The sequence below is a fragment of the Vanellus vanellus genome (genome assembly GCF_965231255.1).
Source record: "Vanellus vanellus genome assembly, chromosome: 2".
Lineage (NCBI taxonomy): Eukaryota > Metazoa > Chordata > Aves > Charadriiformes > Charadriidae > Vanellus > Vanellus vanellus.
Genome location: NC_138906.1, coordinates 132,427,166 through 132,571,344, shown reverse-complemented (window position 1 = coordinate 132,571,344; position 144,179 = coordinate 132,427,166). Strand labels below are relative to the sequence as shown.

The window sequence follows — 144,179 nt, the reverse complement described above, 5'->3', positions numbered from 1 at the left end:
GACTAATATTAATTTAAGGGATGCTCATTACACCTGTATTTAGTTGTCTGAGACAACGTAGTTGGTTCACCCCCATGATAGGCTTTCCATCTCCTTTTTTTCTTTTTGGTTCTCCAAGCAGAAGTTTTGAACCATAGAGAAAAGAAAGCAAGGACCTGGCTGCCTCTGCCTATAGCCATACATTTATGCCACTCCTGTTCCGGGGGACAGATACGCCGCTGTTCTTAACATACCTTTGAGTGCTGGCTCATAGAAACCTGAAGGGCTTTTGAAATAATTTGAAATATTCCAAAGTGAATCAGAGGCATGCAAGGCCAAAACAAACACTGTACCTGTAGCTTTTTCCTTTCACCCTTTAGCTGGATATGTTCCTGTTTTCCGAGGTCTGTTCCCTTCAGCTAAAGCTCTTCAGCTGATGTTGGTTTGACTTGAATTTTTTTTGTTGCTCTTTAAATGTTCGCATCTTCTTGCTCTATGAAATCTTCCTGTCTGGGTTTTCCTCCTGTTCATCAATTGTTAGTTCACCCTTGGTTTAGGATGGCCAGAAGCTTCTAAGGGCTGTATTTTGGCCCCCTGCAGCCACCTTCACAGCTGCCAGTGATGATGGCACCATGAATGCTGGGCTTTTCTACCTTGAAGGACCAGTCACCTGGTGACAGATCTCTCCACAAACACTCTGCAGCAATTTCAGTAAATGCAATACAATCATCGGAGCTTAATTTTTATTGTTTGCCAGACTCTAGTCTCCCCAGCTGTCCTTTTAGCTGTCTAACCTCAGAAAAAAATTGACTCCTCTGAGTGTGCCCCATGTATCCATTATCTGGATGAAAAATCCATCTGTTTCATCCTGCAGCATCTATATTTGAAACACTCAGCCTTACTTATCTTTAACTGTGTCAGGAGCTTCTGTGTGAAATGCTATTTGTTTTTTCTCCATCAGAAAGATCACTTCTTCCAGCCTCTTCACTCAGTACTTCATTCATCAGCCTTTCAACACCAAGAGGCGCTGGTACAAATGCAGAATCTGTTTTATCCTCATGGTTGGTTTTTTTTTTTCATCCTCCAAATGCTGTTCCTGCCATTTAAAGTTTCTGTGCTGCAATCACATGTATGTGTATGTAGTTTCTGCTTCTACTCCACATCCCCCTCTGCTCCCCTGTTGGTTCAGTTCTGAATGAATTCGATTATTTCAACAGATACCTATATCCCACTTCACTCTGAGTATCTGCATTGCTCCAGTACATCCTTTCTACCGAAAACTGAGGTTAATAATGTGCACCATTTCTGAGGGGAAGGAAAATAAAGTAGCAGCGAACACTACCAACAAGACTTTCCCGGGCTGGGCTTTCAGTTGTGACGCTTTTCTTTTTTTAATGGATAAGATCTAAGCCAATGTCAAAAAGATGGAGTGCAGTACCATGGTATCACCACAACGAGGCATGTGATGCATTGTTTTTAAGCAGCTGTGGCAAGCCATTTTTATACTATGCAGTATTTCTTTGTCTTTTGGTCCATGGTGGATTTTCCCAGGTTCTATTCAACAGGAAGACAGTTTAGAGAAGGTGCTTTCCTTTGCTGTGACATCTTCACAATGGCAAAAAACAACAGCTAAAATGGTTTCTAGTTTTCCTTTTCCAAAAGGAAACAAGTACTGCATTATTTCTCTTGTGCACTTTCAGCTACTCAGCTGCATCCTCCTGCATACCCATGATCTTAAGAAGGTAAAAATTACATTAATTTTGCTTGCAGCTATTCATTTTACACAATGTGAATGCATCTTGATAAAATAAAGGTAACCCTGCAGCTGTGTTGTGCCTGTAGTAGGAATTCTTCAGTGACACTTGCTAGCACAAACTCCTGTGTAAGTATTAATCACTAGGACATTTGAATTCCCCCCTGCGAAGGCTTTTAAGGTGTTGGGTATGTTCTTCTTCAGGGCATGAAGAGAACTCACATTGTTGTTCCAACGTATTACTTGTCCTAGGGAAGAAATTTTGCTTTATATTTTAGCAGTCCACTCATGTATGATGATGCTGAGTAATTAGGGCCTCAGTAAAACTACTGATATGCAGAAACACTATTGAGCCTGAGAAAGGACTGTGAAAGAAAATTCTGTGTGTTGGACAACGTAGTTGTTGCAGAAATGGAATTACAAGCAATAATTTGCACCTTAATTAACCATGTCTCAACAGTTTAGTTAAACTATGTATTCAAGTGAGTTCTGTTGGGTTGCCCTCAATAGGTACTACCCCGGACCAGCATAACTAGGATGTAAAATTCAAGAATTGCATTTTTCTGTGTAGACATTTTTGGGGGGTCTCTACCAACTCGGTGGACTTTAGTTTCATACAATTACTAGTAGAGAAATATTTGTTGCCCCTTTCAGAGTATTCACAGTGCTTCAGAATAACTCAGGCCTTTCTTTTCCCTGCTATGCAGTCCTTGACTTATTTGGGACCTCTGAGTTGTTTTATGTACTGTCTTGCAGAGTGGAACCAAGAAGTTGTGTCTCCTATTTCCACTAAGATCTGTGTAACTCTGTGCAACTTCTTCCCCACAAGGTCCTGCATTTGCTTGGGTGGTCCCAGTTTTGCACAAGCTTCCTGGAATGGCTGTTCACTTCTCTAACATGTCAGTCATGCCATCATACCTCTGCCTCTTCTCTGCTTCAGCATCTTCTCCATTTGCATCCTTAAGTAGGAGCATAAGCAAGCTTTTGGGATCCTGCAGGTCCTTCTTTTCAAACTTTTTCTGGGCTGGCTGCTTAGTGTTGCAGACTTAGTTGCAGCACACTGTCATCTTTCTCAGTTGTTTCTGGGCTCCTCCTGTGGGAAATGGTCCCAAAGAGCAAGGAAGATTTTTACTTGGTGGGGAAAAAAAAAATAAAAATCAGACACCTTCCAAGCTTCAGCCTTGAAAATTTGACCTTTGATTTTAAGACATTTGGGTTTAGATTCTCAGTAATATCTTACCCTGAGTAATGGGCTTACCACTCTGTTCGTGATTTGAGTGCCAAAGCAGGACACTAGCAGTAAAAGAGAAAATCGACATAAAAAGGGGTACTGCTTCTAAGTACAGGGAGAGAGGTAACAACTAACTTGCCAAAGCAATGAAGTGGCAATGAAGGCTTGAATGGCAGATCATGGTGTCACCCTGCTAAAATGTAAGCTATACAAACAAGAGTAAAACATTGTATGTTACCATCAGAAAGGATGTTTTAATGATTTCTTAATTTTGTTGGAAGCAGTTTTATGCGATTTGTGGTAGAATAGCAACAGAGTCAATTCCCTGTGCTAAAATAGTAACTGTTTAATTCAGTGTGATTGCTTAATTCAAAAGAGAAACAGCAAAAGCTGATGGTAACCTTAAATTTAATAATAATTAATTGTGGGACAGCAAATCGTTACTCAGCTCAACTGCAATTTCAGAGTTCCTCTCAACCCTGTCTCCTTGCTTTGTCCTTCTCAGTCAATCCCCTTTATAAAAAGCCACACTGTTTCCTAAATCCATTTCAAACTCTTGCCTTTTATTGCCTTGTCAGTTTACAGTATAGCTCTTTTTTTCACTTCGTCCCCCAAATTAAATTTCCTATGGACCAGATCCTCAGCCAGCCTAAGCTGGCATAGCTCTATCAACAACCCCCGCTCTGCTGATCCAGATGATCGAGCCCCCTCCTATTAATCATTGGTCCTTTCCCCCGTCCCCCAGGCAGATTGCACCGTGTTGGCAGGGTTCCTGTATCATCTGTTCATTCACTAATAACACTATTCAGCATTTATTGGGCCAGGCTGGCTCTCTGCGCATTCAGCAGCAAAGCCGCTATTGATTGCATGATGGGGAAGCAGAATCAAGCCGTATGAAGTCACGTTACTTTGTACTCTGAGAGCTCTGCGCAAACTACAATGCAGTTGATTCACTCTTGCTTGTGCCACAGTGAAGAGAAAATGTTTCAACACTGCCGGGGGGTGGTGGTTTGCATGATCATTGTTCAGGGGATTTGAGAGTCACGTCACAAAAGGCAAGTTGTGGGCTATGCTCCAGCAAGGACACACCTTAGTAACTGTAAGGCACAGTGCCAGAGACCTCCCTGTTACGGGAGGTAAGATTATAGAGTCCCCGGTGCCTGATTACACATATCAAAGAGAATTGCCAGATAAAAACAGCATGAAGGACAAAATATTTTCAGCGGAAAGACTGAATATGATCTCACTTACACCAGGTTACACCATCTACACTCTTGCTTTCCATGAAGAAGCAAGTTGCACCAGGTCCATTACATTTTTAACTAAATGCTACTCGAAAAGGGTAACCAAATTATTAAGATAACCCATATATGCTTCAAAGAACAGAATTGAATGATTAACGGATTTAGCTCTAAATCAACTTTAAGACTTAAAATTTTGAAGAGTATTACTGGGGACTATAATGCTTTCTAAAGCCTTTCATAGGATTTTGTCAATGACAGCCGGCATGTATATTTTAATGTAATAAAACCTATATTTCAAAATAATACAGAGTAGCTTTAAAACATGAAAGGGTGCTTGGCATTTTGCAGTCTGTGTTTTGTTCTGGTTTTTAAATGCTGGTGCTTTTACCTAGCAAGAAAAATATATTCTTCACAGGATTTAAAACACATTGAACATTAAAACGTCTTAATTCAAATATTTTCATTATGTCACTTTTTACAAATTTGGAAAGGTTCTGAAAAATCTGCAAAGCTCATCCATGCAATTTCTAAGGAGTGTATTCCCTTAAATTAATTAATTATCTGTAGTTATTTTAGGAGATGATTTTGAAAGTGTTTTAAAGAGTTTAATATTCTAGCATCACAGTTTAAAATACAGTATATAACAGCACAGTGTAACAAAATGCATATTTACAGATGTAACTGACAGCAAAAGAATGGCATTTGTAAATACAGATACAAGCAAATATGCCAATCTCATTATCACTGATATGTAAATACCCACCACGGAGAAACAACCAAAGCTTAATTTGTTAATACTGTCTAAAAAGAGAAAAGCATGAAAAAGTCAAAGAAGTCGTGCGTGGTGACTTCCTTCCTTCCCAGCCCAATTACTTCTCCCTGAAACAAGCAAGACAAAAATCTTCATTTTCCTTGACTTACATTTTGGAGCACAATTTGGTTCTGCTTCCACTGTAAGGACAGTCTTACAGATTTAATATCCATACTTGTCATATAGGCTCTTAATCCTGTGAAGATTTAAGTGCAGAGCTACCTTAATGCACAGCGTAGCCCTAGTTACTTCAGTATGTGCTTTCTGCATGTGGAACATCAATGAAACAGAGCCCTTGTTTTCACGGTCATTATTTTGGAGTAACCATTCCTTTCTTTTTTGACTAAATTACTTTTTACTACGGCTGCAGTTCCCTGAATACCAATATTTTTATGCAAAAGGATTTGTAGCCCTGATGTGGCTTCCCAATACAAGTACATTGAATTTAAATGCTCTCCTATTCCAGCTAAGAATCTTCAGGGAATTTCTGGCACCTGGACCAGGGGACCTGTGACCTCTGCATTGGCCAGGGACTTTTTCCCGGGCAGCCCACAGCTCCACCGTGCTCCTCAAAAGCCCCACTGTCATCTTCTTCTCCCCCTGCGATAACCCTACCCTCTTTCAGCATCTCGTCCCACCCCGCGGTGCTCCACGCCATGCCGTCCCAGCTGCTGCCTAAGTCTCATTTCGTTCTGCGCTGTGCCCCCTTTTGCCCTCCATTGCTCACCTTCCCCTCCTCTTGCCTGGCTGAAACAGCAGAGGAGCTCAGTGTGGAGTAGCACGGGGTGACTCAGTGGCTTTGCACAGGGATGGCCGCGCTGCTTTGGGTCTGCAAGTGAGGCTGAAGGACCCGCATGTGCAGAGCACTGCTGGGAGGGGAGCAGAGGCTGGGTGAGGAGAATGCAATTCACGACAGAGAGGTGGTTAATGAACAGCTTAGAAAAAGCATTTAGAAGACTCACTAGGCACTCAATAAGGAAAAAAAAATAATGTTAGGACTCCTCCATGAGTAAATTTCAGCCCCAGGCATGTTTAATTGTATGGGTATTTCTTAAGGGTTTTCCACAAAAAGCATCCATCAGCTCCAGTGGCAGCTTCAATAATCCAAACACCTGCATGGTTAGAAGCCCAGGGGTACTGAATGCCTATACTTCACACTGTTTTCTGGCATTTGTCAACTGAAAAGCTTTCAGCTTAGTTTATTTCAGAGCACACCTTTCCCCTTGTCTCTCCAACATGTTACTTCTTGGATCTGGAGGGCCAGAAATACTGCTGTAATCACAGCACCAGGAGAGGAGCCAGCCTCTGGCACCCCTTTGAACCCAGCGGCAGTGTGATACGCTTTCTGCCTGCCAGGTGAAGTACTTGATTCCTCGCCTTACAGATTCAAGACAAACTTTGAAGGCTGTTAGTTTGATGTCCAGCCATGACAAGGGACAGTTTTTGCTACAGCACATGGAGTCCAAGCTTCCTGAAACTGGTAAAGGAGCATCTCTGGTACTAGCAAACAGAACTGCTGAGGAGCCTCTGGTTTGCAGAGTTTTCTAAGATGTAAAATGGAAAAAAAATCTTTCTCTACTTAGACTTCCTCTATTAACCTTTGTGCTTGAGATTCTCCGAAAGTAGAGGGTTTTCTACATTATAAAGGAATAAGCTGCCTGTATGGATGACTGTGCATATAGTAAATCACTTTGAAAACAACAAAAGCTTATGTAATGTGAGCCTTAAACGCTTTAAGACATGCTCTGACCTTACCAAATCATCACCTGGTGGAAACAATAGCACTCCATTGTCTTACAGGAGCCAAATTTGTTTCCTCAACTAAGAATCTATTCCACTGACTTCCAGCTCCTACGTCAAGAAACATTTTGCATGCGTTTGCTGCTCTGTAATGTGAGTTGCATTTTCTTGACTATTGAAAGTAACTGAGAAGCAGCGAGAATGGGGTCTTTTGAGCACCTTTTTCACATGTTCACATGCTGCCTTTAATTACATTTGCAGGAAGATGTCAGCCTTTCAAGTACAGCTCTAAGGATGTCAGTGGTGCCATGAGATCAGGTCTCTGTACTGCCAAAGGCCACGTGACTGTCTTAGCCCATCAGAATACGAAATCGGGGAATTATTTTTATTGTGGAAACTACTTTCTTTGGCTTTTCTGCTTTAGGCTCTTCAGACATACCAAACTGATCCTACCATGAGGAAGATGCTAACTCAGCTGTATTTCTATATCATGCCTGTCTTTAATGTGGATGGATATCATTTTAGCTGGACAAGTGTAAGTAGTATTGGTAGTCTTACTCAAAAAATAGTTCAGAAAGGAACGATCGAATGATTGCTACATCAGTCAAAGGTGACTTTCTGTATAATCTGATCCATCACTTTGTGGCATGCAAAATGGAAGTAAATTACTCCAGTTAAAATATAATACTGAATATCTTTACCAGGGTTGCTTTGTTATGTGTACAAATAGATTTTTGCCAAAATATAGTAATACTGCTATTTAACTATTTTATAACTTATGTTAGGATCGATTTTGGAGAAAAACAAGATCAAAGAACCCAAGGTTTCGGTGTCACGGTGTTGATGCTAATCGCAACTGGAAAGTGAAATGGTGTGGTAAGTCTGGAGATACTTTGGTCCACCAGTTCAGATTACCTGTATTTAATTATCCAACAGAGAAAGTGGGTTAGATCACATCCGTTGTGTTCTCTTTCTCATAGTTAAAGTTGAAGCCGATTTCCCATAAAGCCACAAGCTAGGCCTCAAATCTTCCTGCTAGCTTCTAAAAAAATAAAGTCCTGAACTTTGGAAAGACATATTTCATCACAAGTAAAAAGTTTTCATGGTGATTGGGGCAAAAGTAAAACAAAGCACATATAGCTATTCTGTATTTCTGCAATCATGTAAATAATTTGAAGCACAGGATTGAGCCTGGCCCATCACCTTTCAGAATTTACCTGACTACCGCTTTAGGAAACATTTCAAACTTTGTTTAATTTAATTCATCATTTCTCTGAAATGGCTTTAGCTTTGGAAATGTCAGACTTGCTTTGTTGGCCTCACAGAGAATTGTCTGAGAGTATTTTAAGGCCATGATTATTAGTGATTCCATAAAGAAAGAAGGTGCTTCTGAATGCATGGGGATCCAATTTTAAACTCCCAGCACTTCTGTAAATACTTTCATAAAAATTGACCTCAATTTTGCATAGAGAAAGCAGCAGTAATGAAATACTAGCAGAAGATTTGGAATGGGTCCACTGAAGAAGAAATGGTGTTTTATTAAATCTTACAGCGAGACAGTGCAACTCACACAGCAGTAAGCAGCCATACAAGTTCTGGTGCAGCAGAAATAGCACGTTGTTGTGAAATACGGTGGTACATACCTGTTTTTTTTCCTGCTGACCTGCTCTCCCATCTTGAGCAACTTCCTTCACCTCCCTGTGCGGCTGTTTTCTCCTCCAGCATTCGTCCACCTTCCTTATTTACATTACAAACTTGTAAAGACAGAAATTGTGTTTGCAATAGCGCTCGCGCAACGGCCCTCCCTTCAGCCCGTCCCTCTTCCACTGGAAGTCTCTAGATGTTTCCACAATACTCCGATTACTTGCAGTCGGAGTAAGCACGGTACAGTCTGGCCTGCAGCAAATGGATTCTTTAAGTAGATTTTTGAGAACTGTAAGGATAAAAGTGAGTGTGAATAATCTGCCCGGGGAGATTACAAATGAGGTGAGAGTGAACAGAAGCATACATTCAACACAGTATGGACTTGCAAAATAGGCTTCCAATGTTTTTGATTCTACTCGCAGAAAGGAGAGGACTGACACAGAAGCAGTTACAGAAAGCCTATGTTAGCTGAGAATCCCTCCACTACGCAAGACAGTCCCAGGGCTGCTATCGCTATCTTTAAGGCAATTTTATGCTGCAAAAATAATGTAAAAATGAACCGAAGTCCTGCATCACTGTTACCATCTTTTACTTAAGTGCGTAAGTCACAGCTGCAGGTATTTTGGGGACATAAATTTACTGTTCAGAAGCTAGCCACTGGTGTGGTTTGAATGAATAGTTCTCTTACAAAGTCTTCAGAGCCATGTTATAGGTACCTATCAGCGCAACATCAATACTCACACAGAGCATTTTCTTTCTAGTTCTAATGAACCTTTCTTGGGTTCAAATCACTCTGCTCCTCCCTCTTCTTGCTCCCCAGACACTGTATTAAAGCACACTACTTTACTCAGTCCTGATAATGTTTGCTTAGTTTTCAGCAAAAAACATTTTTTCTAGGCTGAGTGAAACTATAACAAAACACACGTACATTGTGTGTTATAATCCACTACTTGTTGCATTTCTCCCCTGCACTGAACATCAAAGACGGGTCTTCACCCCCAGTTTAAAAAATAAAAATTCATTCAAGGTTGCTTGTCATCCCACTAAGCACGTGCTCTGCTTCCCACACCAGACCCCAAACTCCATCTGATTCTCTATTTTGACATAGAATAAAGAGCTCTTTCATGAACTGGGCTGACTGGTGCTCAGAAGATGCTCACCCGGAGCCCCGTATTCTCATTAATCTGACACTAAATGAAGCAGAGAAGAATCTGGATCATATCACACTTTGAGGCTTGTATAATCATGGTGTGTTTAACATTTAACACTACCTATGCTTCTAAAAACCTTTTAATTCAGTTCAGTCACACTTCCAGTTTGCAGATAAGGCTTGAACTTCACCGTGGGGGTTCCAGGCAGGTGTGTTGTGGCAGAATCTGGTCCCAGCAAAGCCGCTGAACACTAGCGGCAGTGAGCAAGTTGGTAAAGATAACGCAGCATCCCTTCTGCTTCCCTCTTCCCTTCTAGTGGAGGACTTTGTTGTAAGCTTTATGATGTTGCTTCTGTATTCTCTAGAGGCCGAGAAAAGGGCCATATCACTGACTGTGGTAGATTTCGCTTTGCAGAGCCCTGTGCTCAAAATAGTGCACAGAAATTGCACACAGACCCAGGTGAATACTGACAGCAAGATCTCTGGGTAGAAATGCTCCTTGCAATATATATTTATGCACAATGACTAGCACAATTGTTTAACATTCATGAAATAAATAGCAACTTTAAAGCCAATAATGAGGTACTTTTAGAACTAAATTATGTCATAGTGCAAATCCAGCTAAAGGGGTTGCATCTGAAGCCCCCAAGAGAACAGCAGTGGGAATTAATATTTCCAGTGCATCCCAATTTCCAGTGCACCCCATTGCCCACTGAGGACGGTTCCCCATGTTGGCAGAAGAATTGGCTGCAAGGAAGTTTGAGAATCATGCTGCAGCTCATCCATCCTCCCAGTCTGCCTTCTGTACCAAAGCACTGGTTTTATCAGTCTCTGCACACATTTCCTTTGTCCATTTGATGTCATGATGGACGCTGGAGGATACTTCTCCCCCGGTGTGCTACCAGGTACAGAAAGGCAGCATGGTGACATTTTATGCAATTCCATTTTCTTCTCATGACTGTAACTCTGAAATTTCACAGGAGTTAATACGTACTGCATTGTTTTATTTCCTTCTTGTGTTACTTTAAAAGAACTTCCAGTACGAAAATTGCAAATATCCTCACATTATCCAAGGCCACCATGGAAACTCTCTCCTTTTACTACCAGCCAACTTCACTTACGGAAAAACATTAGCTACAGCTGAGATTGCAAATGGCTCGTGACAGTAGGCTGGACAGTTTAGAGATTTTTTTCTTCACTGAAAGTCACTACACTGAGTCATATTTTACCATTGGGTCATTTTACCATTAGCTTGTAGGTTTCTGCTGTTTATTAACAGTGATGTCCATTTCCATGATTCAGTATACAACACTGTTACAGGAGATGAATTATCCATAAAAAAAGCGCAAAAGCTCCAGAGGCTCTGTTAAATATCTCTCCTTTAGCTATATTATCTGACAAGACATCGAGGCAGACTGCTCTTGGGATTTGGATGACTTGGTGGCCATCTGTTCTGCAGGGAGGAGACCATCTGCCCTCTATATAACCCTTCCATATCCACTGCAATCTAAGCATTAATACCTTTTGAAATCCCCACCTGTGGCCATTGAATGGTAGCCTCAATTTTCATATTACAAATGAAGCTGCAGCATGAAATTCTTCCACTAGTTTTGGCATTAAATTGACTACATAACCCTGTTTTAGTTCATATTATTATGCCTTCTCACACACTACTTCTTTCTTATTATTTGAAGATGGGAGTAGTTACTATACAAAGGAAAGCTAATAAAACACTTCTTTTCTAAGTCCCTGATGACACCAGGGAACATCGCAAACGAACTATTATTATTATGCGGGTCAGTGTAAAACATGTGGCATTTTAAAACCACAGTGGATAAAAGAGCAGAGTGGATTTGCATAAATATTGTTCTTTTATGCCCAGGCCCTAAGCTGTAAATGAGACAGTGGCTTAGATCCAGAATTGCTAAATGATAAAGGAGCCATTGCCACATCTCCTCTCCTGAGTTTCATCTTTCAGTACCCCATGGGATACTACATGCAGGCTATACTTCTGCAGCTTACTGCCACCTGAGCAGGTTGACATGGTGAAAGATATCCTCACAACTGAATCCCTGCACCGAACTTAAAGGAAAAATAAGCCCTGTGCAAACTGAGACAATTTCTATTTTAGCTAACTGAGCAATCATCCCATGCGACTTGCCATTTTTTTCCTATAAGGTTGGCGAGAGTGAAAATAGGCAGTAGTCAGGGACTATTTTCATGTTTTAAAGCAGTCTCTAAGATAATGCCTGTTGAGGTTATCTATCTGCCATTGTAACTGTCACTGTAGTAGCTGGTACGTTAAAATGCTCTTAAAGGCTAGATTTGTCTTGGCAGTGACTAGTGAAAGAAGTGTAGCGCTCTGATCTCAAATAGACCTACTGAGACCCTTCAACAGTTCTAATACGGTCATATCATAAAATGCTATCATAAAATGTGCCCCTCATATGGAAAGCCAGGAAAGAAAATACAATGAAGTCAGGATCTCCTTTTCTGATGGGTTAAAAATATGTCTTCTGGGGAGAATTGCATGTAGTTGGCCAATTGGCAACTTGGTGTGTCTACTACATGACTGAGCAGAGTGCTGTACTGAGGTCCCACTGGCTTATGCCCATCAGTCACAAGAAAGCAATTTGTTTATTGCTTTTCACACTTTTGCATGCGGGCCCACACAGGCTGATCCAGAAGCTGATCCTTAGAAATTCTCCGTGATCCCTTACCATCCACTTTCTTTTTCAATCTCTAGATGAAGGTGCTTCATTTCACCCATGCGATGACACCTACTGTGGTCCCTTTCCTGAGTCCGAGCCTGAAGTAAAGGCTGTTGCTCATTTTCTCCGGAAACATCGGAAACAAATAAAAGCCTATTTGTCCTTCCATGCATATGCACAGATGCTGCTGTACCCTTACTCTTACAAATACGCAACTATTCCAAACTTCAGCTGTGTGGTAAGTACATTAAAACTTGGGAGAATATGCTTTCCTATAAAATATATTTTGGTACTTTTTGTTTTGAGAGGAAACTTATTTCTTCAATACTTTGCACATATTTAATATTGAGCAGTATTTATTCTGGTTCCGGTTGCAATTGCATTTCTGGTTATATAATATTCATTCAAAGTGAGTCAGCGGTAATTTGATTAAAATGGTATAGTGCCTTCCATCCATCAGTCCCTTTAAAGTACTTTATAGGATAAATCCCTGGGTTTTAATTATAGTTATTATCGTTTTATTTAATTAACTGTAATGGGAATTGTGTAGTTAAGTCCTTGGGCATCTAGCTGAAATTCTGTCCCTTCATGCTCATAACTTAAACACTAGAAGCACAAAGATAGCACAGACGTAGTGGTTTTACCTCTTTAAGACAAGCAGTTAATTAACATCAGGTGCTTTGGAGTTTTTGCCTATTAGAAGAATAAAATGATAAGATATGGGTTTTGATGCAAACCTATTGATTTACAAATATGTACATTTCACATGTTCCATGCTCATTCAAGTGCGGGACAACTATTCGCTCTGCTCGCAGTTTGAGGTCTGTTCTTAGCCAGCCTCCCGCACATAAAACCCTCCCTTTGGCTTATTCTCGTAGGGAAATGTGGCTCAGGCTTCGCTTTCTGTTCGCTCCTGCTCTCAGACACACATTGCACCAACCAGCTCTTTCTTTCACTCTGAGTCCCTGGTAAAATTACATTGTCCATATATTTCCCATTTTGACCTTACAAGTTGCAGTGACATTTAACGTACTAGTTTAAGCTAGTTTGCTCCAAAAGGGGCTTAACTGCACCTTAGATTTATCCTATGCAGAATAAATGATGTTGTTAGTCCCTGGAGCTTCACTGAATTTTCACTCAGCTGCCCTCTCAGGAGGCTGAGAAGCCAGCAATCCACAAAATGAACTCTCATTGTGGGTTTATTTCTGTTAAGACTCTTAATTTCAGCAGCTACTAAAAATTCTCCTGTCTGATGTCATTCTTGGGAAACAGAGCAAATTAGAAGTTAACTAAGCAGCCAGAGTAGCTAAAAATATGAGACTTGTGGGGACTGGCCACCCAACGTTGCATGGACTGTGAATAAGTCCGTGAGCCTTCTTTTTATTCTACCTTCTCCGCCCTCTTTTGGTGTGTGGCAAAGGGAAAGAGATCCCCGAGTGAATTGGTGACTGTTACTTACCAAAAAACATAGACCGGGAATTTAAAACTACAGGATCTCATTCCTTTGAAGACCAGCAGGTGCAAGCACATTTATTTTTAAGAACAGACAAGACAGCAGAAGTTAAAGACATAGTGTTAGGAAGAATGAGCATCAGCTCTGCAAGAAGATGACTGTTGGTTATCTTGATGAAAATACCCAGAGCAACATAAGGCAATAGCAGGAAATTCATTGTAAGGAAAAGGAGTCTCTGAGAGTTTTCACACATACCAGTAAATCTTCAGTATATGTTGTTCTTGTTGCTCAAGGGCTATTTCCACTCTAAGACAGGGAGTAACTGCCCCTCAGCACACACACTCTACCTTTCCATCCACAGCTTTTAGACCAAAGAAACCCATTTTTTGATGTGTAGTAGGTGTTCCCCAGGTTTGTGAGACCTTGGATCAGGCTTCTTATCAGAGGGAACGGGGCACAGACCTAAAGGGACAAAGACAGACACTGTTTTAGACAACAGCCCTGAACAAATGGAGGCCAAATACCAGTTCTAAATATTTTGCCAGTATTTGGACTCCATATTTCTTTTCATTGCAGTGGGTCAAAAAGAACAGGGAGGTCAGAATAAGAAACTGAAGTAATTTCCTGTTATTTAGAAAGCTCGTTATGGGGATCATAGTGAAAATGAATGGAATACTGTTGCTTATTTATTTGTGTTTTTTAATACTTGTCTACAGCCAAAGGCTCCATCCCCTGGTGGCTCCAAAATGAATGGTCTTTAATATTTGAAGTGTCTAAAATGGTGACTTTGGCTGAGGTTTCAGATTCTCCAGTTCTCTGGGAGAAATACAGTGAGCTGGAAAGCAGCAGATCTCTATTTCCTGCTGCTGATGGAACAAGCTTTGTTGGTCTATACACACTGTGTAGAGTGGACAACTGTAGGACTTCACGTGCATAGTGGATAAATAACATTTGGTGCTAACAGGGAAGCACAATTAATCCTGAGCAGAAGAAAGGATGTTTCTGTCTGGGTCGTATCATTCTAGTGAGCTGTCAGTTACCATTTCGATTAAAGTGTTCAATTATTCAGAGTTGCTTTGAAACTGGAGAGCTGTGTACTGATCACAACATGCATATTCTGTTCTAATTTAGGCACAACTCTCTTATTAACACTCTCCTGAAATCTGCTCTTTTAAGATACTTAAAATGAAAGTGCACTTTTAGATTGAAAAAAAAAAAAACAAACAGCAGAAACATACATCCACCTCAAGAGTTTTAAATTTCACCCACTTTTCACCCCTTTTGTAACTCTACAGCCGTTTGCCAGAGTGTTTGCAGTGAACTTGTATAGCACAACTGAGTTTGTGTATGTATCTGTAAAAATCTGGTACTTTTATGTGAAGCTTTCTCCTTGAGGATGTTCAAAGACTGGTTGCCCAGATTTATTCAGGATCTGACCTGCATGGTATGATGCAGTTGAGAACTGTCCCCTTCTTTGGGCACATAACTCCAACAGTGGGAGCAAGCAGCACCCCTCAAGGCTAAGAGCATCGAGCTTACAGTGCCCAGAGATGTCTGCCTACGTGGTGGACGTGGACTTGGGTCACTCCTGGGCTGGCCTTTAGGCTGTTGCTGCCTCTGCACAGAACCCAGTACTGTTGTGCTGTTTTTAAATGGGGATTGCCAAATTATTTCTTCAGAAAGATTTCAACAGGGCTTGCTTCTGTTGTCTCATTGCTGTACAATGAGTAACTCATGCACAGGGAGTCTTCTTTGTGGCTATGTTCTCCTTTCCATGGCGCATTTACCAGGGTATTGCTGTCCACCTACCTCAGCCCCCTTAGCTGAGCCCGCTCCCATGGCATCAGGCCTGTTGTCAGGCTGTCCCAGCTCCACACCACGGCCCCAGCATGGTAAGTGCTGGGCACAGCTGCTTGCCAAATATCTGTTGAGCAACTGAGCCTGGTAACTGGGGCTTCAGCACAGGCACCAGACATCAGCCCTGGGCTGCAGCCAGAGCTCCCCACTCCCCAGAGCCCTATGAGGCCCCACTGCCACCCTCGTGGCCTCGCACTGCCACCTCACCACCCTCACGGGGTCTGACATCTCCAACCTCATCACGGGTCTTGTGTGTCATGACTCACAGAAGTTGAGGTATCTATAAGAAGAGGGAGAGTCCCAAGCGACAGCACTTCCCTCTTCCTCAGACCTCCTCCCACCTCTTTGGTGTCAGGGTGAGTCAGAGGTTGCCTGTCTGCACTGGCTGGCAACCACATCCCACCCCTGCAGAAGTTCCTGGCAGCACTGACTTCAGCAGTCCCTGCCTCCACGTACTCTCTTGTGGAGGTGGCAAGAGGAAGAGAAGGGGCAAGCTGAAAACAGCAGAGTCTCCACCAGAGAAACAAACAAACAAAAATTTAGTTGTGCCGAATGGATTTTTATAATGGAGTAAAAAAGTGCTCTTCTATTTGCTAGGAGCAGTTCTCAGTGTAAAATAAACTCGCCAAAGCCCTACTTGCTGGCCAGTAAGTGAAAATGAACTTTTCTTATGGCGTGGCCATAAGATGAAAAATGGTATCATGAAAGATGATAAAATGAACTTTTCTGTGTGGCCAGCAGAAGTAGGGAGATGATTGTGTCCCTGTACTCAGCACTGGTGAGGCCACACCTCGAGTATTGTGTCCAGTTTGGGGCACCTCAATACAAGAGAGATATCGAGGTGCTGGAGCGAGTGCAGAGGAGGCCAACGAAGCTGGTGAAGGGCCTCCAAACAAATCATATGAAGAGCAGTTGAAGGAGCTGGGACTGTTTAGTTGGAGGAGGAGGAGGCTGAGAGGAGACCTCATCACTCTTTACAATTATTTGAAAGGACACTGTAAGAGAGGTTGGTCTCTTCTCACAGGTAATTAATGACAGAACAAGAGGGAATGGCTTCAAGCTCCAACACGGTAGATTTAGACTGAACATTAGGAAAGAATTTTTGTGTCACTAAATATTACAAATACTTAATGGCTCATCATTCACAGTGCAGTGAGCTTCTTTATGCCATGAAAATACCGAATCAAGTTTTTCAGGGAATTAGGGAATTGCTCTCAATAAAAATAAATAATGCATTTATCCTTTAAAATAATTTTAAATTAGCTGCTATGGGCTCACGAAACACAGCATCATGCAGGAAGTCAATGACACATAGCTCAGGTTCCAATCCCATTACAGTATTTAATTCAAAGTCTAATTTATGTATTTGTTTTTCTCCCCCCCCACAGGAATTAGCAGCCTATGATGCTGTTAACGCTCTTCAGTCAGCCTATGGTATAAGATACAGATATGGTCCTGCATCTAGCACATTGTGTAAGTTTTCTGGCACAGTTTGTGACTTTGACCTACCTATAGTAAGAAGGAGATTACCCTTATTACAACAAAGAAAGCAAACACTGTTTAAAGTGAACTTTGTTCCAGTTGTGGATGGTGAGGAAGGTGGAGGATGAAGTTTTGTAACTGATTCAGTTAGTTGATTACAGTAAGATTAACTCAATTAATGCAATGAGAGACTAAAATGCAACAGATTTGAGAAGCAAAATCCAGCAAATAACATTTTAAACCAGATATTTTAAAAAAGAAAGATAAAACAAGATCTTAAAATGCCTATCTTTATCAGAGATAAAGTGCTTGTAAAAGCACTACTAAGTTGTAGAATATTTGTGAGGAAATAATTCAAAGTAGGTTTCATTTTTCACCATTACTTTGCCTCTCTTTCTGTGCAATTGTGATAGAGACAGCTATTCATACAGCTCATTCTAAAATTTAGGACGATGTCTTTAAAAGTTAGATTTCAAATGTCACTGTGTATAGATGATGATAAATAATAGCAAAGGTATCTTTATTTGGACGTCTTCCATTTTTCACAGAGCAATTTCAAATGCATTTTTCCCTATAACAAAATATCTTTAAAATATGCCTTTTAAATATGTAATGACATTTGTCAGGCAAGATCTCCGTATAGACAGGTAAGAGAAAAAGAAGTTCAATAGGTTTCAATGAGACACTTTTTTCTTTACTGAAACTATGAGGCCTGAATGCTCTCAGAAATGATAACAGACATTGAAAAAGTGAGAAGCTTAAGTAAATAGCAAGATTTTTCACAGGTAACCTCCTGCATCTCCTCTGCTGTTGCTGTGTTTTGGCTAAAGCTCCACTTTATTGTGGGCCCTCCATCTCACAGCACAGTCGTCATCTTGTGCTCATTACAGTGCAGTCAGTTGGTATGTCAAAGGAAGAGCAGTGTGAATTAATGCCAGAATTGCACAGAAGACAGCAGGCCACACGAGAGATGGATCTTTATATAAATATAAGTGTCTTGGGTAATCAACATATGGAGATAACGAAAGTATAAGAAGCACACTTCCTCAGGAAGGTTTGTTAATATTAGACACCACCTATGCAAATGCTCTCATGCTGTAAAGAAACGGTGAGAAAACAAGACAGAAATGAAGAGAAAAGGATTTTAAAAGCACTTTGAAAAGGAGAATGTAGATTACTTTATCAACTTTCTCCCTTCTCCCTGCAAAGGAATTGCCTAAAAAACCCAAGTTAAACCTAGGAACACACAGAGCTCCAGTCCAGCTGGGAGATCTTTGTGGAAGCAAAGCTTTAGACTCCACTCGCCTGGGGACAAGAACATTTTGAGGCTTTACACTAAACATTTTCTTTTATTAAAGTTTTGCTTTACACAAAAAAAGAAAGTCAGTTATTAACTTTTTCCCTGTGAAAATTAAGGATCTAATTCCATATTGTGCTGAACACCTTTCACCAGGTGCTGGGCCCCCATGCCCTTCTCCAGCCAACACCTGAAGTTGCAAGTATATTCACCAAGTCCTGGAGACAAAATGCCACAAGAATCCTCTTGTGCTTTCAACATGACCTGCATTCAACATATTTTAAAATTTTCTCCAAATTCCCTCTTTCAGATGTGAGTTCTGGTAGCTCTATGGACTGGGCCTACAAAAATGGCATCCCCTACGCGTTTGCGTTTGAGCTGCGTGACACCGGCCATTTTGGATTTTTACTTCCTGAGACGCTGATCAAACCAACCTGCACAGAGACCATGCTTGCAGTTAAAAATATAACTCTTCATCTGCTGAAGAAATGTCATTGAGAGCTATTTCTAGGAGCTGGAAGTGAGCGCTTTACTCCCAGTGCTGATGCCTTTCAGTGTGTTCGGTTGCCATTCTAAGCTTGGCCGCTTCAAAATTATAGAAGCCAATGGGAAATATGGTATTGTTTCTACAAGATTTGCTTGGTGGGAAATAAAAAAAATCATTTAATATCTGCTCTACAAAGGTCCATAAAGTTGATACACTAACTTAGTTACCAGTTGGGCGTAAAGTAGTCTGTTCTTTTTGCAGTAAAGCTTTGATTCTGCAACTTCAGTGGAGCAGGTCCAGGTCCACATACAGGTGCCTGAAATAAAACTCTGTTTCCAGACAGTCTCTGGCCTTACTCCTTTCCCTAATGGGAAGACTTCCCTTAGTGGGGTCTCTTCAAGGGATAAATTTTACTTTCACGGATATGTACTCTCTGGCCCAACACAGGCCCCTGTCTATAGCAGTAAATGGCGTATATCGCAGCTGGCCACACTGCAAGCGGCAATGTGGCTTCCTTCTGCATGTATACATACATATGTATATGCACTTTTGTGATTTTTTTTTTCATGTAATGCAAGAATTTGACCCAAGGTTTCCTTTAACTATTCAGAGAAACCTGTTTTCAAATTTATATATTGGGGGTACTCAAAATCAACATATTGCCTTTGAAAAATGTAACTTTCCTAGAGCTGTGTAAGAATAATAATGAAATATTCTTGAGATATACAATACTCTGCTTTATGGAGAGACCATAGCTGACAAAGCAACTTGCCATGACTTGGAACTTGGAAACAGGCAGTCGACTGGTGCATCTGGCTTCTGCTGTAGTCAGTGACTGCCCATTTCCACCAGCTGAGGATCTAGCCTTAAACTGTAATTAACTGATGTTAACTGACATTTCGGTATCCTTGCAATGAGTTCTGTAGCTCTATGGCTGTGTGGCTGTTCTTCTTGGAAGTCATACTTTTTGCATGTTTTAAAGGAATTAATAATAGATTCTTAAGTGAGCCGGAGGTGAAAGCAGAAGCTTTACATAGCTGAAATACAGTGAATGAGCACCATGTTTGAAAGAATAATAATGAAAGCACAGAGTACATAACAACTTGTTGAGAGTTTTTTGGTACTTTTAAAATAGTATTTTTTTGATCTTATTGTATCTACAAAAGCATATATTTTACTTTATTAATTTTGAGTTTAATCTTATGCCATAACATGTTAAATAAAACATATTTGTTAATAAACTCATCAAAGGCTTTTGAAGTATTCTTCATATTTCATTTAATTGTTAAAGCTTTAGTTCAAGAATGTGACAGTTCCACCTATCTGTAAAACATTACCGACACCAAGGATGCAATATTTTAAAAAACCCACATCCTCTCTAAATAAGTTCTTGAACTTAGCAAATGGGCAATCTTTATGAGACTACGGAACCCTGTATTTAATGAAGAATACCATTGTTTTCAGGACTGCAAGAGGCAACCAGTGAGCAAAGATTACATAATTGCATTCTATTTGTTTAATACTTTGTTAATAAGAAGTATTTATTTTAAACAAGCTTTCTGAAAGCTTGTGCAGATTTGATTAGCTCAGACTTGTTTGAGTAATGCAAGTTTCTATTCTGGCTTAATAAAAATCTAGGGAACAGAAACTCTCAAAATACCTATCCACTAGTCATTTCCAATTGCTTATGACCATAATCATTAAATATTTTGAAGACAGCAATAAATGTCCTTTGCTACACAGAGATTCTTGACCAGCGGTCTCAATAGTGGTGTAAATTAAATATGAGCATCAATTGTTGTGAGTTACTCTGGATTTAGATGACAAGACTGAACTACTACAAAGACATGACAGACTAAAGTGAAGGACAAGAAGGCATGCGTGATGCCTAATCAGCATAAGGCAAACTTACCCCTGGATTGCTACGGTATAAACCTTTCCAAGTACGGGCCAGGAGAAACCAGATTCAGACGTGATGGTTTGATTCCTGCTTGTGGTCCAACAGTTTGTCATATGAAACACTTCAGCTTTATTTTCATACCATCACATCTCCCCTGGTACTGAAAAGTACTTGAACTCTTGGAGCAAGAAAGGGGAAAAAAAACACACCAAACCCGTGTTCTATTTACTGAAAGGACCTAACGTTGTAGATCTAGTTCACCTTCTTGGATAGGAATAATTGCAAGTATTCTCACATTTATCTAAAAATTCAGAAGTACTTGATATCAGAAAACAGTCCATGAATATACATCCTGGCATCTGGATGCACTCTGCATGAATACTATGTATTATGTGCAACTGAAAACTCTGAGCTGAGATTTGAAGACCTGTGCAGGGTAATGCAGTGCCCCAGAGCTGAATACAGGTGTAAACAGCCTCTGAGTCCTTTAATTTCAGGGTCACTAAAGCTGATCAGAAAGACAGTCACTAGAAAAGAACAAACCCTGTTTCCTGAATTAAGAATTTGTAAGACAATTTATCAGCAAGAGTGATTATAAGTAGAGTAGTTTACCCCAAGGAAAGAACTCCTGGAAATCAGCTATTTGGATATGGAACGACAGTCTTTGTGACTTACAAATGTTACTTCTCTGAACAGCTCTTTTTTATCTCCATAATTGCTTATTTCTCTTCCCTTTGTACTTCTCTTCAGCAGTCTTTATTGCCTGCAGGACAACAGAATCAATAACTGGTTTTGAGAAAAGTGAATTTATTTTATGATGGTAGGTACAGTTTATCATTCAACACAATAAAAAGTATGTGAACAGCAAAACACCGGTTATTAACCCAGCAGTCAAAATCCCATATATAATGATTATGTGAAATCCAGGAGTTGCACTTCCATTGATTATTGATAGAATAATTATAACTGCTTCTGTAACTTGGAAAAAGTGCTCAGACAAGGTTTTGTGAACATCTGTCCTTCTTTTTGATAGCTTTTATTTTTTATGAACAAAAGCCTGAGATTAATACACATGAAAGAAACAGGCTTATGCCTCTGCAATTCACCCTTCCCAATGACAAAAAAATTGTCCCAAATGAGAAGACTCCAAATGGCCTAATAAATTGATAAAAAATTAAAATAAAAAAATGGCCTAATAAATTGATAAAAAATTGAAAAGGGTATTGAGTTTGGTTGCAAAACTTGAAGAAAGAATACAGCTGATGGGTGAAGAACCCCATGTCTTTTTCAGAAGTTGCTTCAAAAAGTGTATTTGGTCACACATGTAACATGTAAAGCCTATGGAAAACTGCAATTCTTTTTTCGAAATTTCTGAAATGTGAATAGAAAGAGTCCAAATGACCTTGAATACCACCATGCATTTACTTCGAAACATCCAGTGCCAGTCCTCTTCTCTATAACCAACTGCAGCGTGCAGATTGCGCTGCCCACTCGAGGGCTCCATAAAATAACAGTTTATTGAAAAGACTGCATCTAATTCTTAAGGTTAAGAAGAAAGCATCATATTTCGTACCAAAACCAGGTTACTATTTAACTATTCTAGTTTATTCATGTTAAACAATCCCTTCCCTTTTTATGTTTACATTCAATTTAATGGTACCACTCAAAGAATAAGATATTCATTAGCATGGGTAGAGCCACATTTACTTAGGTGATTAAAAGCCAGATGTTACAATTTTCATGCAGTTCTTGACTGATGGTAAAACACCAGAATCATCTGTCAGATATGTAGAGATACAACTCCCTCTTTGCTGTAGAAAACAGCAAACAAATTACAGAATTTTTAAATATAAACCCCATGACATTAACTGTACTTCTTTAAAGAACTTTTTTAAACCCTTACTTACCCCACATAATACCTTTCCTGAGTTGTAAAACTTAAAAATCTTCTGTCCACTGAAAATGTAGACGATTTGGCGTGCTTAATGTATCCCGATCCTCATACCTCATTCAGGCTAAAAAATTAAGGTCCGAAGCGCTGTAATTGCTTCCTCCTTCAGCTGTGTAGGAGGAAAGCTGGGTGCAGTGGGAGCCTTCTGGCCAATCGCAGCAATAGGTTTTCAAGCCTTATCAACACCCTGAAGTCAGGAGTACTGATGCTGTTAGTGGGTCTGTCTTGGAGGAAGGTGAACTACTCCAGAGTGGTTTTCACAGTCCTCGTTCGAGCGTGCCTGTCGCCCTTGAGCAGCTCGTCAGAACTTCACAGCCTGAGGCTGCATGTGGTGTCAAAAGGGCCTGCCTTAACAACAAGGTCTTCTGTCAGTATCGGCAAATTTGGGATAACCAGAGTCACCTCAGTGAGTGGTGAGCGGACACATGGTTCTCCTTAGCAAATTATGTTTGGGGCAAGGATGTTTAGAATAGGCGAATCTTTAGCCTCTGACTGCTTGTCCTTGCCTGATGGGCAGGAGCGGTCAAGCAGAAAGCCTTGGCTCTTCCCGCTTGCAGACCATTTCCAGCCCTCTCCGGAGAGACCGAGTCAAGCACGGCAGGGCTTGCCCTTGGATTTAGACATCCGGGAACGCGCTCATAAATAATAGATTCAAATGTTAATTAAAATAATCTGCCACTGTCCCCAGCCATGCAGAATGTACACTTTGCCTGAGACGAAGGAAATCCATCCATTGCCTGCGTTATGGAGAAAGACATGCGGCAGATAGCCATAACAATGAAATATTTTGATCTACCCCCAGGCCTGCAGGAGCATATACTTTATCACAAATAATAGATAATCACGTCTGAAATAAATATTTCGGTATGACTGCGAGCAGGTGTTTTAGTCTTTTGTGCTGACTATTATGTGCCAGGCTATTCCTCTGCATATCAGGATGGCTCGATGCTGGGAGGGCAGTCTCTTTTTTTTAACCAAATAATGAACCCTTTATATTTCTTTACCAATTCTGAGCAGAATATCAAGTTAGGTGTGAAGATACATATATACATATACAAAAGAGTCTGAGAATGTTTCATTCTATAACAGAATTTTCAATTTTCTTGAAAATAATGCATCTGTTAAAATCACAGCCAGTGTTCTCAGGTGGTTTATTGTTTTCAGCATGTCATAACCATAAAAACCCCAGTATAGCAGCCTGAAAAGCTGAGCAGAAATGACTGATCTACTTATTGTTTCATTTCCCTCGTTTTCTTTCACTTTGTTTCTAGATTGAGAAAATCTGGGTTGATTGGGCTGAATTGAAGGAGTGCAGTCAAAAAGCTGAGTGTAAAGGGTTCTTCTGCTTAATGAGCAATAAATAGCTACTTTAAAAAAAAAAAGCAACTTGTTTTATTTTAAGTTCTGTACAGACTAATTACTTTACTCTGAACTAAATTATCACATTCACAGAACTTAGTACGGTTTGGAGTGATGTATTGTTATTTTCCTGGGAGCCAGCCAGTTTTCCAAGGGTTAAACGAGTGAAATGCCTGCTTAGTATGGTAGGAGAACCAGAGCTGCTCTTTGGCCTTGTTAGCACAGAATCTGTCAAAAAGGCAAAATACACTTGAGCCTTATCTAACAGGATAAATTTGCTATATCATGCTGCATGCGTCTCCATTTCTCCTCCTCCATTTCAAACAAGAAGCGAATACTGTCTGTCGGTGACGACTTCAGGCTATAAAAGTGCCTAACTTTTGGTACTAAATTTAAATCACGAACCTGTTAAAATGTGTGCACTTCCCCACATACCTACGCAGATCCATTCACACACAAACAAGATGTCTGTCTGCACAATGTGTACTGTGTGATGGTTTACGTAATGGTGTAGCTGCAATTCTTGGCAACCGCAGGGCCGCTGATAGCAGGCAGCATGTGTTCGGCATCTCTCCTCCGCCTGCTGTAAGCACGCGCCGAGTTCAGCTCGTTTGGCCAGTTCCCTAAGAGCCCCGACACTACTTCACTGGTGCAACACAAGAAGCTCTCCTCCTGGGGCTGCTGCGGCATATTTCTGTGGATTATCCATACTACCGTTAACACACCACCTACAAGTGCAGATCATGGGCCAAACCCTTTATGAGTTGCACCGTGCGGAGCGAAGAGGTTGGGTTTTCCTATGGCAAATGCTTAGGGCAGAGGCTGCAAGAAGGTGTTATGCCCTCAACTCCCAACGCAGACTGCATCCCAGAAAGCCTTCGTTACTTCGTAGATTATGAAGAAGACCCTATATCATTGCCCAGAGTGACCAAAGGGGTGTCTAAGGCTGTTCCTGTAAAGTCTGCAAACACTAAAGAGAGCGCTGGAGAACCTACAGGCCCATACCAGCTACCACCAGGACTGCTTCTGCCCATGAAAAATTCTTCCATAGATGAGCCATTTGCAAGAATAAATTTGTAAAACAATAATTTCAGACAAGAAAAACAACCCAACAACCCAAAAACTTTTCTTACACGTTTTAAAGATTTTCTATTAAAGCGATTTTGATTATTTTAATGAGGTTTCTTTTCACAGTATCACAGTATGCTAGGGATTGGAAGGGACCTCAAAAGATCATCTAGTCCAATCCCCCTGTCGGAGCAGGAACACCTAGATGAGGTTGCACAGGAAGGCGTCCAGGCGAGTTTTGAATGTCTCCAGAGAAGGAGACTCCACAACCTCCCTGGGCAGCCTGTTCCAGTGCTCTGTCACCCTCACTGAGAAGAAGTTTCTTCTCAAATTTAAGTGGAACCTCTTGTGTTCCAGCTTGAATCCATTACCCCTTGTCCTATCATTGGTTGCTACTGAGAAGAGCCTGGCTCCATCTTCATGACATTCCCCCTTTATATATTTATAAACGCTAATAAGATCACCCCTCAGTCTCCTCTTCTCCAAACTAAAGAGACCCAGCTCCCTCAGTCTTTCCTCATAAGGGAGATGCTCCACTCCCTTAATCATCTTAGTTGCCCTACGCTGGACTCTCTCCAGCAGCTCTCTGTCCTTCTTGAACTGAGGGGCCCAGAACTGGACACAATATTCCAGATGCGGTCTCACCAGGGCAGAGTAGAGGGGAAGGAGGACCTCTCTCGATCTGCTAACCACCCCCCTTCTAATACAGCCCAGGATGCCATTGGCCTTCTTGGCCACAAGGGCACAGTGCTGGCTCATGGTCATCCTGCTGTCCACCAGGACCCCCAGGTCCCTTTCCTCTACACTGCTCTCTAACAGGTAGCTCCCCATCCTATACTGGAACCTGGGGTTGCTTCTGCCCAGATGTAGGACCCTACACTTTCCCTTGTTGTATTTCATTAAGTTATTCCCTGCCCAAATCTCCAGCCTGTCCAAGTCTCTCTGGATGGCAGCACAGCCCTCTGGCATGTCAGCCACTCCTCCTAGCTTAGTGTCATCAGCAAACTTCCAAGAAATGAGGTCTCTTTTCCGAGAAGCTGAGGTAGAAATAACCTGAAGTTGCTGTTGTCCTGAAGGCTGTTTAGGGAGTCAGTGGATGCAGTCCACAACCTGTCAAAACACACACCTACCAACACTGCGGATAATAAGTGCAGCCTTCAGGAGATGTCTCAGCAGAGACCTCACAGCAAACATATCTGAAGAAGGGGCTACTCTTCAGAGGGCAGTTTTGATGCAGACTGGCTAATGAATGTTGGGAAGCTCATCTACAACTCTTTCCTCTTGAGCTGAGAGTAGGAACGTCACATTTCCACAGCTGTCAGGACTCCACTTTTCAAAAACAACCGAACATTGAAGTCTGTATCAGACTTTTAACAGAGAAAGGAAGGTCCCCGTTCATTTCGCACTCCTCTGCACAGCACCAGGGGAAGGGCTCCTTTGCTGGTGTGCCTGGCTGCAGACCCACTGGCATCCAGCCCATCGGAAACAGCATTATTTAAAATTGCTGTCTTGCTTTTCTTTTGCCTCTGTGAGAATCTTAAACAATCCATCAGTGCAAAAGCCTGAATACGCACAAGAATAACTCTCCCCTTTTAGGTGTCTATCAAAGGACACACAAAAAGCTGATTTCTTAAAAACTCCTTTTTGGATTCAGTGATTTCAATTCTGCTGAAAACTAATAGTTTGTATATATGGGGGGGGGGGGGGGGGGCAGGGGTAATAATCCTGGAAGACAAATGATTTGTGAAAAGTTTTAACCAAACCCATACTAAGTACAGTATGTATCATCTCCATACTCCAATTCTGAATGCACAGACCAAAGGTGGCACATTTGGAGCATGTTTTTCATTTTCACTCAGTATCAGGACTAAAAATAAAGGCAAAGGACAGAAGTCTAACATGGAGTAGAGGAAAAAGTTCAAATTAAACAGCAAGACTCTAGGCTCCAAGAATTTCAGAGACTAGAATAAAAAGGTAGTTTTATTTTTAACCAGAAATAAAATCACTGAAGCATCCATACTTAAGAAAGATGAAAGGAAATAATGTTGAATAATGTTAATGTGTTGAATAATTAGCGGACTGCTGGGTCAGGTGGTCTACTGGGAGGGTGACCGGCTACCTGTGACTAAACAAACAGTTGGAAGAATAAAAGTTAGAAAAAAATTGGCAAACAAGCAGAGACTAATCATTTTAGATTGAATGACACTCAGTGAGTATAAAAATATCTTCACCCTGAGTAAGTAAACAGATACTGCTGGGATTATTTCTAAAAGTAACAAGCAGAGAAGACCAAAGGGACACTAAAATCAAGATAAACACTTCTCCATTCATCTCGTGGTGTCATAGCCCACAGTCAAGCTTCTCTTATCTAAAAAATTACCTGCCTTTGGAGTACTCCCATGGGGATGATGTTAATTAATATTCAGGAACCCTGTAACATAATTAATTTTTAGTGTATGTTGGTATTAGCAAAAAGGTAAAGCTATCCAGTAACGCTTACTACATTCCCTCACAATTCCAGTGTTTCCCACTCCATGCAAGTCAGCACTTTATCTCCACCTCTCCAGCTGCATGTGCGGATAAAGCCTAACATGGCAAAACCAGATCAGTATCTGCTGTGTAAAGAAGCAGAGCAGCAGATTCCATACAGAGGTAGCAAGAGTCATCTGCATTATATTTGGGCCATATTTCCACAAAGGAACTTGTATAAGTGTAAAAAGTGCCATATATCTGCTGTAAGGTACTGGAGACCAAAAGAGTGTTAAGATTAGCTTCCTTTATGGAAAGCTTCGCTTGCCATAAAATTCATCAAAATATCGATCCCATTGCATGGTAGAAGTGCATTTCTTCTTCCACTTTTCATTAGACATCCATAATGCCACGCAATGATGATTCTTCTCTGTTCTTCTGCATTGCAATGCATTTTCATAAGAACACAGCTTTTCAAGAATAGATTGATACCACAGCAGGAATGGATAAAGTTGCAGCACTACCAATATACAGTATGAAATTAAAGGCATGCAATAAATTCCAAGCAAAAAGCAGCACTGGAACCCAGGAGATGAGACTTACACAGGAATGGTTCCAAGGAAGGCTCTCTTAGGCTTCACTAAATCTTGACCATGTGTATCTATTTAAACCACACTTTATGCTCAAATTCACTGGAGCACAGAAGTCAAGGCTGCAATGAAAGGGAAAACTATTGGATATTTATCATTTTACTTGCCATTCAGTGTGGGAAATTATTTTAACACAGCCAGAGTCAGTCTATCTGTCTAGTATATATCTTTTTAAAAAAGGAACAATATATAAATAATAATCTTTAAACTCTGCAAATTTCTTTGTTATACGAGAGTATTACTTATCAAGGCTCACACACATTAATAACAAATCTGTGTTCTGCCTTAGGTGTTCCCTGACAATTCTATACACCACGGTGAAAAAGATCCAAATCTTTAACAGCCCATTCACTATTATTCAGCGTATTGACAACAACTGGCAATAATCCTACAGCCAAATGCATTAGTTGAGATTTCTGAGATATCCCAGTAAATCCTCTCATTCTTTCATGGCTGGAAAAAACAGGCAGCCCTTGTACCTCCTCCTAGGAGATAGTAATGCAGGGTACTACGGAACAAGGAGGTGTTAAGAACTGCAGGCTTACTGATGCTGCCATTCACCTCCTGTTTTTTCTGTATTCATCCCCTGGGGTGGCAGGCCTCAACTTTCACCTGTCTGGGAGGAGAATTTCAAAGTCCTCCTGCTCCAAAGGTGGGATTTAACTCATCTGACTTCAACTATATGAAAGCTATTCATCTAAATTAAATTGACTTGGTTTCCTCTGTAGTCGGTAGAGGAAAATAAAGGATGTAGAGGATGACAGGTCACATCTATCTTAGACTGGGTACCATTGGTACTGCATGAGTCACTCATTAGATGCCAGTCTTTTTGCACAGCAAGAGCGCAGATGACAGCTTAGACTAGGTGCCTAGCTTTTATAACTGTTAAAATTAATTAAGACAAATTCCATCCTAAGATGAGACATATCCTTTAACTTCCAGTACATCAACCATGCTTACATACCAGTTCTGGCTGAATTCAGATGCCTGAAGTTCTTTCTCTCAGGGTTGCCCATGGCACGTGGGACATTCAGGGAACAAACAGCCTTCTTCAAAATAAATATTATTTATTTTTGCTTTAAGTATTTGTCTTATAGAAAATAACGTACACCTAATCAGCAAACTGTCTACATATATTTCTGCCATGTAACTTCAACTGTAATTCAAGCAGACCTAACTTCTTCATCCACCACGTCTTTCAGGTGCTGTGGACCATGAACACTTCTCCCTTTCTGTCCCCCTCTCTCACGTCTCTCTTAATCCCGCCAGTTATTTTTGTTACTCTACATTCACATTTCATTTCTTGTCTTTGTAGTTTGCTGGAGAGGGAGCCAAAAATATAAGAGCCCCCATTAATAACAATTAGCTGTCTAACTTTGAGTTAGCTGCTTGATGCATTCTTTCTCTTCTTTTTTCCTGCACAGATTTTTTACAAGTTAAACAAATGATACTGTACAGCATACAGAAAATACCAAAGACACACAACATACCAGTACATGAATAATCAAACAATGTAGAGTATTCAAAATCTATCATAGGGCAGTTCCAAATCTGTCACTGAAAATAGCAAATTCCAGGATTGGTAAAACCCTGTGGATTTTACCCAAGCAGCTGACTGGCTGCCAGCTGCCTGCTAAATCCATAAGAGACGCCCCTTTAAGCAGTCCATCTCCTCTGTTCATTATCTTTTTCCTGCTTCCAGCAGGCATTATATGATATTTAAAGGCTACTGAGTTTAAAGCACTCCCTAAATTTAAAGGGAAAATGTTATCTTATTTTTATAAGAATGTATAAGAACTTCATGTTTGATGCAAATGATCAGTAATTGAGATCAGTAAACAAATATTCAAAGTGAGCTACAGCCTCTTCAGCTTCCCACTGAAGAAACCAATCTTGTCCTTATAAAAGCCAATACCTTCATTAGAAAAAAGATCCGCTCTGAGCTTTTTATGAGCAAGAAAAACGAAATGCAGTCATAGCTTCATGGTAAAACATTTATTAGAATTGTATGCATGAACTAAATGCTTTCTAGTAAATGGCATAGTAAAAACACCCTCAGAATTTATGCACAGAAATACTGACTACAGATTTCTGTGTTCTGTGATTTTTTTTAATAAATAAATGTTTGCAATTATTGCAACAACATTTAGGTTTGCAAATACACCAGAATGTTTTAATACTGTATTTCACACAGTGACCATGCTTACCAAATGTGCACAAATACGCAAAGCCCAGTTATAAGACATTGCTGTTATCTCTCGAATTTTTAAAACGGAGCACAGTCAGCTTCCATAGAGGGCTCACACCTATTTTGAAGGACACAACCTCATTCTTATCTGGTACACTGTGAATTTAAAGTCAATTTGAATTTCAATCATCTTCTACATTTGATCCAGCACTACAATGAAAAGAAACCCTTAATTTAAACCTCCACAAACGTGGGGAAAATTCTGGTTAGGTCTCACATTTTGTGACACGAATGCCTCAAATTACTATTTTAAATTATGCTCAATTGTCTACCTTCCTTCGCATATTTCTCCACAGACTACTATGCCTTAAGATTAAGGAAGCTATCTTGCAGGTGTCATACAGACTTCTGCACCAAAAAAGGCAGAAATTCAGTTGCCCACGCTGAGTGTTCTGGTTTGTAAGTATCTAGATTTGGGTTGACCTCATCCATGTGAGAGAGCGTACTGCCTGCACACTTCATTTTGGAAAAACGTACCATATTGTTTCCTTCTTACATCTGTGTTCATGTCATTTGCGTGCGATAGCCCGCGTCTTATTTCCGTTCTAAAACAGTGAGCAAAGGAAAAGCAATGTGCCGACAGGAGTTCAATCCAAGAAAAGTTAAGGAAGAACAGACTAATGAACAGAAGTGGTTTGTCAAGTTAGCATTTTAAGCACGACATCTGCGGCTATCCAGAGGTATGACCTCCATCCCATGCATACCCAACGAGATCAATTCAAGCTCCGCTGCCATAACCTGCTATTAAATTCATGTAAGTAAGCTTTTATTGCAAAATGTATCTAGTCCCAGTGCTAGCCAAGGAAGCAACTTTGGTCCAAGCAGGTATAAAACACCATAAAAATTATCACTATTGTTGTTTAGTTGTATCATTATATATCTATTACAAAGATCCTGCACAAAGCCTCCTCTTTACAGACCCTGTGTTTAGGCAAGGGTTGCAGTACCAGTAAGCACAACTTACCTCAAATCACATTTGTCAGAAACTGAGAAGCAGTCACAAAGATCAGCCGTGGCACCCTGTAGAATTATTTGCTGCATGTCTCACAAACTGTCATAAATGAGATCTTTACCAGCCCAACATTTGTTTGTTTGGTCTTCTCAGCTACAAACAATTATAAATTGCACCTCAACAGTCTCACCAGTGGCACAGCAACATTTTCTGATAGCCGCTGTCCCTACTCCTGTATGAGGAGACCTAAAATTATAAAGCTTTTAGTGAGAAACAGAACACAATACACACTTTCAGATATCAAAACTAAACACCCCAGGTCTGCCTGGATCTGAACCCTGACAGCAGCAGCTTTGAATGTCATGAGACACCATCCATCCTACACGCTGTGAACCAGTCAGTCCAGTTTTTAATGATCCGGATCGCACGTCAGCTCTGACACTTGACTTGAAACTAGAAACATCTTGGAAGTCTAATCAAAGCTGTCGTAGGTATTTCAAAATGTCTTGTAAAGATATTTGAGTGAATACACATCTAGTAAATACTTAGTGAGTTAATTGCGATATTAGAATGAATCGCTACAGTGCTTATTTAATGTCTTTCTTCTAGGCAAGAATATCCATAACTCCCATTCAATTTTATCTTTCCAGTTATTCATATTCAAAACCTTTCATTCCTGCCACAAAGCCTACAGTTTACAACGTATATGCTGAAATATCAGTTATTGCATTTTTGACAGGAAATAACCCACTGCAGTTGCTGGAGGAAACAATCAGACAGATTCAAAGATCACTTCATGGCAGTTAAAAGTGGTTATTGCTCCAGTCTCATTGCTTCTCACCTTAATTCACATGACTTTTATGACCTCTCTGACTAAGCTTTTCAACATGGATATTAAAATACTTGGAAACCATCCTTGTTATTCATTTGACTTACCCTACCCACAGATTAAAGGGATATTTTTCTCCAGCTGAATTCCATTCAACTTTTCTCAGTTCCTTTTCATTTTCAAACCTTCTTTTGTTGTTACCAGCTTATTGAAAGAGATCTACATAAACCTTTGAAAATGCACAGAGTACGCAGAATTCACCTCAGATCAAGGGCAAGAGAGTCATTCAGCATGTAAAAATTAGGGTAAAACTAACACTTCATGTTCCCAATATCTAGGCTATTTAATGCCTAATCTGTAAGACAACTCAGCATGCATTATACTGATCATGTCACATCAGTTACAAAGACCTGCAGGAGCTGAAGCTAGGATGTAAAGGTAGGTAGGAGAGTCATAATTTTCAGCACATTTGTTACTTTTCTTATTTGTTACAAATAAGAAAAATGTTATTTACCATTTTGTAAACTGAAACTGGAGATTAAGAATTTGGGATAAAGACAAACTATGGTAGTCCTTCCTATTACATGTATTTCGGGAGATAACTAATTAACTAGGCTCACACCCACGGAGTAATCTAGGAAAGCCTTAACACTAGGGACAGCACCTCCCAAGAAAGAGGGCAATCGTTGTGTCTCCCCCCTTCAATAGCTTCTCCTTAAAATCTGTTTCTTAGCAATTTTATCTGCTGGAGTCGGCTAGGAGAAGCAGTAAATTGGTGGATCTTATTGCTACCTTTGCTGTACACCTCCATAGGTCTTCTTTTGCAGTGCAAAGCTCTGAGGAAATTGGCAGAACTTTGTATTCTTGGTACTCATATACAGAAATATTTGCCATTATGAAGGGGTCACTATACCAGCTTGGATTTACCTTTTCATTTGCACAGTCTCACATACACCAATAACCACATAGTAGGTTCCTGGTTCAAGGTGAAGATGTGCTATTCATTTCTATGCTCCCCAAAACACTCTATCTTTTCTCAAACAGGGTATCTCAGAAAATTACCTTCTCAGACAGTTATGGCTGATACATTCATAATCAGATCCTCAAATTTGAAAAACTACTAAAGAAACTTTAAAAAAAAACAACAACTATATAACCATTTTTTAAAAAACATATTTCCTCCTGTCTTTAAGATGGATACTTGTATTCCTTCTTCATTCACAATATTAAGGAATGATATGCTGAGGTGTCATGGAAGCTGGGAATGGAATTATTCACCTATTAGCAGAAGCAAAATGCTGAAGAAAGAAGAAGTTGAAAACTCCTATAGGTAGGCTAGAAGAAAACGTATTCCCACAGAAAAAGTCCTAGCAAAAAGGGATCACATTCCATCAAATGCAGTGGTGTAAGCTTCCAGCACATAAATGCATGCTACAGCCGGGAACGTTTGATATCCTCCACAGTTTCCAGCCACAATTCACAACTTTATTGCCTCAACCACAAGAGGTGTTTTTTTTTTCTTCACTGCTATCTGACATTTTTCCTGCAGCTGTCACAAATTGATAAATATCATGCTTTACTAGGAGTATGTATCCTCGCTTAACTGTAGCATCGAGAAAGTATTTCAATACAGCAAGAGCCTATACTTTCTAGCTTTAAGGAATAAATTTGTCACCTTGCAAGAGCCTCCTCACAGTGATGGATGTTTATTTCATTATTGGTCACTCCAGGGTGTCGTACACTTTTGTACAAATGTTTGGAGGCAATCTAGGAATTACCTATTGATTAATATTCCCTGTGCTAATAAACATTTGGGTTTTGTTCTTTCAGTGCAGCAATAGATATACTGCAGCCTGTTTCAACCTCTTAGAATACTCACTCTATGAACAAACTATGAACTCTTAATTTCAGCTCCTGAATTTATCCAAAAAAAAAAAACTCTTAAAAATATTAAAGTACATTTATAGTGAGTGTATCCTCTTTGGTTGACAGGTTGGGATCCTTTGCATAATGGATACAGTGGATATTTTGAATTATACTTCACTTACTTTTACAAGGGTGGCAGGCCTAGGACTCCACAAAGGGGAGAAGTACAGAAGAGGTACAAAGAAGTGCCTTCTTTGTACCTCAGTATTATGTAACCAAGCACCACCAGCAGACCTGTTAAATCTTATACATTCAGTACAAGACTTGGAAACTTCTCCACCAAGGTGCCTGCAGTTGCAGAACAAAATCACAGCTTCTTTCCTGTTCCAGGTTCCCATCTGCCGGATCCATCTGGACCCTGATCCATCATGTGCTGATTATCTGCATCTGGTACATGAAAACAGAACAGGAGCAAATGCAAAGTACTATACTGCAGCTAAAGAAGGTGCCAACAAGTGAGCACCACAATTAAAGGCATTAATACACTGGTCCCGACTATTGACCCATCCATTCCATATATGAGGTCCCATACAGAGACAGGGCTGAGTGGTCTCTTGCACAATGGAAATATTGAAGAAATTTTATATAAAAATGCAGTAGCTTAAACAATATTTTAAGTTGGTGTATACTGGTACTGTTGCCAAAAAATGCAAGCCTGCCCTCTTGCCTGTTTTTGTGTTCTTGTCCTTGTGTTATCCCCTCCCTTGAGCTAACACAAACATTTGTGAGGTTGCCTGATGAATCAGGAAATGGAATATATCTAGATTAAAAATCCTCTGTTTCTCATCAGGTTAGTTTCAACCTAATTAAATTCTGAATATAATTCAGCACCTAATTCATGACATGACAATGCAAATGCTTGTGATGACCAAAGGAAGCAAGAAACATACAGGCAAGAGCAGGAAGAAAGATTGCTGCTTTCAGTGGAACTTCTGTCTTATTCTAGCTTTAAGTGATCACAGGCTAACCATCAGTGCGCTGTTCCAAAGCTCATCAAGAGGATTTAAGAAGACAGTGCCTCCATGAGCAGTAGACCAGCCCTCCTCATCCAGCCCCTGACCACATTTCCCCACTCCCTTTCTTGTGTAAGAGTTACTGAATACACAGGGAAGTCTGATCAATTCACCGATCCCACTGAAAACTAACTTTCTTGTAAGGCAGATTTTTGGCTGAGCTGAACTGACTCCCTGCATGGTTGCATGACTGTGCCAACACACGAAAGAGGGTGTGAGCTTCATACAGGTGAAAGAGTTCCCTTCGGGAGGCAGTGCAGCCATAGATCATCAGCTTGTTCCAAGCATGAAACTGCACTTTTACTATCACCTTTTACTGTCAGTTGGATGTAAAGGCTTAAAAGTCCTAGCTTTTCAGCATTTTCAAACAAGCACCACATACAATTGTTGTACATAAAACCATGAGAAGCAGGGGTTAATTGTTCCCTCTCACACAGAAAGTTCTCTACAGTTTTTTACTAAACAAGTATGAAACACTCACCGAAAGCATTTTAAATATATGAAACAATATAAAGGGCTTTTGGAATACGCCAATTAACTTGTAAATAAGAAAGTACCAGACAGTAATTGTGGTGGTGTTCCTCAAATACATTCTTTTCTTGTGCTGTTTTATGTTTAAATGTAAAGGCTCCAACAAAGCAGTGATGCTCTTGTGCTTTAGCACATACATACCAATATGTTTCTTCTAGATTTGTCAGAAAACATTTCTCAGGTTAGATAGCACAACTATAATATTGCATATATGTTGCCTGCAGACTTAGCAGTTAGAGCAGAAAAAACAATTATCAGTCCTTTTTCACATCTTCAGGACTTCACCAGTAACCAAATAGGGATCTCTGCAGCAACAAGGATTGCAGTCCTTGGGTCAGCCGTTGACTGACGCCAACTATCAGTAAAGCAGAAAACTGCATGCTGAAACCAAAACAATACAGGCATTGGAATCACTGTATCTAACAAGCATTTTGGAATTCTTTGCAAGGCACTGCTGTTGTATGGCAACATCTGTTCCCCAGGGCTCACTATTGGGGCCTGTTCTGTTTAATATCTTTATCAAGGATCTGGATGAGGGGATTGAGGGCACCCTCAGTAAGTTTGCAGACAACATCAAATTGGGCGGGAGTGTTGACATGTTTGAGGGTAGGATGGCTCTACAGAGGGATCTGGACAGGTTGGATCAATGGGACAAGGCCAATGGTATGAGGTTCAACAAGGCCAAATGCCGTGTTCTGTACTTGGGTCACAACAACTCCATGCAGTGCTACAGGCTTGGGGAAGAGCAGCTGGAGAGCTGCCCGGCAGAAAAGGACCTGGGGGTGTTGGTTGACCGCTGGCTGAATATGAGCCAGCAGTGTGCCCAGGTGGCCAAGAAGGCCAGCAGCATCCTGGCCTATATCAGGAATTGTGTGGCTAGCAGGACTAGGAAAATGACTGTCCCCTCAAACTTGACACAGGTGAGGCCCGACCTCAAATACTGTGTTCAGTTTTGGGCCCCTCACTACAAGACAGACATTGAGGTGCTGGAACGTGTCCAGAGAAGGGCAACGAAGCTGGTGAAGGGTCTAGAGCACAAGTCTTATGAGGAGCGGCTGAGGGAACTGGGGTTGTTTAGCCTGGAGAAAAGGAGTCTCAGGGGAGACCTTATTGCTCTCTACAACTACCTGAAAGGACACTGTAGCGAGGTAGGGGTTGGTCTCTTCTCCAAGTAATAGGTGATAGAACGAGAAGAAATGGCCTCAAGTTGCACCAGAGGAGGTTTACATTGGATATTCAGAAAAATTTCTTCACAGAAAGGGTTGTCAAGCATTGGACCAAGCTGCCCAGGGTAGTGGTTGAGTCACCACCCCTGTAGGTATTTAAAAGAAGTGTACACCTGGTGGTTAGGGACATGGTGTAGTGGTGGACTTGGCAGTGCTAGAGTAATGGTTGGACTCGATGATGTTGTCTTTTCCAAACTAAATTATTCTATGATTCTATCTTTAGTTAGGAACCCATTTAAGACACATATATTATAAATCGTCACCTTTTCTTTCTTGGAAGTTTTCTTATTCACCTTTCAATAAAGATAAAACCCTAGCTTATAAAGTAATCAGCAAAAAGCTAAACATGTTTCTTATGGTCTGTAGTCTCTGTAACAAAATCTGCCCTCAAAATGCCTCCTCAAAGTCCATAAAATTCTTAATAGTTGACCAAACATTATGTTAATACATGGCTTACCTAGTAAATAAAGATGGCATAACAACTGGCTCTATTCAAAGCACTGAGACCCAACACACAAGCTGACAACAATTCATATCTCGGCCCTAAATGAGGGCACTGGACTGTCTTTTTATCTCCAATCCTTATATCATAGTTCCCCTGTGATTTCCATCCTTATTGGCTCAGCTTTTGGAAGGAAACTGGATGTCAACCTGCTAGACAGATGATTTACGGTAAGATCTTGCTGTGCAATTTCAGAAGTAGTCCTTCCATAACATACAGGCTCTACACTTCTGCAGGGGTTGCCTTGTGACTAGCATGTAGATGTAGAGTACCAGCTGTGCGAAGCTATAAACTTGGTGAACTGAGCAGCAGTTGTTTGAACCCAAGAACAAAAATTGAAGATTTAAACCATATGAAAAAAAAACCCAAACAAAAACCCCAAAAGTTTAATCTATTTATATTAAAGCAGGAATGAAAGACATGGAACTGAGTGTCTTTTTGACAGGCCTTTTCCTATTTTACATGTAAAATCATCTTGTGTACAGCATATGAAAATAATATGAACAAAACAGGTAACTGCAGTCCTCAGTGGTCTTTACATATAGATATGCATTTTCTTCATGATATTCCAAGTCTATTTCTGCCAAACGGACTGTGAAAATCAATAGCAAACTCCATTTGCTAAATAAAACTTGGAAGCTCTGACTTTGCTAAGGAAATCTAGACTCAAGTGGTTTGTGCAAAACTACCAGCAAGAACTCTGTGGAAATTCCTACTCTTGCCATGTGGTCACTAGTGGGGAGCTTTGAAAATCTGAAGTAATTTTGAACTTTTGAATTTCTGAACTTGCACCTTTGTATAAAAAAACCTGAGATTTAACCAACAGGCAAAATGTTTTTCCCTGAATAACTAACTAGAAATAATTCAATTATGCTTAGTAATGGTGCTGCTGAAAATGCAGTGTTTTCAATAAACCAACCCAACCTGAATATGGTAATTAAAAAACCCTTGTGTGGTTTTTTTTCCAGAATCAATGTGCTTGGTGATGTAACTTCCAACTCTCTCACAAAGCTGTTATAAGGCTAAAATCTGGTCTACCCTCTTAATATTTTCAGTATTGTTATCAGTTGGGTAATAAAATAGCCTGCAGATTCTAACTGTCAGTGACTAGAAAAAGTCCCTGGTGCAGATCAAGTAATTTCAGCAAAATACGTGTTTTGCTCTAACAGCTAGGCCTGGTATTCACCTACAGCTTCAGCAGAATTCCCCATGCCCGGGTATTCCTTAAAAAGTCCAAATATATATACCTATAAGGCAACAAGTCATTTTGGAACAAATCATTTTTCATTTAGGAAATGGTTAGATCAATACCGGTCATTATTAGCTGCCTCCTCATTAGGGGGACTGGGATCATGGTACCTTTACTAATACACCTACAACCGCTCTGTTGTTGACAAAGAAACAGAGATGCTCAAATAAACTGTTCAGTAAAGAACGCAAGGCTGCCTGCAAGGCCTTAAAATGGCTGCCTGACAGCCTGGACAGACCCTCTCAAATTCTCCATGAAGAAGGGATCAGGATTAACTTCTTTGGAAGGCTGATGCAGCAGGACCAGAGGAATAGAGGACAGGAAAAGTTAGCTGGGGATAACCCCCTTTCCCATGTGCTGGCTCTTCATCCTCCAAGGTCAGAGATGGCACCTGGTTTCCACAATCATCTCTGCCTTCTGCACATTGATGCTCTAGCCTTGTCCCACTCTGCCTGAAAGGTACATCTAGAAATTCAGTCCTTTAATTTCCAGACTAATTTTTAATTAATGTTTTTGTATCAGGTAAAAAATCTCTGCAACAGACCTGGCTTCAGATAGTGCCATATCCTACTTTTAAATACTGGTGTAACCACCTGAGTGCAAAAACTTGCCCTGTTATGTTTTTGCTGCCTTACCAGTTAACCAGAGTGGGCCAGATCTTTTCCTGGTCCTGAACCCAAGCATGGGGAAATCACCCCCTAGCACTCCGGCAGGGGAAAAGACCAAAGAACACAAGAACAAAAAAAAAATTACAAAAACTTGCAACAATTTAATGAAATAACAAAACACAAAGGCCACTGGTTAGTTATATGTGAACGTGGACTTTTTTTTAAATGCTTTGTACCCCTAGTGCACGAACCACAGGGAAGACGTGCGGGATGACTATATTTTAAAGGCCGAGGATGAAGGCGATGGGGAAAGGGCACCGTGAAGGCCCTCGGGTGAAGCGCTCACCCAGCGCCTGAGAGCGGCGGGCAGCAAGGGCGAGGGGCTGCAAGGGCGAGGGGCAGCAAGGGCGAGGGGCAGCAAGGGCGAGGGGCAGCAAGGGCGAGGGGCAGCAAGGGCGAGGGGCAGCAAGGGCGAGGGGCAGCAAGGGCGAGGGGCAGCAAGGGCGAGGGGCAGCAAGGGCGAGGGGCAGCAAGGGCGGGCAGCCCCAGGGCAGGCGGCCCCCGCCCGAAGCGGCGCCGGACGCTCCCCATGGGCCGCGCTGCTCCCGCAGGGCCGAGTCCCGGTGCCGCAGCGGCCACCGCGCTCCCCGGGAAGGGGCGCGGGGAGCCCGGTCACGTCCCGCACCCTAACGCGCTCCTTCCTCCCTCGACAGCGGAGGGCTGCTCTCCGTTCGCTCCTCCCGTGAGACATGGGCCTTCCCGCCGAGAGAACCTCTTGCCCTACCCCCCGTGGAGCCCCCCCCGCCTGTCCTCAGGAGCAGGTGGCGCATCCCAGCGGCAGCCTTCCTCCCCCTCCTAGCGCTGGTGGCCCGGAAGGGAAGCCCTGCCCCTCCTCCTCATCCATCTCCCAGGTGGCAGCAGCCATGTCCGTACCTCCCTCTCCGCTGCCTCCCGCGGCTCCGCTCCACCTGTAGCGCGCCCGCGGGGCGGGCAGGAGGCGAGCGAGCGCCCCCCCCTGCCCGCCTCCCTCCCTCCCTCCCTCCGCCCGCCCGCCCGGCCGGGGCTCGGTCGCCGCTTCCTCCTGCTCCGCAGCCGTGCGGCTGCGGCCCTGACGTCGTTTCCTTCCAACATGGCGAGGGCAGGTTGTGGCTGCAGCCGCTGCTGCCACCAGCACCACCGCCGCTGCTGCTGCCGCCGCCGCCGCCGCTGCTAATGGAGGCGGGTGCGGGCCGGGGGCGGCTCAGGGACTGAGCGCGTCGCGGGCGCCGTCCGCGCACACACGCAGCGGTGGGCGGGAGGGGGGGAAGGAGAAGGAAGGAGAAAGCTCCGTCCTCCCTCAGCCGCGGGGGTTGGCTGTCGCCGCCGCCCGGGCCCAACCCAGCCTCCCCTCGGGGGGGAGACTCCGAGCGGGTGTTGGGACGCCGCGGCCCTCCCTCTGAGGGAGTCCTTCCCCCGCGCCTGCCTCGGCGCGGCCTCGCCGCCTGTCCCGGCCCTTCGCAGCCCTCCCCCGGCGGGAGCGGCCGGTGCCCCGCTCTCCCCTCCCCTCCCCTCCCCACCCTACCCCTCCTCCTCCTCCTGCTCTTTTCCCGGCTCGATCGCGCCCATGTATGAAGGGAAGAAGACGAAAAACATGTTCCTGACCCGGGCCCTGGAGAAGATCCTGGCCGACAAGGAGGTGAAGAAGACGCATCACTCCCAGCTGCGCAAAGCCTGCGAGGTGGCCCTAGGTGAGGCGCAGCCCGGGGCGGGAAGGGGCGGCCGGCGGCGACTGCACCGGGGGGGGGCTCAGGAGCGCTGGGTGCGCTCCGGGGGCCCCCCTTCCCCCATTGCCCGGTGTGCGTTTGTGTTGCAGGGAGAGAGGGAGAAAAGGCGCTTTGGGGCCTCTCTGGGGAAATGAGGCGGAGGGGGCTGCCCGGAGGGGAAGGGCTGGGGGAGGTGGGGCTGCGGGCTGAGCCGCAGCACAGGTTTTTGGGATGGAGCGGAGGATCTGGTTTGTTGTGTGAGACGGGGCGGGTGCGCAGAGGGAGGCCGAGGCCCGGCGTCGCCTTACTGCGGAGCCCCGCGGTAGCGTGTGTGCCCCCGGGCTAAGGGGAGAGCTTCGCCCCTGGCCCGGAGCGGCCCCTCCGCGCATTGCCCCGCGCTGACAGCGGCGGTGAGGGCGCTGCGGCGCCCGGCGGGCTCTCCCTCCTCCTCCTCCTCCTCCTCCCAGCTCGCAGGATGAATAGGCAGAGAGACGGAGGCGCCGAGCTGAGCTGAGCTGACCTGGAAGCAGACGGCCGGCGGGGAGGGAGCAGGTGACAGGCAGCGGTAAGGGAGGAGGAGGGACGGGGGAGGAAGCGGGGGGGTGCGGGTGGCGAAGAGCGAGAGACAATGACAGCAGGCCACGTCTGGAGTTGGTGGCCCTTCGGAGTCTGGACGCTGTCCTCTAGGGAGGAAGGCTAGAGGGGGAGAAGATGGTCCAGGAGATGTGCGAGGGAGAGCCGGTGTTGTTGCTGACGGAGAAAATCAGCTGATGAGGAAGGGGCCCTTCCTTCGTGCATGGCAGAGCCGGTGCGGCCACGGAGGATGTGGGAATGTTTGCTTGGTTGGGGCTGAGCAGGGTGTTAGGCTTGTAGTGCAGCTGTGTCAACACCACCGCCGTCTAGGAGCATGAGGGAAGTACCGAGGCTGGATAGTACAAAGAATACGTACACGTTCAATAACAAGCAGCATAAAAGGAGAACTTGGGCTGTAAAATTCTGGCGTGATGAGTACAGGCAGGGTTTCGACCTGTGGGGCAAAATATTGACGTATTTACTGAAAGACTCCTAGAGAAAGGCCTGCTTTATTTAAATAGTACATAAATGGATTATATCCCTCCCATGCTTGTGTAATTGTTTCTGGTTTTGGAGATAATTATCTTGATTTTGTGCAGTAATAACGTCTGTTTAAATGAATTTGTTTGAAGGGGTAATATTAAACTGAAACTTGCTTGTTTTAAAAATGAATACAAGTTAATTTCAAGCTCTCTGTTCTTTTGTCATTCTATTCGTCTTTTATAATACCTCTCATTTTTTTAAAAAAAGAACAATCCTTTTCTTGTTTTCTTTGTCTGTGAAAGACCCTGACAAATGGAGGGGGAGAAATGGCCATAGTTCAATTATATCTTAATAATTCAAATAGATTGGAAAGAGTTTTTTCTTACATTTCTCATTTATCACCAAAATTATTAATTATAATCTTATGATTTGGGCAGATGCGATTAAACTGATAACCCTTTGGCCTTTCTGTTGACTTTAGACTGCGTAGCCAAGTTATAAATAAGACAGAGAAGTGTTTTCTTATTATTAAATGGAATTTATATCCATCCTGTATGTCATCCATAGAATTAGACACTGGATTAATCTTGTGTTTCTGCTGTACTTTATTTCAGTACCTTGATGTGTCTTAAGTATCATCCAGATCCCTCCAAGCGTGGCTCCATTGTGTTACACAGATTATAAAGCAAGCCCTCTAGACTGTACAGTATGCATCTTTTATCTTGTAAACTCATTTGTGCGAGGAGACCCCCAAGCACACATCCCGGTGATTTCTAGACTACGGATTCATTGAAACCACCTCCTGTGAATCTGATGCGTGATTGGGGCTTAAATAGGAAAACAATATAGTGCAGATAGAAAAGCCAGTGAAGCAAGAAAAAAAGAAATACAAGTTTGTGTGTATTAGCTAATGTCTGTAGAAAGGCTTCATGAACTTGAAAAATATCAGATGTGATGTTAGTTACCATAGAGTCTTACTGAAATATTTTTTTTTAGACTGTGGCACAATAAAATGTAGTTGGTGACTGTAAATGTAGTATGGTCCGTTGTCTGGTTTTGTTTGTGATAGACTCCTAATTCAAAGGAGGAAATATATAACTCTTGAATAGAATAGAGCTCATGTCTATTTTTCTTTGAAAAAGCTTTTTATAGTTAAATATTCTCCTTGTTTCACATGTGGGGTAACTGGGTATTAAAGCTGAGCTGTGATTTTCATAGCAAAATTGGAAATAGGGTGCGCGTGTACTCTCTCCATCTAGCTCTTTATCTGTTGATGAATACTCCAACCGGATGCTTCTTTGCCACCTTAAGCAAGGAATACATACTTATTTCTGAGAAATTGCTCTATTTTAGAGAGCAACAACATTGATGATAAAACATTAGAAAAATAATAATTTAGAGTTAAGTTCAATTTGGAGTTAACTCTGGCAGAGCCTAACTTTGAAGTTTTATTGGATTTTTTAAAATGGTTAAATAAAAGGTAGCTTTTAAAAATCATGGTAGTAATTGCACATACTCAAATCATCATCATGTTTTTTCAGTCTGAATATTTAATTTATTACTCTTCACTGAAATTATCTGATGTGATACAAAACTCTGCCATTAAGATCTTTTTCCAACTGAATGACTGTAGTAAAGTGTTGCTTACTATATCAAATATTTGAACTAGTAGTTGTTACTAATCCAGACTCGGGTTTTGTTTCATTTTTTGAGATGTTTTCATTTTTTATTTTTTTTCTAAATCCAGTATTTACGTTGGTTTACATAGTATAAGATGAGCTGCTATTGAAATATTGCAGAAATCTCTGCTTTTTAGATTGAGGTTGACAACCAGTATTCTAAGAATCTTTAAGAATATCCCTTCGTTATTTTTAATCTCTATATATTTTCTTATAAACCTGTGCAATTGCATTCCATTAATATTATACTTCTCCCTCAGAATTCACAAATTAAAAATAGATGAAAAACCCCACTACATTCCTGGTATATATTACTGTGGAAGTCTGACCTCTGAACAGGTGTTAAGATGAGGTCCTTCTAGTGTGATGATTTTTCTGGGCTATGAGAAGATAAGAAAGCAAAATATGAATTAAATATTGCAACTTGAATTATGGATGTTCTTTGGTTTTTAACAGGGACGAAATGAAGCCTGATACATCCTGTATCTAATGATTCACCAGGTTGTGTCTGGATTAATACAGGATAGTTGACTCAAAGTTTATTGTATTTTTTCATGTAACATTGTCCTCTCTGAAAGACATTCTCTGTATGTGAAAAATGTAACGTTTCTTTCTCTAACAGCTAATTTAGAACTTTGTGTTGTTTACTTGCATAGCAGCTACTCTCAATCTTCAAAATTGTCCACTTGCAGAGCGTATCAGGCAGCAAGCTGACAGCAGGATTAGATTTAGGGGTTCTTTCCCAGTCGTTTCCCTGTGCTGCTTTTTCTGTATCAGTTTTCAGCCATATTACAGACTAGGAAACTTTACAGTAAACATACTGCATTATGCATAGTCCATAAAAGGTCTTGGGGAAAAAATTTCTCAGCTGAATATAAAGTTTTTAATAGACTGAATAAAAAGTGCTAGTTCTGCTTTGTGTCAGAATCTGGGGTGTGGATTTGTCTGCGTGGAAAGGTGGTTTATAGAAGGACCAAGCTGAGCAAACCAGAATTCCCTGCTTTTATAAAAGGCTGCTAGTTCACCTGCAAATCAGGAGTCTAGCAACTCTTCTGTAAAATTCCAAACTGGAAATAATGTAAAATGATATGGATATGTACCTGGTATGTACTTTAAGGAAAAGCGTGCATGTGGTGCTTGGAATTCTGAAAGTACCAACTGAAGAGGGCTGAAGCTTAGTTTTGAAAGGTTCTTCAGTGCTCCTTGGATTGTTTAGTCTGTCATGGGTGGGTCTCGCTGGATGATGTAGGTCTCATGCAATGTGAAAGTAACAGCTCCATTCAGTTTGTGCTGCCATTACATGCAGGCATATAGTCATGAAGCAGCAGGATATAATTAAGTACCGAATCTTAGTTTTTCTGAAAACAAGTAATGTTTGGAGTAGAACACGACCCACAGGTGGGAAGATTCATTGGTATCTTTACCAGATCTGAAAATGGCCTGGGAAAGTGTCACCTGCGTAATTTTTTCTGTTTCTCTTCTTACTCTTCCTTGTTTCGTTTTCTGGTGTTCTTTAGATATATAGATAATCATGTTCTATTATCAGAGTAAGGCAAGTTAACAGTCAATACAGAAATGCGTGTAGGTGTTGCAAGTGCTGGGTGCATTGAAAAAAAATGTTCCTAAACTAGCACGAACAGTTAAAAATGCATTTTGAAGACCATTATCGTGTTACTCCACTGGAATTAATTTTACTGGAGAATTATTGGACGAGCTATATTTCTGTTTGTATTTTAGGTAATGCTATTCTCAGTAGACTACCTTCCATCTTTCATCAAAATTAATTGTCCGTTTTTAGAAGCCAAAGCCTAGAATTTTTTTAGTCTTTTCTATGCTGAATACAGAGAGATCGGTATTGTACCATTGTCTGTTGTCTGCATGTGCTGTAGGCATTTATTTTCGCAACATACAAGTCACCATTGTCCATACAGAATTTATTTTCTGGTTGTAATTGTTCTTCTGATACACTTACTTTGATGTAAGCAAGCAGAATAAATAGAGATTTTTTTGCTAGTACAAACCAAGATGTATATTTAAAAAAAAAAAAAAGAAAGAAAAAATCCCTGAAAGTTGTAGCTTCCATTCCCACCTCTTGTTTGCTTTGCTAAGCTTGGGCTTTAACTACCAGGGTTTCAATGTGGTTTAGATCTCATCTACTTTTATAAAGACTTAAAACCTGGCTTCGTAACAGCAAGGTTTGGTAGGCCCCATAAACTGCTTTCCAGGTTGCCCTCTCCATTTGAGGTATAAAGTGCCATTTATGTTGAATTTATGGGGCTAATTTAAGAGAAATTGTGTATAGTGGGACTTCTTATTGTTTTAAATTTAATCAGTTCTTGGCTGTGTCGAATGGCAACACTGAGGATCTTTAATCTCCCTTGAGAAAGGGGATGGTTGGCAGGATGCACATAAAAACACTTCTGTAGAAAACAAGGTAGATTGTATTTGGGTTGGAAAAATGTTAATGGAGAATGAGTATCAAATATTTGCTTTTTGTGTTGAAAAGAAAAAATGGTATTTTTTTTTTAGGTGGAACTTTGACTTTATCCTGAAATGTGTCCTCAGTTGAAGCCTTCGATATTTTGAAAGTTTTAACATTGATTTTCAGTATCTTTTAAAATCTAATCTTGAATGACTTCAACACATCTTTGTGACGCAGGGCAGCTTTTAAATACACAGCAGAACAGAAGTATTTAGAGCACTAATTGGAATTTTGAAGCTTAAAATGAAAAATTGTTGCCTTATGACCAGAGTGCATCTACAATTCTTACAACGAAATATCTTTACTGTTTTATGGGCTTTTGTTCTAGTTGATCTTTTTCTGTACCCTCTTCCAGTATGTTATTCCTTTAATTGTCATCTTTTTTTCTCTTCTCTTGGTTCTTGTCTCCACTTAACCACTGTTTCATTTTTTTCAGGATGACAACAGTATCTGTTCTTGTAAATCTTCATATACAATGGGGAAAAAAAAATTATCTTGGTTGTTGATGTCAGATGTACATTCCAGACCTTTTCAGGAGTCTTTCAGAGAATAATTGGTATTGAGCTAGTATTTTGATAATGCGTTGTTAAATATGCTAACTAACTTGGTTGTCAGGGAGGATCATCACGTGGGTGTTTATAGAGAGGGAAGCATCAGCAAGTGGTATTATAGTCGGTTGTTTCCTTGTTTTTGGCAAAACTCCTAGCTGAAATCCTGGACTCAAAGAGCTAGAGGAGGAAGCCTTGTCTTCTTTTGAAGCACCTGCCTCTCAGTTTTGGGTTTTTCACTGGCACAGAGTTGCTGATTAGTTAGTATTTTAAAGTAAACAAATGCTGCCAGGAACCTGGGAAGCAAGACCAGCAAACTTGTACGTGACTGATTCAGTTTTGCAACAGCCAGCGGTAGATCAGTGACTCTGACTTGAATAGGCAGAGGGAAGGGAGTTTTGCGTTTTCTGCGTTAAGCCAGAGAGTTTTCCTGTCTGATGTGTAAATTGGTGGTTTGCTGGGAGAAAATATTTTTGTCTGGGAAAGACAGCTACTGTCAGTGGAGCATCAGAGGGTGAAGTGACTTGGGAAACACAACTTTGCAGATCTCCAGGAAGGGGGGAGGTATGAAGGAAATAGGCAGAATTGAATATAAGCTTGATAGTTTTTATAGTTTTTATCTGTTAGAGGAGGCAGAACTCTATTGTGTATGTCTGAAAGCCAAAAATGTGATCTAGCTGTGCTAGTCTGATGGATACAGACCAAGAACTATCCTGTGCATAGTTGGCAGTTATTACCATGTCCTTTCCATGAGTAAATAATAAAAGAAACTGGAGGTTACTGTTAGGCAAACCAAACATTTGAGAAAAAAATCACATACAAAAAGTCTCAAAAAAACCCAGGGAAAATATAAAATACTTCTTTGGGATTTTATAGAAAGAGAATATTGTGAAAGGACAGTTGAACAAATTGTTACTGGTGTGTTTTGTTTCTGTGAAAAACACTTAGTGTCAGAACTTAAAGTTTAAACAAAACCACCCCAAAGCCCCCCCAAAACCCCAGCATATATATTTTATAGATATCTTAATGGAACACAGTGGAGCATTAAATAAAAATACTTCATTTGAGGAATAAGGTAGATGATACTTTTTATATGGTACTTCTCATTTTGAGTATAAATGTAAAAGAGCTGCTAAAAATAGGCCTGCCAAGTCCCAAGAGTTTGAAATACCTGGCAGAACTCCCTTATTGATTTCTAATCAATCTTAGAACACTGAGAAAATTCCAAAGGACTGGAAGACATCTGCTACTGTGCCAACATTGTTACAAGGATGAATAGGATGACCTAGGTAATTACTAGTGTATTGCCTTAATGTTGATACCAGGCAAGGTAGTGGAGTAGCTGATATGTGATGTGAGTGAGAAAAAAAATGCCAGTCAGCAAGGATTTGAGAAAGATTTAAAAAACAAAACAACAAAACAAGCCCTCTACCAGTTTAAGTTTTTGGGATAGGTTATTAGGCATTTTCCCCACATTTTAGGCTCCTGTAACTCCTGTGTTCTTCAGTTCTTTTAATTTTATACAATTAGAAGTAAAACCTGCCAAATTGATAGTAAAAGGCTTGATAAAATTTCATTTGAACTGATAAATATTGGCAAATTTTGTTAGTTTTTTTCCCTCATTTTTCATGTTGCTTCTTTCCATTGTATCCATGGTTTTAACTTTTAGGTATTATTCTCGGTGTTGGGGATTTTGCTTGGGGTTCTATGGGGGTTTCTGTGTTTCATTTTGTTTCTTGTTTTTCTTGAATTTGAAGTTTTACATTGTAGTTTCAGTGTGGATGTATTAGTAGATGATGAGGTTTTAGTTGGGAAGCAGGAGCTCTTAAAGAGCTTGAAGTCTTGAGGAAAATAAGCTCTTAGTATGATGCTGTAGTCAAGAGCAGCTTTGAAACTCAGGTAGGGAACGTGGAGATTATACTAACTCTGCACCTGATACAACTTTTAGAGTAATGTTTCCCGTGGTTTCAGCAGTGCGTGGGTTTTATTATCAGTGAGACCTGCATGAAGAGCCATAATAATTAGAAAGTGAAAAAAGTTGCTCAAGAATCAAGGTTAAGTCTGTTGCTTCTGTTTAGAAACAGGTAGGAAAACACTGGGCTGGTTTTATTCTCTGGTGTTGCAAATCTTTGTATCACATATTCTTCTCCAAAAATGTGTTTTAATTCAAGCAAAAATTGTTTCAGAGATGTGTTACATCTGGTTGTACTTTTCAGGAGTTTGTAAAAGGCAGTCACATTGGATGCTTCCTCTTAAACTGCAATATTGTTTTGGAAATTCCTCTCTCTTTAATAGAAAAAGGTCACACTTGGTTTTATGGGAGTTTAAGTGAAACTATATTTGTACTTTTAAACATTATACCAAGAAGCTTGTGTACTTACTGTGTTGTGGAAGTGCTGTTTGTGAACAGTGTGAAGTAACAAGTAGAGCTTCATTTTGAGAAGGAATTTCACTTCCTCCACCTTTGTCACCTGCCCGCTGATTATATATATATATATTTTTTTTTTTTTTTTGGCCTCTTCAGGAATCATAAATTGCCACAACTTCCTGAACTGAGTGGTCGTTGCTGCATTCTGATTGTGTTTATTCTCTGAAGGGACTACTTGTAGCTTTTCTCTAAACTGTGATCAAATGTACTCGTGCTAGTGAAAGATCCCAAAGCAGTAATGTATTTGGTTGCAATGTTTGGTTAGATTCCCAAAATATCCTTCTGCTCAGTTGTTTTAATCTTTTTTTTTCCTCCTGTGTTTTTTTGAGCTTGAACAAAGAACAGTTTTTCAGTACCATCTCAGCTAGATTTAAAAATAAAAAGGCAAAGCCAACCCTGTAAAGCAGATTCACACTTGACCTAAGTAGTGGATGCTAGCCACTGTCTAATTTGATAAACTCACATGGCTGCCTGTTTCACTGGCTCAGATTCTGTTTTTTGCAGGTATACTGTTCTTGCTCTATTCTACTGTTATTTAATTTTTCTGCTAAACAGGTTTTATTCTAATTGTACTATCTATCTAGCTGTTTTGTCGTGCTCGGGTGGTTTTTTGTCTTTTATCCCAGCTTTTTATTTTAGAATTGTATACACATTCTAACAGCCTAAGTAAATTTTACCACAACCAAGAGATTCTTTTATTAAGACATCTAGGGCATGATTGCTGTGGGCTTTTTTTTTTTTAATTGTTGATTTCAGTTCAGAATGTTTTACTTCTGTTCCTCCCTCTCCCCCCCAACATTTCTGGTACTCTATGTATCATGTATGCTAATGTGGTATGAGATTACATGGTTATTGATGTTATGCTATTTAATACTTGCTTTTGTTCAAATGGGTAATGTCTGCTGTCCAGTGCTCTTTAATCTTTTTTTTCATTTAATGTATTTCTCATGTCAGAAAAAAAAAAAGATATTTTTAAGATAATTGAAAATACCCACCCTTGAGATAAGTGAGTTTATTCAAGCCCTCTTTTGTGTCTGCTGTTAAACACAGAGGGAGAGAGGGTTTAAAAAAGGTGATCCATTAATAATACAAATTCGGCACTCACTCTGCTTGCTGTTCTAATAATCTTAACAGGTTTTGTAGTGTTATTCCTTCATTTAGAAAAAAAAAAAGTGTAATTAGGTTTGTAAATATTTCATGTCGAGATTTTAGTCAACGCTGGATACAGGGGTGTTTTGCTGCTTTGTGTTTTTACTTGTCACAAATGTGGGACTCTTGAGTGTCAATTTGCACTACAGTTAATTGTCAGGAATGTTTGAATGACCAAAGTACTTCAGCATTGCAATATGCAGCTTTGCAGTTTAAGATAAACTGGGGAGAAGATATTTTTAGACTTCTAAATTGAGATAAAAATGTTAGCATTTACTGAAGATACTAAATAGCATTTTATACTACAGGGCTCAGTTGTCCAGTTGAATGGTATGAGGCGCACTTATAAAGATTCAAGTTTGTAAATTAAATATAAATAGTGCAGCACTGGTTTGATTTCTTTGGTAGCTTCCCATCACATTTTAATTTTAAAACTGTGCTACAAATTAACACAGGTATACTTGGACAAACCAGTGTACTTTTAATGCAGGTAATAAGCATAAACTACTGGGAATGCCCTTTCAAAAGAAGATTATTTTTTTTTGCAAAGGTGTGGTTCTGCTGTGTGTAAAACTTAGCACACCTGCGTGTGCCTGGCAAGCAACTTGTCAGGTTATAACAATGTGTATAAAGGTCTGAGTGGTACTGTTGCAGGGACCAAGAGTGCAGTGGCTGGCATAAAATCAGTTTTTTTTCTGCAATTCAGAAACCTGGAAAATGCGGACCCTTGACTCGGCTGGCTTCATTTGGCTAATGGACTGTGACGTCTGCGAGAATGCTGTACTAGATCTTGTGCAGTGTATGGGAAAGTGGATAGGAATAAATTAACCTGTGTTTCCATTATCCTGAAATGGAAACAGGCCTTTATAACTGCTGTAAGTAAAATTGCTGGAATAGGACAGCTGCATTTGCATGAAAGTTTGAAAGCTGGATAATGACCCCCTAAGTGCCTGAGAAGTATGATTAAAATTTTCTTCACCTGCAGTGAAATGAGAGACTTGGATGTTTTCTACTTGTGATTTAAGACATGACACTTTATTTTGTGTGATTATGTGTGCATAATTACGCATTTGAGTAGATCTTGACTGCTTAGAAATTTTGCTGTAAAAAGAAATAAGTTTTCTTTAAAATTGTCTCTAACACTGTGGGGGAAAACTTCTTTACGGTGAGGGTGACAGAGCGCTGGCACAGGCTGCCCAGGGAGGTGTGGAGCCCCCTTCTCTGGAGATTTTCAAGACCTGCCTGGATGCAGTCCTGAGTAATGTGCTCTGGGCAATCCTGCTTTAGCAGGGGAGTTGGACTAGATGATCTCTAGAGGTCCCTTCCAACTCTGAAGATCCAGTGAAAATAGACTGTGATGATTAGTGATGTTTGAAGGAGCCTTAGGTTTGTGTCTTAGATGCAGAAAGGAAGAGAGAGGAGTGAAGTTTCACCGCTATACCTTATGTTGTATTGTGAAGCTCGAAACAAATTTCTGCATTCAAATTATTAACACTGTCTTTTACATTGATGGAAAAGCAGCACTTGGGCCATTCTTTCCCTGATTGCGTCCTTTTCACATGAAAGCAGAAGCTTCTGTCTGTGTGCTTGGTTGCTCTCCCGGCCTTTCAATGATGAACTTGAGGCATGTGGCATGGCTCTAAGATGTTTCTTATCTCCACCCTTTGGGTAATTGTTTCTTTTATGCTTTTATATAGGAGTTCACTTTAATAACATCCCTCACTTCCTCCTCCAAACCAAAAATTGCCCTTAGCCCCCAGCCCAAAGCTGCCCTCTGAAATTGGACCAGAAGGAGGGCTGGCTCAGAATGAAATACCCTCACAAGTAAAGGAAGGGGTTTAAATTTCTTTTTTAAAGAAAAATAAAGTGTAATTTTGAAACTTTCAAAACAAAGTTAGAGATTCTACTATTTATTGCCAATATCTATAAAAATTAAAGGATATGTGTAACTTTAGAAGTATATTTTCATACACAGATTGTATGTGTGGTACTACGTGCACTAATGATTTATACCTCTAACTTACATAAAAGATTTCTACCTTCGTAAAGGCAGAAATGGCCAAAATAGTTTTATATACCAATGACTTAAATAAAATTAATAATAATTTTAAAAGCCTTGAATAGCACAGATTAGGTGTAGTCTAACAGATGCCTGATGAGCACTACCTGATGGTGGAAGATGTTTGCATTTGATCACAAACAGGTTGGCTAGAAATAGCCACAGTGTTAGGTGCTGGCTTCTGAAATATGAAGAAACTTCTGTTATTTTGATAACACCAAATAGTTAGAAAGACCAAGTATCCTCTTACAACAGAGAAGGTGATTTTGAAAGTTCTTTGGCTGTTGTAGTTTATAACAGCATTTATTTAATCACATGTCCTAAAATGCTCTTAAGGAGCAATTAGGAGGGGCACAATCTTAGTGCAGTAAAAAGTGTAAGTAATTACTGTTAAATGAAAATTGCATATATATAAAAAAAACTATTTGTGTAGTCAATGCAAGTACACTTTTTCATAATAGTTTATTATGAACACATGGATCCAGTAAATATGGAACTGAATACCTTAATTGTCTTGCTCTCCACAGCTTTGGTAAGCAATGGTGAAAGGAGTGCTCCCTTGTAACAGTGTGCAACATGGGTGGAATTAACAATATTGTGTAGTGGTGACCTTTTTAAAGTAGTCCACTTGTCTTCTGATCAGCATCTGAGAAAAGAAAGAGTAGTTGAAAGATGAGTAGTTGTCTTAATTTAAGCAGTCTGAACTTTCAAAAATATTCCTTTTGGATGTAAATAAAAGATAGGGGATGGAAAATAAAGGTTTCATTGTTTTAATAATCTAATGCATATGTGCTGTACTGAAGGCAGCCACACTGGAGCTTTCAGAGTACTGTAATACTTATTCTTACTTCTTGTGTTCATTTGAACATCTTTGAGCTGCTTCCTATATCAGAATCTTAATGACAAAATCAGTACTTTAATAACAGTGTGATCACTTCATTTGAAAGATCTCACATCAGGACTTCTGATTTAAAGTTTGAGCTGTCTATTACAAATACAAATTTTTGTTTGAATGAAATTACAAAGTTGATACGGTTGTAACCTTTTGGGGGGCATACTTAGAGACATAAAAATAAATTCAAGTCCATACTTTTCCAGTTGTTTTTTTTTCTCTGTCATATGTAGCTTGATGAATTTTATAGACAATAGTTAAATTGTATTCTCCTGGCTATCTTCTTGTATCTGGAAAAGATGATGATTTTCTTATGATTCAGAGCTATGGCAAGAGGGAAGTGGCATAATGCTTTTTTTAATCAGAAGTTTACCAGTAGTATAATTCATGTATAGGCTTACATGTGACCTTTAAAGTTTTAGTGCTTGAAACGGGTAAGAGACTTGCAATGTCATGTGCTTTGCTTCTTGTTTCTTCATCCCTGCTTGCAGATTGCTTTTGAAGTTACTGTAGTAATCAGGCTACTTAGTGGGAATATGTGGGGTTTTTTTGGCCATTTCTCAAGATATCTTGAACTTATAAGGACCTCTGAAATAAAGCTGAGTAATTTCCAACTTCTGAATTACCTTGTAAGCTACCCATTTCCAAAAGGAGAAAAAATAATTGCAGTCAGATATCTACAGCAAAGATGTAGATTTTGCCATATTACAAAGGGATCTTTTAATTTGATTCTAGCTGTTCTTAGAACTTCACACTGCACAAGAGCTTATTGTCCTCAGTTGTATCTAGTCTTTGACAATTCACAGTACTGATTGCTTAACAGAAAGGTATGTGAAACCTTCTCGTAGATACTGAAAATTATATAGCAAATGATTGCCCCTGTCATCAGGATGATGATCAGAAAGCGTGAAGGTTCCCCTTTTGCAGGATGTGGGAAGGGTTAGTACATACATAGTTACATCAGTTTTAACTCTGGATTTTATTAAAAAAAATATTAATAGCAGTCAAAATAAACACCTACTTTGCGATATATATGCTCACACACCTGACTTAGAATAATCATCATTATATGCCAGGATTTATTGTATTCCATGAGCCTGTTTTGTATGTGTATCACACCTATTTAATATATTGTATGGTTGTGTTCACGGAGGGCTCAGCAGAGGTGCAATTGCTTTTCTTACCTTGAAGAAACTGAAACTTGAGTGACTTCAATGTGTGTAATAGTAGTTTGTAGTAGCTGGTTATGCTTTAAAAAGTATGGAGTAAGGATGCATCATAATTGCTATGCATATGTGCTTACTCCTGAAAGAAAAAAAAACTTTTAAGAAAAAGTAGGATATTTCAAGGGTCACATTACATGACAAGTTATTACTGAAGAGGTGGTCTCTGTCAAAAGTGGATGTGTAGCTTTTGTTCATACTGACAAATGATCCAGAAACAAGACTGAGAAACATAATGACAGTCTTGTTCTGCAGCAGCAGTCTGTCTTTGCCAGAAAAAATACAAAGCATTAGTAAAACATTTATTTCAGTCTCCAGTTGTCGCCAACCAAGCAAATGAGCAAGTAGAACATAGTAGAAAATAACAGAGAAGTCTAAGGACTTAATAGCTTCATCAGTAGGTATCTATGTCAAAACCAAATGTGTGCTTGCTTACAAATGAATGCTGGCAGTCTTTAAAAATGGTCAGCTAAAATATCCATGGTTTTAAAATAAGGATGCTGTCTTAACAGGCCAGGAATGAGAAGGGATAATTTTTGGAAAAGTCTTAATTCCATAGCATTAATTATGTAGGTATGAATGTTTAATTTGCTGCACTTTCTCTGAAGCTTAGTCATGTTAGGTAAATATATCAACTGTGTTGACAGGTAACGTTCAATTAAGATGTATTGAGCAGCACTTGAGTTCTTCTTGAGCACTACCCAAGAATTGGTTTAAGGTGTAACAGCTGAAGAGCTGGTCTGTAATAGTGAGCATTCTCATCATCACATGCTCAAACATATGGTAAAATATGCTTAAATTCAGCTTCATAGAAGTCATGGAAAAGACTTTATTAAAGCGTGTATTTTTTTAATTCAAAAAGAGTAATACAGGATTGAGGACACTTGGAAGGGAGCAAAATTGGAGCTAACATGGTGATTCTTTGTCACGTGTTTTTGTTCACTCCCAATTTGAAGTTTAAACCAAAGTTCATATTAACTCTTTATAGTTTTATAATTTTATAATTTTTAAAGGTTTTCTAATCTGAAATTGCTGAACTGTTTAATAGAGCATGTAATATTAAAATTTCATCAATTGCTAACAAAAGAATGGGAGATATGGAGAGGTGTTTCAGTTCTGTAGAGGTGTTTGTTTTGGGGTGAATTGTGAGGTGACAAAGGTTGACAAAAGAAAATATTTGAGACTTGTGTTACACTAACCCACTTCTTGATAAAATGACAGAAGTTGAGTGTTGATAAGTGCAAACTAATCCACGTGAACGGAAGAGGGGAAGTGGAGGAGGAAACCAGTCTAAAGTGTGCATGCACAAGCATGGGCTCTCAGTAAGACTTTTATCATTGGGAGGGGGAAGAATTGGAGTTACTGTGAATGATTCCATCAAAATATTGATTCCTTTGTCAAAAAGACAAATATGAAAACAATTGAGAAAAAAAAAATGAAGCTGTTACACCACTTTACAAAGATAACCGTTCATTCCATACTTAGTTCTGCTCTCTGGTGCCTCCCAAAGAGACAGTGTACTTTGAAATGATGCATTAGAAGTCAGCAATGATGATTGAAAGTATAGGATGTCTTCCAGAAGAGATAAAGCAGACTATACCTCTTGTTCCCTGGAGGACAGAAAATGAGAAGATGGACATAAAGGAAGTTTATAAGATTCTAAGTGGCACAGACATGAAGAGAGAATAATTGATTGTAATTTCTTGTTGTGCAGACCGGAGGTCCTGTAAAGGACTCAGCTTATTTAAAGTAATGCAAAAAAAAATACTCTTTCCTGCAGCTTGTAATTGCATTGATCTCAAAAGTTTAAATGGTTTAAAAAACGATTAAATGAAAATTTAGCAAGAGTTGTCAAACCTGCAGGAACAGTCTTCGTGCAGGAAGAGTATAAGCCACAGATGGCTAGGTGCTGGTAGGAGGGGACTGTTGCAGCATTCTTGCCCTGCTTTTATGATCTGCATTTACTCAAGCATATGTTATTGGCCACTCATGGAAGCAAAATGCAGTCTAGTTATCAAGGACTTAAGAAAAAATTGCCCTTCTCATATCTTTGTGTTCAATACAGTCTGGTGTTTTTAGGTTGGATTTCTGGGTTTCTTACCCAGTTCTCAAAGTTTACATGAGCTCTACTTAAAAACCTGAGATAGGGATGCTCCATTTTTGTTTACAACTTTGGACACTGGATTTCATGAGGCATTCATTGTCTGTCAAGCTTGATTAGTTGTCTTCGTTCCTCTTGTTAGAAATTTATTTTAATTTAATTCCATTATGTCTGCAGTCTTTTTTTTTTGAGCTGGGTAGTGCAAAGGTTCAAAAATGCTTATACTAAATTATCTTTTTTAATTATTATTGTTTTATATATTAAAATGCATGTTTAACCACAAAGGAAAAATAAATTTGTTTTCTTAACTAAATGGACTAGAGCTACTGCATGCAAAATGTCTTACGACATGGAATGATGATGAAAATACTGGTTTCCTAGGAATGGCGGCATAAACTGAAGATACAGTAACTCTGGAATTAAACTTTGCATGTAGGTGTAAAAAGCTGTGTTGTATCTGAAATAGGAAGAACAGAATGCTTGTATAACACAAGGAGAGCTCAACTGCTGCAAAATATGCTGCAGTTTGATTTTCCAATTTATATTTGGTTAGGCCTTAAAAAAAATGATTCATAAATAACCCAAGTACATGAGTGAAAAAATAGTCTTTTTTTTCTTTGTTTGTGTTTCTGTCATAATTTCTGTAAATACAGCGCTTTGTGTTTACAGCTGTAATAATGTTGTTAAAATATGAGAGTATTGGTGCTGAGGAAAAATTGAGAAACTGGCTTTGTGACTTAAATTTGTGTTTCTTGTCCTTCTGTTAGTAGGTTGTTCATTCTGTCATGGGAACTTAAACTCTTGAAATGGGACTCGGTTAAAGAGTAAGATGCCTAAGGTTAGGGGCCTTCACATGTAATAGATCTCTTGTATTCCGCTGATTGTATTGATAGCTCTCTGCTGGCTTTGGAGAACGCCTGGGCAAGCCCTGAAGCACACCTCTCGACTGATCTGCTGCAAAGCCTCCTTGGCTGCTGATTGCACTTGCACTTCGGAGAGGTCAGGCAGATAGCACGTGTGAAAACACACAGGTTGAAACATTTTGTATAGCAAACCAAATCCTACCTTGAATACCACATTTTGTGCTTCTAGATGTAGGTTCTGTTGAATGTTTGGGATGCTTTTTCAGTTGTCAGTGCAAACAATTAAAAATGTTAATTAAATTTTAAGAGTTACTCAGAGAGGCTTGTTCCTGTTAAGTCTTTTATTTATCACATTGTTTGACTGCAAGTGAATATTGAAGAGATGTTTGTGTGTAACAGAAGTCTTTTGGTAATGTGTAGAGTCAAGTCATTGAGATGTTTAGATTGAATGGGACCTGTGGAGATCATCTGCTGAAATCAGGGCCTTAGGTTAGGTTGAACACCCTGTCAAGCAATAGTGTGAGTACTTCCAGTGAGGCAAACTCTACCACTTCTCTGGGTGGCCTGCTCATTGTTTAGATATTACCAAAGGTAATAAATAGGCAGTGACACATCAGACTGTGCAGAAATTTGTCTCTTACAGGGATGGATATGGTGGAAGAATCCAGCAATGACATTGCCAAGGAGTGAGATAATTTCTTACTAACAGGTCTTTGGTTTTTTTGAGCCAGGCTGTTCATATTTGCCTGCTTTGAACTTAAAGGTCAGACTTAAAGATGATCGTCAGAGAGAAGCTCATTGTGTCCTTTCAGATGAGTTACAAATCACAGGATTTTGTTCTGGATATATTTAATTTCAGATATGCTTTTCAGGCAGATGGACATGATTTGATTGAAAATGCTTTCCCTATTTCAAATGTAATTTTACGTCTGCAAAATTTGTTTCTGCTTCTGTCATCTTTGTATTTTGGCAGAAACTTACATTTTTCCAAGCAGAGTATGAAGGATGTGCTTGCATTTCTGATCTTAAAAATGAAGGAAGCTAACCTATTCTGTTGATGGGAGTGGGGAGGACGCCCAGCTTGACCTGAAGAGGCATAATGTGCATCACCACAACCTTCCTTTCTTTGTAAGAAATGATGCTACACTTCTTTCATATCTGGCAATTTCACCAGAAATATCATACATAGTCAATTATTTTATTTGGCTATATTCATGAGTTTCAATTTTAACTTAAAATAAAAAAGATCAATCTATGTTGTGCTTGAGTAGATAGGAGTACTTTTCATAGAGAGTTTATTGGGATGTCTGGAACAGCGGTAGAGGCTGGGAATTTATTAGTATTCTGATTGCAGTTTGTCATGACCCGTCTTCTGATTCAAACTATTAGTTAAATGCTTGTGTTGTTTCCTATGTTCTGCTGAGTTAAAACTTTCTCTTCAAGTTATAGTTTAGATCTAGGGAGTAAAAATCACATTACATATGGAGATGGGGTGTGTGTACATGCGCATATATTTAAAAATTTTGAGATATATAAAAATTAGATTTCTACTTTCTCCTATGAGTCTGAAATAACTATATTATATTCAGTGCTCAAAGGGAAAAATATAAAGTTAATTTCTTAAAGCTTGCAGGAGAAGAACGGAGGCTGCTTTTGAACACTCTAAATTTCAGAGAATTTGTTGAATTTAATTTTCTATTCTTTCTGTTATTCCATTCTGTTGTAATTAACACCCCATATTTCCCCAGCAGTAGCAGTAATCCTGGCTAAGGCTTTTGTTTTCTTCCTCGTCCCACCCTTAGCCACATGGTAAAACCAGATGAAGGAACTGATCCATGTATTTAAAAAAAAATGTTTTAAACTTCAAGTTAAAAGCTTCAACTTTTACTTTCTTCATCCAGTGTTACTTTTCAGCTGGTAAGGACCCTCTGCAATTTTATAGCAGGCATGCGTGGAGTTGTACTGGCGTAATATAGATGACGCAGTCAGGAGGAAAGGGATGTTAAGTATCAAAAATATTTGTTTAACACATTGAACAGCATTCTAAGTTTTTCTTGCTGGAGAGTCTTTCTTTGTTCTGAGTAGTAGTTGACTCCTCTGTCTGCATAGGATATATATATGCTGCTTACTTTCATTGAGCAGCAAAATCACAGAATCACGAAATCTTCAGAATTGGAAGGAACCTCTAGAGATCATCTAGTCCAACTCCCCTGCTAAAGCAGGATTGCCTAGAGCACATTACTCAGGACTGCATCCAGGCGGGTCTTGAAAATCTCCAGAGAAGGGGACTCCACAACCTCCCTGGGCAGCCTGTGCCAGTGCTCTGTCACCCTCACCGTAAAGAGGTTTTTCCGCCTATTTGAACGGAACTTCCTATGTTCCAGCTTTTGCCCTTTGCCCCTTGTCCTTTCACTGAGAACTACTGAAAAGAGCCTGGCTCCATCCTCCTTCAACCCACCCTTTACATACTTGTACGCCATAATAAGGTCTCCCCTCAGCCTTCTCTTCTCCAGGCTAAAGAGTCCCAGCTCCCTCAGCCTTGCCTCATAAGGCAGATGCTCCAAGCCCTTAATCATCTTAGTTGCTCTTCGCTGGACTCTCTCCAGCAGCTCTCTGTCCCTCTTGAACTGGGGAGCCCAAAACTGGACACAGTATTCCAGTTGTGGCCTCACCAGTGCAGAATAGAGGGAGAGAATGACCTCCCTCGACCTACTGGCCACACTCTTCCCTATGCAGCCCAGGATTCCATTGGCCTTTTTGGCGACAAGGGCACATTGCTGGCTCATGGATAATTTACTGTCTACCAGGACCCCCAGATCCTTCTCCTCAGAGCTACTTCCCAGCAGGTCCGCCCCTAACCTGTACTGGTGCCTAGCATTCTTCCTCCCCAGGTGCAGGACCTTGCACTTGCTTTTCTTGAACCTCATTAGGTTCTTCTCTGCCCAGCTCTCCAGCCTGTCCAGGTCACGCTGGATGGCAGCACGGCCCTCTGGTGTGTCAGCCACCCCACCCAGTTTGGTATCATCAGCAAACTTGCTGAGGATACACTCTTTCCCCTCATCCAGGTCATTAATGAATATATTGAACAAAATTGGACCGAGTATTGACTGCAGGACACCACTGGTTACAGGCCTCCAACTAGACTCTGTGCTGCTGATCACAACCCTCTGAGTTCTGTCACACAGCCAACTCTCAATCCACCTTGGTGTCACCTCATCTAGCCCGTACTTCCTCAGCTTCCTAATGAGGATGTTATGGTAGACAATGTCAAAAGCCTCACTAAAGTCAAGGTAGATGACATCTACGGCTCTCCCCTCATCCAGCCAACCAGTCATAACATCATAGAAAGCTATCAGATTGGTCAAGCGTGATTTACCCTTGGTAAATCCATGTTGGCCACTTCCTATAACTTCCTGTTCCTCAACGTGTTTGGAGATAACATCCAGAATGAGTCGCTCCATTACCTTCCCAGGGACAGAGGTGAGACTAACTGGTCTGTAGTTCCCTGGGTCCTCCTTCTTGCCTTTTTTGAAGATCGCAGTGATGTCAGCCTTCCTCCAGTCCTCAGGCACCTCTCTTGTTCCCCATGACCCTTCAAAGGTGGTGGAGAGTGGTCTAATACAAAATACAAAAAAGCAATAAAAATATCTGATTTAAGTTAGTTTAAGCTGTCCTCAAAATGTTGCACTACCTTCCTCTTTATTTGGATAGCTGTTGCTGTGTTTATATGCTGGGGTTGAGGCCTCTAGAATCAGGGTTTACTGAACTTAAAAAAATTTTAACATAGGACTTGAGAAAGCAGGGTCAGAAAACACTATGCATTTTGAATATGAAAAGGAATGTACAGCTGCAGGCTTCCCCCCCTTACCTGATAAAGAAACACTATTGTCCTTGCAAAATTCATTAGAAAAAGTACTAATGCTGATGAAACATAGTGGGTGAACTTTACATGGTTTTGCAGTATATTTATGCCAGTGCACCTGTGGGCATCCACTGCAATGGGCAGTTCTGTTCCAGCTCTTCCTTCCCAAAACGTGATACACATGAGGTGTGGCAACTCATGATCGTGCAGCCCTACAGTGAGTTGAAATGGCTCACTGACGTGATGAAAACTAAATTATCAAGCCGTTGAAACTTTGTGCCTTGACAGTGATTGTGTAAGGAGTGTGCAAGTAAGCATGAAGAGACAAGTGGAATAGGAGGAACCACCTTTTTCAATGATCACCCTTGGCTGGATTGGATTAAAGCATATTGGAAAACTGTATCTCTAAGCAAGATCCTTTCTATAATCTGCTTAGGTCACTATGTATTTGATAAGCAAGCAAATTGCTTATATACTAATGCACCTTTTCAGCAACTTGTTCCACGAGTTCCGAGTGTGAAACCAATATATGGGGGTAGTCGGGGGAGGTATCAAAAAAGGCTGGAACAAGGTATTTGAAAGGTATACCCTGCCTGATTAAAATAAATGTACATGGCTATCCTCTTCTTGTAACTGTTTAAAGATGTAAATAAAAAGTCTATTTCCATTCTTTGATTTTGATCTAAGTATAGGAAATTTCTTTAAGGTGTGAAGACACAAGTTTGGATACTGCTGGGAGTTTGCTATAGATTTAATAAAGGATGGAGACCCATATAATACTGAGGGGAAGCAGAGGGATTTCTGCTGCAGAAAATGAGCTTTTCAGCCACAAGTTAGTATATAAAATGCTACTAATAATGACTGCAATTCAGTTATCCTTGGCAACGTGTGACCTATGTGTGTGTCACCCCTCCTCTTCCCAAGTCAGTGAAGCAACTTGACAGTAGTCTTGACTTGGTTTAGCAAGTAGAAAGATTATTACAGAAAATCTAGTCATAAACCCCTGTTGGATTGAATAATTCTGAATTAATTTTAAGCAGAGTGAGGCCACCAGAGTAGGTTCTCCTTTTGCGTAGATTTGCCAGTAATTCTGTTTGAAAATGTCACACCTAATGAGCTGAAGGAGCGGGTAGTAAGGTTGGCTGAGCTGGAAACAGGGGGTGCATTCAAGTTTCTGAATTTACATGAGTTGCATTATTCCCAAATGATACTATATTGTGAGCAGGGGTGAGGAGAATCTGTAGCTCTGTATGAATAACTGTCTAAAAAGGAAGTTAAGAATAAGTGAGAACGCTGCTTCAGAGATAAAAAGCCCAATAAGGATCATCAGACATATAGTTACTGACTTCTGAATTGCAGACAGAGAAATACTTCAATAGGATTTGCTGCAAACCCTTAACATATCAGAAAATATGGCATGGGAAGTCACAACATACAGTGTTCTTTTGTTATATTGGCACTCTCTTCAGAGTATTAGTGTCTTTAAAGTTGAAGCACCTCATCTGTACAAAGTTTATATTCATTGCTTTTGGGTTTTTACTTTATGTGTATGTACACGTAAATATTCTCTACGTGCGTCAAAGGTTGCTACTCCATGTTTTTCTAAGATAATGAGATATGACTTAGTATTTCAGTTGATTAGAGGGTTTCAGGGTTTTGTAGAGCACAACAAGGAGGATCTACGTAGAGTTTCATCAAGAGTTGTCAGACTCAAAACATAACGGCTGTTTGGAATGCTTCTTCTTAGTGTGATTAGTCTGTGCTTCCTTACTTACTCCTTCAGTTCCTGTAAACGTGAAGTTGCAGCAGTATAATACATTGGAATGGAAAACAAGTGGAAGTGTTCGATATACTTCTGAAGTTGTTTTGTTTGTCTGTACAAGAATTATTTGCTATTATGTAAATGTTTTGTGAAGACCACAGCAATGTCTTAAATTTGCACAGAGCTTTGCTCTTTTCTGTCTGTGTGCCATAGCTGTGTGAGCTGTAATCTTGCAGAAGGAGGAAACTAAGTAGAATGAAAGGTTAATTGACCCCAGCAAATAACAGCAGTCATAACAGATGCACAAGAAAGCTATAACTGAGGGTCTATGCTGAAGTCTGGGCTCAGGAATTTTAAGGGGAAAGAAATGCTCCTGGTATTCTACAATGGGGAAAAATGTACACAGGTGAAATTCAAACTTCGATGCTATATGTGCTTGCACTTGGGTTTGTATTTCTTCCAGTCCTTTTTCTCTTTAGGTTAGTTTACTGGATTAAAACAAAGAACAAAAACTGCACCCCTAAAAGCCCAGCGCTGCTATCAGCCTCTTCTTGGACTTCCACAAATAGGATTTTTTGTCCATCTTATAGTCACTGTGTTCAGGAGGATTTGAGTTGAGGGAAGGGTGGAGAGATGTCTGTGCAACCTAGAAGGTATGAGGGAGAAAGCTGCTTATAGGATTTACAGGAAGACACAGTGCTATGATACGTATCTTGGGAATTTCATCTAGGGAACAATTTCAGCTTTCATAGTGAGTGGTTTCTTCTGCAGGCTACCTAAAATACTGATCTTTTGAGTACTATCTTCCTATAATGGATTTGTGTATACTATTACCAGTTATAGGCAAGTTAACCCGATTTGATAATCTAGGGGAATAACAGAGTTGTACTAAACTGTTTAATAATTCTATGGTAATTTGAGATCCCAGCGAGGCTTTTTATAAAGCTTTCATTTTTTGTCTGGTTCCTATTTGCATACACTGATACAGATTCACATTGACGATAGACATATTAAAAGTTACTGAAACTTAATGACACTGCTACAGTTAAAAAAGAAATGGGAGAGGAAAATACCGTAATCTAAGTTTGCTAGTTACTTTCCTCCATACATCTTCAGCACAAGAAAACATACTGAAACTGGAGTAGTTCAGAGTTTAGAAGTAGTGAGTGAGGCAGAGGCTCTGTCAGAGAAAATTTCTCTGACAGAAATTTTCTAAAAATTTTCTCTGGAGAAAATTTCTATGTAGTGTGTGTGCTTGACACTGTCTCTCAGCAAATCCTCAGCTTTGTGGAAGACCCGTAAGGGGTTTAGATGTTATGAACAATGTTTAGGTAAGAGCAAGTGCCAAATTTGCAGCATGTTTTTGTTACCTAAACTTGCTGTTTTTTTTCATTGATGTACTGACTTTGGAGAAGTTGCCCACTGAGATAATTTCTGGATCATCGTTGTCTGAATACAGTGGACTTAGAGTTGAAAATGGCTGTTTCTCCAGTTCTATTGTTTGGACTCCTTAGACCTAATTATTTTAGTGTTTTTTTCTGAAGTCTGTTACTGACTTTTGGCTGTTAGTATTTCCCATACCTTAGCTGAATAGGCAAGAGACTTTTTATTTTTAACACTGCTTGAAGCTAACAGACAAGAAATATCAAGAAAAGAAGCAAGGTTTGAATATTTATTTAGAAATACATTCTAATACCACCTTTTGGGAGACAACTTATGTGGCATGATCTGCCTGTGATTTTATCTCCTTGAGGGAAGAGATTTTTGGGGGGACATTTGTTATTCCCGTCACATTTATATGGCTTTACAACTGTGAGTTCAAATTTGGTAATTTTTTTTTAATTAAACTATCACCATATATGTAATAATCTTATTAAAAACTTGGGAATATAGTTAAAATTCTCTTCAAATAAATATTGAATTTCTAGTTTTATATTACTTACAGTCCAGCTAACTTTATTTCACAGTTTTAAATTGCCAAGTATCTTTAGACTGCTAGAACTTAAGAGGGTTTCTGTATACCTTGACATGGAGAATCACAGAATCACGGGGTTTTCAGAGTTGGAAGGGACCTCTAGAGATCATCTAGTCCAACTCCCCTGCTAGAGCAGGATTGCCCAGAGCACATTACTCAGGACTGCATCCAGGCGGGTCTTGAAAATCTCCAGAGAAGGGGACTCCACAACCTCCCTGGGCAGCCTGTGCCAGTGCTCTGTCACCCTCACCGTAAAGAGGTTTTTCCGCCTATTTGAACGGAACTTCCTATGTTCCAGCTTTTGCCCTTTGCCCCTTGTCCTTTCACTGAGAACTACTGAAAAGAGCCTGGCTCCATCCTCCTTCAACCCACACTTGTACGCCATAATAAGGTCTCCCCTCAGCCTTCTCTTCTCCAGGCTAAAGAGTCCCAGCTCCCTCAGCCTTTCCTCATAGGGGAGATGCTCCAAGCTTTCAATCATTTTAGTTGCCCTACGCTGAACTCTCTCCAGCAGTTCCCTGTCCCTCTTGAACTGGGGAGCCCAAAACTGGACACAGTATTCCAGTTGTGGCCTCACCAGTGCAGAATAGAGGGGGAGAATGACCTCCCTCTATGCAGCCCAGGATTCCATTGGCCTTTTTGGCGACAAGGGCACATTGCTGGCTCATGGATAATTTACTGTCTACCAGGACCCCCAGATCCTTCTCCTCCAAGATACTTCCCAGCAGGTCCACCCCTAACCTGTACTGGTGCCTAGCATTCTTCTTCCCCAGGTGCAGGACCCTGCACTTGCTTTTCTTGAACCTCATTAGGTTCTTCTCTGCCCAACTCTCCAGCCTGTCCAGGTCATGCTGGATGGCAGCGCGGCCCTCTGGTGTGTCAGCCACCCCACCCAGTTTGGTATCATCAGCAAACTTGCTGAGGATACACTCTTTCCCCTCATCCAGGTCATTAATGAATATATTGAACAAAATTGGACCGAGTATTGACTGCAGGACACCACTGGTTACAGGCCTCCAACTAGACTCTGTGCCTCTGATCACAACCCTCTGAGTTCTGTCACACAGCCAACTCTCAATCCACCTCGCTGTCACCTCATCTAGCCCACACTTCCTCAGCTTCCTAATGAGGATGTTATGGTAGACAGTGTCAAAAGCCTCACTAAAGTCAAGGTAGATGACATCCACGACTCTCCCCTCATCCAGCCAACCAGTTATAACATCATAGAAAGCTATCAGATTGGTCAAGCGTGATTTACCCTTGGTAAAGAAGGACAGTTTCAGTATTGTTAATAATGAAAATTTTGGGGGGTTTTAATCCCTTGGCTGCCACAATGTATTGGGTGATATTAGAGACAATTACTGGAATACTTTGATGGAAGGAGGTAAGCCAAGTCAATTCAAGCAAAACCTTTAATGTTCTAAGAGGATTTCACCATTTTTTTTTAAATATAGCTATTGATATAATTTAAATTCCTCTTCACTGCATGTTCCTTGGATCTCATCCACCTTTTGACTTGAAAGAATTGTAGTCAAATGGATTCCTTCTCGCAGTAGACTTCTAAGGTGTAAGTAATGTGAGCTCCAAACATTGACTTGTTTCCTTGGAATGTTGCAGCCTGTGCTGCTTTGGCTGGTTCCACCTTCTGATTACACCGGATGGTTACAATTCTTTAAAAAGCCACTGCTTACTATCTTGAATTCATTACATATTTAATACCCCTTTTGGGGGGGGTGTTTGTAATACAGTTATGATTTATAGTCGTCTACGTACATTTTTGGCATTAAGAAGAGGTGGAAAATCCATTTATTTTTTTTACGTACTAAGTGGAAGAGTAGCTGCTTCTGCTTCTCGCCCAGTGAGGAGAGGAACAAGTGTATACATTTTGGATGTAATTTTTATGAGTTTTTTTTTTTTTTTTTTTTTTTTTACAGTGAAAATGCAGGATATTTTCTGTTCAAATCAATTTACTTTCAATTCTGATGTTTACACAGAATATTAGTCTTGAGATGTGCAGATCCTTGTAGAATTGAGACTTATGCATGTGCTTCTCTGGCAGCCAGCATCAGGTATTTGGAATACAGTATTGTGGGAATGCCATATGCTCTCGTTTTCAATACAATACTGATGCAAGAATGGAAAAATATAATGTGAGATATGTATTAAATGCTTTTAAGTGTGTAGGTTAGCATCATATTTTGTAATGAAACTGTAAAGTATTTTTCCATGTTATAGTAAGTAGTTTGCCCTTTTCTTGATCACGAGTTCTGTAAGAATTCTTCTCCTTGTAGTCTAATGTACAACTTGATGTTGAGCTGATACCGTAGATCTTAGATCTGTGTACTATTCCTGAAGGTAACCATGTAGTTATTGATGGGAATGTTATCCTGGACTTCTGCCAAAGTATTATTGTAGAATAGTTATACTTTATGTGATATCACAGCATATTTAGGTAAGCAGAAGGAAATATTACCTAAAGGTAACCTAGAGGAGAGGGTCTGTCTCAGATGTAGTGGGATGTTGGCGTAGGAACCAAGGGAATAATCCAGTCATAAACAAATTTCAAATGGGAATTAGAGACACCCATCAGTGTAGTTAAGGTTTAAATAATCCTTTGAATCGAATTAGCGGGGCAAACAGTGAATTAGTTGGAGTTTGATCAGCATTATAGACCAGTTAAGACAGTATTGTCCACAGCACCTGCTTGGCCCATTTGCTGATTAGGTGTTACCCACTGTCACTACAGAGAGATTTATTAATTTTATAGTTGCGAATGAGATTAGCTGGTTATAAGGTGTTAAAGGGAGAAGAAGAAAACTAGAAACTAGTTTGTGTTTTTTTATCGTAGAAACTATGACTAGTTTGAAGAGGGTAAGGAAAAGTGTTCAAATGACATGCTGAAATAGTGAATTGAAGTTGGAGAGGTGAGAATGGAATTCTGGATACCCATTGTGGTGGTTTACCTCCAGCCGGCAGCTAAGCCCCACGCAGCCACTCAGTGGCTGGTGCTGGGGAAAGAACTGGAAGGGTAAAAGTGCAAAAACTTTGGGTTGAAATAAAGGCGGTCTAATAAGAAAAAAAAAAAGCGGGGGGGGGGGGGGGGGGGGGCAAGAACAAAGAAAAACAAACCCAGGGAACACAAGTGATGCAAAAAAAGCAATAGCTCACCAGGAGGCAAGTGATGCTCAGCCAGTTCCCAAGCAATGGCAGGTAAATCCCCTCCACCCCACCACCAGGTTTTTATTGCTGAGCATGATGCCATATGGGATGGAATATCCCTTTGGTGAGTTGGGGTCAGCTGTCCCGGCTGTGTCCCCTCCCAACTTCTTGTGCACCCCCAGCCTGCTCGCTGGTGGGGTGGTGTGAGGAGCAGAAGAGGCCTTGACTGTGTGTGAGCACTTCTCAGCAGTAACTAAAACATCCCAGTGTTATCAACACTGTTTTCATCACAAATCTAAAACACAGCACCATACAAGCTACTATGAAGAAATTAACTCCCAGCTGAAACCAGTATACCTGTATAACAAAGGCCATACACCTTTTCAGAGATTTCTTTGGAATGATGATGGTGTGTACCACTGTAAGTGAAATGGAAAAGTATACTCAAACTAACATACATGACTCATTTTACCTGCTTTGTGAAACAGTTGATGCATGCCATTGTAAAATTGCAAAATAGAGCCGATCAGAGATACACATTATCTTCTTTGTGCAAAAGTCACATATATTTCCATTAATTCTGTGATAGAGCTCTATAAAGAGATCTTCTTATGGAGCTGTGTATGAAAGTGAGAGTTCAGGAGGGATTTATTTTGTTATTTCTGCTGTACTTTGTTTCAGAGTACTAAGTATATCCTAGTTAATTCCAGTTTAGGACACATCATCCTTTCAGTACCATAGAATTATCTGAGCTTTTTTCTGCAGCAATTCTGTGTTTACATCCCAGATAATGCAGAGAAAGACTCTGGAAACTGTAGTCCTTTTCTCCAGTCTTCTTACCCTGTTCCAGCATCTTGCATCTTCTCTTACTCTTCCTTGAACAGGTATGCTGAGATGATAAGCTTTTCCAGCTCTTGGATCCTCTGCTTTGTGGTTTTGGGTGTGTGTTTTGTAGAGGGAGAGAGCAAAACAAGGAAGCAGCCTGTTTTCAAGCTTGGCTTCATCTCCCTTTTCTAGCTAATCTTTAGTTTTGGATGGATTACTTTTTCCCATTTAAAAGAACGTATCAGTCAGTGTTTTGATTCTTCTGTCTTCAACAGATAATTTATCTAGCATGAGAATTGTTAGATGCCTTTATTATAATCTGTTTTTCTGCTGATAATGCTCCTTGAATTTTTGTATGCTTCCTACTAGATGTGATTGTTACATGACCGTGAAATTGTACTGTGATTAAGTTGTGTTTTGGCATGGAGAGCAGAGGGAGCAATCAGACAGTGAAGGAAATCAGGTTTTCTCTGTTCTCAAGGGTATAAGTAAAGCTTAAGTGTACTGTCTACCTCATTCATAGTAATGGTATCATATCATGTGCTTACCTGCCATTTAAAATGTTTTAGTCTTCTAAAGTAGTTGATGTCAGCCACTGTAAGAACCTTTCTTTTTATTTAACAAAGGTTATAAAATCCGTAGTTTCACATTAATAGACTGATGTAGTGCTGCTTGAAATGGTAGTAACATTTAATTAGATTGACGCTTGCATAAGCTCTTTCCTTGCAATTGTAGTATACTTCCTTCAATTACAAAGATTTCTGTTTTCTGATGTGAATTATTGTGACCTATTCTGAAGACAATCTCCTGTAGTATTTTAAGAAAGAATAGTGATAATTTGTTAGAATATCAGCAGTGCAATGAGGACTAAGCAGCTCTTGATTTTTTTATTATTTTGGTAATCCCTGCAAGTACTGTTATAGTTTACAAAGCAGAGAATAAATTCAGAGATAATCTGGTGTAGCATCAAGATGACAGCTAGCTGGATTTGGTACATTACTTGAATTCAGGAATAAAACAAGTTAGTGCCAAGCGGAACCGCTGTTTCTGCTCTTTATTTTCCTGAATTTTATTTAACGTTTGTCTGTTTGCCAGGCACTGTTTTTGTTCATGCAGTGCTTTCAGCTCAAGAAATTTGCTTAAGCATGCAGTTTAACCACTGTTTTGGAACCTGTAAAGTTGACTGGGGTGTCTGAACACTCACCTGTCACATCTGCTTTAAGGAGTGCCAGAAGAATATTTGCACTTAGGATATGTGCTGTATTTTACTGGAAAAATACTGTTGTTTATGGAGAAAGGGAGAGGGTGGGAAGCTGAGAACTGGCTTACTTGTACTTCCTTAAGCAATTTTCACACTTTTTCAATACTCACAACTATTTCTACTCCAAACAATGAACAAGTTCCACTATAATTTGCACCTTCCCTTGAGGGGAATAGTTAGCCTCAGGGGGTTAGCGTTCAAGTGGCATGGTGCAGGCTGAGAAGGGCAACCAGAATTAGACATGAAGTGGAGCTTCGCATTCTGTTGTTTTATTTATAGCAATAGTCTGAAATCATTCTTTTCTCGGTTGTTTTTTTTTCCCCTAACGAAAGTGTAAAATAACTTGTAAATGCACAAATCTTTGTGTTGTCAGTAGAGTAGTTGACTCCTGTACATAAGTGATCTTAAGTAAAACTGTTAAATAAACTATTGTGGTTTTTTCAAGTAATAAAATCTGATAAAATTGTAAATTGAAATTTGTGTTATAACAAGTTGACATAGATTGTTTTATCTTGAATTGAAATATCATCCTTCTTCATATTAAACACCATAAAAGAGGTTATACTCTTGAATTACAATTTAAATATAAAGCAGTGGAAATGTCTGTTAGCATGACTTAAGTTCAAATTTTATAACTAAGTGGTTTCTAAATTTGTGTTAATCATTTTAAAAAAGAACTTAGTATATAAAAAAGGATTTAAAGGAGTTTTAGTCACTCAAACTAATTCAAATTGAGTAAGACATGATTTCTGGAATCCTGGGCTGCATAGGGAAGAGTGTGGCCAGTAGGTCGAAGGAGGTCATTCTCCCCCTCTACTCTGCACTGGTGAGGCCACAACTGGAATACTGTGTCCAGTTTTGGGCTCCCCAGTTCAAGAGGGACAGGGAACTGCTGGAGAGAGTCCAGCATAGGGCAACTAAAATGATTGAAAGCGTGGAGCATCTCCCCTATGAGGCAAGGCTGAGGGAGCTGGGACTCTTTAGCCTGGAGAAGAGAAGGCTGAGGGGAGACCTTATTAATGCTTACAAGTATCTAAAGGGTGGGTTGAAGGAGGATGGAGCCAGGCTCTTTTCAGTAGTTCTCAGTGAAAGGACAAGGGGCAAAGGGCAAAAGCTGGAACATAGGAAGTTCCATTCAAATAGGCGGAAAAACTTCTTTACGGTGAGGGTGACAGAGCACTGGCACAGGCTGCCCAGGGAGGTTGTGGAGTCCCCTTCTCTGGAGATTTTCAAGACGCGCCTGGATGCAGTCCTGAGTAATGTGCTCTGGGCAATCCTGCTTTAGCAGGGGAGTTGGACTAGATGATCTCTAGAGGTCCCTTCCAACTCTGAAAACTCCGTGATTCTACTTTCGTGTCGGGTGTCTGCCCCCCACCTTTTTAATGACACTAACACCTTGTGTCATTTTGAAGGCAAAATTCATTAATATTTCATTGCCATTATTAATGGTATTAATATCTAAGCAGAGCATTAGGATTCCCTTAGTTTCTGTAGTCTACTGTGTTTCATTCTGTGTTCAGAATAGTTGGGTATTGGGCGAGAATCTGCTCAGTTTTGTCGCTTTAGTTGGAAACTTTGAACTTGGACAACGTTCTGCAGTTGTGTCTGTGGGTTGGTAATGTTGTATGTTGGACAGACTTCAGGGAGGAGAGTTCCTGGGTGTGAATGCTAAGGTGGGAGGTTAAATAATAAAAGTTATGAAGATGCTGGGAGGGAAGAAGAGAGTTTCTTCTGCTCCCTTTCAGTCAGGAATTTGTCTTCAAGGGCGTAAATGGATCAAGCATCTTAACCTTGTAGGAAGGCGTACTTTCCTGAAACATTGCTGACTCTAAGACTTATTGTTGTTGTTATTGTTACTTATTGAGGAATACTGAATATCTGGAATATGGAATTATTTTCATGTTTTGTCTAGTAACACAGATTTGAACCACTTCTGGACTAGCTGTTTCTCGGATGAACCACTGACCTGCTAACCTCTGGGTTTTACTGGGGGTAAACAGGTGCATCAGTCATATCAGAAGTAGGCTTAAATTTTAGGTTGACATATACTCCTTATGTTCACTTTTCTTGATGTTGAGCAAGTCTACTAGTAAACATACTTGATACTGGTGATTTGTGATAAAATATCAAACTTCAAAACCTGTGTTACATAAATGAATCAGTATGACTGTGAAATGGGAAATGAGGGATAGAACACAGACGAAGTGTGCTTTTGCTGCATGAGAGCTTGGTTAGAAATATTAATTTTTTTTTTTTTTTTCCAAAATCAATCCATGCTACTAGTTTAATGCATATACGCAAAAATCAAAATAAAGTGTTGGTTTTAGTTTATCATGGTTTTGCATGTTTGAACAAGAACTGGCATTAGAATAGAATTCCTGAGATGGTTTCTTGAAACATATATATATTATTATTTTTTTCATACTTGATCGTGTACATTTTATTTCAAGAATGTATTCCTAAAACACTGGAAATCCTGGTCTTTATGGAATTTCCTATGATTTAAGTGTGCTAAATAACTAGAGAATACAGACAAAAGTACTCTTGGAATTGAAGAAGTTTCCTAAAATTAGTTTCAGTAATTCAAAATTACTTTTAAAATGTATTGTAAAAAAATACTTAGAATGTCTTTTCAACAGTATTAAACTATTAGTTCTTCCATTTTAATGTATTTTAAAATAGTATGAAATAGAAGTGCTACAGCCTTTCTTTTCCTCCCCTCTAGTCATTACTGTGGTGTCTAACACTGTTTAAAACCAAAAATTAGTCATCAAAGTTTCATGTAAGAATCAGCAGTGGTGGTTTCCGTATTGTTTTTCTGTATAATCCACATTTAACGAGCGGTATATCCTTTATTGATAGATTAATAGTTTTAAAAATACTTGTGTTTTCCTCGTTATTTGTCTATACATGAGCTGTGAAAAGAGCTTGCCAATGTCTTGGCAGAAAATTCTAGGGATGTGGTGTTTAGCTGGCATGACTGGATGCAAATTTAAATATTAAGTTGTGAGTATAGATTTTTAAAGTAATTTTGATACAGTTTTCAGCCAATGTAGGTGAAGAGTATAAGTTCCTATGAAACTGCTTAAAAACATGTATTTTCTGTTTTAAACTAATCCTGGTTTCAAATGTTTGCTGAAATAATTTTGCTTTCCAATCATTTTCAGCTATTTAATTTTATATTTGCAGTTACAATACCATTTCCATAACTATGCCTTTGTTTCATTTTACAGAGGAAATAAAGGCTGAAACAGAAAAGCAAAGGTATGTTCATCATATTGAGCAATAGTGCTTTTAACTTCTTAAAATGTGTACCATACTTGTTCTGCATTGGGAGTACGGGCTCTGTCTGAAAAGCATTTTCAATGTATTTTGTAAGGTAGGTGGTATTTGGAAACATGCTAAAAGTGCTACTTCTGTGACTGGCTGTTATGGTGCAAGGCACGGGGCATGGGAATAGAGGCAGAAGACAGATTAGAGGGAGAGGCTGATATTGTCTGGCCAGGGAGTGTAGGAATGGGGATCAAGATTAGAAAAGTCTTTGTGGGTGGCACAGAAAGAAAGCATTGGTGGAGGGGCTCTTAAAGTGGGTTCAGAGGAGGGGGAAGAGCCTGGAATGCAAATAAAAGGCCTGAACTGTGAGTGAGCAAGGGGAGGAGGTTGGGGTGAGAAAGTGGGAATGGGTAGAGGAAACTAGTGTAATTTGAAAAGATGGTGTCTGGAAAGGACCTTGTTAGGGAATGGGTGTGGATTTCTGGAGGCAATTCCTCTACAAGTGAAGGTAGAGGCCCAAATTGACATTCAGCACTCTGCTGCTGTCAACAAGCAGCTTTTTAAGTATTGGTAAACTGTGGAATCCACTATTAGTGTTTAATTATATGTTCCACAGGATCTTCTTCCTCATTCAGTGTACGTTGCTAACCATGAGTCAGGGCTGTGTGGTAAAGACTGTTTATACCACTTGTTGAAAGAATGGGATCAGTGGGTGAAACTGATGGTGAAAGTGTTCTAATGGATTAAACAGATGAGTGCTGCTGGAGGATCAGCGTTCTGCCCTGTAACTGAGTTTCTGGTTTAGGCAAATCATGGAAACCACAGCTGTCAAAATTGGCTGCTAATTATTTCTGCTTCATCTCCTGGGTATTTGAGCTGAAATCTACAAGTTTTGGTTTGGAAAATGTAAGCGCTTCTGGCTGGAAAGGAAGCCAGTTGGAACTTTGTTTCAGAAGATGTAAAGGACAATTTAATATCAACTATGCTGCAAAATTTAGTCTCGCAGATTATCAAATTGGGCACGTAAGAATTAGTGGATGCATCTGACTGAGGCGCTGTGCTTCAGTTTCCACCAGCAAAATAAAGTCAATATCATGAGCTTATAGTTAGGTTGGAAGAATAAATTTCATAGTTGTGTAGTGTTCAGAAAATGTTGCACCAAACACTACAAGACAGTCTCAGACAGAAAGTAATAAGGTTGGTTTATAACAGGTTTTACTTAGAGCAGTGTAAATAAAGCAGAAGTCCATATTGTGAAGCATCATAAGAAAAAATGCTTAATGTTAAATATTCAGTAAGGGGTATTTGTTCTCAGCACTAAATAAGGAAAAGTAATATCTGATCCTATAGTTAAATACCATGCTAAAACAAGTGGGAGTGATGAATTATGATGACTTATACAAGCATGGTTCAGCCATTTCTGAACTGTGAGCGCTTAAATTCTGTCCTGTTAATATCTGAAGTTGTGAATTTTTGAGGTATAATGTGTATGTCTTACCTGCCTATGTACGTTTTCTAAAGAGATGTTGATTTCTTTTCTTCATTGCTGTCTTTATTTTGACAGTAGCCTTTTGCTGCTATGAAGGCATTGCAGGACTTGGAAACTGTGAATGGATTTGCCCTATTCTTACTGTAGAGCCAAATTTTTTAGATGCAGTAGAAAATACTGTTTTTTATAGGCCTTAGAATAGAGAAACTTGTTTATCAAATTATTTTCAGCTTCTTATTTCTGTAATTGAGATTTAGATATCCTAACAAGGGACTGCTAATGATAATTCTTTAATTTTTTCTAGTCCTTGTTCAAGAAAACTGATCTCACGGTTAACCTGGAATGCATTGAAAAATAGATTTTCTCCTCCTCCCAGAAATTATTCATGGAAAACTGCTTCTTTTGTTTTGTTGTTTTTTAAACAGAACTGGTGTTTGGTAGTGGGGCAGAGGGGAATGGAATAGAAAAGGACAGGCTGATTTATGTAACTGTTACACAGCAAATGCTGCCAAAATAATTTTAAGAATACATTGTTTGATACGTACCTTAGTCTGGTTCTGTGGCTGAGGCATAAATATCAGCATGTTTCATAATTCTTCTGCTTAGTAGATCCCTTGGTAGAAGAAAGTTTTGTTAGGAACAGTTTCTGATGTCACAGTCTGCTGGAAAAAAAAAAAAACAGCTGAAGTAATTTCTTTGCTGACATTAAGAAGACAAGACCTTTTCCATTTCTCTTCTCCCGTCTCCCTGCTATCCCTTTCCATCCTTTTCATCATCAGCAAGGTGATGAGCTTATTGAGTTATCTTTCCAGAGACAAATGGAGCATCATCTTCCATATTTATTATTTTGAGCATTTTTCAATAGCTTTCAATTAAGAGAAGCTTCAGGCTTCTGCAGTTGCTTGCTGTGGCATGGGTTCTTCATTTTTTGAATCTTATCGTGGCGTGCTCCTTGTTTCTGAAAAAATCTGGGTTTGTTTCCAGAGTGCTTTTTTAACCTAATTTTAATGGCTTCAATAGACATAATTGCTAGATGAAGAACAGTCTTGTCGTAAGACACGAGCAAGATATACCACCCTTCATTCCTCAGAGAAAAGCTTTTATAGGAATTTCAGAGACCTTTAAGAATGTAGAAGAATCATATACTTCCTCTGCAACTTACCTGATTTGGTTTTTGTGCAAAAGAGCTCTGTTTCCAACAAAACAATATTGGGCAATAAATAAAATTATGCATCCAACAGAAAAATAAACCGCTGCTCCTCTTCAGGGGAAAAAAAAAAAAAAAAAAAAAAAAGGATAAATCCTTAAATCTTCAAAAGTTATTTAGTAGAAAGTAGAATCTTAGCACTAATTATTCACTACTAAGACTCAGAATTAGATGCCCTTTTAAAGTAGCCTAAACAAGGAAGGCTGTTTGAATGTGGTACCAAACATCTTCTCAAGGACAATTCAGCTTGCTCCTTGAAAAGCTGAAATTGATAATTTGTCATATTGGTTAGTTTAAGGCTATTTCCATTATGCTTGGACTGCATTCATTCTTTGGATTTATAATAAAATCTTAGCAGTTAATTCTTCTTCTTAAGCAACATGAAATACCTGTATTTTCTACCATCTGCATTCCTTGAAGCATCTGATGTAATTTGCAACAGATGCATAGGGCCTAGATTTGAAATAAGTTGTTCTGTAAATATCTATTTGAATTACTGCAAGAAATTTGTAATCTTTCACTACAGAATACTAAGTTACGCCTTTTTTTTTTTTTTTTATACCACTTACCAAGTCTGTGTAAGACAGTGTAGTTTGTGTGCACAAAAAAGGTCAGGAATGCTTTATATAAAGGTGATGAGGTATTCTGTTAAATTAAAAATCTGAACACCTTGCTTTCAGTCAAAGGCAAACTGCATTGATGCACACAAATTAGTGAAAAATTACCCATTCTTAATTGTCCTTTTTAGCTAAGTGTTAATGAGCATGCCCCTTTTAAAGATGCTGTAATCAATAAGACTTCACCAACTAATAATTTTCTCATATTTTGTACAGTTAGTCATTTCAGCTACATTGCCCAGTTGAGATACATTGGTAACCACTGAACTGTCTTAAATTCTGTGGTGTCATCTGAAGCACAGATAGAGCAAATTTTTGTGGGTTGGTTTGTTTGTTTTTTTTTCCGTTGGTGTGTGTTTGTTTGTTTTCTCTGAGTATGTCCAGGATTGAAGTTCAGATATGATTTAAGCTCCAAAATCGATCTATTTTCTCTAAAGTATGAAACAGACTTGTATCATAATACAGCAGTTGGTCAGTTCTTAACTTTCAGGGTCATCAAAATTTTTGTCAAGTCATATTTTTTGTCTTTTTCTATTTTCAGAGGAAAGAAGTCTTTATGCCTTCAAACCGGCAGGGACCACTGAATATCTACTTAGTGTGCAAATGGGTCAATTTGTCTGATCCATAAAGGAGACCGATGAAGTATAAAAGCTGTTAAGAATATTTATATGACCATATTAGCATTGTGTTAACTTCGTAGAAGTTACTCTTTCCTAATGTTAATTTTCTTGATATTTTATTTCATTCATAAACATTGGGGTGGTGAGAACTATTTGTTTGATCGCTCACAGCACTCTAATACAATCATTCTGTTTAGTCCCCCTCATGGAGAAGCAAAGCCTGGTTCGAGCACTCTTCCACCTGTGAAATCAAAGACAAGCTTCATTGAAGCGGACAAATACTTCCTACCATTTGAATTGGCGTGCCAGTCGAAGTGCCCCAGGATTGTCAGTACATCTCTAGATTGTTTGCAGGTCTGTATGAAGATGAGCTTTAACAGTCAACTATAAATTTCTGTTGGTTTGGAGGGGAAGTACAGTTGTATGTAACAAATAATGTCATTGTTTTGCTATTATTTTACTTTATTGCATACACAACCAAATATATTTCTCACAAAAGGTGAATGTATGTCTTATTTATTATGTAGGGCATGTATGTGTTTATTTCTGTATATATGTATTGCCCCAGTTACACATTTGGATCAGTTTTATTATTTTAATGTACAACTACCTATTTTCCTATGTATATCTATGTGTTAAACTAACACAGCAGGTATAGCATTGTCAAATTTGTTTTATGCTGTTTATAATTGCAGTAAAATATTTTCAATTTGAGTTGTCTAGTCTCATAAAACTCAGACTCCTGTAAGGTTTTCAAAACAAATTCTACAGCACGGAATTTAGCCATTCGCTTTTCCTGAGTAGCCCAACAGTGAACTCAATTAATATATTTACATTCACAGGCACATGCATGCCTGGCATGCTGTCACACTATGATGCCTTGCCACTCTATGTATTTTTTAAGTAGCTGTGCCATGGAGATTTACAAATGCTGTCATGCGTGAAGCGTTTGGAAGAGGATTTTGTTAATTTTGCAATAAATTCCATTTCAAAGTATCAAAGACCTAGAGAGAGGGAGAGGGATAGTAGAACACTTAAAACCAGAAGACGGGCTAGTAGCTTAAATAGAAAGCATTTGCAACTGGTTTATCTGGTATTAAAAGGACTTGTGTGCTGACTACACATGAAGACTTGTGTGATGTGAGTTAGTTTTTAGAATCCTGTTTTTTTAAAAACATTGTTAACTGATGAATAAAAGCTTTAATGTGAACCTTGCTGACAAACTTTGTATTGCAGTTGCTGAGTGGAAATTGAATGAATCTGGAGGACATTTAAAAAAATTCCTTGATGTTTTATGAGACGGGGTAAAATGTACTGTTTTAATTATTCTGTGCAAGTTAGAGATATCAAGTGAATTTGTTTGTTATAACAAAAAGCTGACTTATTTTTAAGCTCTTATTTATGTGGTTGTTGTTTTTTTTTCTCCTCTCCAGAAACTTATAGCATACGGGCACTTGACAGGGAATGCTCCAGACAGTACAGCTCCAGGCAAAAAATTAATTGATAGAATTATTGAGACAATATGTGGCTGTTTTCAAGGCCCTCAAACAGACGAAGGGGTTCAGCTACAAATAATAAAGGTAATATGATTAATATTTCCAGTATTTATAGTGGTGACAGCAGGAAGGCATTCATGGCCTCAGAGTTCAAAAGCAGAAGTGCTTAATTTGTAGATGTACTGGTAATTTTAAAATATTTTCTTGATCCTGTTTGTTTGAGATGGAAGCTCAAACACTATCTTACACTCCTTTCCCTACTCTCCCCCATTGTATTTTGAGTGAATTCATGGTTGTGACCTGAAGTCCTGTGCACAGGCCACTGGGTGAAATTTCATTCACAGCAGACCTGTGGAACTCTCTAATTGTGAGGAATTACTATCAAATATTCCTGCACTCCCAGAGGGGAAGGTGGTAATTAAGCAGCATATTTTTAAAACCATTTTGGAATTATTTTATGAAATGCAATTAGACCTGGCAGTCAGGCGTTACCGTGGTAGTTTTGTGCTGCTGTCAGAGACTGTTGCTTGAAGGAGGTCTAGGGTTTCTTTCCATAGCTTACATAAACATGTCATGAGGAGTTTGTACAAATAAGTGTTTCTGGATAACCTTAGGAGTTTTCTGATTGCATCCATTAATTATGGGTATTTATTACAGGGAAATTATGCCAACTAATACAAGTTTGCCACCTAGTGAAAATACCATACTGTACTACTGTTAACACTAGTCTTTGAATGGTTGTGATGATGAGCAGTAGTGAAGAATACAATTAAAGATAGTTACAAGGAACGGAGTGTTTGTTACCTCGTGTTCTTCTATATGTGTGTCATGAGGTGTTGACATTTTTTGCAGACTGAGTTTACTTATTTTACTGCAAAGAATGTAGTTTTTTGTGCTACTTTTCATAGCTTAAATCTTCCTTTTTCTTGACATTCCATTTCTCCAGCAGATACTTGTTACAAATGTTGGTTTATGCTGCTGTTGTCTAGATTTGTTATGTTGTTTTGCTCAAGCATTTAAGACCTTTTTTTATCTTTCAGAGGGAAGTTTTTGTTGATTTAAACTTTCAGTGGCTGAAACCTCTCACTGTAGTACCTTCTCTCCAAATACTTTCTTGTTCTGATCCTCTCAGCCCTTGCTGAAGATGTTAAAAAGTTAACATCCTGCATGAAAGGGGGTATCTGTGAGCTGAAATTCCTTCTGTCCAAAAAAAATAGTTGAGAAAGTAAATTCTTCAACAATTGTAAAATGCATTAAATGTGCAAATTCATTTAGTGCCTTCCTTTTTTGACTATTTAGACTGAACTAATTGCTGTATTAGAATGCCTGGGAGTGTAAAGAGTACTTTTTTGACTTTCACTCTGTGTTTGTCCAGTACACTGAACACTATAAAAAGTATCAAAATTAGAAATAATCTTAGCAAAGATCAGAACTTTTGACTTCCTTTGGGGTAATAATGAAACTGCCAAGTATCTTAAGCTTTGTAACTCTTGAGTTCTAGGCTGAGTGTGGACCCCGCTTCTCCAGTTTGATTTGAAGGATGGATTTTTCAGATCTTTTCAGACTCTCCTGTGGTCCTGGTGATTAGTACGTTCTCTGAAGAATTTTAATTCCATCAGGGAGATAGAAGTCAGGGGACTGGGTCTCCTGCTTCCTGTGTTGGTGCTCCCAGGCTATTATTCAGAACACGAGCAGTCCTCCCACAGGGCAGCTGCATCACTAACAAACACCACAGTAAAATCTGAGAACCTTGATCACTCAAATACCTTCCTCTGTGAAGGGTTATCTCGGTTCTGCATGCTGAACAGACTGCCTGTACATAGCATGCTGCTCCCAGTCTAAGATCTGGGAGCTGGTGTTGGGTAGGAGTTTGCATGCAGTGCTGTTTGCTAGTTACTAGATGGCTTTCCAGTGGTGGAGTCATCTTAAGCAGGTTCCCAACAAGCAGAGCCACTTAGGCATTCTGAAAGTGCTTTTCTGCTGACTACCAAGGAAATAATCTTGCTGAGACTTGAGAAGTCTCTAACTAAATACAACTTTATGTTCTTATCTAAATTATATCCCTCATATTCTCTTCCATAGGAGGAACTAGATCATAGTTTTGTTCTTTCTCCACAGTCATAATCCTTCAGTGTGTTTCAAGGCTGCTTCCAGACCACATGCTTGTGAATATGAATTATTTTGTTCTTAAAATTGACTTAAGTAGAAAAAAATACTAGCTTTAATCAAATACTAAGTGTTATTAATGATTCATTATTACTGAAATCTGGTGTAGAATCTAGGATATGACACTGTTGATTTAAATCACTGTCTTGACTGTGAAATCATGCTGCAAGCAAACACTGTATTTTTCTATTTTTCATATCCTTATGGTGTATTTCCATAGATATTCAAAGGTAGTAAACTAAGGTAAATTTAGGTCTTTTTTAAAGCTATGGTAAATGTATAACATAAATGACTGAATAATTTGGACATGGTAGAAAGCAGGAGATAATCTTATCACTTGCTCACAAAGAAAATGTTGCTTGGAGAACTATATTACGGCATTCTGTGTGATTTTTTTTGGTGTCACTTGTATTGAAAAATGATTTATCAGTGAAAGTTATTTGATGTATTTTTTGCTATGTGGTTTAAGGACTTAAGTCTCCTGTGTTTTTCCAAAAGTCCGTCCATAGTAACACATTATTTTGTGATAAGTTAATGTTGGGACTTCAAATTGACTTTTAAAAAAATTATTATTAAAAATAACCCTATAGCTCTTCTCAAAGAAAATGGAATTACGTGGCTCCAGTAGCTAATACACTAGAGAGAGGGGTTAGGGCCAGCGTATCAAGTATTCAGGAGTTCCCAGGCAACTGAATTATGAGTATTTTGCCCAAAGTAAGCCTGTGCTGAACACATGACGGCTGTACTGTCATAAATCTTCCAAAGATAAGATGATCAGAGTTGGCTGACAGGAAGGAAAAATTACCCTGAGTTGAAAAGTAGGCTTCCTAGCCAGTCTGTATGTAGGTGCATTTGCTTATTGTGCAGTCTTAAATCATTCTGGTTGTAGTTACTTTCTTTCACCGTAACCATTGTGTTGTTGCAGAATATTCAGTGTGAGAGGAGTGAAAAGTTTACAGGTACAGATAGATGTTGGATGTTTTTAGTAGAGAATTAATGTTCATTTAGTTTACTTTTTAAACTACATTAGTTGTGCCTCACAAATCACAATGCTTCCTGTACTGTTCTAATACACTAATTTTACATAATAGGAAATGTGTTAAATAAACAAGCATGCTGCAGGTTACAAGAAAAAATACTATGGATGTCATACAAAGATATGATAATCTGTAGCGCAAGAAATGATCCTGAAGATTTTTCTTCTTTCCCAAACCCACCTGCTGGTTGTTTATAGAAATGAATAAGCTTTATTTATAGTAACTAGGTAGAGGCACAGAACAATAGGGTCTTTCTTAAATAGAGAACAATAGGTGTGAACGACTGGAAGGAAAGCTTAAGCAAACAGGCTCGCAGTCAGGATGATAGTAGTTTCAGGAGGAGGAAAGCTTGATGGCTGTTGGTATTTTTGCAGGCTTTGTGACAAAGAAAACTTCAGTGGAAGGACCTGAAGTGCAATGAGGTAGTGCTAACAATGTTTTCACAAAAGGTTTCCTTCCGTGCCTAAAGAACAGCAAAGGGAAGGAGAACAGTAAAGTAGGCTTTTTTGTTTAATCATCTTTCCTTAGCTGGCACTGAAGATACTGGATGAAAACAGATGAGCTAAATGTGACCAGAGGGAGGGGGAACTCAACTGCGAAAATCCTTAAGCAGCAGATCTTTACCATGATGGAAAAGAGCAGCCTAATGCTGTGACTCCATAGCCGGTAGAGCCACTGCAGTATCTTGCTGTTCTGACCCCTGCAGAGATGCATCTTCCTGTCCAGGCTTTGCTCCCAGACGTCCTACCCAATCCCTTGTCCTGACATGCATTTAATACTCTGAATCAACTAAAATAACTTTTAAAACAAAACAAACAAACAAAAACCCAAATGCCAGAAAAGCACTTGTGGGGTTCGGTTTTTTTTGTGCTGTTTTATTTTAATTGTATTAATGTGTTGCCGCTAAAGTAGCACAGGTGACTTCATGCGCCAGAGCTGTTGCAAAGTAAGCAGTAAGATTGTGTAGCTGGGAGGAAGGCAGAGCTTTTGTTCCACTTCTTAAGGACGTGTATTTCTGTGTAGCAGTTTGAGATTTTGTGTAATCCTGCTTAAGTGGAGACTGTTGCTCAGGTGGTTGTCTTCTGCTGATCTCTGTCTTCCCTCTCATGCTCCTTGCATTGGACCTAGTAGCCGTTTGGCCACAGAGTAAGGTTGGGGAGTAATCTGACAAAAACTGATAAATTGAGAAAGGGAAGGATTAGTTTTCTGACATCTGAGTTGACAGGGGTTTCAGAGGAGCAGGACAGCTGGTCCTGATCATAACCTGTGGTTTCTCGGGGTTAGCTGTCACTCCAGTTGCAGTACTGATGTACTCTTTTATAATACAGAATGTTGTTTAGGGCATGCCGTCAAATTGAGCCCTAAATGGAAGCTGCCAAGAGGGAAGGGTGTTGTCAGAAAGTAATTGCAAATTGCTTCCTGTCTCATGTTCGTTCTCATATTTCTGCTAGCTTGTGATAGTAGAGGAAGAGAAATAACATTGAGACATGAGGTAAGTATGACTAGGAGCCTGAGGATGGCTCTAAATTGGAAGGGATAGGAAAGATATTAGCAAAATATCAAGGTTAAAAATGCTTATCAGTTTACAAACATGTAGGGTAGTCAATAGAGTTCCTTGTCTCTAGTGACAGAGAAGGAAAGACTGTCAGGACCTCTGCAGCCAAGTTGAACTCTATTTAAAGTTAGATATCTGCAAGGAGATGCCCTGCTGGAAAGACTGTTTTCGCAGTCTGCGTAGAAGGTGTAATTATTCAGTTAATTTGGATTAATATGTTAAGGAGGTATGTCTGTGTGTGTGTGTGTGTGTAAACGTTTCTTTGCCTCCACACCCCCTTATCAGGCAGTGTGAAAAGAACCAAGCTCTAGTAGTCATAACAAGCATACTAAAGAAACTTAGGAAATTCAGGCTGTTAAGACGATTAAAACAAAAGGGCACATAATCCATCCGTAGCCTTGTCACCTTTTTCTACTATCAGGCATTGTCTGCTATTACTAAAAGTTGGAGAAAAAAAACCCGTAAGACTTTACTGAACTGAGATGGAAGTTAAAATTGGACTTTCAAATATCAAATTCTTAAGGAGACAGAAAGTGACAAAAAGGTGTAACTTTACGAATGAGATAGCTAGAACAAAGAGATGGAGACTTCATCCCACTGTACCTTTTTGTTAGTGTCCTAAATGTTAGGCAACAAGAGACCTTATCTTCCAAGTGAGAAATTGTAGATGGTTTTTAAACACACCATTATAAGTGTGTGTGTGTCAGCGTTATCTTTTGGAATTGGGTGAAAGGAATCTTAACTAAATCTAAATACCGTATTGGGCCCAAACAGCAGTGCTTTGGTAAAAACAGCTGTCTGTTTATGCCTGGGCTCCACTTGTTTGCTTGTTTGGCTTGTTTTCAAGAGTTACTGATTTTGTTTTTTTAAACTAGCACAGACAAAGCTTTCTGTTTTGGCCTTTCAGGCCAAAACTTGAAAAAGTAGAATACTAAAATATGTACAGGTGTGCAGCCCTTCCAGCCAAATTGGAGAGTGCAGAATCTAATCACTGGGAGTTACCTGTAGGAAAGAGTTGGAGAAGTCAGCAGAGCTGTGACTGATAGGAGCTTTGGGGATAAATTTTGGAGTATGACAGTACTGTGGTGTAGGGGATGTAGATATGTTACCTGATCAGAAAAGATGTGCAACTCTAATTAATGGGATTCAGCATGTTTTAACTCAATATCTGCAAGTCTCACAACCCCCCCTGGGAATTCCTAGCAGTAAGGTAGAGGTGGAACAGTTACAACACTTAATGAAAGGTAAGTGAAAATATGACACACAATCACACGTGTAGGCCAGTGTAGATGATGTTTATATTAAGGGGAGAGGGAAAGGGACAGGTGGTGAATGGTTTAAATGTATAAACAGCGGTGGCACACTCATTGATATAGAGATCATAGAATGGTTTGGGTTGGAAGGGACCTTTTAAAGGTCATCTAGTCCAGTCCTCCTGCAGTGAGCAGGGACGTCTTTGACTAGATCAGGTTGCTCAAAGCCCCCTCCAACCAGACCTTGAATGTTTCCAGATATGGGGCATCTACCGCCTCTCTGGGCAACCTGTTCCAGTGTTTCACCACCCTCATTGTAAAAAATTTCTTACTTCTATCTAGTCTGAATCTACCGTCTTTTAGTTTAAAGCCATTACCCCTTGTCCAATCACAACAGGCCCTACTAAAAAGCCCGTCCCCATCTTTCTTACAAGCCCCCTTTAAGTACTGAAAGGCTGCAATAAGGTCTCCCGAGAACCTTCTCTTCTCCAGGCTGAACAACCCCAACTCTCAGCCTGTCCTCATAGGAGAGGTGTTCCAGCCCTCTGATTTTTGTGGCCCTCCTCTGACTCATTCCAACAGGTTCGTGTCTTTCCTGTGCTGAGATCTCCAGAGCTGGAGTGCGGTACTTCAGGTCTCACAAGAGCAGAGTAGAGGGACAGAATCACCTCCCTTGACCTGCTGGTCACGCTTCTTTTGATGTAGCCCAGGATGCGGTTGGCCTTCTGGGCTGTGAGCCACATTGTCAGCTCAAGTCCAGCTTTTCATCCACCAGTACTCAAAAATCCTTCTCTGCAGAGCTGCTGTCAATCCCTTCATCCCCCAGGCTGTATCGATACTGGCGGTTGCCCACTTCTCAAGCTTGTCCAGGTCTCTCTGGATGGCATCCCGTCCCTCAGGTGTGTCAATGGCATCATTCAGCTTGGTGTCATCTGCAAACTTGCTGAGGCTGCACTCAATCCCACTGTCTGTGGCATTGATGAAGATAATAAGCAGTAGTGGTCCCAATATGGAACCCTGAGGGACACCACTTGTCACTGATCTCCATCCAGATAAGGTGCTGGATTTTGTTATGGCTTGTATATGTCCTCTTCCTTGAATGTTATTTCCATTAGCAGAAACAGGGTATTGATAAGTTCTGTGGAGGTATTGAATTGTTGCACAGAGGGTAAGAATTAAGTATGGTGGTGTGAATTTCAGCTTAGCACTTCTTGGTTTTTAGAAGGCTGGTGACATGTATACTGAATTTGGGGAGGGAAAAAAAAGAACAGTACCAGTGCTTGGAGACTTAAGTTCCTTTAACAAAGCTGTTGTCTACAGTTTGCCTACCTCAGTGATTTCTTTTCTTCAGTTGGTTGAGTGTGTGTTGATTATTTTTTTTTTTATTTTATTTTTAATAAAAAAGACTTCTAGTGGGTATTTAGGCAGTACTGCTTTGTAGATTGTGGTATGAGATGCTGTTTAGTGGTTATGCAGATAACAATGTATGCTTTCAAGTGAGAAATGTAAGTACAGTCTTACATATACGTACTTCCCTATGTCCGCTGATGAGAGAACTGGGGCACCATGGGTACAATAAGAAGGGACCTTAAGCATACTGCTTATCTAGGAGTAGAATACATGTCTCTTCAGCACCAACTCAGTGAGGTGGGTATTCGATTTTCTTTTTCCTGTTAAGCTGTACAGTGATTTTTAAAGGGTTTGAGTGAGTGATGGATACTCTTTGTCCACTTGTTGGTGCCATGTGAGGACAGAGGTGCTGACAGTATTGTAAGAGAAATGAAGCACGGTTTGATGGGTAAATTACACAACACTTGGAATAACTTTTGGTTTTAACTGTTACAAGCTTACAAAAGTGTGAGCTTTCCAGTGCTTCTTGTTCTTTCTTACTTACCATAAATGTCCCATTAAATCATTAATTCTGTCAAAGTCTGTAACGCGTATAATTCCCTGATTTATTCTACTGGCATACAATGATCAGTGTAAACATGTTTGTTCTATTGTGGACCAAGCTCTTCCCCTTTCCTTCCACTCTCCAGCATAGGCACCTCTGACAGTGTCTTCACACCCTCTCCTCAGCTTTCATCTGCTTCTGTTTCTGCTTTTTAATCCAGCCTGCCTCTATCTCACATAAAGATGTATACCTTACTTCTGTGTTACCTGATCTTTATTTGCCTTTTTTTTTAATTGGTGAAAAAAGAGAAGCAGATAGTAGCTCAAATGGAAAGAAAGAAGTGAATTTCTACCGAGAGGGCAACACAGTATACCTACCCAGAGAGTGTTTCGAAGGGGTAGTTGTCCCACTTATAACTGCCTAATCTCATACTCAATCTTTGTTGTAAAACAACTTTTGGACCCTTTGTGTCTAGAAAATTCTAGGATGGCTTTTATTAACTACCTCTCTGATAACTCCATTGGTTACTTCTTGCTGTTATATACTATGAAACATGTATTTCCTAGGTATGTTGATTGAAACTGCTCTCAATTTAATAGAACTGGTATGTATGTATGATGTTCTGATATGGCTTCAAGAGTATATGGGAAAACTTAATTAAACTGCAGTTCAAGATATGTACTTAGTTATATTTTAAATGTAATCCAGTTTTGATATTTATTCACTTGCAAACAGTTTGACAAGAAAAGTTTTGACTGGAAAATATATATGTGTGTTTATTTAGGCTTTGCTCACTGCAGTAACTTCTCAACACATAGAAATCCACGAAGGAACAGTGCTACAGGCTGTAAGAACATGTTACAATATCTATCTAGCAAGCAAAAATCTCATAAATCAAACCACAGCCAAGGCCACTCTAACACAAATGCTGAATGTCATTTTTGCACGTATGGAAAATCAAGCCGTGAGTATCTCAGTATCTTTATCTAGAAACTAGCTCTGAAAAGCAAACCAGCTTGAGAGATTTGTTTTGTCATTATTATTAAAGCTTTTTGGCTTTCCTAACTTACGAAAAAAAAATAAAGTCTGGTATCTTACATTGTGTTATTATTTTTGTGTTTTGCACTCTGAAATAGGTGTGAAATGTATTTTGGGGGGTGGCGGTGGTATATAAGATTTAAACTTCTTGTAGAGGTCCTCTTTATTTAATGAATGTATTCAGCTTCAGTTTCTGGCTGTCAGGAGATGCCACACTACCTGCATAAAAGTGTATATGGAGTACAGTAGTGTTACGGAAATGCTCCCGCGCTGTGATGATAAACACTGAAGAAGTAATCCATGATTAAAACAAAACAAAGCAAAAAAAGAAAAATAAAAACAAAACAAAACAAAGAACTGGATTACAGTCATGTAGTCGTTTACATTTTTTAACATTTTAATGTGTAGTATTTACTCACAGATACTTATTTGTCACTGAAATTGCTATTGTGAGTTGTCAGCAGGGACCCCAGCATATGCCCTGTGCCTTCTACTGCTGATAGTAATGACCAATGAGGCAAAGTAGTTGTCCTAATTCCTATTAAAAAAAAAACACCCAAACCCCAAACAAACAAAAAAGTAGATGCCCAGATTTGAGAACTGGTTGAATTCTTAGCTACTTCTAGAAGTAATTCTGCTGCATTATCACAAATTCTAAGTTTTTTCTAAGAATATGTAGTACTTTCTTCCCTACTTTCCTCTCAGAAGCAGCTGCATATTGGTACATGGTACCATCATTATGAGACATCATATTTATGATAAGTCATAGCAAAAGCCATGCAGTACCTGAGTGCTTTGAGAAATCTGTGCAGTTATTGTCCTTCTAAGCAACTTAATAGAGAAGATTATTACTATTATTCTACAATGGAAATCTTCATTTTTTGCCACATTGTAAGTCTAGTCTTTATGCAAGTTGATAAGCAGTTCTGCTTGTTTTGCACACTTAGGGCTGTTATGATGCTAACAAATGCTAGAATGAATTATTTGAGGTGTAATTTGAAAGGTAGTATATACTTGGGGATCTGTAGCACCCCCAAAAGATGCAGCATAGAAAGCTTTAAGTGGAACAGTAAAGGGCTGAGATCATAACAGCCAAAATAAAAATATAAAAAGTCACAAAACTTTTGGTAAACACTAGGCTCTTCAGGGATTGAAAGCCAGTCTTTAGAGCATCGCCTCAATGGACACCCTGCTTGGCTTTCACTTTAATGTCTGTCTTAATTCATTAGACAGGTTACAGAAATTCTTCCCTTTCTGGAGGTTCCAGATCAAGGAACAATAAAACTAAAATAGTCTTTGTCTTACAGTTTTAAGTATGATGATTTCTTCCTGAGGATCTGTCTTCTGTAGTGTTTTGCCCTGGAAGTGCTGCTCTTTTCAGTTTTAACTTCTGTTTTAGTTTTGTGTTTTTTTTTTTTTCCCTTGAATGTCCAGTCAATTTGATATGTTTTTATTATTTTTTTTTTTTAGTCTTTCCCTTACTACAACGTGTTTGTAGGCTAACAGAAGACTCATAAGTTCTCCAATGTATTTCACAGTATCACAGTATGCTAGGGATTGGAAGGGACCTCAAAAGATCATCTAGTCCAATCCCCCTGTCGGAGCAGGAACACCTAGATGAGGTTGCACAGGAAGGCGTCCAGGCGAGTTTTGAATGTCTCCAGAGAAGGAGACTCCACAACCTCCCTGGGCAGCCTGTTCCAGTGCTCTGTCACCCTCACTGAGAAGAAGTTTCTTCTCAAATTTAAGTGGAACCTCTTGTGTTCCAGCTTGAATCCATTACCCCTTGTCCTATCATTGGTTGCTACTGAGAAGAGCCTGGCTCCATCCTCATGACATTCCCCCTTTATATATTTATAAACGCTAATAAGATCACCAAAATCTGCCTTGATGTTTCTTCATGCAGTTCTTGTATATTGTCACATCTTTTGGCTGAACTTCCTTAAAGGGCAGGCAGACAACTCTTGGTCTATACTATGTGTAGTTCAGTTATCCCCCTCTTCCACAGTGAAGGTATGGTTAATGTAATGTGTATAGTTGGGAAACAGCCCTCTTGCAAAGGTTTATCCCATGATATTAAAAATATTTATAATACACAGAATGCATTTTCTTAAACTGTTCTGTTACAGCTTTATGAAGGCACTGTGTAAGCAGAGACAATAGACATTTCATGTTTATAAAATAATGTATACGATATGTATACAACTCATTGTTTTGTTTTGATAGTGAAATTCTTGTGTGATTGGAATGTTTTTGTAGCTTCAGGAAGCCAAACAGATGGAAAAGGAAAGACACAGGCAGCAGCAGCAGCATCTACAGCAGTCTCCAGTAAGTCATCATGAGCCTGAGTCACCTCAATTGAGACATATTCCGACACAGACTGATCAGCTGTCCAAAGAACATGAGAGAGAGCTCGACCACAGCACAAATGATGTTGACAAGAGCCTTCAAGAAGATATAGAGGCAGAAAATGGATCTGATATTTCTAGTGCTGAAAATGAACAGACAGAAGCCGACCAAGCCACAGCAGCAGAAAGTAATCAGTGTGTATTTCTGTTTCATGGAGGGAGGGAGGAGGTCTGTAAAAAGAAAGGCTTGAGGATTGTCTTTTTTCCCCTCTCGCAAATCTGGAGTCAGGCATATATTTTCAAATAGATGACAATGAAAAATGCCTGTTGTCCTTGTTACGACTGTTAAAACTTTATTACGAATATCCTACATCTTGCACTCTGTTGTAGTCACTGTAGCAAAGATTCCTCTTTGTGCCTATGTAATATTGTGAAAGTTTTTGAGTAAGTTTCAGTGTTTCAGTAAGTTCTCAGTGTTTAATGTAGGTGAAAATAAAAATTGATGTATTTGATTATGTTGGCATAGGCTTAATTACCATTTACAGGTTAAACACAAATGCTTATGTTCTGCAAAAACTAGTTTCAAAGCATCCAAACGTGTTTTTCTTTAATATATACTCTCCTATTGATAGATTGAATTTTTAAATAATTGTAATTGTATTTTTTAATATTTTAATTTTTTAATAATTGAAATTGAATTTTTAAATAGTAAATGCAAGTAAAATGGCTCCTTAATTTCTGAGTTTCTCTTTAATATTTGTGTTTGGTTTTCTTTTTAAAGATCTTTCTAAAGCTGATGGAGGAACATATGATGGTGAAAGCAATGAGTGTGAAGAGAAGGCGCAAGAAATTGTTGAAAGTATTGTGCAGGAAATGGTGAACATAGTAGTTGGAGGTATTAATATCTGTCTAGCCAATAGTGACTGCAGTCTGAATGTTGACATTAAGAATTATTTTAACACATTTGAATATTTAACTAAAATATGTCATTATTTAAATAACACTTGCATGCTGAAGAAAACACTTTCGGTTGTCTGACCTTAGCTATGCATTATTTAACAGTAAAGCGGACAAGATTTCATGCATTAATTTACACTCTGTACACTGGAGACCAGTGTTCTTTTTAAAATACAAACTCTTGTTTCTTTGTTGTTTTTTTTTTTCCTGTTTGGTTTCCACATAAACTCTTCCCAAATGGGCCCTTCTCTGTAGCAGCAGTGTAGCGCTACATTTTTCAGTTTGTTGGAAAGCGTATATTAAATCAGTGACTTCCCCCCCAATACTTCTTGAAAACTCGGTAGAATGGTGAACCTGGCAATGTAAAGCTATAAGTAATTTTTTTATTGTAATTTTCATTAGTGGGAATTAAGAATATTTGAATTTTTCTTTTAGTTCCATAATACCATATAAATTCTGCATTAAGCTCCTCCTTATGATACTTTGCTTATGATTGTTTTAATATTTAAACGTTAGATTTAAAAGCTCTTTTTAATTTGTATTCTTATGTAACATTTGTTTATATTTTTTACATCTTTTCTGATAGATGTGGAAGGGACTGCTGAGAGTGCAGGTGGTGATGGCACAATTGTAACATTAGAGGATGGCAGTGACAGTGAAAACATTCAGGCAAATGGAATTCCAGGGACTCCAATTTCTGTTGCTTATACACCATCTTTACCGGATGACAGATTATCTGTCTCTTCCAATGATACTCAGGTACAGGCAGTTATAAATTAGGAATTACTGAAAAAAGTAACGTTTAAGTGTTCCCAAACACTTGCGCAGAGAGTGTTTAATGTAATTCCATAAAATAAGTTACTCAGATGAATTTCAATTATTAAGTCATGTTCTAAGCATTCTTGTATTTTAATGCACTATTTAAATTAATTTTTTCTAAGTAAATTTTGCATGTGTGTGTTTTTTATCTTAGCATATTTTTAGCTGCCCCATAGAGTATTAGAGAACTCAGTTCCCTGGTTTTGAAGTGCTCCTGAGAAACTATAAAACTAGCATTCGATATACATAGTGAAGAATATAGCCAATTATAGACATACTTGTATGATTTCAGTGTCCTCTTTTCAAAGGATAAATAGAAATTTCAAGCCTATAGCATGACAGTACTGTGGTGATTTCAGATAAAAAGTTTCATGTCTGAGAGAATTTGGTTTTCATTATCAAAATGATGTGAAAATATACTCCCTCTGTTGTACTGGATATCAGCATGTGTGCACTATCAACTGACTGGATATCTGCTGTCAAAGTGTACTAAGTAATTACGTTTGGGAATAACAGATTTTTAAGCTTAAAAAGCTACAGTCACATATACTGTACAAGTAGAAGATTAACATTAAACATGTTGCTTATATAAGCAGAATCGCAAGAACTTAGTAATAGGGGTGATGTTGTACCATAGAAATTTTACTAAATGTATCTTGCCACAGATACGTAACTACTCACATTCTATTAAAATGTCAAGTTTGGTGGTTGTTGTTTTTTGTTTTGTTTTGTTTTAAACTAGTTATCTACTGAAAATGTCTGAAGGCAATTCACTGCAAGTTACCTTACTTAAACTTGACCTACCTAATTTCATGACAGTCTTCAATTAATTCTGACTTTTTACTGAGATGGCAATTTTTTTTTAGTGAGTTTGTTCATTTTAACTGGACTGCAGAATATTTTGTTTTGTTTTAGTCTTGAGACGGTAAAGCTATAGTGAATTGGTTATATTTGTATAATATGTTAACTTCTTGTTGCTAGGAGGTGGGGATTTCCCTACACACCCTGCTAATGCAAAATGGAATACTGAAATATGTTAACTTCTTTAGGAATCTGGAAATTCTTCAGGACCTACCCCTGGTGCTAAGTTTTCCCACATTTTACAAAAGGATGCCTTCCTTGTATTCAGGTCACTGTGTAAACTCTCCATGAAGCCCCTGTCAGATGGACCGCCAGATCCAAAGTAAGTAGAATTGAGAGGTAAAATAAAAATAAATTATTTAAATATTTTTAGAGTCCTCGGTTATTGAGAAACTAATGGTATGGTGAAAAGAACCTAGAAATTTTGAAAAGGTACTTTTATGTTTTAATGCATCTTTTGTATGTTAAATGACAGCAACTGCTGCTACCCATCTACCTGTTTAGACATTTCTAAACAATGCCGATGCTTCCTTTAAGTACATCATATTCTTCCTAATTGTTCTTCATAACGTTTTTCAGGAGGGTTTCTAAAGAAGGTCTTCAGGTATTTTTGGTCTCACCTAATGTTGCTCTGCTTTTCAGTGATACCTAGGTTCGTAACCGTTGCTCTTTGCCCAACAATTTCTTACATCTCTTGCATATTGGATATCCAGTACACATACCCAAAAAATCTACTTCGTCTTAATATAAGCTACTCACTTTGAGCTGATACTGGTTATGATAAATTCATGATACAGTGTTTCATTCTTTTGCTCAGGTTGGACAGCCTCCTTAATCAGAACACAAATGTTTTGAAAACAAAGGTTTTATTTGACTGTTTTGGAAATCTTGTCCTGTGACTGAAGATATACCGTGTTTTCAATTTGACTTAGAGAACTGCTCATTGCAAACAAAAAAAAAATTGTCCTCTAGATGGGTTCCAGTATAAGTTAGTTGTGAGCGTTGGCAAAGAGCTTTGCTTTTCTGATCTTGGGCAGAATTTTTATGCATCTTGTTTTGCACATTAGGAACAATCAGTAATAATTTTCTAAGAGGAACGCTTTTTTGTTGCTAAGATATTAAAACTGTAGTATGACTTCTGATCACAGAGGCCCGGTATTCTTCAAAATAAAATGAGCTTCACTGTGCCAAGGTCTAAGTTTTAAAGCAGATAACGTTAAGACAGTTTAATTTAATCAATTGTATGTGTCGTGGTTTTGAGAAGCTGAAAAAAAAATATATGATGCAGTAGAAAGGGCTTTGAAGTGTTGGTCTAGAATGACTTTCAAGTTGTTATCTGGTGATGCACTACGGAAAGTCAGGACATTAATGAACGAAGACAGAGGCTAGAGGTTTTTCCTCACTATTTATGAGAATTTGTCTTCCAGGAAATGCCATGAAAACCCTTTGAGTTTAGTCAGTTCTCTGAGACTAAGACTGTCCATTTATTGAAGGCTTTAATGGATTAAGTCCCTCTGGAAGAGCAGCAATCAATAGCTGTTGAGGCACTTGGAGCATCTCATCCATGGAGTCCTCGACGTTCATATTGGAACTGATTAAACTCTTCATATAGAACAAATTGGAGGAAGAGGCATTTAAGGCAACAAGAGTTAGCTGCAAAGGCATTTGAAGGCATCCTGTGTTTGGAGAAGTGCCTAGAATTTATTGGTGGTTCTGAGGCATTGATGGCTTTTTGAAATATTACAAATGTAATTGGAAGAGGAGGCGTAGAATATCTACAGCATTTTAAAAATGTCTTATTTGCTTCTTTAAAAATCTTCTTTCTGGTGAAATTAGCTATGAAGTCTTTAATGAAAATATTTTTAAATTTTAAGTAACTGCACATGGAGCTTTAGCCTGAGATCAAGGTTATGCGTCCTGGGAACCTGCTTAATGTCTTTATCTCCTTTTTCCCTGGAATATAATAAGATGGGGGAGAAACGTCTTGAAGGTTCACTTACTAGATTTTAGTCCTTAAACTTGTTTTAAATTAAGTAGGCTTTACACATCATCCAGAATTGGTAAGGCCAGCAAGTTAGGACTTCAGTTATGAACTGACACTTGCTGGAAATGGGCAATATTAAATATTTTATTTATTATTGAAATTCTCTTAATATTTAAATTCTTACGTTTCAAAGCAAAGTATGGTCTGGGCATGTACTGTCTGCACACTTGATAGAACGTGATGCAAAAATCAAGCCTTTTCCATCAAAGCAGGTTGTTATGTTAGGTTCCATACAGCTGCGCAGTGTCCAGGGTCAGGCATTTTCTTGAAGAACTCCTACAGAGAGCTGTTCTGAGCTACTTTGACCTGCAGCCTGTTGGGAGGAATGGGAGGAACAAGTTCCTCCCTCAGTTTGACTGGCTATGTTTTGCTTCTCAAAAGTGTCTTCAGACAAAAAAGTCTAATCTTGGGATTATATTCTATGAGTTTGAAATGTTTGCAGATTGATTCCTTCCTCCCCCCTTCCGCTTTGAGTTTATTTGCCACATACTTGTTATTAATTTGCATTTTTTGTTTTGGCTGGACTGAAATTACTTTTCTTCCATTAAGCTTGTATTTTTGCATTATACAGCAAATATCCAACTAGTGTGTGTGTCAGGTGTGGACTTGAAGCGCTCCTTACCGTGTCTGGGCTGTATTATATGAAAAATTTCCTGTCATTGTTCCTTATGTTTCATAACTGTCCTGTCAGTGGGTGGTTGTTCAGTGAAAGCTGTGGACTGTCTTCTTGGGAAAGCCATTCGTGTCTATACCTGCTCTTCAGAAGAGCTATAGTCTTTTTTGAGATCACAAGTGGGAAGGAGTATCAGGAGTCTGAGGGGAGAATGCTTTCACCCAGAATGCTGTTTAAATTGCATTATATTTTCATAGATGCAGATTTCCTTTTATACTTTGTGTGTGTGTGGTTTGGGGGTTTTTTGGCTTTTTTTTTTTTTTTTTTTTTTCCTTGAAGCATAAATAGTACCACTGTTCTGACATGAATTCTAGCTTACTTCACTCTGGAAGAAGCGCGATATTACTGTGGAGCACTCGACAACACTGCAGTTGCCTGACTTCACTATTGCCATGCTTAAAATAGGCATGTTATGTATCTTAGCTGCTCTTGGAGTGGGATGGGGCCAGTGACTGATAAACAATATAAAGTACTGTATTTGAGAAGAGAGAGTTCAGTGTTGGGAGGAAGTAGGTGAGGCAGTACAGCTGTAGTCTTTCTTTATGGTTCTTCAGCTTTCTTTCCATGTTGGTGGAATTAGAAGAGGAGGAGGAATCTCCACCTGTTGGTAGTCAGGGTTCTGTAGATGGGCTGGATATTTTAGATAGGATCTTCCAAAACTCCATTAAAAGGAGAGAATGCTCCCTTCATCCTTGTGCTAAGATGGGCAGCATTGCCTACTGTTGCTGCTGTTCTGCAGTGCTGTGCTGCAGAGGAGAGATTGGCTCAATAGTAGTGGAGAGAAACAGTAACTGGAAAAGGTTGTTCTTGCCCACCTTCTTGGCTAAAGAATGATCACTTCCACAAAAAGGGTCAACATCTTTTTATGACTTTTTCTACACCAGGTTAGGCCAAATTTGAGTTTTGCATGAACATTCCACATACAAAATCGTTGTGGTGTGTATTGACTTTTCAAGAGAATATTTTATTTTTTATGACTTACACTGAGCTAATATGCTGTGTTGTTTTATTCTAGATCTCATGAACTGCGATCAAAGATTCTTTCATTGCAGTTGCTTCTGTCCATTCTGCAAAATGCAGGACCTGTCTTCAGGACAAATGAGATGTTTATTAATGCTATTAAGCAGTACCTTTGTGTTGCACTGTCGAAAAATGGAGTCTCATCAGTTCCAGAGGTTTTTGAACTTTCACTTTCCATATTTCTTACCCTCCTCTCAAACTTTAAGACTCATCTAAAGATGCAGATCGAGGTACGTTACATGAATTTCTAATTTAACAGGGGGTGGGGTGGGTGTTAAATAAACATTTGTTTATATTTGTATGTAGCTCGGTCTTGCTTAGATAAATTTGTTTTTCTTTCTGAATCTCAGCATTTGCATAAGACTTGCCAGATCTTCCCTTGCGTAGAAGCTCTTTTTTCACCTAGCGGCAACGGACTTGCTTGCAACAATGTCCTTGAAACCCCCTTCAAATAAAATAGCAGCATTTCCTTTGGAATAGTTACGGATTAAATAAGATTCGCACTGTAACATCAGGAGTAATGTGACACTTGTAGTGTGAAGTTGTTTGGTGAAGTGGAAGGTTATGGGAAAACTTTTGTAGGGCTGTTTAAAAGATTTCCATCATATTTTAAGTAGAACATGAAATGAAGTATCTAATAAAGAAATAGGCCATTTCATCACTTAATATACATTAAAAGAAGTTTTACAGTGCAAAACATACTTTGATTTACTCTGTGATTGAGGTGAATTTTTACAGTCATAACTTATTATGCCTATACACACTACTATTACTATATGAGTTAGTTTCCTTTATTTAAAAGCAGAGTTTTGTGTTGGCTGTGTCATGGTATTTATTGTAGAATGATGCTGAAACTCCTAAAAGAGTAGATTTGGGGATAAGCTCAATCAACCAATGTTCAATAATGTGATTATGAAGTTTTAGCTCTGCACTACATAGTACAAATTAAGGAAATGAGTACACATACTGAAAGACTATGTAATGTATGATTTTTCAAAGGAATTTAAGAACAAAAATTAATGACTTGAAGCGCACTGTGGATTCTCTTTGAGATCACTTGAACAGATTTCATTCTTTAGGAAAGTCCCAGCTATTTGATTATTGTTGCCACTTCCCTTTAGGACTACATACATATATATGTCCTGAATAAGATAAACTTGTTTCCTCAGGTCTCAAAAGGTGTATGCACAATGTAACTCCTTGGGCCCTAAGTAGAGCTAAGTCCATATTCCTAGCAAAAAGAATTATCTGAGTCCTGACAAACTTTGTGAATTTTCTCGCAGGATGGATCTATCCTAAGTCATAGGAGAAAGGAAGACGTATGTAGGGGCTTTGTTCTTGACTTCTATTCTTGTGCCATACAGTATGAGCAGCTTCTTGGAACAATTGTGTCCCATGTGTTAAAGATCTTAATCCATGGTGAATAAAGTAGTAGTATGAGCAGTGCATCCGTACTGTTCATTTTGGTGATTTTACGTTTTGGGAGTCGATGTGAATACTGAAACCTACAGATTGCCCCATAAGTGTGGAGGTTAAGTACTTGAAAAGATGCTGAGAAATGTTGATAACGTTGCTGTTATAAGGACCTTGAATTCACGGCTTTCTTCATCTATGGATGTCATTGTGTAAGTTGATATGTTGTGGCAGCTTTGGAGGAAGAACTTCATTTTGCCAGTACCGTGCAGAGCAGGCATTGTGCTCTGATCACTTACCAGGTTATTTTGATGCCTTTTAGGGGAAGAAACAGTAGGATTTCCAGTATTTCCTTGAGCATAGCTTGGGTAGAAATACAGGTTTGGTGATTGATTGAATGTGCCTTGAAAATATGATGCATTTTGAAGACTTTCAAGACAAACTGTGTGTGCTCAACAAGACTTTAGTGCATGTGGAGTGTTCAGAACATCAGACAGACTGGGCTGAGCTGCTCTTCAGTCACACAGCCTGCTTCCCAGAAAGTGTTGGACTCGCTATGTGTTCACAGAGCTTACAAGTCAGCATGTAGGTGGTAAATGCATAGCAATCCGACTTCCCTGACAGAAATTTGATGAGCTTCCATCGCTGCCATCCTTTCCGCAGATTCCAAACAGAAAATGAAGACATATCCGAGGAAAACTGGATATAGGATATCTTACGCTATTGTAGCAGGTCCTAGAATAAGCTAAATTAGGACCATCACCACATAGCAGGGGCTACATTTCCTCCTCACAAACATGAAAGCCAAAAGCTTGATGCTGCCAAAGTATCTATCTACTATAAAGTACAAGGGACAGCAATTTCTAGAAACTTATTCTTTTTCCTGGTTATGAGCTAAGAATTCTTCTTTCAGCTGCTGATCCTAAAGGTTATTCAGAAGATGTGGGTAGACAAGTAGATAACTTCGCATTCGGTTTGTGTCTTGGAGCTGTAAGGAGAGCCATATGCTATGATTTAGAATATGCAAAATCTATATATTTTGGGATTGAGGCTGCATTCTTCATCTGTGTAAGAAATTTTGGGCATATTTTAAAATAATAGTTTGAGATTCTGTTGAAAGTGACCCTCACTTGGTCCTTTGACTTAAACATTCAGCTAACACTGCCCCCTGACAGGTAAAGTAGTTTGAGTTGTACCTTAATTCTGTTGTAACTGTATTTCTAAATGTGTCAGTGAATATATTTGTAGCAAATCAAGCCCAGATATCAGGGGATTTGGGGTGTCATTTAGCTATACTTACCATTACCACCCTTTCATAACTGTGAATAAGCTATTTTAAAACTCTTTATTTTCAGTTGACCAAACTGAATAATTAACTCTTTTCTGGTTTACTTTTCTGATATGTTAGGAATAAAGTCTCAACTCTGACTGACCTGAATTGCAATAAGTAACATAGCGATAGATCGCATTTTTAAAATCTGAAATGCAAATTATCGGTACAGTTTTGAGAAGTTGTTCATTCCAAGATATTCTTGTTGTATCCAAAGTTGGCACCAGAAGCAAGAAGTCAGCTCTGTCTCAGAAGTATAGAGATATAGTGTCTTCGTAGTATGCAGACCTTCCAGCTAATTTCCCTTCTAGCTTAGATTTGGGGGTAATTTTGAATTTTTTTCTCTGCTCCACCAGTGACTTCTTTTTTTAAATTCTCAGCCAGAAAAGAAAAACATTTTCCTGATTCCAGAGAGTATATAACATTACCTTTTTTCAGTAAAAAAAAAAAATAAATCAGAAAACAGCAAATATGTAACTAAGGATTGCTTATAGCGTGACCTTTATTAAAATTGTATGTCTTTCTCTTTGGATTACATAAAGTTGTGGCTAAAATCAGTCTAGTACTCTTGAGTATATTTAAGCGTTTGAAAGTCTTTGATCTATTATGTGTTGAACTCCTTATATTTCGTAGGGTTGCTTTCCTTATTGAGACGTGTAACTGGAATTACACTGTGTGCCGCTTTTTCTCTAAAGAGGCCAATAAAATGTTAGTGCATTTTGTTTGAGGAAATAGCTTACCATAAAAGTTGCTTAAAAGTCAGTGTTGCTGTTTTTCCCTGAATGTGTGACTTCAGTGAAATTAGTCTTATGCTTATCTCTACCTGGCTAATAGCATAAAAATCTCTGTAGAAATTCTGTGGTATAAGGGAATATCTAATATTAAAAACAAGGGTAGTTATGTATTTGGATATTTGCGTCCTGCTATCAGAGAAGAGGAGCTTGACAGCTTGAGACTCTCGGCAACGTTCTAGAAAAAACATATATTGGTGGATTTTGATAGCCACAACTGGCTATGAAGAGGTGAGCTCTCAGAAGTGCAGGACAGTGATGTAATGCTGTGTAGGATGATGATGTGATGCAATGTAGCAGTTCGCATTTTAAGTTCATACACTGTTACAGCAGTTGCTAAGGGAAGAATGCCCTAGCTGCTAAGCGTGCTCAGCTGAAATAGCCTGTAATACTAATGGATCTGGTAAGGAACTAATAAAGAGGGGATAAAATAGTCTCTGTTCCAAACAAAAGTATCTGTACTAAAGCGATTTCAGGGAAAACTAATATCTCTTTCAGGGAGGAGTAACTTTCCTATTAATGGACCTACTGCATTTTTTTATGCTGTTCCTGACCAGTACCCTTCTTCCAATAATCTAATATCATAGAGTGATTCTTTTGCGTCAAGACGTTTCCCTTCTAATGAAGTTCTGATACTTTAAATTGGCATAAGTGGCTGTTTGTTATGTTTGTGCCATAATATCATCGTCTTGTAGAGAAAATAATTTGTGGTGATTTGTCTCCTTTCAAAATCCCAAATGAACTCTTGACAGCAGCTTAGACTTCTTGCTAGGCTAAATTATCCTTCAGGACTTCACATCATTCCCGGTTCTTCTGTTTTCGAGTGATCAGAATATCAACCAAATTTTTCAGCTGGACAAAACTTCAGAAGTACATTAGGAATTTGAATTATTACTTATTCGAACGTATCGAGCATAAGTTGCACTTCACTCTTTCTTTTTTTTTTTCTTATCTCCTGTACCTCTAAAGTGTTGCTTTCAGAATTATGTCAGAATATTGGCCATCAAAGTTAGTGACTGTGTTTGTAATAGATGTTATTTTTTTCTTCCTCTTCCTGGAATATTTGTTAGGTTTTCTTCAAAGAAATTTTCCTGTATATCTTGGAAACTTCTACTAGCTCATTTGATCATAAATGGATGGTTATACAAACGCTGACAAGGATATGTGCAGGTATTAAGGACCATTTAGTTCTAGTTTTTATATTTTTATGCTAAAGAACAAAACTACTTGCCTTTCATCAAATGACCTAGTTTTTCTTCCAAGTTTGACAATATTACTTTGTTTATAGATGCCCAGAGCGTGGTGGACATCTACGTGAACTATGATTGTGATTTAAATGCAGCAAATATATTTGAAAGGCTGGTTAATGACCTATCAAAGATTGCTCAAGGAAGGGGTAGCCAAGAACTTGGCATGTCCAATGTTCAGGTAAAAGTTCCACCAAACTTTATGAACTTTCATGTTTCTTGGCATGATAGGTTAAGACTAAGCTCTCCATTCAACTAATGTATTGCTTTTGAAATCTTTTCTAGGAATTAAGTTTGAGAAAAAAAGGGTTGGAATGCTTAGTATCGATCTTGAAGTGCATGGTGGAGTGGAGTAAGGATCAATATGTAAATCCCAATTCTCAGACAACACTTGGTAAGACATGTGATGTTTTTCTTCTGAGTATAGTCAAGAGGTGCTGCAGGAATTTAGTGTGTTTCCACTATTTTGATACTGTTAGTGTCCAGATTGATAAAACCTCTTGCATTAAAAAAAGAGAGAATAAACTTTTTTTTCTTTGGTAGAAGTATTGGCGAGTTTGGATTGGTGTTATTTGAACAAGTTGTCTAAGTTGCCTTTTCTTAATTGTATGAATTCGTAGAAAGCTACCACACTGAAAATTACTAAATCTGGTTATTTTCTGTATTTCCAATTTTAAAAGGATCACAAGACTTACTTTGAAGCTCCCTTAATTTCATCTAACTTCCTATTGATTAAATTACTACTGAAGCAAGCTGGATGGAGAGCATTTTGTTATTTATTAATATATAGCTGTAGAACTTTCAGTGTTGTAAGCAGTGAAGTAACTAAACCATTAATTGTTTTAATCTTGTTTTCATCTGACCTGAGATGAAAAGTACTAAGGTTATGCCAGAATTTTCAGATTAAGCGCTTAAAGTTGGTAGGTGAAGTAATAACCTTTTAGGAGGTAGTTAGCACAGCTGTCTTTGTGAACTGAGAGCACCAGCTCCTTGGCACGTCTGATCATAAACACTTTTAGACGCTCTGCTTCAAAAACTCAGAATAGTGTGATTTGCTTCAAAATGGTGCGATTCGCTTCAGGTCAAAAGTAACGTTAGACTTGAAAATAAAAGGAAATATCTGTAATTATGTTTCTAAGGTATCATATATTTTGTTTTCCCCCAAGTGCCTACAAATTATAGTTGTAATTTAAGGCTTAAATTTCAGGTATATGACGGACTGAAAGAATCCTCCTTGATACGTTGTAGTGATTTTATTTTTTTGGTGCTGTTTCCCAACCAAAACAAAAGCAGAATATTTATGTAAAAATAAATAGATCATTGAAGATAACCCTAGTAAGTTTTAAAGGCCTTCAGAGAGGATTTGAAGACTAACCTCTGGTTTTAATTTCTTTTCACTGCATATATTTTGTATGTATGTAACCCTTTCCAATTTGTAGGCCAAGAAAAACCCACAGAACAGGACAGCAATGAAACCAAACACCCTGAGACAATTAACAGATATGGAAGCTTAAATTCCTTGGATTCTACCGCTTCATCAGGAATTGGCAGTTATAGCACACAGATGTCTGGCACTGACAACCCAGAGCAGTTTGAGGTCCTAAAGCAACAAAAGGAAATAATAGAACAAGGAATTGACTTGTGAGTGCCCTTTTATCACCCTCGGGAGGGTGGATTCTTTTGGAGCTATGAAGATTCCTGGGTTTTTCTTCCTTCTCCTCATAGATACTCATCTTGTGTTAGGAAAAAAACTCTGGATGTAACAGCACTTCCTCTGGTGAAAGAGTGCTGAATGGTGTCCCCTTTGGAGCCTGTCAACAGTGTTTTGTGTTAACCTAATTCCTCACAGCTAGAAGATGAGTACTCTGAATGTTTGTTCTTTTTTCTCCAGACCTGCTTGTTTAAAAATAAGATTTTTGTATTTGGATAAAAAGAACATAGAACTCATGATCAGTTGCATATGACCCATTTTAGTGTACATGTTACTGATGAAAGTGCCTATATGCTTAAGATGATGCTTCCTTTTGATTAATTAATTTGTAATTAGAACTGGAAGGTAGTATAATTTCTCAGTGCAGTCTGACATGAATCTTCTGTGTGATTTCAGCCTTGTCACCTTACCTCATCAGTGAGGTCACTTCATGCAAAAATAAACGTTTTCTGTAGTATTAGTCTTAGTCCTTTAGGATTTTGGTTTCTTTCAGTTACCCTGTTCCTTGTCTTGTACGTTGCTGTTCTTACAGGCAACTCATGGATTTCTTGATTGTTTCATGCAGATTAAAAAAAAAAAAAAAAAGCAATAGAGCATAATCGTTCCTTTCCAAGCCAAGACTTTGCTACTTCTGTGGAATACTTTTTTTCTTCACGAGTGCCAGAGTAAATGATAGTGTTAAGCTCTCTTTACTGGGAGCTGCCTGGGTGCCATGCTGGCAGTTACATAGCAAAGAGGAAGGGGAGGCCGTTTACAGAGGAGAAAAAACATAAAATCATCTAATGATGAAGGGAATAATCATAGAAGGGTATAGCTCATTCCTATCTAATGCACAGTTTGATAAAGGAAAAATATTTAATACATAGATTTTTTTCAGTACCTCATCCAAAGTTATTGAATCTTTTTACTTAAGCTGGTAAGGCTTTGTGCATGGGTAAAATGGTTAACTCTCCTTCCATCCTGATCTTGATTGTACAGATTCAATAAGAAACCAAAGAGGGGGATTCAGTACCTGCAAGAACAAGGAATGCTTGGCACTACCCCTGAAGATATTGCTCAGTTCTTGCATCAAGAGGAAAGATTAGATTCAGTAAGAAAACTGTTTTCCTGATGGTTGTGTTTGCTCATGCTGCTGTTTTTGTATTAATTGCAAATCATATTGTAGTGTTTTAAAGTGTATAACATTATTGTACAATGAAGAAAAGGAAACGTCTCTGTCTTAAGATTTGTAAGCTCAAGGAATTTGAATTCAAGTATGCATTAGAGCTATACCCTGTACTATATGCATCCTGCAGTTCAGCGAAGTGTAGAGGAAGAGACTGACCTACTTGAGCTGACTCCAAACCTGTACTTAGTTGCTAGTACAGCTAGAAGTAACTTACTAAAATGTATGTACTTTAGTCCAGTAAGGGACTGCCAGAAGTAACTGTCCTTCAGAGACGTCTGAAAAATAACATCATGCAATAATTTTTTTGCTGCCTCTCAAAGGAAAGTTATTTAATCTAGATTAGTTCTTCGATTTTATTTACAGCTAGCAGCTAGTGCTGGACTTGGCAGGGTCCTGCAATGTCCGCCTGAGGAGAGTGAGAGTATCTCATGTTGGTATTGTCCTGAAAAACTTAGCTTTCTGAAATGACAGTCTGGACCATTGTGCTTAGTAGCCACCCCTGTTGTTTTCTAAGGAAAGGCTTGCATATGCCCATGCTTGCAGCTGTGACTAAAGTCACAAATTTTAGTATTAGAACTTAAAATCAGCCATCAAAACAAAATTTTAACTTCCATTTACATATACATCTGCATGCAAAGTATTTTTCATTGTGCTGTCTTGCATTGACAGTGATCAACTTGGATGCATTTGAGCACCACCTGTTTATATTTGAGCATCACTTGCATCTATTTGAGATCTGTACTCTAGTGGGAATAAACTTGAGTTTAGTAAGCTTTTCATTCCTGTACTAAGTTTCCTAACTACAAAAATCATTACAGCACAGAACAATCAATCATTGGTAATACTAACTTTGTCTTGTGCACATGTGGAATTCATCTAATAGAAAAAATGGTACATGAGAAAAACCTGAGAAGGAGGAAAGTAGGCAGATATAAGCATGTAAGAGTATTATGATGGAATATATGGCCAAAATACATTGTTTCAGAGAGTAGAGGAGAAGCAGGAATATGTCTTAGTTAACCACATATGGACCTGTCTTTTTGTCAGACATACGGGTAGTATGGCTCTGTTCTTATTTACATTTTTTTTCCAGTATAAATGCACCAGTTTGTCTTTTCTATTCTTATTTTAGACTCAGGTTGGGGAGTTCCTGGGAGACAATGATAAATTTAACAAAGAAGTCATGTATGCATATGTAGACCAACACGACTTTTCAGGAAAGGATTTTGTTTCAGCTCTGCGCTTGTTTCTAGAGGGATTTCGTCTTCCAGGGGAGGCTCAAAAAATCGATCGCCTAATGGAGAAATTTGCTGCTAGATATTTAGAATGTAATCAAGGGTAAGCCATACTTTGTCTTCAGAACTTTGGAAAGCTGAATAATAAGTAAAGAATCCTAATGTGTTAAATTTGCTGTTCTTTTTCTCCTTTTCCCCTTCAGGCAAACTCTTTTTGCTAGTGCAGATACTGCATATGTTTTAGCTTACTCAATTATCATGTTAACAACAGATCTTCACAGTCCACAGGTATGTTGCTAGAGAAATATTTGTGTAATCCATACACATCTAACTTTCAGGCTTTGTGACAATGTATTTGTAAAAGCTTGATGTTCAGTTTAATACAAATACGTGTATAAGAAATATGGTAGCTTAAGTTTGTGTGTCTTTTAAGTAACAGTATTGTGTTTCATGGGTGTTGAGATTTTTAAGCTGTTTTGGTTAGACCTTTCTGAAAGGTATCGTTTCCCTACTCTGTGTTGAATACGAATTGTGTGGATTTTCTTTCATAGTAAGGCACTCACAGTAGAGATTTAACCTACAGTCAAAGCCAGAATTTCTATAATTACTTACCCTTTGATTTTAAAACAAATCTGCTCCTGATTTCAGTCTGTTTGAAAAAATAATGCAGCTTTATTTTGATACATACTGCTCACTTCTGCAGCGCATAATATTCAAAGTTGTGGTGATTAGCCTTTGTCATTTATTTAAGCAAAATCTGGAAAGAGTATTGAACTCTTATGAGATTATGGGATTATGTTTAAAGTAGATAGTGTGGTCTGTATGACAAGAGAAACCACTTTTTTTTGGTAATGTATGTCTAATTGATCTGTGGATCCTACTGAATGTTTGAGTGTTGTAATGTCCATGTGGCCTTGTATTATTATGTAGATTTGACAGTGTAGTCTTGCATATGTTGGATACTTAATGTCTTCTGAATCAGCAGGTTTGTCCTTGACAGCCACTTTTCATCTGTTTGACTGCTTTATAGGCAGCATTGTAACTGCTGTGAACTTGCCTCATTTGTTGATTCTAATAGCTTCTTTCTGGGTTTCAGGTTAAGAACAAAATGACAAAAGAACAATATATTAAAATGAATAGAGGTATCAATGACAGTAAAGATCTCCCTGAAGAATATTTGTCTGCTATCTATAATGAAATAGCTGGCAAGAAGATTTCAATGAAAGAAACAAAAGAATTAACAATACCCACAAAATCCACTAAACAAAGTAAGTAGTTTCAATATCAGCTTTCTTCAAATGTTGACTCTTCAGTTTCATGAAGTTACTTCCTTTTTTTAAATGAGAGATGAATGAAGCAAGCACCGCTTACTTAGCTCAAAATGAGTCCTTCTAATTTCATATTCTTTTCCTTTTAACATAAATGCATGACGCTACCTTCATATCTGTGTTAAATCCAACTTCTTATTTTCACTTCTCTTTGCATCTGAATTCCTCGTATTCAGTGCATTGACCGTGGAGAAGACAGGTTTTGCTGTTGAACAGGGGAACATAGGGAAAATGCATTTGAGGGCTTTACGAAGTAACAGTGTTGCTGGTAGGCATAGTGCAGAACAAACACATTAGTTGTGCCTTCTATTTCTAAGGTAATAGTTGTGTTTTCCTACAATAACCACTCTGTCATCTTCAAAAAATTTTGCATTATTTGTTTTGTAGGGCCCTAATTTATGCACTCTATAAATTAATTACCTTTTCCTCTCTCAAATACCAGAAAAACTTTGTGTTTTGCACAATGTGAAGACTCAGATGTTACTCATTCTAGCTTTTCTACAAAGAACGTTGAGAGAGACTTGACTTTTTGTCCACGTAGTCAGATTTGTATACTTCTAAGTCCTAGGTTAGCCTTATGAACAGATTGCTTACAGTAAATTTGCATCTGGAAAAAAGAATCTCTCTTATTTGCAATATTTTTTCAATTAACATAAAGTTTTTATTGTAATTTTAAAGAAGCTGATTATTACATTCTACTTGGGTTTCACTTTCTTGATGAGATGGAGGTTCCATTACGGAAATGAAAAGGGGGTTAAGGTAGTTCTTCCTTAGAAAAAGGATGTCCACTTAATTTTATTGTTATTTTCTGTGCTGATGGATTGCTATTGAACTTGTATTCACTATGAATTTAGCTTAGCGGATGTGATATTTATGCTGTTAGTTGAGGTGGTGGAGAAGAAATGTTTGTTGTGCAAATCTTAAAATTCTGTAAAGGTTTAAAATTCGGTTACGTTTCGTACATGTTTGCCTTAAGTTAAATTTTATCTATGTTATAAAAGGAATATCTTGCTGGTGTAGTAATTTCAAAGAGTAAAGATAATACAAAAAATGCATCTGAGTATGGCACTTCATAAAAAAATTAAAATAGTTATATTCCTGAAGACACTTCTACTAAAGATGCATAAATGAGAGGAAAAAATCTGTTTACAGGTGTTGCTAGTGAAAAGCAGAGAAGACTCCTATACAATTTGGAAATGGAACAGATGGCTAAAACAGCTAAAGCTCTTATGGAGGCAGTGAGCCATGTTCAGGCACCTTTTACTAGTGCAACACACCTGGAGCATGTGAGACCCATGTTTAAGGTGAGATGCGTGCTTACATATTTACCTAGAATATCACATACTTTCTTAATACAAAATACTGACTGACAGGATTTGTTGAACTACAGGTTTGTGTCTGATGTATTTTGGTCCTTTTGTAAGTTATTTAACTTGCTACAGGAAAGAAAGCGTTTTGTGCCTTCTACTCCAGTTTCACTTACCCTGGGATTTAAGAAGTTTCTATGCTGATAGAAGCAGCATCTTCATATAATGGAGAAGTTACAAGAAGTATGTTGAGGGGGTGAAAGTATAAAGAGTTGTAGAAAACTTGAAATGATAGGATTTTTATTTCAGGTATAGAGGTGTAGTCAAAACACCAAATTTATAAAGTGCAAAATGACTAATCCCATTTCATGGTTTGAGTCCTTCCTACTGCTTCTAAGGGATATTACTTCGTTGCATTTTGGTGGAGCAATTATCAGAACAAACTTACATCTAATGTTATCTGTTGCAAATTAATATTTTAGAAAGGCTAGGACTGTCATCTAGTTTTGGGGGTGGTAGCTGGACCTGTATTAAGTCATTATTCTAAATGGCTGTCTTGGTTTTGCACCTACACAAGTGATCTGCATTCTAAATGCCTTTTCCATACCAATGATTCAGATTCATAGATACAGAGTATGTTCAGTAGTGTGTTATGCCTCAGTATGCTATTGGGTGTGGTCCTTGGCATAACTAACTCATTACAGTTAATAGCCACTGAAATAAATTGTTGTGCCCTTACCTTGTGCTCTCATTTGCTGCTGTTGTGCAAGTAGTGGTCCTCATATAGTGGACCCCTTTAGAAACTGCTCCGGGGAGATAAAGTCTCAGATCACTATATTACAATAAACAGATGGTTCCCTGGAGTGATGTGCTGTGAGATCATATTGAGCTCCAGGACCAGGCTCAAGAATCATAGAACCATTTAGGTTGGAAAAGACCTTTAAGATCATCAAGTCCAACTGTTGACTTAAAACTGCCGAGTCCAGCACTAAACCATGTCCCTAATCGCCACATCTACATGTCTTTTAAGTACCATCCAGGGATGCCCACTTCCCCTTGTTCCTCAATAAGACTTGTTCTCTAGACCCTTCAGCAGCTTCATTGCTTTTCTCTGGACACTCTCCATCACCTCAATGTCTGTCCTGTAGTGAGGGGCCCAAAACCGAACACAGTATTCGAGGTGGGGACTCACCAGTGCTGAGTACAGGGGGATGATCAACTTCCCTAGTTCTGCTGGCCACACTGTTTCTAATACAAGCCAGGATGCTACTGGCCACCTGGGCACACTGAGGATCTAGCTGTAAGATTGCTGTCTGTGAGGCAGACTTCTGAGTTCTTCATTGCTGTATTAATAAAAGTAGGATAGTACTCTGTACAGAATAATGGTAAATGAAAACCTTGTTTCAGGTCAACTTTCAGGGTGTCACTTAGCAGAAGTGTACTGTACATAGTTTGTTGACTTCTTTAAGGCTGAAATGAAATAACTTGCTTGCAGGCATCTGTAAAATTCATAGACTATTTTTTCCTTAAGATACCAGCCCTGTTACTTGATAACGTTCCTAGCCTTTACTGTGTGAAAAGTAGATTTGCAAAATCCATTTTCAAAGGAGCAAAATACGAAGCATCAGGGTAAATTAACACCCTAAACGTCTTTTGTGAAGGCGCTAAGAATTAGAAGTCTTCTTACTTGAGGATGTTCATAAACTAATTAAAGTACTGAGGACAATGCGATATGTTGAACAGAGAGCTGTCTTCTCAAAAAAAGTGAGAACTGTGCAAGTTCAATATTTAATTTCACATTTTTTAGACTTTTAAATTTTTTATTCAACAAAACTTTATAAATTTCTGGGTATCTCTTTTACCTGTTGATGCCAGCATAAAATTTACATTATAACTATATTTACAGATAGATTTGCTAAATGATTAAAACAGAACAAAAATTCACTGTATGCAACCACCTCAGCAGCCCAAAATTTATTGTCTATTTTAAAGGCTTAATCTTCACCTTTAGTGACAAAACAGTCTATTACAAATAACAGCATCAATCTGGTTATAAAGCATACTATACAGATATCTAGATAGTTCTCAAAGTGTTTCAGTTTTGCGATTTTTAAGATTAGTTTTGATTTCAATAGGAGTGAAAAATGAGGAAGGGGGGAAAGAAACATACGCTTCTGGAACATAGAATAACATCATAGTTTGAGTTGAAAGGGACCTTTAAAGGTGATGCAGTAGGGTAAGTCCTGGATCTAGGAATTCATCCGATGCCTTTAATACTGTCCCAGAGTTATAGTTTGGTGTGTGCAAGTGTTAAATGCTTTTCTGAGGTAGTGCTTTTGGAGTTGCTGGCTGAAATGAAACCAGAACTCTGTGGTGCATCCTTTTATTATGAAATTAAGTGTGAAATCTGTTGCTCCCTGCTGTGCCCATTGACTCTGTATTTCATCTGGGGTGAGTTCAGGTAAAATTATTTCTAAAATCGTTCTGGGTAACCTGGGGTTTCCTCTCCGTACATGTGCAGTTATGGCATCTTCTAATTGTTTTGCCTTGACCACGAGGACAGGACCACGTAGACTCTCCTGCAGTAACTTTCAGTTGAGTGTATTACACTCTCAGTCCCAAGTAAGGCAAGAGGAATGGGAAACATCAACAGTGGCTTAGATGCAAAAAGGTGGATGGCTGAGGGCTACAAAATTAAGAGCAGAGAGATCAAGGAGAAGTTGTATTCTGTCTCTTATTATTGTTTTACTGTAATTTTAGTGGAATTAATAAAGTTTGCTGCCCCATTTTACCCTGCTTTTTTTTTTTCCCTTCTGGTGTTATCAGGACAAACCTGTCTTATTAAGTACATACTTTTCATCATAAAAGAATCTATTATACACTGTGTTGGTTCTTGCAATAACTGTTGACTCTATCCTTATTTCTTACTGTGCAAAGATGAAGGTTGTCCCAGGAATACCAAAACTCCATTAGACATCTAACTGACATAGCTTTGGGGTTTGCTTTTTTCCAGCTATCTGAAGATGGTTGTGTGTGTTGGTTGCTGAGGGGGAGGGAGAGTCCTTCTGAGGGGAGCATCGATTTGCATTACTTCTATTCTATTCCATGTCTCATGTCTATTCTATTCCATTTTCTTTTTGGCAAAAGGCAACTTCATGGTTAATGATGCGAGTTAAGGACAGAATTTACACTTTAGCAAAGTGTTGAAAGGGTAACATTCCCTTCAAGTATTAACAGTTGCTAACCTAACTTCTATTTTGCATATGTTCTAGTTGGCATGGACACCTTTTCTAGCTGCATTCAGTGTGGGTCTACAGGACTGTGATGACACAGAAGTTGCCTCTCTTTGTTTGGAAGGTATACGATGTGCAATCAGGATTGCTTGCATTTTCAACATTCAGGTAAAAAAATTAAGATTGAGTCGATACTTTGATTTATTTACCAGCAAAATGTTAGTGGGGTTCTAAGAGTCCTCGTTGCTGAAGCTATGCACTGCAATACCGAGAGGCTGCCTGCTTCTGCAATTACTACGTCATCTGATATTTGACTGGAAGTGTTTTAAATAAAGTGACCTTTATTTTTCCTGATGTTTTGTGGTAAGTGCTGCCATGCCTATGTACTGAATTTATTTGCCCCACAAGTTGAACACTTTTATGTCAAAATACTTTCTTTCTAGCTTTGTTACAAAGCTGTTCAGCTCTGTTGTGATGTTTCATAAAATGAGCCTTTCTATCCTGTTTCATAAGTAAAATAGCATCTCTGTGAACTGAGTTTGAAATACTGTTCTCAACTTCAGAGATGCTGTACTAATCTGAGATTTCTATAATTGGTACCATTTTAACAGTTATGGCACTGGAAATGTCATTCCTGATGTAATGCATGAATGTATCTTGCATTAAGCACAATGCCAAGAATTCGAGACTCTCTGGCTCCAGAGGGTAATTCTGATTAAACTTGGGTGCTTTTTTTGCCTTTTTGCCCCTGCCACCCCCCCGCCCCCTCAATTTTAAAATCATCAGTAGTAAACACACTATTATGTTATTGTAGACTTATTAGTTAATAAATGGAGTACTGGTCTGTCGTAAGCCCATTGTTAGGGATAGCTGAAGAGAGGGGCAAGCAAAATTCATGTTTGACATTACATTATTTCATGTGTACATTGAAAACATTAAAAAAAAAAACCAAACCCCAAACCAGAACAAAAACACTCAAAAAATCCAACAGTCTTCTAAGACTAACTTTTACTTAAAGTTGTTGAACTATGATATGGTAGTGAGTGCTTTGCTTCCCTCTCCCCTTGTACTTATATTTAGCAAATTAGATTCTTTTTATCACTAATGTGAAAAGGCACGTTAAGATCTCTGATAGAGCTGCTTAAAAAAGCCCATTTGAGATCATGTAAGGTTTCCTTCCTCTGTCTTTCCACTTCTTTTTCTCCCACCCCCCCACCCTCAACTGAACAGACTTACAGATTTGATTAACAAAGCTTTCCCTGGAGCCTGCAGCTGTTCAATGAAATTCACATTCCTGTTATTTTTGTTTCTAAGCCGCAAAAGCAGAACTGGTACCAATATCAGTTTCAGCAGCTGCAGAGCTCCCAGTCTTGCGATGGTCTGCATTGGGTGGGGAGGGCAAGGAAGGACATGTTTGCTTTAAGATCCCCATGCTCCCAAGAATGTAGCAGAATCTGTCATACCCTTCCGTTGGCTTGGGACAAACCTGATTGAACAGGAGGCGTTTCAAAACCACTTCTTTTTTGCTGAAATTTAAGAACTTGTTTTTGTATTTTCAATATGAGTTATATTCCTTCTTGGCTTCCTGTGGGAATTCTGTTTTGTTGGTATCATTAAAAACAATACTGGTTTGCTGATGATTTCAGTAAGTTACAGGATGATTCCATTGCACAAGGTCCTGATTAGATGGCAGTGTTGTCTTGACTTCAGATGCCAAATAGCTCTGGTGGTTTGAAGCAGACTGGCAAATCTGTGCTTGAGCTGACTTAGGGGTCTTCTCTGTGGGAAGCAGGTTTTCCCTCTTGTGCTTAACTGGTGCTGGCAACTTTTCTGTTTCATTGAATAAACATACAGAAGTTAATATTGGTGTCTAAGAACAGTTAACATTAGTTTACACACACTGAGATATGACAGAGGAGCTGGAGGCTTTTAGTTTTAAGAAAACTTGCAAAGAACACAATATAGTTGAAGCTATACATGTTCACCTCTAAAACCTCAATTAAAGATCTTATTTTTAATTATTTATGCTTTTAATCTTAGTCTGTCACACAGCCTGGCTTTTGCCTTTAAGCATCTAGGACAAGATAAGCATCAAAAGGATGTACTTAATTTCCTTATATCATTTGGTTTTACTTTCTGGTTGATGGACACATTGTTTAATTGTTGTTCTCCTACTTTGATGGCTTAAAAAAAGGGGCAGAGGGGAATATCTGTATGGAGCAGAGAAGGGAGGTAGGAGTGAAAACATTCTCCTTTTACAGAAGATACAGTTTGTAGACTCTAAAGCTTCTTTGTTTGGTACTCTTTCCATAAAATTTCCATTTTTCTGTGCTTATACATCGTTTGCTGTGCCTTTGCCAGCGTACCCTGTAGTACTAGTTGGGTTTGAACATGGCAGCTCTGTTGCTCTGTGAGAGTGCGTCCCTTCTGTCATTGCCCACTGTTATGGAATTCATGTTTTCTCCATGAAACAGACATTTTTCCTAGGATTTTTTTTTTTAAATATTTTGTATTTTGTTTTATTATGTGCTCAATGATTTATTTTTTTATTTCAGAATAGTCTTAAACATCCAAACAGTTAAATATATTTCATAGTTGTCATTTGTTTCTCTGATGTACAACCATTTCACTTTATGGCCTTCAGATCATACATAACAGGAGAGTAAAATGCACTTATGAGCTCACCTGTAATCACCTTTTTACCGCTGTAATCAGTTCGTGAGAGATCTGAGGAGTTTCCTTTGGTATTTATAGGTATCCTATATATAAAAATCAGGAACATTCTTTTTTGTGAGATTGATTTTAATCTGCCTAGATTATAGGTCACTTGCTCTTTACCCCCACCCATGACAGACTCGCCTTACAAGCTTCTGCGGTGTTCCAAACAGTGTAGATTAAATCAAATAAAGTTCTGAGCAGTTTTGTGGAATTGGCAAAACATACATTTTAGATACATTATTTAGATTCTGTTGCAAAAAAAATCCTAAAACTTGGGAGAGTCTGCTAAGGCAGCATTTTCAGAGTAGGTCCAGGTATAGTACAACAGTATTAAAAGCTTACCTAAGAAGCTACATTTCTTCTGGAACTGCATCCTGTTTCCCAAAAAAGGCCCCCCAAAAATCCAAAAAGACCAAACCCAGAAACCTAAGAACAATTTACATTTTCTATGCTGTCAGACATTACACTTCATGTTTCTGAATACAGGGCACCTAATTTTATCCCACAGCTTACTACAGAAAAACATGCGATATTTTCAGTATGTAGAATGCTTTGGAAATTCAGTTCTAGGAAGAGAGAGGTAAACAATATAGTTCCTGAAATCATGCAGGTTGTACTAAGAATAAGAAACTGAGAAAATATTTACCGGACAATTTTTTTTTTCCCTCCCATTTGTAGCTTGAAAGAGATGCCTATGTGCAAGCGTTAGCAAGATTTACGTTACTTACAGTGAGTTCTGGTATTACTGAAATGAAGCAGAAGAATATTGACACAATTAAAACTCTCATCACGGTGGCTCATACGGATGGAAACTATTTAGGAAATTCCTGGCATGAGGTACAAGAGTCATTTGTACTTAAACTGTAAGAAAGCGCGTGTACTGATTTTGAACACAGTTGTGTACTTGTTTGTGCATAAATACAGTGGTTTTTAGATAAGTGCCAAGTATATACTTTTTGTACATGCATTTTGTAGAATTGCACATTATGTAGCCAGTTAAAGTAGCAAAACATATCCAAGTGAGAAATAAAACTGTGAGAGACTAATCCAATAGTATTTAAATTACTATTCATTTTAGACCGAAGAAAAGAAATTCTTGTCTGACCTTGAGCCTTGAGTGTTTAGAGTTTTTTCTTCTAAAGATCTGGATAAAGATTTTTATTTATTTATTTTTTACTACTTCGAACTGCTTTTTGTTGATAAACAACTTCTTTATTCTCTGGAATAGATTCTGAAATGCATCAGTCAACTTGAACTGGCGCAGTTAATAGGAACTGGAGTAAAACCTCGCTACATCTCAGGGACAGTGCGTGGCAGGGAAGGTTCTTTTACTGGAACAAAAGATCAGGCACCCGATGAATTTGTGGGGCTGGGACTAGGTAAGTAATACAGATATGAAGTATTTCATTTAACTGGCTTTGTTCAGACAGATGTTAAAGTTTGTCCTTTGTTTTCGTTATTGTTGACTGTGAGGTTTGGAGACGAGACCATGAAGTAGTCCTTGTAAAACTGTCTCAGGCTTTGAGTAGACTTATTGCTATTGCTGGAATATTTGTTTGGCTCTGTTAAGTATTATTGCTAGGATGGGAGAGTGGGAAATGTAAGAAAATGATGCATTATTCATCTCTGTTAAAATGCAGCTGCCCAAATAAGAGCGGATTGCTGATGGTATGACCAGATTTAATATTGCAACATTACTCCACCAAGTATTTTACCAAACAGGCAAGTTAGTATGTGTAGGTTAAACTTTGTGATATGAAACTTTGCAAGAAATATACAGTATTCAAACCAAGTGGGAGATGAGTTTACCTTAAATTCTGTTTCCTTCTCTTTTGTTTATTTTGGTACTACCTGAGTGCCTTTTTCAGATTGGCCCAAGAGCCAAAATTTACTCCATAAATGAAATGTTGTTTCCTATCCTCCTAGAAATGTATACTGGTCTTACCTTAAATTATCTTTAAAAAGGTTGATTTTTTTTTTTTTTTAATAGAAACACGGTTAAAGACGTACAGGTGTAGCGTATTGGGAAACTATGAAAGAGTCAAGGAAGTATATATAACTGCATTTGACTGTTAGAAAGTTTCAATTTTATTATAGTGCTCGGTATCTCCTGTCTTTTGAACAACTTCACCCACAGCTGAGCAAAAGCTTTGTGTTCCCTCAATTTTTCATGTAGATTTTGGGGGTGGGGTGCATGGAGAATGGGGAGAGGGGAGTAGTGATTGTTTTACTAGTTTCCCTGATCATCTGCCTTTGTGTTCTCTTGGGACAGTCTTTCTTACTCTGCAGTCAATACTTTTCTTTCCATTCTGCTCTGCTTTGGCCTGCCTCTATGTACTTCCCTCACCTTGCCAAGAGTTGCTGAAGGGAAACCTTATGCCTGGAAATTAATGCGTCTGCCGATATCTCATATACTGAGCTTCCTCCTGCCCTTCTAATATGCATCCTTCAGTTTAGTGTTCCCCGATGACCTATCCAACTTCACTGTTTCCAAATGCTGGCAGTTTCTTTACAGTGAAGTGGCTGGCCTTTAAAAGTTTTAAGTCCTAATAGCTCAAGAATGTACACTGTAGTCAGGTGTCTCTAAATCATACTTGCTAGTCGTTGGTGTAAATCCAGCTCATAAAGACTTTTTTTCCCCTCAGTCAACTACATTTCTAAGGAAAATAGTCCATGCCCAAATACATAAAATGTTTCTTTCTGAATTGAATTTCTGGAACGCTTGTTATTGTGCACATATGGAAACTTAATTTTTTATTTTTATTATTTTTTAATAATATTACTTCAGTCTTGTAGGAAAACGCCTAGCTCAAAGAAATTTGGTTTTCATGCACTCAGGGGCTGTTGGAACATAGTAATTTTCTCAATTGTTTTAGTTTTTTCACTCTTCTCTACAAATCCTGTGTTGCAGATCCTTTAATTTTCATTCTCGGATCACTCTGAAGTATCCTTTGGAACTATGGCTTTCAAGTAACCTTGCTATAAACCTAAATTACTCTGAAGAACCCATAGTGCTTATGTCCATATACACAGACATGTATTTGGCAGGAAAATAGTTGTTTAATTAGAGTAAGTGAAGTTGCAGCTTGGTGACACAGAAGCTTCATCTTTGAAACTTGCTTGCAAAATCAGATATGCATAAGCATCAGCATTCACTATTGCTGAAATTAGAAGTGTGTGGTTTTATTTAAAAAAAAACAAAAACAAAAAAACAAAACAAAACCAAACCAAACCAACAAAAACCAAAACAATGAACAGCCCCCAAAACCCCTTTGCTCATTCACTGCCTGAACAAGGATTCAGGTGTGCACTCTTCAGGCATCTGCATTTGAATGTCTTCATCACTCTTTCTCTGTCTTCCTGCTGTGGCCCTTTTTTGTTTTACTTGCAAATTCAAGGCATCACAATCATGCGCCTTGTAAAAGTAAACAAATCAGCATCTATTCCTTTGCTTCTTTGATAGGAATGTTGTCTTGCTTGGAGTTGTAACTGTCAAGTTCAGCTTTCTTTTACTCTAGTTTGTATTCACAAAGTTGGAAGACAAAACCTGCTGCTGTGAGTGAGTCGTAGCCAAAGTGTACTACTTAGGTAAACAGAAATCCTGTTTGGACAATAGGGATCTGAAGAATCAGTCTGTTTAGGTTTTCCAGCATTGATTATAAATCCTATGATAATAAGGAATTCTCATGTAAACTGGTGGAGTTGGTTAAGATTACATGACTTCTTGTATATAGCCCTTCAAATGCACTTCACACAGCTGCTTGTTTGGTATGTTTCTTAGCTGACGCATTACCAAGATTCAAGGTAAATGATACTGGCAGCTTGTGTGCTTACAAGAGAAATCTTCCTCAAACCCAACAGCATTATAAGTTGCTGAAATACTAGTATAAGGTTATGTATGTATGCATGTGCGTACAGAAAGGTTACTCCATAAATGCCCAAGAAAAATACTTCAGATGGGTCAGTTTGTCTAGATTTGACAGCCAGTCATCTCCAGCCAAGTGTGGAACACAGCAAGACTCCGAGGCAGACTTTTGGGAGGCAGTCTGAAACATGAGAACTTTTCCTCTCTGCAGAGCTCTGAGAACAGAACTGTTGGCCTTCTTTCTGTCTTCTGTTCTCCCCTATCTTTGTGATAGGCTGCCTAAGGAAAAAAAAAACCAAACCACTACATACAAGATAGGTGGAATTACCTAGGTTGGAATTACCTGGAATTACCAGGTTGCAAGATTCCTGCTTTTTTTTTTTTTTTTTTTTTTTTTGATGGAGGGTGGAGGGGAGCTTAGAGATTGCAAGAAATTTTGGAAATTTACTCACTGTGAAGTTAGCATTTTCTTGACATGAGCTTTCCCAGGTGTGGGTTACAGTTTCTGGCCTCCAAAATAAAAGCTACTATTTTTATTTACAGATTTTTCTCAGTATTGTTAGGTGATAATTTTGCTGAACTTAAGATGTAGCTTTAAGATGGACTTTTAGTGGGAGCCCTTCTCTGTGAATGATTAAAAAGAAAACCCATCAGAATGGATTTACTCACTTGCTGCTAATAAATTGTGCAAAGTTCTCCTCTGTGTTGTATTCTCTATCATATGTTGTGGATTTCCAGTAGCAGAATTACCAAAGATCCATTGAAAGAGGGAGAGAAAAAGGTGGTTCTTATGCTTTTGAACTTTTTTCACTTGTACCTAGTCATACAATTGTTCTAAATATGGACAGTTTTCTGGAACTAATATAGTTTATATGTGCATAGAGAATCTAGAGAATTAGGACTTAAACCAACTTGCAACTGTTCACAGACATGCCCAGCTCATGTAAGGGAAATTAATAATGTACTTCTCTTTTTTTTTGTGACTTAAAAAAATATTTAATTATAACGGTAGTGGCACGACTTCTCTTCCTCTTTCTTTCCCCTGCTTTCTGTGTTATCTCTTACCCGTTTTTAAAATTTTGTTCACTGTAGTTGGTGGAAACGTGGATTGGAAGCAGATAGCGAGTATTCAGGAATCCATTGGTGAAACTAGCTCCCAAAGTGTTGTCGTTGCTGTAGACAGGTATTGTATTAAATTTGCTGTTGCCACCTCGGACTTTTTAAGCAATATTTGAATACTCTGTGGTGATAATAATAGGATCCCTGTTTGGAAAAAAAAAAACAAAAAAAACCCAAACAAACAAACAAACAAACAAAAAACCAATAAAACAAAACCCTACGTAAATATTTGTGTATAAAGTGCTTTTTGATTTTGCGTGTTTTTTCCTTTTTTTTATGGAGCAGAAGTATTTTGGCAAGACAGAATGGAACAAAGATTAGGCAAGAAGCCTTTTTACTGATGTAAAATAATTACAGGAGAGTTGCAGAATGAAGACTGCTGTACTGTCCGGAGAATCTTGATTTGCTATATATAGTAACATATAGCAAATCTCATTTTGCCTTAGTACAGGGAGCATTATTGACAGACCCTTTTTCTTCTGAATGTAATTACTGGCTCCCTGCTTTCCTCTAGGTTATGTAGATGTTGTCTGAAATTACCCAAATTATTATTCCAGTCTTCCTCTCTATGAATCATATTTATCATAACTGGATTTGATCAGGCATAATACATATCATAAACATGCGCTGTTTATATTGTAAAGTACTGATCAGACTGTAGTGTTAATGGATCTTGCTTTCTCAGCATATAAGAAATCAGAAAACATCATTTTCTTAACAGTTGTCAAAATTGCCAGTCACAGAGGTATCATTCTGAAGGCTCACAAGCATTTCAATGATTGAGTATAGGCAGCAAGATCGATGTCAGCTCAATGAAAGTTGGCTTGCAGAAAATCACATCAAGCCAACTTGAAGCTTAATGTCAAACACATAATAGCTCTTTAGGTTTGCAGTATTTCTCCCCACTTCATAATGGGAAGTGTTTCAAGCATCTATTTATCATGGCAAGTAGAAATTGTGCACTCTGAAGAAGTTTGACTTCTGTATTTGGAGCAGGGCTGAATAGTTTATAAACTACTGACATTCTTCATCAGTCACTGTCAATGAGTGTGGATAGTATTAGAAACAATGTTCACCTCCAGTCTCCACACATTCTTATAGGAGTTATTTTTAAATATTAGAAATAATGGAAGTGTTTCTGATATTATTTTCAAAGCTCGTTATTTTTCCATGATTACTAATTGTTTTTTAATAAATAAAAGTAGTCAGGGAGTGTCTGTATATATTAAAAAAAGTCTTGAATACATGTTTAATAGATGCTTTTTTAGGAAATTGTAACAATGTCTTAAAATGCACTTTACAGAATATTTACGGGATCTACAAGGTTGGATGGAAACGCTATTGGTAGGTTTTATCTCCTCTCCCCCCCCCCCCCCCCCCCCCCCCCGGTAAACTACAAAGCTGCTTTGTCTTAAACCTTGGAAAAATATTGCATTAAAATCTCTGGTCACTTTAATAGTGGATTTTGTTCGCTGGCTTTGTGCTGTATCTATGGATGAACTGCTGTCTGCTACCCACCCTCGAATGTTTAGTCTGCAGAAGATAGTAGAGATTTCTTACTACAACATGGGCCGGATACGGCTACAGTGGTCTAGAATCTGGGAAGTTATTGGAGATCATTTTAATAAGGTATTGCTGTTAATGATTATACTGCATCCTCCTTACATTATCGATACAAATAAATTTTATTTAGAGATTTGTCGGAAAACCATGTGCTCATCTGAATGATAATGTTTTTTCTGTCCTTCTGTATAAGTAGCTTAAAATATGATAAAAATTGTAAAGCTGGAAAAGCCTGTGAGAAGGCACAGGTACACAATATAATAAATGTAAAACCAGGAGTATACATTAAGGTATTTATCATTACCTGGGTCTAGAACTGGCCGCCTTTAGTTACATGTTTTAATTTTTGGGGGTGTTCTGTGAAGCTTGGGGTAAGAGATTGTTTTCTGTTCAAGTCTAAATGGACTGTTTATCAGGTGAATGTTTGACATGCATTTTTAATACAGGTTGTTGAAGTCTTACTAGACAGCTTGCTTATTTTTAGAATGTTTTAAATGCTGTGATATATAATGTAGAAGATAGCTGGAATTTGTTAGAGATTATTGAACTGCATTAACAATGTGGTTTACGGAATTGGCTACTGTTTAATTTTGTTAATTTTCCAGTACTGCTTAGTTCTCTGTTATCAAATGTAAAAGTAGCTTGGGCTGAATCCATAAGAATTCTGATGCAAGCTTACTATGCATTTCTGTTCTATGTTATCAGGTTGGATGCAATCCCAATGAAGATGTCGCTATTTTTGCAGTAGACTCCTTAAGGCAATTATCAATGAAGTTCTTAGAAAAAGGAGAACTTGCTAATTTCCGATTCCAGAAGGACTTCCTAAGACCGTTCGAACATATCATGAAGAGAAACAGGTAATACCACACAATTAACTGAATCGCTTGGAATCATAAGCAACAACTTTTGCAATTAATGTTACAAATTGCTTTTGTAAAATCAGGTTTTGGAGAATTATACTATTCTAATTTATTATGTAATTTAGTTTAAACAATTATTGTTTATTATCTTAATTTAGGTCTCCTACTATTCGAGACATGGTTGTACGGTGTATTGCACAGATGGTAAATTCCCAGGCTGCTAACATTCGTTCTGGCTGGAAAAACATTTTTTCAGTATTTCATCTGGCAGCCTCAGATCAGGATGAAAGTATAGTGGAACTTGCATTCCAGACTACAGGACACATTGTCAGTGAGTATTGACAGTATTCAGACATCGTGAAAGTGTATGTCAGTCCAGAGACTGAGAAGTTTTGTTTATCTGTTGGCTCTACAGCCTGCATAGTAAAGCCCACTTCATGCTAAAGAACCAGTGTTTTCATTCTAAAGAACCAGTGTTTTACATTTTTTCAACCAATCCCATGGGAAAATACAAAAATAATTCATTAAGATTATAGTTATCTGTTTCCCTTTATGCCTTTAAAAAAACATAATCTGTTTGTAGCATTCTATAGTAAAGCAAGTTGAGCCTTATATAATTTTACTGAACATGTATATTTTCATTTAAGTGAAGAATTTTATCCCTCCCCCTTCCCCTCCCCCCAAAAAAGAAGTAATTGTGTGGTCATCTTACTATTATGTTGTTTATCTTTTTCCATGTTTCTGAAATGTGCTTGTCCATGTCCCTGTTTAGGAGGAAGTGCTGAGCTAGGTGGCACTATGATTTTTTAATTTTTTTATTTAGTTTTCTTTTCTTCCTATTCTAGTCTAGATCTCAGGCTTTAAGTGCCATAAGGGATCTCTTTATTCTTTCTCAACCTCTGCAACTTCCTAAAACTTTTTCAGCATTGATAAAGAACATTTTTTTCCTCAAAAGTGACTATTTAAAAACAAGGCAAAAGGACCATGTTGCTGAGGGAAGTCCTTCTGTAGATGTAATTCCATGCTTTATGTAGCCCTCTTAAGCTTTGATCACGCAGACTAGTGTTAAACAGTAAGCCTATTGCGCTGTTCTTGCTTAACTGTTAAATTTGCCTCCTTTAGACTAGATGCTACCTTGATTTATTTTAGACAGTTATTTACTGTCAAAATGGAATGCCCTCCAGGTGATTTTTTTTTTTTTTTTTTTTTTTTTGGATGAGCATTCATCTTTTAGTTTTTAATGCTACTCAAGCATTTGACAGCACCAATCAATGAACCGGTCTCTCGTGACTTCTGTTACAATCAGTTCATATTAGAATTAATAGATTTTAAAGCATGACACTTTCTTTCTTCTGTTCACACTTTTCTCCCAGCAATTGTGTTTGAGAAACACTTCCCAGCAACCATAGATTCTTTCCAGGATGCAGTAAAGTGCTTGTCTGAATTTGCCTGCAATGCAGCATTTCCAGATACCAGTATGGAAGCAATCCGCCTCATCCGCCACTGTGCAAAATATGTATCTGATAGACCTCAGGTATAGTCTGTATTGACTAAATTACAACTGCTTTAATCGACAGGGCTGTGATAAAGAAAAAAATACTCATGCTAACCTTATTGGCTTCCCTTCAATTTTCAGAGATTAATGAGAAACGTACTTTATTCAAAAGCAATAGGAGTATAGAATGCCACAGGCTTTGAAAGTATCAGCAATTTTTTTTTTCTTTTATTCCCCCACCCATCCCCATTCACCCAGTTTGGCTGGTGCTAGCTTTTCTGAGAGCTATTGGGAATCAGTGTATCTCAGGATCTGCTCTCTACTGAGAAATGTTGTGAAGAATGGATAATGGCATGAGCAAAAGTGCTTGATATCCTCAGAATGTTATGGCAGATCCTCACTGTCAGTGCTGTCTTTATAGAGTAAGAGACTCAGACTGAACTGCAAGCAAAACCTGGTGCTTTATTTTTCATAATGTACTAAGCATTACTTTGAAAAACACTTCACCTTCTCAGTATTATTATTTTGATTGCCAGCTCATCTGAGGTGGTCAGGGTGTAATACTAGTACCGCAGAGATTATTTACAGTCCAAATTGTGTTTTGTTTTGAAGAATCTAACTCTTATGACTCTGTATAACCCTGTGTCTTCTTCTAAAGGCATTCAAGGAATACACAAGTGATGATATGAATGTAGCTCCTGAAGACCGAGTGTGGGTACGAGGATGGTTCCCAATTCTGTTTGAGTTGTCCTGTATCATCAATAGATGCAAATTAGATGTAAGAACCAGGTAACAATCAGTATTTGTAATTCAAATTTTAAAAGGCTTACTTTACACTTTTAAAATGCAAACAACTCTTCCTAGTAAATGTACCTATTGTAAAATTACTTACATATTTAAGTTGGGTGATATCATTTTGGAAACACCAGACTTTTTAAAAGCACCTTTTAAATAGATGCTGGAATGTAGAAATTAAGTCTGTGTTCTTTACGTATGAAATTTTTATCTTCCATTATAAAAAATAATGAAGTTATATGGTTGTGATTGTATTATATTAAATAGGTAAGTATTACATTTTCTTAAAGTTAAATATTCAAATAGTGCCTGCTTAGGATGAATAACCATGAAATCACAAAGATAAGAACTACTTAAATACTTCATTTGAAAACTTAAGTAAATTAAAATATAGTGACTGTTCTTCATTTATTATAGAACCTGTAAACTATTTAAAACAGCTCAGTTCAACTTTTAACTTGCCTAACATAAAATAAGCAAGCTTTATTTTAACGTAGAAGGTCAGCTCTAAATGGTCAATATGCATTAAATTACCCCCCCTTTTTTTAAATAAGGTATTACATTGGATTTGTATCCAAATCTGTATTTTTCCAATGGCAATACTGATCCACCCTATTCGTTAGCAAATATAAATGTATGATGTTTGATTCCATGATACATGCCCCTGCTACTTATTCCATTTTAGTGATTTGTCATGGTTGACCTGCGTAAGCCTCATGTTACATTTCCATTTTTGCTCTGTTCAAAACAAATGTAAAATGCTCCATGCAGTGAGTGGGTTTTGTTTTAGTGGACTGGAACAGCAAAATTCTGTTGGAATCTTTTTTTGGTTTTAGTTAAAACTATGACCCCAGTCCTGCCTGCCTTCCTGTGGTATACCCATCGTACTTACTTCGAGGATTTTTAAACTGGTTTTCTACTGTGATTCATTAACTGGTTGATGATTGCAGAAACGGTTGAAAAAGCAAAGCTGTACTGTAATTTCATGTAAAACCTGCTTATTTTCCTTTAATATGGCTTTTCCCTTATGAAATGTATTCTGTTGTGGTTCTGATGCTAAATCAGAGAGGTTGTATGCAAATCATTTTAAATGCGCACATCTACATGCGAGCTGTGCATCTGGACTCCCTTTATAGCTGGTGAAGATTAATACTTATTTCTGGACCTCTGTATTTCTTACCTGGAAATACTTGTTACTTTATTTTTGCGGTCCTTTGAAGTTATTTTCCTATTTTAATTTGAAATTCCCACAGTTCTCAAAAGTATTTTCTGGCTATTGCCTGTGACTTCTAAGTGCTTTTTAAACAAGCTGATTTTCTGCTTAATTTTGGTGTACTAGTGTGACTGATCCACATCAGATCAGTGCATGATGTTCTTAACAGTATTTGAGTTTGTTATTGAGTTTGTTATTGCTGTTGCAGTTGGACATATTTGGTCTAGTGCATGTCTTTTTGTAACTCTTAATATATGTTCTTTCTTCATTTCAGGGGCTTAACAGTAATGTTTGAAATAATGAAGACATATGGCCATACTTATGAAAAACACTGGTGGCAAGATTTGTTTCGGATTGTTTTCAGGATATTTGACAACATGAAACTGCCAGAACAGCAGACAGAGGTGAAAAAGTGGGGGAAGATAGTTTATGTGAGATCTATAGTTACAGCAGGAAACCTGATAAGTAATATAGCTTATCAAGTAATGTAAGGCAAACCTCAAAACTTGTATGGTTGACCTGTAGTTCTAGTAGTCTTGCTTTGTTTTATTAGCATTCTGTTGGCGATACTGTCACATTCCTCTTTTTTTTTTTTTTTTTAAACCATGTGTGTGAAAGGCCTTATAGTTGACACTACAAACAATGGAATAGCATAAAAATACATATATATGTGCATAAATAAATAAAATACATATATATAATAGCATAAAATACGTATCTAGCATAAAATAATCATAATAGCATAAAAAACATATCTAGGATTAGTAAGAACAACTGCAGCTTTCACACGTGATGTCTGGTATCTGAGATACACATCATTTCATGGCAGTGTGCTCCATGGAACGAGGCTTGTAATCAGCAGTGAAGTGACAACTAGAAAAAACAAGTTCTGTGAGTTCAAAACTTTTTGATGACTAGGGGAAAGAACAAACAAACAAACAAACGCGAACAAACAAACAAACCCCACCAAAAACTAACACTGTGCTTTCACTGCACACTTTTGATCAGCCACACAGGTTTTGACCTGCCAGACCAGGGCCAGGCACTGTCCTGACAAGGAAGTGAAACAGGAATGGGCTTACTAATGTAAATTATTAATATTAGAAGTTTGATCAAAATTGTGAAATGTTTGGGAGGCTCTGTCTGACTATTTGTCTCACTTTCTAAATTTTTATTCCCTGGAAAATTATTTAGAAGCAGCACAGAAAACTTAGCTGCGTGTGAAACTATTCAGCCAGGGTTAGACGCTAAGTTTAATGTCAAACTCAGTATCTCATGATGTTAAGTGCTCGTCAGTCCTCCAATCTGATCTCCAAGAATAGTTGTTTGTCTGTTTCTGTAGTTTTTTAAACCTGCTAGTTAACAAAGCCAAAGTTGGAGCTCCCAAGTTTTGGGGGTTTTGAGATACAGAAAGGGATTGCATGTCACTATAAAGCAATTCAAACTGAGTAAATATATATCTCTCTCTACCTGCAGGAATGTGTATCCTGAAAGTTTCACCTTAAATAAAGTTGTAATTTTTTTTTTTTCCCCTCCTAGAAAGCTGAATGGATGACAACTACTTGCAACCATGCACTTTATGCAATATGTGATGTATTCACACAGTACTTAGAAGTACTTAGTGATGTTCTTTTGGATGATATATTTGCACAGCTGTACTGGTGTGTGCAGCAAGGTAGGACTGTACCAAATTATGTTAAACAATGTTAACATTTTTCTATGTTGAATGTGAATAAACAAATGCACTGTTTGTCTTTTCCAGACAATGAACAACTGGCACGGTCTGGTACAAACTGTTTGGAGAATGTTGTCATCCTAAATGGTGAAAAGTTTACCCTAGAAATCTGGGATAAAACTTGTACTTGTATGCTGGATATTTTCAAAACTACAATCCCTCATGCGTAAGATGACTTAATATTTAAACTTTGTAAAATAGTTTAGTTTATATGACTTACTGATTTCAAACTGTTAGATATCTATTAGGTGGAGTGAACAAAAAGCTGTTATGTGTGGACTAAATAGAAGCAGACTTTCTTGGAACATAATGATAAGCTAGGTGCTATATGTACTACTTTTGTGTTGTAAATGATAAACTGTTAAAAACCAGAAGTACCATATGGGAGATAAAAAAAGCCAACCCAAAACTGCAACTTGATTCAGTTTTAAAATGTTGGGTTTTTTGAGAAGTACTATCTGCTTTTTTGGTAATTTTCTTTTTTGTAATAGAGGAATGCTATTGATAGGCAGACTTTGCAATTTGCAATTACGTGTGAAGCTTTTTCTGCAAAATACTGAAATACTGCAACAGTCGTACAGATTTAAGTTTCTGTGGTTGATGGTTAACTTCCATCATATGTTTCTATGAATCCTAATCTTTTTATGAAAATTATCTTGCATATTTGGTAACTGCCGTTCTCTTCTTATAACTCTATGCGAAGTTTCTTGGAACAGGGCTGTACTATTCTCAGTAGTATGTTATACATATATGTCATAGAGCAGAATAACAAGAAATCACATCCAGCATTATACCAAATATGAAGGGGTTGTTTACCCCTATCCTACCAACACTGAGGTGAAACAATACTTGTTTTCAAATCTGATAGTCTTAATGTTGAACTGTTGTATTAGTAATTATCCTGTCTGTCAATGAGTTCATAGCATTTACTTCTGGGTGCCACCTAGTTCAGGCCTGAAGAAAAATGAAGCAAAAAGGAACTTTCTGCATATCAGTCTTTCCTTAATTTTAGAGTTATGTATCAGATAGCGCTGTAACAGAGCTTCATTCATGCTTAAAAGATAAGTTAATCCCTCTGCCACTACCTCACCTACTTTTCTATGTGAGTAGGTGTGAATTAATTGCATCCAAAAATAATACTTAAATAAAGCTGAAATATCTGTGAGCTAGCAAGATAAATTTTTTGCATTTTGATAACTACCAAAAATAAAATTTGAAACCAAATCTCTGGATGTAAAAATCCAATTGAATTAGCTATAATTTACTATGTTCTGTATTTGGAAAGATTTTGAAGTGAATACTTACTAGCAGAACATTTGCTTTGGTTTCCACATACAATCAAAACCTAGGTTTTTGGGTATTCTTATAGTTGAATACCAGAGACCCTTCTAGAGCAGCATTTTGGATATCTTAATATTTAGACACATTCAAAATACTCTTGTTGCCTTTAGCCATATCTGATTTGAAATATGTGCATTATTCCCTTTGATGTTTATGGCACTTCCGCTTTTCAGATGGGTTATTTTTCCTAGGAGGGTATCTGACTCCTTCCATAGATTTCCATTCTTTACTTCCCATCTCCTTTTTTAATTTTTCTATGTCTTCTTTGAGAACTTCATTATATTATTCCTCATTGCAGTTCTGGGAGGTTTACAGGGTGAAGCAAATCTTATTTGGATTTTATACATGAGTAATCCCTTGAGCATAGGTAATCAGTCGCCTTTCCCATGGTGAAAGTGTGCCTGCTCTTTTCCAAAAAAATTATTGGGTGACACAAAACTGATCAAAACAGTCTCTTCACTTGGACCATATTTGATTAAAGCTGAAGCTTTTTAGATGAGTAAGGAAAAAATTATGATAACAATATATGGGTACTCATTCATATTTTTAAAGACTTTTTACTCGTTTTCTTTCCTTTTCTTTCTGAGACCTAGGAGAATACTTCTTTGTCCTTCTATACAGCTTCTTCTTTTTTTCCTTGCTTTTTATGGGATCTGGTTCTTTTTCTGTGACTCCTGATTTGACTGGCATTTCATATTTGTATTTCTTAGTCCCTCTATTAGCTGTATTTTTGCAGTAGAGCTTTTCCTGCCCTCCCAGCCTTAATTATTTTTTTTTGACCACACAGTCAAACAGTTTTAATACCCAGTTTCTTGTGGAAGCTGCGCCTGTACTTAGAGAAGAAGGCAAACGCTCCTTTTACCTTTGATTTCCTGTGTCTGGAAGTAACACAATAGTTAACGTTGAAATGAAGACAGAGATAAATCACATAGTGGTATATATGAAAGTTTTATGGGCAAGTGCTTTATTGCTAATTGTGTTGAAATAGTCAGATGCTATGAATCTCTGGAGTGTAAAGTATCCTCTGACAGAGGTTTTTATTAGTCTGATCAGGTAGGATTACATCTGTTCTTTTTTAGCATTCGTATAAAACATAATCCAGGTATTGCATAATGTACTTCTTAAATTTAAGAGTTGCAGCATTGGCTGCAGGAGTTAGTTGCAGTACTAGCCTCTGCTGGTTCTTGGCAAGTTCCCTTTTTGCAAAGAGAGGCGATCATATTATTTCCTTGTTTGGAGAACTCAGTACTAGAATATTTACTCAGCTACCAGTTTCAGCAAGGATCACTTGCTAGAAAAGCCCAAACCGTACTCCTGCCAAGCTTCCACAAAGTCATTAAGGTGTTGATAGCTGAAGATGCTAACACAGAATCGCACAGAATGGCTGAGGTTGGAAGGGACTCTGGAGGTTGTCTGTCCAACCCCCCTGCTCAAGCATGGCCACCCAGAGCAGTTTCCCCAGGACCATGTCCTGGCTTTTGAATGTTACCAAGGAGGGAGACTCCACAGCCTCCTGTGCCAATGCTCAGTCACCCTCACAGTGAAAAAGTGTCTCCTGATGTTCAGAGGGAACTTCCTGTATTTCAGTGTGTGCCTGTTGCCTCCAGTCCTGGCACTGGGCACCACTGAAAAGAGACTGACTGTTCTCTTTGCATCTTCCCAGGTATTTATGTACATTGATGAGATCCCCCTGAGCCTTCTCTTCTACAGGCCAAAGAGTCTGAGCGTTCTCAGCTTTTCCTCATAGGAGAGATGCTGAGTCCCCTGATCATCTTCATGGCCTTTTGCTGGACTCTCTCCAATACGTTCATGTCTCTCTTGTAATGGGGAGCCCAGGACTGGACACAGTGCTGCGTAGAGGGACAGGATCACCTCCCTCCACCTGCTGGCAACTTTCCTAATGCAGCCCAGGATACCGTTTGCTTTCTTTTCAGCAAGGGCACATTATGTGTCCAGCCTGGTGTCCACCGGGACTGCCAGGGCCTTTTCTGCCAAGCTACTTTCCAGCTGGGTGTACTGGTGCATGGGGTCGTTCCTCTCTAGGTGAGGAACTTTGCGCTTCCCCTTGTTGAACTGCATGATGTTCCCATCAGCCCATTTCGGGTCGCAGCGTGACCCTCTGGTGTATCAGCCACTCCTCCCAGTTTTGTGTCATCAGCAAACTTGCTGAGGGTCCACTCTGCCCCATCATCCAGATCATTAATGAAGATGTTGAACAGAATTGGACCCAGTATTGACCCCTGGGGTACACCACTAGTTACTGGTCTCCAGCTAGACTTTATGCCTCTGATCACTGCCCTCATGGCTTGGCTGTTTGGCCAGTTTGCAGTCCACCTCACTCTTTCTTCATCCAGTCCCTACTACATTAGCTCATTTTACTAGTTTCTTTGATTCTTCTTTTTATTTAATGTCTATTCTGTTTATAATTTTTTTAATTGAAATTATCTGACGTTTCCTGCGAGCAATTTTTGGCTCGCTGGCACTGAGAAAGCCAGGGTGAATGCCTTCTTGCACTCAGGAAATTCAAGAATTAGAACTGGTTCCTGGTACAAATTATGATGATCTGGCCTCTAGTGGCTCAAAATGGCTCATTATTCCAATACCTCCTTTGGTGGATGGAAGTTCAAGACTTTCTAGCCCAAAATAAATTACACGGTATTTAACAACCTCTAATCCAGAATAATCTGCAATTTGTGTCCTGGTAGCTTTCAAGAATCAATTTGGTTCTCTGCTCTGCTTTATTTGTTGTCTCATTACAAGCCTCAAGATTTTATCTTAGCTCTGATTTGTCTTTTTAGTTATATGGTCTTCAGTTGTATGGAGATCAGCAATATGTTAATTTAGGATCCTTAACAAGGAAGGATATCACCTAGGATATGCAGACACAAATGTCCATCAAGCGTTGCCTCACACAGATTGAGGCTAAATAGTTTGAGATCTTAACAATGACAAATAGCTTTAATCTTACTTTGTAGCAATAGATTTGATAGAACAAGAGATGATAGGGCCACTTAAGTTATTTAATCTAGTTTACCTCGATTCTTCGCAGGCACAGACGGCCTCAATAAGTTATAATTAACGTAGAAAATTTTTAGTGCTTAAGGCGAAGATCCTCAAGACAGCAACGTGCTATAGGAAAACCACAGGGAAGAGATCAGTATTGTCAGTGACTCGATACCTCATAACAGCAATGAATCCTTAAGTGGAAGTGTTGAATCCTAAGTGGAAATAGAATCACAGTGCTGGAACATATCCCAAACATAGAATGCAAAACATCTCCAGACATTCGTGCTGATTTGTCCTGGGGTAGATTCATTCCTTATTCCAGGTAAAGCTTAAGGCAGTGTGAGAGAACAAGGCCCATTATGGCACTAGAGCACTGCCTAAAGCCAAATCAAATATTTCTGAGAAAAATTAAACCATGTCCACATAATCCAGTTGTCTGTCCAAGGCAAAAGTTCAAAATACACAATACTTAAATTTTTCAGTATGTGTGAAATAATAAAATGTATACTTAAAACTGAAATCAGTTTAATAATTTATGGAAGTATCTATAGATGATTCTTTGTGTTTCCTTTAATTTAAATTAAAACAAAAAACAAAAAAAACCCACCATATTGAAGCAGACTCCTTAGAATATCGGTCCTGATTTGTATTTCAAACTTACTAAATTTGATACTGGTTTTGTGTTTTCAAGGCTGCTGACTTGGCGACCAGTCAGTGGGGAGTTTGGCTCTGGATCTCCTTCTGATGCAAAAGAAAAACTGGTAAGCAATATTTTAAAAGCTTGCAAAAGTTTGGTACTAACACATTGTGATGTAGAATAAGTGAAAAGTATACTTAGTTTAAACCCATTTTTCAATTTTGATATACTTGAAAAAGTTTTTTTCCAGAGAAAGTGCTATTTAATGCTTAAAAATGGCAAAGAATTAATTGAGAAAGAGAAGTATGTATTTGTTTGCAGCAAAGTTGGCTTCCAGAAGTTGTCTGTAGGTTATCTGTGTACATTTTAGGTAATGTCCTGTGTCTGGTAGGTCTCTGTAATACTATATGTAGGGGGTGTGTTGTTTTCTGGTCTGGGGTGTTGTTTTCTGGTCTGGGGTGTTGTTTTCTGGTCTGGGGTGTGTTTTTTGTTTCATTTTGCTCAACATATTCAATATATTGGCAAGATGAAAAAATACTGGAGATGGAAAGATTGCCAGTTAGGTTGACTTTTTTTCCTTCAAATTTTCTCTGGTTATAAGAACTTAAACATCAGTGTTTAAAATAGAAAAATATGTATAAACATCAGATGTCTTAGCACTGATTGACTAAACTGATGTAAAATTTAGATTTGCCTACAAGTGGCAGCCCTGTAGCTACTTTACTACCGATGAGAATTAGTTTAGCTTTTGAACATTCTCACGGGATTGCTGCATGAAGTTCTTTATAGATTAATGAAGCATTTGATAAAAATTGTTCAAGGATATGGTCCCAAATGAGCTCTATGAAGAGAGACCGACTCCCTCCATCTATCTTTATGGAGCGTTAACATAATTTACGTACAGCGGAGTGTAAATGTTTGTGATGGCCAGTTCTTATTATACAGCTATTTTACATCTGTGTGACTGAATGTGTTTGCTTATATCTTGACTCATTTGTAGTGGTTTGATGTATAAAACGTTTGATCTAAATATTGGTTATGTTTTTGATCCATTTATGTCAAATATAATAGCATGCAAAACCAGCAAATATATTAAATGTCTTAGTCGTGAATCAATTGAAAGATCTTTTGAAATGGTTTAATGTGAATGTTTTCAAAAATCTTTTTTGTCTTCAGTGTAAAAAAGACACTTTACAACTTCAAAATTAACAGAACTTGCATAATAAATAGTGTTAAAGAAGATATATTTTAGATCCTCTCTTTTGGTAGGATAGAATGTTTGCAGGCTTTAGATATTTCCATCTAATTTTTCTGCAGGTCGTTCAAATATAATAATCCTGGCTAAATAGAGAACTTTGGCTGGACCTCAGGAAAAAAAGAAAAGTTTACATTCTCTGGAAAAGGGGGTTGGCAACTTATGAGGATTATCAAGATATAACAAAGCTATGTAGGGGGAAAATGAGAAGGGCCAAAGCTCAATCAGAACTCAGCTTGGCCACTGCAGTCAAAGACAATAAGAAAAGGTTCTTTGAATATATCAATAGAAAAAGGAAGACTATGGAAAATGTAGGCCCGCTGGTGAACGAGACAGGTGCCCTAGTGGTGGAGGACGCAGAGAAGGCAGAGTTACTGAATGCCTTCTTTTCTTCGGTCTTCACTGCTAAAGCTGTCCCTCATGAATCCCACCCTCTGAAGGCAAAAGGGGAGGTCTGGAGAGTGGAAGATTTTCCCTCAGTTGAGGAGGACCGGGTCAGAGACCACTTGGCCAAGCTGGACATTCATAAGTCCATGGGCCCTGATGGCATGCATCCGCGAGTGCTGAGAGAGCTGGCGGATGTTATTGCTAGACCACTCTCCATCGTCTTTGAACGGTCATGGAGAACAGGAGAGGTGCCTGAGGAGTGGAGGAAGGCCGACATCACTCCAATCTTCAAAAAAGGCAAGAAGGAGGACCCAGGGAACTACAGACCGGTTAGTCTCACCTCTGTCCCTGGGAAGGTATTGGAGCGACTCATTCTGGATGTCATCTCCAATCACGTTGAGGAACAGGAAGTTATTGGAAGTGGTCAACATGGATTTACCAAGGGTAAATCGTGCTTGACCAATCTGATAGCTTTCTATGATGTTATAACTGGTTGGCTGGATGAGGGGAAAGTCGTGGATGTCATCTACCTTGACTTTAGCAAGGCTTTTGACACTGTCTCCCATGACATCCTTATTAGGAAGCTGAGGAAGTATGGGCTAGATGAGGTGACAGTGAGGTGGATTGAGAGTTGGCTGCGGGACAGGACTCAGAGGGTTGTGATCAGCGGCACAGAGTCTAGTTGGAGGCCTGTAACCAGTGGTGTCCCCCAGGGATCAATACTCGGTCCTATTTTGTTTAATATATTCATTAATGACCTGGATGAGGGGACAGAGTGTATCCTCAGCAAGTTTGCTGATGATACCAAACTGGGTGGGGTGGCTGACACCCCAGAGGGCTGTGCTGCCATCCAGCGTGACCTGGACAGGCTGGAGAGCTGGGCAGAGAAGAACCTAATGAGGTTCAACAAAACCAAGTGCAAGGTCCTGCACCTGGGGAGGAAGAATGCTAGGCACCAGTACAGGTTAGGGGCTTACCTGCTGGGAGATAGCTTGGAGGAGAAGGATCTGGGGGTTGTGGTAGACAGTAAATTATCCATGGCCCAGCAATGTGCCCTTGTCGCCAAAAAGGCCAATGGAATCCTGGGCTGCATAGGGAAGAGTGTGGCCAGTAGGTCGAGGGAGGTCATTCTCCCCCTCTACTCGGCACTGGTGAGGCCACAACTGGAATACTGTGTCCAGTTTTGGGCTCCCCAGTTCAAGAGGGACAGGGAACTGCTGGAGCGAGTCCAGCGAAGGGCAACTAAGATGATTAAGGGCTTGGAGCACCTCCCTTATGAGGAAAGGCTGAGAGAGCTGGGACTCTTTAGCCTGGAGAAGAGAAGGCTGAGGGGAGACCTGATTATGGCATACAAGTATCTAAAGGGTGGGTTGAAGAAGGATGGAGCCAGGCTCTTTTCATTGGTTCCAAGTGACAGGACGAGGGGCAATGGGCACAAGTTAGAACACAGGAAGTTCCGTTCAAATACACGGAAACAGTTCTTTACGGTTCGGGTGACAGAGCACTGGAACAGGCTGCCCAGGGAGGTTGTGGAGTCCCCTTCCCTGGAGATTTTCAAGACCCGCCTGGATGCAGTCCTGAGAAATGTGCTCTAGGCAATCCTGCTTTAGCAGGAGAGTTGGACTAGATGATCTCTAGAGGTCCCTTCCAACTCTGATAATTCTGTGATTCTGTGATTCTGTGATAATGAAGTGTTCTACTATCTATAGACATAATATCTATTAAAAGTATTTTTATACTTAATAGAGATTAAAAACTTGGTTATTTACTGGTATGAGAAGTTGATATGTTCTTTATAGGACCTGTCTGTGTAGATTTAAATCTTGCTAACACCACAATGCAGGGAATTAATGCGTTGTCTCCAGTGGAACTTATGGAACAAGTGCCAATAGAAATGCTGGGTTCTTGAAAGGGACAGTAATCACTACATATAACTGCTTTGCAGTTATGATAACATATTTTGTTATTAATTATATTTCCCTCTGAAATGAAACCAATAGGCATTATCAGTGATTTTAATACTTCACATTCAACTGATGAAGAAGGAACATATTTATTAAAAAATAAAAAAATAAAACAAACAAAACCCCAACAATTCATCTTCCAAAGTCACTGAGTTCTAGCTCACAAGATAACTTAATACAACATGGAGAATCAGAGCTGGTGAAGCAGCGCTCTAGCAAAAGGATTTTAAATTAGAGCATTTTCTTGATATGCATATATTGTCCTCCTCCATCATGTTACTGTCGTAAATTGCTGTAGCACCTACAGGCATGTTAGTAGGAGCTTATAATTCAGAACATTCAAGGGAGTAAAGGTAAGTAAAGATTAAAGTTTGATGATACCTCATATTGTTTGGACTTGTCATTTAAGAGCTGTGTTCACATTTTCACCCGTTATAAAAGGAATACAAATTCTCACAGAAGCTGTTACAGGTTTCTATTGTAGATCAAGGTTAGATACGGCATTTCCCAGTATCAGTGCTCTGCAGCAAACCTCATGCACATAATCTGGTAAAAGTCAAACTAACTGTTGGCTGACATACTAAAAGCTTGGATGGCATACAGAAAATCTATGTGCAAAATACTACTCGTTGACTTTGCTTTGTAATTAAGTATTTGTTGCTTGTTAAATATTCAATTCTTTCTTAGTAGGTCATCTTTTTAGTACATCTTTCTTGAATGCTAATAGCAAATATAACTATAGTGAACGAAAAAGCGCAGTGTTGAGACAGCAAATGCCTTAAGCTATGAAGAGCACAACACTATTGATCATTAGCTCACAGAAGTCTTCTGTAAGTTAAATTTTTTTTTGGCTTTCTTTTCAGGATACAATTTCACAGAAGTCAGTAGACATTCATGATTCTATTCAGCCTAGATCTTCAGATGGACGTCCATATCAACCCAGCGCAGGGTCCACAGTAGGTGAAGAAATGAGTAAAAGCAGGCCAACAGCAAGTGCGTGTTTTGTGGTGATTTGACATTTTCGATCTGTTAAGAGTTGTATTTAGCAGATATTTGATATCTTTAGTCATAGCTATAACTTTAAAACCATGATGTGAAGAAAATTACATTGGTTAAATTTTTGTCTCCATGTAGTATGATAGAATTCTGTTGGACTCTTGTGGGTCGACATCTTTCACCTGTGCTTTAAAAAATCTAGAGTTCAGCTACTAATTTGCAGGCTTTTTACACAAAGCAAAACACTAAAAATAGTACTCTCCTTATAATGCTATGTAAATGAGTAATATTTTTTTTTCTTAAGACCAAAGTCCTTTCTGTGCAGAATGCAACAGAAGCGATAGCTGCGGGGGGGGAGGTGTATTTAGATTGATTTGAAGAGAGTATATCAAACCCTTAAGATCCTTGTGCAGAATTGTGTGTTGGTGCTTAAAATGCCCATGTGTGGTGGCATTAGTACGTGCTACAATATAAACGAGCATCAGTGATATCTGTGCTCCCCTGAGCCTCCTCCGCCTGTGGGCAGTCTCAGCCTCTGGTTCTTACCGTTGCACTGATGCTACCAACAAGGTCACTAATTTTGGTGATTTTTAGATAACATTGAATATTTGTCCAATATATGGCAAATGACTTTAAAGTTAGGAAATAGTTTTTTAAAACTTGCCAGTTGTTAACATGGTGATCAGTCCTGGTTTTAGAAGAGTAATTCAGATGGGTGGATTCCAAGTTTGGTTTATGAATGTGCTTAAAGTTAAGCTGTTCTTCAGCTTACCCCCAAAATAGCTCAAAAAATGAAAAAGCAAGCAATTTTCTTTAGTTAACAAGCAATTCTCTTTTTCTTTCCTTTTAAAGAATTTCCAGAACAGAAGTTGTTTGCTGCTCTTTTGATCAAATGTGTTGTACAACTGGAACTCATTCAGACTATCGACAATATTGTGTTCTTCCCAGCAACTAGCAAAAAAGAGGATGCAGAGAATCTAGCAGCAGCACAAGTAAGTAGAACTGATAGGTATCTCTCTTCTTAACAGCTTTTTCTCTAGTGGATACAAGTTTCAGAAATTCCTGTAACATCTTCTAATCTACAATTTTTAGAAGTGCTTGAGAACTTCTAGCACACTGTTGAGATGCTTTACATCTTGCATTAAACTGCATTTGCTGTGCTGGGGCAGCACACTGTGGAGATTAAAACATGTATTGTTCAAAGGGGTTTATGTAACTGGGATGTGGATACAACTTTTAATACAGTTATAAGTTTAAATACAGATGAAAACAGGGTAGGATTGAGTTATTGCAGGAACTTGAAGATTGTGGATCTTTACTTGAAATCTCTTTTCTTTTTTTATTTTAATAGAGGGATGCAGTAGACTTTGATGTCCATGTGGATACACAAGATCAAGGGATGTATCGTTTTCTAACATCACAGCAGCTTTTCAAACTTCTCGATTGTCTGCTGGAATCTCACAGATTTGCTAAAGCATTTAATTCAAACAACGAACAAAGAACTGCTCTCTGGAAAGCAGGTGAGTCAGTCACCTTGGGGAAATTTTGTGAGAATGTATTACTGTGCTTTGAATTGACCCAAAAATAGGTCAAAAGTACTTAGATGGTGAATGTAGAGTATTGGGCTGTAACTTTATAACCCTAGAATCCCTAAGGGGAGGAGACCTCATCTGTGCAGGTGCAAATATCTTTTCGATTTCCTAAAGTTTAAGGTTTCACTGTGTTAGGGCGGCCGAGCTGGTCCCTGGCTGTAGGTCTGAGTCCCGTGATTGGAAGCTGCAGGCACAAAACCTCAGCGCTTGTTAGGGGGTGGTTTTACCCAGCAGCGTGTGAGCGAAATGTATGTCATTTTCTGAAACAGATGGAAAATACACTCTTGGTAGCATTGTGTTTAATCTGTTCCTATATTAATATTTTTAATGGTGAATGCATACTGTGAGTAGGCTGCAAGCTGTTTTGTGCGTTGATGTATGCATACACAGAACCACTTCACCTTGAGTGAGGTAGTACTAATATTTATGGGTGTGCTTTTTGCTAGTGTGGACCTCCACTGGCAAACAGAGTTTAATTATGCAGTAACAGCTTTGGAAACAGTATTGTAGACGTTTTTATGAAAAACAAGCAATAGACCAGTAAGCACTATAGGTGCAGGATTGTGACAAAATGGTCCATTGTTGAGGTGGTTAGAACACCCTTTTATCACACACGCAGGTTTCACATCTACTTGGAAGCTTATCTAAAAATGGATGCCAAACACAATTATGGCATATATACATAGGTTAATTTTTAGCAGTACTCCATTGTACTAAATGTTACGAGAAATTAATTGCATAAGGTCATTCTTCTGTCTACGTGCAGAAGATGCTTAGAAGGAGAAGTGGGGGTCTGTAAGGAAAAATGTCAGATGCAACAGAAATCTAAATGTATGCTTGGCATTTCTCTAGGTTTCAAAGGCAAATCAAAGCCCAATCTTCTGAAACAGGAGACGAGTAGTCTTGCCTGTGGGTTGCGCATTCTGTTCCGTATGTACATGGATGAAAGCCGTACCAGTGCATGGGAGGAAGTCCAGCAAAGACTACTCAAGTAAGGTCCATGTAGCTGAACCTGGAGATGTTATTTCTGATGTTAAAGAATGTTTATTTTTATTTAAAAGGATAGACCTCCTCTGCTTGCAGTAAACTTCCTAGAGCTAATGCAGTATGGTGGTGATCACAGCTAATAATGGGAGTTTTAACGCTGTGCGGAGAGTGCTGTGCCTCCAGCTACTAATGCTGCTTCTGCTTTTTGTTCTCGTTAGGTGTTTTGCAGGAGAGAACAAAGGTTTTGTCACCTTCTGGTTTTTTGTAGCATGTGGGTAGGTGGGGGATTGTTATCGCTCCTCTTTAAAAGATAAAGCAACTATCACCTAAACCCTGCTTTTTGCCTTCAATAACCTCTGATGTTTTCAGAAATGGATGCTGTCTGTTCTCATCTGCAGAAATGAGCCCCGGGCTTGAGGAGCTTATGAGCACACGGAAGTTTTTGGCTTTTTGGTTATTCATTACTGTGAATACTAAGGTTCACCTGAATGTTTTTAATTTACAAAGTTTTTCCAAGCAACAGAGGGCTTAAAGCCATGGCAGTAACACAGTGAAAGTATTTTAAGGTTTACAGACCAGGGAGCAAAGCTGAAAACTACCTGGTTACGTCAGCTTGAGATTAATTTTTAAAGTCTCCGTATCATTTTGTCACATGCATTTTAATACCTCTGAAAGAGCACTTGATACACTGTAAATATATCCATGAACAGCGTGATCATGTTCTGGCAGCGTGATTAATACTGAAGTCCTGGGACTTTGGTTTTGAGTTGTACAAAATCACTGCTTTGTCTTACTAGTCAGGCTTACTGTAGCTTTCATAAAACGATGCTGTTCTACACCAGGGCTCTACACTGGTATAGTTGCAATGCCGAAGCTGCCTCTCTGCAGCAGAGCTGAAAAGAAAATGTTAGTTACTAGTTTTTTTGTCTTTTCTCTCTAGTGTCTGCAGTGAGGCTCTGAGTTATTTCCTCACTCTGACATCAGAAAGTCATCGGGAAGCCTGGACTAATCTCTTACTCTTATTTTTGACTAAAGTCCTGAAGATAAGTGATGAAAGGGTAAGTAACTGTTTGGAATGGTATTTAAGACAACGTTTACAGGTAAGAATTAGTTCCAGACCAGTATGCCTGACTTTAAAAGCTCCTGCTGCTCTGTAGACACTCTTTGTTGAGGGAATGTAGATTGAAACTGCACTTGACAGATACTGACAAGAGTAATGCAGAGTGAGGGTGCAGTGAGTGATAAAATAAAATGTGTCTGAGAAAATTTAAGATGCTAAAATCCTGTAGAAGTGTGTATTAAGTTGCTTTTACACCTCTCCTGCTGAGGAAGAGGATTAGTGGCTGATATTTTATTCAAAGAAATAACTCCTGTTTCTGTTTCCGGTGCTACATGTACATCACTTTCACCTTCTCCAAAGAAATTCTGCAGTAAATAAATCCCTGTTTAGATCTCCCTCTATTTCTGGCTGAAATATTAAGTGAAAGGGGCCATCTACAAAAAAAAAAAAAAAAAAAAACCAAACACCTTCTTTTTGAAGAATAAGCATTAGCAAGGAGCTGTCTGTAGCTAGTGAGCATCTGTCAGAGTACCTCACAGCTGGCTTAGCCTTATTCTAGCACCACCAGCTTCGGTTATGAAGATGTTTCTGCTTGTCACTTTGTGGGTTTCTCACCTTGACTTGGGAGAGTATTTAAAGGTCTTCACTTACAACACGCTTTCGGAGGTGTTTTGGTGCATATTAGAACAATTTCTTCCCTTTGTTTTCTCCTCAGTTCAAGGCTCACGCCTCGTTCTACTATCCTCTGCTGTGTGAAATTATGCAGTTTGACCTTATTCCTGAACTTCGAGCTGTTCTGCGAAGGTTTTTCCTGCGGATCGGTGTGGTGTTCCAAATATCCCAACTGCCAGAACAAGAGGCTGGAATAAGCAAGCAGTAGCAGATAGTGACTGAGTATTGCTCTGTTTAAAAGTTTCTATTCCTCAGCTAAATAAAAGGACCAGGTAGCTGAGCCATTCTGTCTGGATATCCATAAAAATGGTTTCTTTGTATGGCAGTGTGTATCCAAGGGTTAATGGTACAGATGCTTACAACTGTAATTAAGGCTTGCAACACTCCAGTCCCTTTATTTCCTGATGGATTATCTCTATCGGTTTCTCTTACCCAGCTCGTGCTGAGCACAGAGCCAGTTTTTAGCACAGTCCTTTTGTCAGCGTGGGCTGCAATACCCTTTCCTGTCCTAGACAGCAGTATAGCAACAGATGCTTATGGCGGGCGTGAAAGTAACCTGTACCCAAAGAACTATATATGTAAAGGTTTGAGCTTCTGCGAGAAGTACAACTCAGGAGAGCTGTATTTTGAAGGATAAAATGTTTATAGTGAAAAGAAAATGGAGATTATTGTTCATGGTAAAAGATATTTAGCAACTATGTCTGATATTCTTATTAAGATTTTTGCACACTCAGGCTGTCTGAGACATTGGTAATCATCCTTCTGTGAAAAATGTACAGAGATGCAGGTCTGTAATATAAACTCTTTAACACTATACAGTTCTTCCTCAATTGTTTTATTTCTGTATTATTGATTAGCTGAAAACCCATAACACTTCATTGTTTACCAAATGCACTAGAAGTTTGGGTTTATTTTTTCTTGGGTTGCGATTTTTTTTTTTCTTTTCTTTCCTTTTTTTTTTTTTTTCCTGGTTTCATTGTAGCCCAGAAGTTAGTGTTGCTGACTTGGCGAGAACAGAGGTAGAAATATCAGGACTGACCTAACTACCTGTAATATACTTGTTTTAGGGCTTTTAAATATAACGAGCCATTGAAATGATGATCCTTCGAGGACTGGAACTTGAATCACTGCAAACAAGTCTAGGTTGTGTCTGCTGTCACATGTTTTTTTGTTTGATGTAGATTTCACTCTTATGTACAGAATTTAATGTTGAATATATTCAAGTAACAAATCTGGCATGGTTTGGGGATGGTTAAATTTATTGGAAATGTATTCATACTGTGAATTGTGCTCCGATGGTTGAAAGACGAGATTGTCAAGCATTCTGTATTACAATGGATGTAGAAATTTTTTTCAGATGGACAAAATGTATATGGTACAGATATGTAAAGTTTTCTATGTAAAAAAAATTCTGTACAACTTTCTGTACAATATTTGGTTCTCATCTGGCATATTCTAATCAGGTTATAGGTCAATAAAGTTTTTGAACTCTTTCATCAGTGCAATCAAAACCAGTCTAATCTACAGCTACTTGTTTTACAGTTGCCTTTGCCTCTCATGCTCTCGTTTCAAAGGAACAAACCCCGGCCTGCTGAGTGCCTTTCGATTGACTAGGATGTGTCTTCTCACTGATAGCCAAATACAGGGTGAAAAAGAATGGTAAGCTTATTAAAAAAAAAAAAAAAAAAAGAAAAGAAAAAACCTGCTTGTAGGTGGGCTAGTCAAATGAATCCCGTAACACTGCACAGATAGAAACTCAAATACTGCATTTTGCTTTCTGGGAATTAAAATATTAATATGCAACAGACTGGAATGAGGGTGGATGGAAGGGAAAGGCTGGGATTAGTTCATCTGACTGGGAACGCACCAGCCAGCTCAGCCTTGTCAGTGTCTCTGGTTTTGTAAGTAAAAGTGGGAGTGGAATTGTTTTCCAGTGTGTTCCCCCAAAACTCAGGAGTAGCACAGGAGAGAAGCGTGAAGACTGAGGAAGTGGATGAGGAAGCCTCACCTCCGGGGTGAAGGAATGCGCCTTTCCCCAGTGAACTGGGAGATAAGCGAAATGCAGCCATTTACAGCAAGCTCCAAAAATAAGTGTAAGCAGTTCAATGAAATAGCTATGGAAAAGCCAGTGAAGGGAATTAAAAGGCATGACCTGTAACTAGGAGCTTTCTCATAATGTTAATTGGGGTGGAGCAAAACCAAATTGCATTTATCAAAGTTGGAAGGGGGAGAATTAAACCTTACTGCTTCATTCTGTTGCATACTCAAATTTAGTAATGACTTCTTTTACAGCATGACCTTCCCATGCCATACCTTATTTATTGCTGAGGTGGAAGAGGCCCGATAGCTGTTCAGTCTTGGCCCGTGGGACACTGGACTCCCGTATCATCATTACTCTTGCCTGTACCTCTCTTTAGTTCCTGTAATGCCAGAACTGCACTAGCCGTACTCTGGATATCCTGTTGACTTGCAGCACAAGAGGCTCTGTGGTGGGGTCATAACTGTATCGTAAAACATTTTCACCTTAGCTGCTTCAAAATATTTGGGGATTCCTGCCTCTGGGAAGTGCAGAATTGAGCAGCCATCATCAGGCTTGTACTGCATGCTGTAGCCTGGGTCACGGCTTGCACTAAGACCCCTGCATTACTTGCTGGCCACTGGTGTCATAGCCAAACTGTCGTGGTTTAGGCCAAAATCCACTACTGTGGACCTGAGGGACCCCAGATGGGACCAACAGATGCTCCCCTCTACCCCTCTTCAAAGAGAGAGGCAGAGGAGGAAAAAGAGACTTATGAGTTTAGAAGGAACTAAACTACTTTAATGAAATATTAATAATAAAATAAAAAGAAATAATGAAAAATATACAAAACTGTATCAAGCTCCCAAGATGACAGTCACGTCACGGGCTGGCACTGGGGCAGTCCCAGGCTGGACTCGGTGACGGATGGGATCTGGATTCAGGATCGGGGTCACAGGCAGACAGAGTCCTCAGACGTCGGCCATTGAAGGAAGAGAGCTGACCCTTTGATCCCTCAGCTTTTATACTGAACATGAGGCAGATGGGATGGAATACCCTGTTGGTCAGTTTTGGGTCACCTGTCCTGTCCGCTCCTCCCCACAGGTGGGACCCCCACTATGCTTTTCCGCTTCCAACCCTCCAACAGGGCAAATATCAAAGCTGGTTGGCCTTGGGGGTTATAACAATAAGTATAAGCAGGAGCCTCTCTGCATCCCACGCCTGGGCATCAGCTATAGACAATTGGTCTTATCACTCTGAGAGTGAACACTGACTGCACAATATGCTGTTAATTTCAGAAGTTAGAAGAGGCCCAGCTAAGAAGTGAAGTTAGTGAACAAAATTGTTCCTGTTTTACCTCAAACCAGGACACCAAACTGATGAACA

The 144,179-nt window shown here is 38.9% G+C and overlaps 2 protein-coding genes across 2 annotated transcripts in view; both read left to right on the top strand.

Moving 5' to 3' along the window:
* Positions 1 to 18,850, top strand: part of CPA6 (carboxypeptidase A6) — a gene marked incomplete at both ends in the record, with an annotated part of 86,357 nt that extends 67,507 nt beyond the window's left edge. The window contains 5 exons of the mRNA XM_082479471.1: positions 7,183 to 7,293; positions 7,544 to 7,634; positions 12,299 to 12,501; positions 16,962 to 17,046; positions 18,663 to 18,850. Of these exons, the coding sequence (XP_082335597.1) occupies positions 7,183 to 7,293; positions 7,544 to 7,634; positions 12,299 to 12,501; positions 16,962 to 17,046; positions 18,663 to 18,850 (678 nt within the window). The remainder of the gene's footprint in view (positions 1 to 7,182; positions 7,294 to 7,543; positions 7,635 to 12,298; positions 12,502 to 16,961; positions 17,047 to 18,662) is intronic.
* Positions 18,851 to 40,806: 21,956 nt separating this feature from the next.
* ARFGEF1 (ARF guanine nucleotide exchange factor 1) lies at positions 40,807 to 142,266 on the top strand. Its single transcript, XM_082479984.1, has 39 exons — positions 40,807 to 41,047; positions 73,620 to 73,650; positions 77,790 to 77,946; positions 79,026 to 79,172; positions 87,778 to 87,957; positions 90,291 to 90,567; positions 91,161 to 91,274; positions 91,923 to 92,095; positions 93,205 to 93,338; positions 96,749 to 96,983; positions 101,358 to 101,457; positions 101,576 to 101,715; positions 101,820 to 101,928; positions 102,974 to 103,175; positions 104,224 to 104,335; positions 105,546 to 105,751; positions 105,852 to 105,936; positions 106,745 to 106,916; positions 108,129 to 108,280; positions 111,556 to 111,684; positions 114,913 to 115,071; positions 115,463 to 115,613; positions 119,192 to 119,282; positions 120,522 to 120,562; positions 120,678 to 120,847; positions 121,487 to 121,638; positions 121,800 to 121,972; positions 123,015 to 123,175; positions 123,795 to 123,925; positions 125,419 to 125,548; positions 126,684 to 126,819; positions 126,907 to 127,045; positions 131,918 to 131,987; positions 136,333 to 136,462; positions 137,318 to 137,457; positions 137,817 to 137,985; positions 138,910 to 139,048; positions 139,985 to 140,102; positions 140,820 to 142,266. The coding sequence occupies exons 1-39, from the start codon at positions 40,924 to 40,926 to the stop codon at positions 140,982 to 140,984; spliced, it is 5,544 nt and encodes a 1,847-aa protein (XP_082336110.1). The 5' UTR covers positions 40,807 to 40,923; the 3' UTR covers positions 140,985 to 142,266.
* Positions 142,267 to 144,179: the final 1,913 nt, after the last annotated feature.

What these genes read in the sequence shown, in the direction of transcription:
- ARFGEF1 (XM_082479984.1), top strand. Translation starts at nt 40,924, where the DNA reads ATGTATGAAGGGAAGAAGACGAAAAACATGTTCCTGACCCGGGCCCTG. An exon ending in GCTGACAAGGATATGTGCAG is followed by an intron (nt 101,458 to 101,575) that starts GTATTAAGGACC and finishes CTTTGTTTATAG; the next exon opens with ATGCCCAGAGCGTGGTGGAC. An exon ending in TAGGAAATTCCTGGCATGAG is followed by an intron (nt 115,072 to 115,462) that starts GTACAAGAGTCA and finishes TCTCTGGAATAG; the next exon opens with ATTCTGAAATGCATCAGTCA.